Source organism: Bombina bombina, chromosome 2 (genome assembly GCF_027579735.1).
Source record: "Bombina bombina isolate aBomBom1 chromosome 2, aBomBom1.pri, whole genome shotgun sequence".
Lineage (NCBI taxonomy): Eukaryota > Metazoa > Chordata > Amphibia > Anura > Bombinatoridae > Bombina > Bombina bombina.
Genome location: NC_069500.1, coordinates 707,067,795 through 707,211,973, shown reverse-complemented (window position 1 = coordinate 707,211,973; position 144,179 = coordinate 707,067,795). Strand labels below are relative to the sequence as shown.

Here is a 144,179-nt window from a genome sequence, read left to right as displayed (position 1 = left end):
ATGGGTATTAAAGGGATTATCTATCTTTTAAAACAATAAAACTTCTGGTGTAGACTGTCCCTTTAAGTATATAGGAGAGCCACCAACCAAGGCATTGTTTCCATTAAACTGTAATTAGGGTTTGTAACTTGGTTGCTACTCTTTAGAGGTAATCACAGGTGAGGAACGCAGACGTTAAACGTACATTTTATATTGTAAGGTTAGGTTACCATAGCAACTAGTTGAATTTCAAGAAATCCAGAGTCAAATGGCAGCGTTAACACAATGCAGGAATAAAGCAACTGCACGCAATGCACAAAATATTTAAATAAAAACCTGATACTAAAATGGAGCTGTAAACTACCTTTAGATGTCAGCTACTTCGGTAGCTTACGGCTCCATTTTTTATGGCTCAACGGAAACTAGCCCCAAGACGGCAAAGCACATCAAATGTCCCAAACAATATCAGACTTTTAAGAAAATATACATTTTAGTTAGACACCACATGCATCATTCCAAAAATTGGATAATAAAACATCTAAAAAATTAGGTTATATGTTTAAAAAAATGTCATATAATGTTATGAAGCATGACTACTAAAATATCAGCACATTTTTTTAAAGAGAACATATATGTGATTAAGTTAAAGGGACATAAAAACCCAACATTTTTCTCTCAAGATTCAGATAAAGGCATCTATTTATCAAGCCGTCAACTTACTTGCATTCAACGGCACCAATACGCTCACCTATCATCGCCTAACATCGCTACCGCGGACCTGAATACGCTCTCCAAAATTATCAAAAAAGCTGTCAAAAAGCTGCGCACCAAGTACGGTGCGATGAGCAGCGGACTGTTGTTAACTAACAGTCATCGATCTCACTATTCTTTGGCTTTTTCCCAACTTTCTTGGTACCCTGTCACTAAACACCCACACTATACTATACTGTTTACCCCTATACCGCCGCTCCCGGAGCCCACCGCAACTCTAATAAATGTATTAACCCCTAAACCACCACTCACGGACCCCGCCACAACTAAATAAAGTGTTTAACCCCTAAACCGCTGCTCCCGGATCCCACCGCGACCTACATTATACTTATTAACCCCTAATCTGCTGCCCCCTACACCGCCGCCACCTACATTATACTTAGTAACCCCTAATCTGTCCCCCCTACACTGCCACCACCTACATTATATTTATTAACCCCTAATCTGCCCCCCCCTACAGCACCGCCACATACCTACATTTATTAACCCCTAATCTGCCGCCCCCAATGTCACCAACACTATATTAAATTTATTAACCCCTAAACTTAAGTCTAACCCTAACCCTAACACCCCCTAACTTAAATATAATTTCTCCAACATTGGTGTGTCCGGTCCACGGCGTCATCCTTACTTGTGGGAATATCTCTTCCCCAACAGGAAATGGCAAAGAGTCCCAGCAAAGCTGGCCATATAGTCCCTCCTAGGCTCCGCCCACCCCAGTCATTCTCTTTGCCGTTGCACAGGCAACATCTCCACAGAGATGGTTAAGAGTTTTTGGTGTTTAAATGTAGTTTTTTATTCTTCTATCAAGTGTTTGTTATTTTAAAATAGTGCTGGTATGTACTATTTACTCTGAAACAGAAAAGGATGAAGATTTCTGTTTGTGAGAGGAAGATGATTTTAGCAGACAGTTACTAAAATCGATTGCTGTTTCCACATAGGACTGTTGAGATGAAGTAACTTCAGTTGGGGGAAACAGTTAGCAGACTTTTCTGCTTAAGGTATGACTAGCCATATTTCTAACAAGACTGTGTAATGCTGGAAGGCTGTCATTTCCCCTCATGGGGACCGGTAAGCCATTTTCTTAGTCTCAAACAGAATAAAGGGCTTAATATGGGCTATAAAACTGGTAGACACTTTTATGGGCTAAATCGATTGCTTTATTTGGACATTTTATACATGTTTATGCTGATAATTCACATTTATAAACTTGGGGAACGTTTTTTAACGGCAGGCACTATGTTAGACACCTTTTCCAGTCAGGGAGGACCTTCCCAGTTGTAGGCTGAGCCTCATTTTCGCGCCATTACTGCGCAGTTGTTTTTGAGAGCAAGACATGCAGATGCATGTGTGAGGATCTGAAAGTAGCTGGAACAGTTTCTAGAAGGCATAATTTGGTATCGTATTCCCCTCTGGGCTTGGTTGTGTCACAGCAAAGGCTGTAGCTGGGAATGTATAGGGGTTAAATTTGTAAACGGCTCCGGTTCCGTTATTTTAAGGGTTAAAGCTCTGAAAATTGGTGTGCAATACTCTTAATGCTTTAAGACACTGTGGTGAAATTTTGGTAATTTTTGAACAATTCCTTCATACTTTTTCACATATTCAGTAATAAAGTGTTTCTGTTTAAAATTTAAAGAGACAGTAACGGTTTTGTTTTAAAACGGTTTTTGTGCTTTATTGACAAGTTTAAGCCTGTTTAACATGTCTGTGCCTTCGGATAAGCTATGTTCTATATGTATGAAAGCCAATGTGTCTCCCCATTTAAATTTGTGTGATAATTGTGCCATAGCGTCCAAACAAAGTAAGGACAGTACTGCCACAGATAATGAAATTGCCCAAGATGATTCCTCAGATGAGGGGAGTAGACATGATACTACATCATCTCCTACTGTGTCTACACCAGTTTTGCCCATGCAGGAGGCCTCTAGTACATCTAGCGCGCCAATGCTTATTACCATGCAACAATTGACGGCTGTAATGGATAACTCCATAGCAAATATTTTATCCAAAATGCCTGCATATCAGAGAAAGCGTGATTGCTCTGTTTTAAACACTGAAGAGCAGGAGGGCGCTGATGATAATTGTTCTGTCATACCCTCACACCAATCTGAAGTGGCCATGAGGGAGGTTTTGTCAGATGGGGAAATTTCAGATTCAGGAAAATTTTCTCAACAAGCTGAACCTGATGTTGTGACATTTAAATTTAAATTAGAACCTCTCCGCGCACTGCTTAAGGAGGTGTTATCTACTCTGGATGATTGTGACAACTTGGTCATTCCAGAGAAATTATGCAAGATGGACAAGTTTCTAGAGGTTCCGGTGCACCCCGACGCTTTTCCTATACCCAAGCGGGTGGCGGACATAGTGAATAAGGAGTGGGAGAAGCCCGGCATACCTTTTGTTCCCCCCCCTATATTTAAGAAATTATTTCCTATGGTCGACCCCAGAAAGGACTTATGGCAGACAGTCCCTAAGGTTGAGGGGGCAGTTTCTACTCTAATCAAGCGCACTACTATTCCTATCGAGGATAGCTGTGCTTTCAAAGATCCTATGGATAAAAAATTGGAAGGTTTGCTTAAAAAGATTTTTGTACAGCAAGGTTATCTTCTACAACCCATTTCGTGCATTGTTACTGTCACTACAGCAGCGTGGTTCTAGTTCGAGGAACTAGAAAAGTCGCTCAGTAGAGAGACTCCATATGAGGAGGTTATGGACAGAGTTCACGCACTTAAGTTGGCTAACTCTTTTATTTTAGATGCCGCTTTGCAATTAGCTAGATTAGCGGCGAAAAATTCAGTGTTTGCAATTGTGGCACGCAGAGCGCTTTGGCTAAAGTCTTGGTCAGCGGATGTATCATCCAAGACAAAATTGCTTAACATCCCTTTCAAAGGTTAAACTCTATTTGGACCAGAATTGAAAGAGATTATCTCAGACATCACTGGGGGAAAGGGCCACGCCCTTCCACAAGATAGGCCTTTCAAGGCCAAGAATAAGTCTAATTTTCGTTCCTTTCGCAATTTCAGGGACGGACCGGGCTCTAATTCTGCATCCTCTAAGCAAGAGGGTAATGCCTCACAGCCCAAACCAGCCTGGAAACCTATGCAAGGCTGGAACAAGGGTAAGCAGGCCAAGAAGCCTGCTGCTGCTAACAAAACAGCATGAAGTAGTAGCCCCCGATCCGGGACCGGATCTAGTAGGGGGCAGACTCTCTCTCTTTGCTCAGGCTTGGGCAAGAGATGTTCAGGATCCCTGGGCACTAGAAATAGTTTCTCAGGGTTATCTTCTGGAATTCAGGGAACTACCCCCAAGGGGAAGGTTCCACATGTCTCACTTATCCTTAAACCAAATAAAGAGACAGGCGTTCTTACATTGTGTAGAAGACCTGTTAAAGATGGGAGTGATACACCCAGTTCCAATAAAGGAACAAGGAATGGGATTTTATTCAAATCTGTTCGTAGTTCCCAAAAAAGAGGGAACCTTCAGACCAATTTTGGATTTGAAGATCCTAAACAAATTTCTCAGGGTACCATCGTTCAAGATGGAAACCATTCGAACGATTCTACCCACTATCCAGGAAGGTCAATTTATGACTACCGTGGATCTAAAGGATGCGTACCTACATATTGCTATCCACAAAGAACATCATCAGTTCCTAAGGTTCGCCTTTCTGGACAAACATTACCAGTTTGTGGCCCTCCCATTCGGGTTAGCCACTGCTCCAAGGATTTTCACAAAGGTGCTCGGGTCCCTTCTAGCGGTTCTAAGACCGAGGGGCATTGCAGTAGTACCATACTTGGACGACATTCTAATACAAGCATCGTCCCTGTCAAAAGCAAAGGCTCATACAGACATCGTTCTGGCCTTTCTCAGATCACACAGATGGAAGGTGAACATAGAAAAAAGTTATCTGTCTCCGTCAACAAGAGTTCCCTTCTTGGGAACAATAATAGATTCCTTAGAAATGAGGATTTTTCTGACAGAGGTCAGAAAGTCAAAACTTCTAAGCACTTGTCAAGTTCTTCATTCTGTTCCTCGTCTTTCTATAGCGCAGTGCATGGAAGTAGTAGGGTTGATGGTTGCAGCAATGGACATAGTTCCTTTTGCACGAATTCATCTAAGACCATTACAACTGTGCATGCTCAAACAGTGAAATGGAGACTATACAGACTTGTCTCCAATGATTCAAGTAAATCAGAAGACCAGAGATTCACTCCGTTGGTGGCTGACCCTGGACCATCTATCCCGCAGACCAGAGTGGGTCATTGTCACGACCGACGCCAGTCTAGTGGGCTGGGGCGCGGTCTGGGAATCCCTGAAAACTTAGGGACTATGGTCTCGGGAAGAGTCTCTTCTCCCGATAAACATTCTGGAACTAAGAGCAATCTTCAATGCTCTCAGGGCTTGGCCTCAGCTAGCAAAGGCCAGATTCATAAGATTCTAATCAGACAACATGACGACCATTGCGTATATCAATCATCAGGGGGGAACAAGGAGTTCCCTGGCGATGAAAGAAGTGACCAAAATAATACAATGGGCGGAGGATCACTCCTGCCACCTATCTGCGATCCACATCCCAGGTGTGGAAAACTGGGAAGCGGATTATCTGAGTCGTCAGACATTCCATCCGGGGGAGTGGGAACTCCACCCGGAGATTTTTGCCCAACTAACTCAATTATGGGGCATTCCACACATGGATCTGATGGCGTCTCGTCAGAACTTCAAGGTTCCTTGCTACGGGTCCAGATCCAGGGATCCCAAGGCGACTCTAGTAGATGCACTAGTAGCACCTTGGACCTTCAACCTAGCTTATGTATTTCCACCGTTTCCTCTCATTCCCAGGCTGGTAGCCAGGATCAAACAGGAGAGGGCCTCGGTGATCTTGATAGCTCCTACGTGGCCACGCAGAACTTGGTATGCAGACCTGGTGAATATGTCATCGGTTCCACCATGGAAGCTACCTTTGAGACAGGACCTTCTTGTTCAGGGTCCATTCGAACATCCAAATCTGGTCTCCCTCCAGCTGACGGCTTGGAGATTGAACACTTGATTCTATCAAAGCGTGGGTTTTCAGATTCTGTGATAGATACTCTGGTTCAGGCCAGAAAACCGGTAACTAGAAAGATTTACCATAAAATATGGAAAAGATATATCTGTTGGTGTGAATCCAAAGGATTCCCATGGAATAAGATAAAAAATTCCTAAGATTCTCTCCTTTCTACAAGAAGGTTTGGAGAAAGGATTATCTGCAAGTTCTCTAAAGGGACAGATCTCTGCTTTATCTGTCTTACTACGCAAAAGACTGGCAGCTGTGGCAGATGTTCAAGCATTTGTTCAGGCTCTGGTTAGGATCAAGCCTGTTTACAGACCTTTGACTCCTCCCTGGAGTCTAAATCTAGTTCTTTCAGTTCTTCAAGGGGTTCCGTTTGAACCTTTACATTCCATAGATATTAAGTTACTATCTTGGAAAGTTTTGTTTTTGGTTGCTATTTCTTCTGCTAGAAGAGTTTCAGAGTTATCTGCTTTGCAGTGTTCTCCGCCTTATCTGGTGTTCCATGCAGATATGGTGGTTTTGCGTACTAAGCCTGGTTTTCTTCCGTGGGTTGTTTCTAACAAGAATATTAACCAGGAGATAGTTGTACCTTCTTTATGTCCGAATCCAGTTTCAAAGAAAGAACGTTTGTTACACAATTTGGACGTAGTCCGTGCTCTAAAATTCTATTTAGAGGCTACAAAAGATTTCAGACAAACATCTTCTTTGTTTGTTGTTTATTCTGGTAAAAGGAGAGGTCAAAAGCGACTTCTACCTCTCTTTCCTTTTGGCTTAAAAGCATCATCCGATTGGCTTACGAGACTGCCGGACGGCAGCCTCCTGAAAGAATCACAGCTCACTCCACTAGGGCTGTGGCTTCCACTTGGGCCTTCAAGAACGAGGCTTCTGTTTACCAGATATGTAAGGCAGCGACTTGGTCTTCACTGCACACTTTTGCCAAATTTTACAAATTTGATACTTTTGCTTCTTCGGAGGCTATTTTTGGGAGAAAGGTTTTGCAAGCCGTGGTGCCTTCCATTTAGGTAACCTGATTTGCTCCCTCCCTTCATCCGTGTCCTAAAGCTTTGGTATTGGTTCCCACAAGTAAGGATGACGCCGTGGACCGGACACACCAATGTTGGAGAAAACAGAATTTATGCTTACCTGATAAATTACTTTCTCCAACGGTGTGTCCGGTCCACGGCCCGCCCTGGTTTTTTAATCAGGTCTGATGAATTATTTTCTCTAACTACAGTCACCACGGTACCATATGGTTTCTCCTATATTTTTCCTCCTGTCCGTCGGTCGAATGACTGGGGTGGGCGGAGCCTAGGAGGGACTATATGGCCAGCTTTGCTGGGACTCTTTGCCATTTCCTGTTGGGGAAGAGATATTCCCACAAGTAATGATGACGCCGTGGACCGGACACACCGTTGGAGAAAGTAATTTATCAGGTAAGCATAAATTCTGTTTTAAATAAATCTAAATAAATATTCCTATCATTAAATAAATTATTCCTATTTAAAACTAAACACTTACCTATAAAATAAACCCTAAGCTAGCTACAATATAACTAATAGTTACATTGTAGCTATTTTAGGGTTTATTTTTATTTTACAGGCAACTTTGTATTTATTTTAACTAGGTACAATAGTTATTAAATAGTTATTAACTATTTAATAACTTCCTAGTTAAAATAAATACAAATATACCTGTAAAATAAAACCTAACCTAAGTTACAATTACACCTAACACTACACTATAATTAAATAAATTCCCTAAACTAAATACAATTAAATACAATTAAATAAAATTTTCTAAAGTACAAAAAAACCTAACACTAAATAACAGAAAATAATAAACAAATTACAAGATTTTTAAACTAATTACACCTAATCTAATCGCCCTAACAAAATAAAAAAGCACCCCAAAATAAAAAAGCCCTACCTTACACTAAATTACAAATAGCCATTAAAAGGGCCTTTTGCGGGGCATTGCCCCAAAGTAATCAGCTCTTTTACCTGTAAAAAAAAATTACAAACCCCCCAACATTAAAACCCACCACCCACACAACCAACCCTACTCTAAAACCCACCCAATCAATCCCCCCTTAAAAAAAACTAACACTAACCCCTTGAAGATCACCCTACCGTGAGAAGTCTTCACCCAACCAGGCCGAAGTCTTCAACGAAGCCGGCAGAAGTGGTCCTCCAGACAGGCAGAAGTGGTCCTCCAGATGGGCAGAAGTCTTCATCCAGACGGCATCTTCTATCTTCATCCATCCGGCGCGGAGCAGCTCCATCTTCAAGACATCCGACGCAGAGCATCCTCTTCTGACGGCGTCTTCTTCAACAATGATGGTTCCTTTAAGTGACATCATCCAAGATGGCGTCCCTTCAATTCCGATTGGCTGATAGAATCTATCAGCTAATCGGAATTAAGGTAGGAAAAATCCTATTGGCTGATCCAATCAGCCAATAGGATTGAGCTTGCATTCTATTGGCTGTTCCAATCAGCCAATAGAATGCAAGCTCAATCCTATTGGCTGATAGGATCAGCCAATAGGATTGAACTTCAATCCTATTGGCTGATTGCATCAGCCAATAGGATTTTTCCTACCTTAATTCCGATTGGCTGATAGAATTCTATCAGCCAATCGGAATTGAAGGGACGCCATCTTGGATGAAGAAGACATCGTCAGAAGAGGATGCTCCGCGGCGGATGTCTTGAAGATGGAGCCGCTCTGCGCCGGATGGATGAAGATAGAAGATGCCGTCTGGATGAAGACTTCTGCCCGTCTGAAGGACCACTTCTGCCCATCTGGAGGACCACTTCTGCCGGCTTCGTTGAGGAATTCAGCCCGGTTGGATGAAGACTTTTCACAGTAGGGTGATCTTCAAGGGGTTAGTGTTAGGTTTTTTAAGGGGGGATTGGGTGGGTTTTAGAGTAGGGTTGGTTGTGTGGGTGGTGGGTTTTAATGTTGGGGGGTTTGTAATTTTTTTTTACAGGTAAAAGAGCTAATTACTTTGGGGAAAAACCCCCCAAAGGTCCTTTTAAGGGCTATTTGTAATTTAGTGTAGGGTAGGGCTTTTTTATTTTGGGGGGCTTTTTTATTTTGTTAGGGGAATTAGATTAGACTAGATTAGTTTAAAAATCTTGTAATTTGATTATTATTTTCTGTAATTTAGTGTTTGTTTGTTTTTGTACTTTAGATAATTTTATTAATTGTATTTAATTGTATTTAGTTTAGGGAATTTATTTAATTATAGTGTAGTGTTAGGTGTAATTGTAACTTAGGTTAGGTTTTATTTTACAGGTATATTTGTATTTATTTTAACTAGGAAGTTATTAAATAGTTAATAAATATTTAATAACTATTGTAACTAGTTAAAATAAATGCAAAGTTGCCTGTAAAATAAAAATAAACCCTAAGATAGCTACAATGTAACTATTAGTTATATTGTAGCTAGCTTAGGGTTTATTTTATAAGTAAGTATTTAGTTTTAAATAGGAATAATTTATTTGATGATAGGAATATTTATTTAGATTTATTTAAATTATATTTAAGTTAGTGGGTGTTAGGGTTAGACTTAGGTTTAGGGGTTAATAAATTTAATATAGTGGCGGCGGTGTAGGGGCGGCAGATTAGGGGTTAATGAGTATAATGTAGGTGGCGGCGGTGTAGGGGCAGCAGATTAGGGGTTAATAAGTATAATGTAGGTGGCGGTGGGCTCCGGGAGCGGCGGTTTAGGGGTTAATAAGTTTATTTAGTTGCGGTGGGATAGGGGTTAATAAGTTTATTTAGTTGTGGCGGGGTCCAGGATCGGCGGGATAGGGGTTAATAAGTTTATTTAGTTGTGGCGGGGTCCGGAACCGGCGGGATAGGGGTTAATAACTTTTATTTAGGTGGCGGCGGTGTAGGGACGGCAGATTTAGTTTAAGGAATTTATTGGGTTAATAAGTATAATGTAGGTGGCGGCGGTGTAGGGGGGGCAGATTAGGGGTGTTTAGACTCGGGGTACATGTTAGGGTGTTAGGTGTAAACGTTCCCATAGGAATCAATGGGATATCGGGCAGCAGCGAACATGAGCTTTCGCTGCTTTCAGACTCCCATTGATTCCTATGTTATCCGCCGCCTCCAGGGCGGCGGATTGAAAACCAGGTACGCTGGGCCGGAATAGTGGTGAGCGTACCTTGTATAAAATTGATAGCAAAAGTAGTCAGATTGTGCCGAATTTGCATTCGGAACATCTGTAATGACGTAAGCATCGATCTGTGTCGAACTGAGTCCGGCGGATCGTATGTTACGTCACAAAATTCTACTTTTGCCGGTCTGTAGGGTTTGATAACTAAGGGGAATCAGGCTCGCCAGAAATACGCTGCGGGATTCCAGCGTATTTGCGGTTGACGGCTTGATAAATAGATGCCAAAGTATGCAATTCTAAACAACTTTCCAATTTACTTCTACTATCTAATTTGCTTTGTTCTCTTGGTATCCTTTGTTTAAAAGAATACCTAGGTAGGTTAAGTGCCAGCAATGCATTACTGTGTGCTAGGTGCTGATTGGTGTCTGCACATATATGCCTCTTTTCATTGTTTCTGCTAATGTGTTCAGCTAGCTGCAGGAGTGCATTGCTGTTCCTTCAACAGTGGATAAGAGAACAAAGAAAATGTGATAATAGAAGTAAATTGGAAAGTTGCTTAATATTATATGATCTTTATGAATCATGAAAAAAATGGGGTTCATATCCCTTCAATATTTTATAAAAAAAAAAGCTGGAACATTTCCCTTTGAAAATATGCCTGTACAAGTAATGTCTAATGTTTGGCAATATTTCCGGCTCTTCTGCACTCAATTGAAGCTCAGAATTGGAAATAACATGGTCACTCATCACCCTAATGTTGGAATATATTACACAGGCATGTCATATTTAATTCCAGACATAAGGGCTTCGTGATAATACATTTGTTATAACTATAGCACACATTACTTGAACAGCATCAAGGAGCATTTAATTATATTATTCAATACTTAAAGTGATGGTAAACTCCATATGAATCTATTATATTAATAATCCTGTTCGATTACATTAATTACACACACAAAATTTCATCTAATCAAATATATGAAAAAATACTTAGAAAACCTTTATTTCTCGGTCCGTCTTATACGTTCCATCTCCAGCCCCCTGTGACATAATTTTCAATGTTTATTTTTTGGTACCAATCAGCAAGCCTGTCGTCAGACAGGCTTACTCCTATGCAACCCGCTATGCGCATGCGCAATTTCCCATTTTACTTCCAAGACTTTGTTGAAAATCAGGGATGTTTGCATGTATCTGCAGCACTATATGTCATTTTACAAGCATGTTATGCGTATATATGAACCGGAAAGGAAGAAGCAAGCGAGTCCTGATCCCTACTGAGCGAGGTGCAACACTTTACAGCAGAGCACGCCATAAACATCAGAAACAAAAGGAAGATACAGTGGCATTAGTGAGTGAAAAAAATAAAACAGTCTTTTATTGGCACATGTTAAAAAATATGTTTATCCCAATTGACGCATTTCACCCCTACTTCTGGGGCTTTGTCATAGATAAAATTCCATACAGGACAATCCATTTAAAAAGCAAAATGGACCAGTCACAAAGGGAACATCGTTATACTATATCCAATCATGGAGTTTACACTCTCAATCCCCCCCTTTTTTTCCCCTTAACCCGCAAGGTGCTGGATCCATTCCATTGTTAAAAAAGTCAAATGAAAACAAAGTTTTTAATCTTCTTAAAGAAACAGTACATAAAGAAAGGACACAGTTTGAGGTCGGGCATAGGGCTTTAACATACAGATACATACATATACATCTCTAAATATCTATATGTGTATATATATATATATATATATATATATATATATATATATATATATATATATATATACTCTCCAAAAAGCAGGCAGCTCACTGGTCTTTGCAATAAAACTAGAATTTATTATATCAGTTTAAAAAACAAACGTTTCGGCACTGCATTGTGCCTTTGTCAATGTTATACAACTAAAAGTACAAGGACAGAGTGCACCCTAGCACCCCGGATCAGTTAACATACATTTAAAACAAACCCCCTTAAATAGAGAATACAGATTATCCCCACTTAGCCTTTACCGCCATTCCTATTCATGCAATAGGAATGGCGGTAAAGGCTAAGTGGGCTAAGTGGGGATAATCTGTATTCTCTATTTAAGGGGGTTTGTTTTAAATGTATGTTAACTGATCCGGGGTGCTTGGGTGCACTCTGTACTTGTACTTTTTGTTGTATAACATTGACAAAGGCACAATGCAGTGCCGAAACGTTTGTTTTTTAAACTGATATAATAAATTCTAGTTTTATTGCAAAGACCAGTGAGCTGCCTGCTTTTTGGAGAGTATTGTTATGGTATTAGCAGAGCACCGTGGCATTATTTAAGTATGATTGTGCTATCCTATCTATGACTTTATATATATATATATATATATATATATATATATATATATAAATATATGTGTGTACATATGCATTTATATGTATTTACAGACATATACACATACAAATACATAAATACAAATATAGATATAAGAGCACAGGAGCCCTTTGCTGTTAAGTAGCTGAATACATGAAAAATCATATTTATGCAATATTCATATTTAATAAAGTGTTTAACTATGTATTTGCTGTAAATATTTCACATTTCAATGTTCTTCACATAAGGGAATGTGTTCTAAGTATTTTTAAATAGATATTCCTATATATATATATATATGTATTTAAGAATAAATAGAACATATTTTGCTATGTGAAGAACATTGGAATGTGAAATATTAATATGTTATGTGGGGTTAACACACTTGAGAAAACGCGATCGGGTTTGCGAGCGAGTAAGTGTGTTATTATTTCCTCCACACTTTTCGCCCTCTATTGAAGCCTTTGGGGAAACATGTTAATGAGGTTGTGATATTCCAAGTTCGGCTTTTTGCGCGCGTCGGGTTAGTGTTTGTAAGAAACCTTTTTTTTAACTTGTAATACTCACACTACGTGATGTGCGCAATAAGCCTCCATCTAACGAAGTACTGCTCCACTCGTAATCTAGCCCTTAGTGGGAAACTTATTTTAAACATATTTATCATAAAGTTAAAATTAATTTGTTTTTACTTAAAGGGGCCGATTTATCAAGCTTCAAATGGAGCTTGATGCCCCCTGTTTCCACACAAGCCTTCAGGCTCTCCGGAAACAGCAGTTATGAAGCAGAGGTCTAAAGACCGTTGCTCCATAACATATCCACTACCTCTGAGGCTGCGGTCTTCAATCTGCCTGATCCTATACGATAGCGGCCGCAAATCTGCAGGGGGCGGCATTGCACAAGCAGTTCTGGTGAACTGCTTGTGCAATTATAAATGCCGACATATATATATATATATTTTTTAAAAGATCAGTTGGCTTTATATGGGGCCTATTTTTCTGTGCAATGTAAATCTTTCATTGCATGGAGAAGAGTAAATAAATTATTGATGTTACTAATTCACACATATTTTATTTCATTTAGCCTTTTTATTATTTATATAAGTTATTGTAAGAATTAATATTACAAATGTTTATCCTCATTATTTTCTTTGCAATATATTATATACCTCTATAAGTGTATAATAATTTTAAAATATTTCATAATAATTGTTGATTCAAATTAAGAACAAAAGAACAAAGAGACTGTGTCAATTATGAGTACAAAGTTTTTAACATGTAGCATATTTACTTGATACTTAAAGGGACAGTAAACCTTAAAAATAATGTTATATAATTCTGAACATAGTGCAGAATTATATAACATTATATTAGCCAAATATTATTTAAACGTAAAGAGCAGAGAGCGGGTCTGTGAAACAGCGCTTTCTTTTAAAAATTAATAGGGGAAATTACGTTTAAATAATATTTGGCTAATATAATGTTATATAATTCTGCACTATGTGCAGAATTATATAACATTATTTTTAAGGTTTACTGTCCCTTTAAGCTCACTTTCATTATAATTGTTGGAACTTCAACTATGTTGCGCGATTGGATCTTAAAAAATAAAGGAACATAAGTATTTTTAAATAGATATCCCTATATATATATATATATATATATATATATATATATATATATATATATATATATACATACAGTATCTCACAAAAGTGAATACACCCCTCACATTTCGGTAAATATTTTATTATATCTTTTCATGTGACAACACTGAAGAAATGACACTTTGCTACAATGTAAAGTAGTGAGTGTACAGCCTGTATAACAGTGTAAATTTGCTGTCCTCTCAAAATAACTCAACACACAGCCATTCATGTCTAAACTGTTGGCAACAAAAGTGAGTACACCCCTATGTGGAAATGTCTAAATTTGGCCCAATTCGCCATTTTCCCTCCCCGGTGTCATGTGACTTGTGAGTGTTACAAGGTCTTAGGTGTGAATGGGGAGCAGGAGTGTTAAATCTGGTGTTATCGCTCTCACACTCTCTCATACTGGTCACTGGAAGTTCAACATGGCACCTCATGGCAAAGAACACTCTGAGGATCTGAAAAAAAGAAATGTTGCTCTACATAAAGATGGCCTAGGCTATAAGAAGATTGCCAAGACCCTAAAACCGAGCTGCAGCATGGTGGGCAAGACCATACAGCGGTTTCACAGGACAGATTGAGTGCACAGATCGACCAAGGAAGTTGAGTGCACATGCTCAGCGTCATATCCAGAGGTTGTCTTTGGAAAATAGACGTATGAGTGCTGCCAGCATTGCTGCAGAGGTTGAAGGGGTGGGGGGTCAGCCTGTCAGTGCTCAGACCATGCCGTACACTGCATCAAATTGGTCTGCATGGCTATCGTCCCAGAAGGAAGCCTCTTCTAAAGATGATGCACAAGAAAACAAGCAAACAGTTTGCTGAAGACAAGCAGACTAAGGACAAGGATTACTGGAACCATGTCCTGTGGTCTGATGAGACCAAGATAAACTTATTTGGTTCAGATTGTATCAAGCATGTGTGGCAACAACCAGATGAGAAGTACAAAGACAAATGTGACTTGCCTACTGTCAAGCATTGTGGTGGGATTGTCATGGTCTGGGCCTGCATGAGTACTTCCGGCACTGGGGAGCTACAATTCATTAAGGGAACCATGAATGCCAACATGTACTGTGACATACTGAAGCTGAGCATGAGTCCCTCCCTTTGGAGACTGTGCCGCAGGGCAGTACTCCAACATGATAGCGACCCCAAACACACCTCAATGACGACCACTGCCTTGCTAAAGACTCTGAGGGTAAAGGTGATGGACTGGCCAAGCATGTCTCAAGACCTAAACCCTATTGAGCATCTGTGGGGCATCCTCAAACAGAAGGTGGGGGAGCACAAGGTCTCTAACATCCACCAGCTCTGTGATGTTGTAATGGAGGAGTGGAAGAGGACTCCAGTGGCAACCTGTGAAGCTCTGATGAACTCCATGCCTAAGAGGGTTAAGGCAGTGCTGTAAAATAATGGTGGCCACACAAAATATTGACACTTTGGGCCCAATCTGGACATTTCCACTTAGGGGTGTACTCAATTTTGTTGCCAATGATTTAGACATGAATGGCTGTGTGTTGAGTTATTTTGAAGGGACAGCAAATTCACGCTGTTATACAGGCTGTACTACTCACTACTTTACATTGTAACAAAGTGTCACTTCTTCAGTGTTGTCACATAAAAAGATATGATAACATATTTACAAAACTGTGAGGGGTGTACTCACTTTTGTGAGATACTGTATATATATTTATATATATATATATATATATATATATATATATATATATATATATATATATATATATATATATATATATATATGTGTGTGTATAGATATATAAATATATATATATATATATATATACATATATATATATACAGTATATATATATATATATATACTGTGTATATATATATATATAAATAAATGTATTTAAGAAGAAATAGAAAATATTTTGCTATGTTAAGAACATTGGAATGTGAAATATTAATATGTCATGTGGGGTTAGCACATTTGGGAAAACACGATCGGGTTTGCGAGCGAGTAAGTGTGTTCGTTTTCCCCCCCACTTTTTTTCCTCCATTGAAGTCTTTGGGGAAACATGGTAATAAGGTTATGACTTTCCAAGTTCGGCTTTTTGCGCATGTCGAGTTAGCTCTTGTAACACTTGCACTACGTGATGCGCGTAAAAAGCCTCCATCTAGCGAAGTACCGTTCCACTCGTAATCTAGACCTTAGTGGGAAACTTATTTTAAACATATTTATCATAAAGCTAATATTAATTTCTTTTTATTTATTGTTTAGTTTGTTATCTCGGTTTAACATTGGAATAACATGAAGGCTAAGAATATATATTTAAGAAGATCCATTGGCTTTATATGGGGCCTATTTTTCTGTGCAAAGTAAATCTTTCTCTGCATGGAGAAGAGTAAATAAATTATTGATGTTACTAATTCACACATATTTGATTTAATTTAGCCTTTTTATTATTTATATAAGTTATTGTAATAATTAATATTACAAATGTTTATCCTCATTATTTTCTTTGCAATATATTATATACCTCTATAAGTATATAATCATTTTAACATATTTCATAATTATTGTTGATTCAAATTAAGAACAAAAGAACAATGAGACTGTGTCAATTATGAGTGCTATTTGTATACTTACTGTGTACTTATGCTTTGTTTTGTTTTTTTTTGTTTTTTAACATGTGGCACTTTTACTTGATCCTTAATTATGCCTATTTAGCTAAACAAAAAAATATTATACATTGGCTAAGTAAATTATATTGCTTTTTATTTAGCTACACATAGACATTTAAAAATCCTTAAATAAGATAAGTTTTTATGTTCCTTTATTTTTAAGATCCAATCTCACAACATAGATGAAGTGAGCTTAAAATTTGGTCAAAAACATTCTATAATGTCTCATGAATGGATGTATTTTTACAATAGCATACACAATTGTCAATCAACCCCAGAAACAATCTGAAATCGTTGATGCTTGAAACATGCAGAACTATTACATAGCAATGAACAGGCTATTATACAGAGATAGAGCTGATTTAGAATAAAAATTTGACAGTTGCCTAGCACACCAAAAAAATAAACAAAGACTAAAATTCTCTAAAAATAGCATCTTGACTTAATTCTTCTTAACAATCCATTGTCATTATCTTAATATGCATTATTAATTTAGTCAAGATTGTTCTTTCACTCTATATATCTGTATGTGTAAAACTGTAACTACAATCAATAAAAACAAATAAAATAAGTAACATCAAGTTGTTTCAAACCATTATTTAAATTATATATTTACTACCATTTTGAGACTACAGCTGCAGCAAAATGTAATTAAAAGAGTCATTATGTATTTTTTTGGAACATCATGAATTACTCATAATGCTTTGTTCTTTAATAAGTTCTTTTGCAACACCATCTTCCTTAAAGGTAGCATTGTCAAAGATAGCAACTTCTCTGCCTTCTCTTATTTTGATTTGTATCCTTTCAGCCTGATTAAAGGAATAATCGCTAAACTGCACCTTCTCTTGAAGTTGCCTTTTGTAGGTTTCTTGGGGCTTTTAAAACCTTCTGTTGTGTCAAAAGACGGTCTCCTACCCTTGCCCCTCCTTTTCCCTTGAACATCTGTGTACAAATGACTAGGGGACATTAGCCTGGCTTTTGTACGGTAGGATGGAGTGCATTGGCTCTCAAGAAGTGCAGTCAGGTTGAGGAAATCCTGGCGCCAGCTGGAATCCTGGGAGATTTCTGTCTCGACTTTGGTTGTCATATGTGTTTGTGGTTTATCCTGGATGTCTGTTACTGTAGTTTTAGAAAAACTTTGTATCAAAGCATGATGACTTTTGCTAGATACAAAAGAATTTGAGTAGGTTTGTTGTCTTACACCCTTATATAATTTTATTCTTTTTTTCCAAATATCAGCAGGTAATGTTCTATAAGGCAGATGGTAAGGCGTTTTCTTGTTTGTGTCATCATAAGGGTTGTTATTTGCTTTCCACTTTCTTTTATGAGAGATTGTTGTGGGGCCTAATTGGCATTTTATGGTGTCTGTATTAACACCATTTTTTCTAGGCATTTCTGTCAGTAGATTGTACTTATTTAACATCTGGTGTAGCATTCCCAAAATAACAGAATTCCCAGAAGCTGTTGCATACCACAGTGCAGTGTGGTCTTTATTATCAGTGTGTGCCAAATCACAGTCCATTGATTCACAGAAAAGCTTGACAAGTTTTTCTCTTCTATACATGACTGCGTACATCAGAGCATTCCGATCCATTTTGTCACAAGCGCTTACCTTTGCCCCGTAAGTCAGTAGAAGCCTAGCAGCTCCTAAAGCCCAATCTTGACCATCATGAAGACAACAGATTATCAAAGCTGTTCTTTCCTCTTTGTCTTTGAGATTTACATCTTCTCCTGACTCCACAAGATTTCTCAGAAGTTGGAAGTCTCCTTTTATCATTGCTGTGTTTACATTCACTGAGGCTGAAGTCTTTGCCGATGTAGAAGCCATCTCTAATAACTATTGGTTTGTTACAGCTAAGTATTTAAAAAACTTGCAAGTCTTGAATAGTGTGTCCTTATACCCAGCCCTTCTATAATGAGCAGTGGGATTTGTAGCTAAGATCCTCTGAGCCTACTCATGCTCTTCTGAAATAGCACTAATACTCTCATATAATTGTTACTGCTAGGAGCGGTTTTGTTGACAGAAAATCATTTGTAATTAATAGTTAAATTGTATGCTTGTTTAACCTTTGTTAATAGTTTATGCAAAAATCAATGCTGCTTACAGTATTACTTATCAGAATATTTTATTCTGAAAATATAAAACTAAATTAAAATGAATCAATTATTGTATTTTGATCTAGTGGATGTATATTACAATACTTTCATGTGTCAAACACTTTTGAAATAAATCCAGCATCTGATTATTTTATGGTTTGTTCTGCTTTTGTCTATGTCTCCTCATGCTGTCATGACTAATTTTCTCTCTCCATATGCTCACTATAAACTCTACCCCATCACCATTTTTATCAGTCATTGGTCACCAGCCTTTTTCATCCCTCATTTCCACTGCCTTTGGTAAGTTACAATCCTTTCTTTTACCCACCTTCTATCACCTTCTATAGCTATAAATTGCAATCTATTCAAATTTTATATAAATAGCAGTATATTTAAAAAAAACACTTTAAGTACTGTTTGTTTGTTTTTTAATTATGAAATATAACTATATTATAATTTTTTATCCTCAGGATTAAAAATCATTCTTGATGACCTTGTCCTGACTTTATAAATTGTTTAATTAGGTAATGCAAGTTGTATTTAAAAAAAAGTCTTGTTACCAAAGAAATATGTGTGTTATGTGATCTTCTTATCGAATTGTATATATTCCAACACAATTCCCATAAGAAGTATTTTTTAAAATATTTATTTTACCCATCTTTATAATTTTGCAACATCTTTTCAGCATGGTTATTTATATAATAATTATATTTTATATATACACAAATGATAGCTTTTCATAGTATTTTAATTTATAGTTAACACATAGGGCTAGATTACGAGTGGAGCGCTATTTAGCTCTCCTGCTCGAGCATAAACTACTCTTGACTTCGACTTTTTGCGCGCGTCTGGTACCGCGTGTATTATAAGTTGAAAGTAAAAAGTTGTTCTTTGGGCGCTAACCCGACATGCACCAAAGGCTGATGTTAGAATATCTTCGTTACGTTTTATATGCTTATTCCCCCATTGACTTCAATAGAGCACAAAAAGTGGAAACAACCAACAAACACAAACTCGATCACGTTTAACCAAGTGCATTAACCCAACAGGTAATATTAATATTTCACATTCCAATGTTCTTCAGATGGCAATCCTTCAGAATTCCTAGAATTCTTCAATTTTTAAAAGAGGGTTTATCTGCTAGCTTGCTAGCTCTTATTTATTTATTTTTTAACTTTAATGTAACTTTAATAACCTATCTGGGTAAAAAAAAAAATACAATTAAGCTTTGTAGCACTGCACTGTCATAGATTAGTAGAAAATATGTTGAATTGTATTATCCTATAGAGATCTACTCTATTACACCATATGTACAACTGAACGCAGTCTGTTTTTATTTGTACCAAACAAGCGTTTCCTGTAATTCCTCAAAAGTAATGCAATGAAAGCTAAGCTTTTTACTCTTCATTATAGCTGCGGTCGTCTTTAAGGAATAATCACAATATTTAAAGTCTTGGCTGTAATTCAATGCTAATTTCTTGCAATAAACTCCTTTCTATCCACAATTAGGGCCTGAGAAAGGAGTTTGAGAACATCTCTAAAACTTTCCGCTTAATCAAGTATATCTCATTTAATGATTGTCCTTTTTGTATCAAACAAGGAGTACCAATGCTTTTAGCGTGGGGAATGGAAGGAGAGACAAATTGCTTAATCAGACCTACTCTTGCAGGTCTCTGCCAGGGAGATTATTGGATTTTTGGTCTTTGTAGAATTTTTTCTTTTTTAATAATAATTTTTATTAGGGTTCAGTTAAAGACGTACAAACAATAAATGTCAATAAACAATAGACAATTGTCAAAATTATTTAAAAGTATATAGCCAAGAGGTCAGGACAGATGTACTATACAAGTTGATATGGCAAATGAGTTTTGCGTGCAAATTATTTGCCTCTCCAACTAAACACCCGTTTGATGACTCATGAAGCAACTCTTCGACCTCTCAGTAGGATATATAAAACTTTAGCGGGTAATCTGAAACAGGAGTTGACCACTCTTGGGTCCCAAATGGTGAACATATTTTTCTTGATATATGGTAATCCCCTGGTGAATGTTATGATTGAATAATGGGAATTTACACCTCTGATAATGGGATGTGGCCACTTATGGGTCACCTAGCCTAGAGAAATAACTAAATAGGGTAAAATGGAGAAAGTTGGACTGTAGGAGTACTAAGTGTAGGCCTTTCAAACCTCTAGTAAAATTAGATCTTAAATTTTCACCATCCAATTTGATGAAACATGCACCTTATGAAGACAAATAAATTGGGAGACACGCAAGAAGGTCCCCTTGTGGACCCGGAATGAAAATTGGATCTTAGCCCTAATGAAATAGAAAGGTGCACACTATAAGCTGAGAGCTAAATGACTACTAACAGTAACCTAGGAGGGCGTGAAAATATGTTTAAATACAGGGGTACATAGTGTTAATTATATTTCCCTATGGGCTAGTATTGTATAGGTCAACAGGTGTATATAAAGAGAGAAGAGCTGATTTAGTATTCTGGGATTATCTATTATGTGGTGATAGATTAATAAAGAAGATGGCTCAGCTGTCTTGGACTAAAGGCTGGTTGTCACTGTTTCCTACTTTATCCACATTTAGAATTCTGAGTGAAGAAGATGTTGTTATGTAATTTATGTAAAGGACACATACATGTTGCATGATAAGATTTTCCATGCTAATTATGCATAGTTACTGTGGCTTGCTTCCTAGCCAACTAGTCTCACATTTTGTTCCTCAATTAAGACCCGTATCAGAGACAATAAATCTTCCCATTTTAAAAATATAAGTGCTATGCTGTCTCAGCCGCTGACAGCACAGCTAGAAGGGACAAAGAGGCCTATTTATGATGTGTCTGTCGGACCTGATCCGACATTGCGGATCAGGTCCGACAGACATCGCTGAATGTGGAGAGCAATACGCTCTCCGTATTCAGCATTGCACCAGCAGCTCTTGTGAGCTGCTGGTGCAACGCCGCCCCCTGCAGACTTGCGGCCAATCGGCCACCAGCAGGGGGGTGTCAATCAACCCAATCGTACGGCTTATGGAGCCGCGGTCTTTAGACCGCTGCTTCATAACTGGTGTTTCTGGCGAGCCTGCAAGCTCACCAGAAACACGGCCCTCAAGCTCCATTCTGAGCTTGATAAATGAGCCTCAGAGAGGGGAGTCTCAGTAATTTGTCATATATTTTGGGTTTATCTCAGCTCTAATGAGTCAAGTTAATTATGAATGTAGCAAGTCAAGAACTGTCCCCATTTATTTATACCAACTGCAGGGGTAAGTAGGATGCCTCCTCAATATAGAAAGCAGGTAACCGCAACTATAATAAGTGTTGTTTATAAAAGCATGTAGCGCTAAAAGAAAGGAAAAGGGGTCAGTGACAGAGGTATCTATCAGCCCTTCGCTTATAAAAATATACTTTAAAACAGGAGATTATGTTCATATCTTATCTGAGTTTTAAACCATTATAGGAATGAGCTGTAGTAACATAGAGACATGATATGGGGGGCAAATGTAAACAGCATTACGTATAAACAGAGAAATATTTAAAGGGACACTGAACCCAAATTCTTTTCTTTCGTGATTCAGATAGAGCAGGCAAATTTAAGCAACTTTCTCATTTACTCCTATTATCAAATTTTCTTTATTCTCTTGGTTTCTTTATTTGAAAAGCAAGAATGTAAGTTTAGATGCTGGCTTTGTTCTTGCTGATTGGGGGATAAATTCACCCACCAATAAACAAGTGCTATCCAGAGTATGAACCAAAAATTGTCTGGCTCCTTAGCTTAGATGCCTTCTTTTTCAAATAAAGATATCAAGAGAACGAAGAAAATTTGATAATAGGAGTAAATTAGAAAGTTGCTTAAAATGTCATGCTCTATCTGAATTACAAAAGAGAAAATTTGGGTTCAGTGTCCCTTTAACATAACATGTAATAGTAAAGTCCTCCAAACATCAGGCTTAGTTGCCATCATTAGGGCATGTGTTAATCTATAAAGAGGGAAATTAAAAATGGATTGATTGCCCTTGAGGTTCCTTTTAACTTTTAATATGAGAGCAAGAATAAGACTGCTATTGATTTAGCTCTATATTGCTAATATTTTTGTGCTCCACTTGTAATCTACGTCACAGAATATTGCACTCTAAAGAAGAAGATTTGAATTTAAAATTATTGGTATAAGTAGACTTTTAATTTCTGTGCTGGTTACCGCATGTGGCTGGAAGGAACAGCCTTCATATGTGTTTGTCTAAAAGAAGATGGATGGGGAAGATACATTTGCTATTTTACTTATTTAAAGGAACACTAAAGTCAAAATTAAACACAATTTTAAACAACTTTCTAATTCACTTCCATTATCTAAATCTGTGTATTTGTTTTATATGCACACTTTCTGAGGCGCCAGCTCCTACTGAGCATGTGTAGCGGAGATAACATAATGGGCTAGATTACAAGTTGAGCGCAAAATATCACTTCCGTGAAAGCAATATTTTCACTCAACTTAGACAAATGTGCGCTGGTATTACAAGTAAGGTGCAATGTGAACGCGACCTCACGAGAGCGGCATAAGACACGGCATGATAAATAGCAAGCGAAGGGAGTAAGATGCGCAGCGATGGGCAGCAAATATAAATATATATGAATATATACATATATATATATATGTATGTGTATATACACATATTAACACATTAATTAATATATATATATATATATATAAGCACACAGACCCCATAGATCGCAATGTGAAGGCACTTCTCAGTCCCGCCAACTTTAAAAACCCCAAAAACTGCTTAGTGCAGTTATTTTAAAAAAAAAAAAAAAAGATGCTACATTTTTTTCATTTACTAAAGGCACGCTATTCCTAATTTTGGGGGACATTTATAAAATTAACCAGAGATCTGATCTCCGGTTAATTTTATGAGCGCTAATTGCTACCACTTGTAATGGCTGGTTATTTATCATGCTCCCGTTTGTGTATATGCATGCTGTGGTTGGATAATGGCTGTCACATGATGCAGTTGGAATAAAAATATAACATTATAGTTTGTCAGAAAAAAAATCTACTACTCATTTGAAATTTAAACTTAGTGCTTTTCCATTGTATTTTTATTATGCATTTGTCAATTATGCAATTCTACTGTTGTTAATGATCCTATAAGAACTAAAAACACTGCCTATATTTTACTGACCTTTTTCAACCAAATATTTTTAATTTTCCTATGACTAAGCGCCACTAGGGGGCGCAAAACGCATCAGGATTGCTGTCCTTGTCTACCTGCACTAATATGCAGCTTTTACCTACACTCCAATAAAGATTTTTCTGGTTTTAAACTTTGCCCCTGAGTGCTCAGAACTTTGCTTTTTCAAATATTTTGAATGTTCTTGTGTAGACGATAGAGAGATGGATTATGTTATACAGTGTTTTCTACTTTGAAAAATCTCTGTTCAACTTGTGTATAGTTTTGAAAGGGTAACATAATAAATGTAACGTTGGTGTAAATTTATTTATTATACATTTTACATGTCAACAAAGTAATATTTAAAGATTAATATATAAATAAATATTTGAGAAATATCTCTCTTTTCTTTCCACACATGTGATGTAGCATATGTTTGGTTACTCACATAAACTATACTTTGTTTGGCTGAAGATAAGTTATTTAATGATTAACAATATTTTTCTCTTATGAAGAAAATCTATCATTTTCACTCTTTACATGGGGGGGGGGGGGGTTAAGCACAGATTTTTTTTGGTTTACTTTTTCTCTTTTCTATCTTACAAGTAGATAATAGGTGAATTAGGAGACTTAACATTAGGAGACTTAAAGGGACAGTCTAGTATAAATTAAACTTTCATTATTCAGATAGGAGTTTTAATTTTAATCAACTTTCCAATTTACTTTTATCATCAAATTTGCTTTTTTCTCTTGGTATTGTTAGTTTAAACTAAACCTAGGTAGGCTCATGTGCTAATTTCTAAGCCTTTGAGGGCTGCCTCTAATCACATGCTTTTTAAATCTCTTTTCAACACAAAGAGACAGAAAGTACACGTGGGCCATATAGATAACACTGTGTTCAGGCACAGGGGGTTATTTAAGATCTAGCACAATACAATGCTAAATTTAAGACAATAGATAATAAACAGTCACAGTCATGTGATCAGGGGGTGGAAGAAGGTTCCTAGATACAAGGTAATCACAGAGGTTAAAAGTACATTAATTAAACTGTGTTGGTTATGCAAAACTGGAGAATGGGAAATAAAGGGATTATCTATCTTTTAAAACAATAACAATTCTATGGTAGACTGTCCCGAAAGTCCAAATTAAACTTTCCTGATTCAGATAGGGCATGTAATTTTAAACAACTTTCCAATTTACTTTTATCATCAAACTTGCTTTGTTCTCTTGGTAGTCTTAAATGAAAGCTAAACCTATATAGGCTAAATATGCTAATGCCTCTTATCTGAATGCATATGACAGTTTTTCACAGCTAGATGGCGTTAGTTCATGTGTGTGCCATATAAATAACATTGTGCTCATGGATCTAGGAAAAATAAAATAGAGGGCGCCACAAAGTGCAGATCATATAAGGTGAGAACAAAGCAGAAATAGGAACATAGGAATCCTACTCACAAAATGTAGAGCACAAGAGTGCAGTATTTGCAGTCCGGAACCATATGTCGTCCGGTAGACCACAGTAGAAGGATGTCGCCACTTGGGGTCCTCGTCTCGCCAGGGAGAGTCCAGGGATACCCAGAATGATGTTGTGGGAGCTGAGCAGTGTACCAGAGCTCCAACTGCAAGTCCTGAGACACTTTGTAGGGTGTCAAATAAAGTGTTTGACCAAAGCCAAAGATGATGGTCGGCAGCAAATGGAGAGTTTAAAAGTAGTAAAAATGTATTAACATTAAAAACAACAGCAACGCGTTTCTCAGTGTACCACACTGTTTCATCAGGCTATGATGAAAGAGAGTCTGATGAAACAGTGTGGTACACTGAGAAACATGTTGCTGTTGTTTTTAATGTTAATACATTTTTACTACTTTTAAACTCTCCATTTGCTGCCGACCATCATCTTTGGCTTTGGTCAAATACTTTATTTGACACCCTACAAAGTGTCTCAGGACTTGCAGTTGGAGCTCTGGTACACCGCTCAGCTCCCACATCATCATTCTGGGTATCCCTGGACTCTCCCTGGCGAGATGAGGACCCCAAGTGGCGACATCCTTCTACTGTGGTCTAACGGACGACATATGGTTCCGGACTGCGAATACTGCACTCTTGTGCTCTACATTTTGTGAGTAGGATTCCTATGTTCCTATTTCTGCTTTGTTCTCACCTTATATGATATGTGGCGCCCTCTATTTTATTCTTCCTAGATCCATTTTCTGTGTATTTGGCATAACACCCTGGAGGAGCTGCCCACTCATCTGGATACATTGCTCATCACATATATCATCCATCACATATAACCTTTGGGAACTACCAACTGTAATTTGCTGGATTTTGCACAAAACCATCTTATACTGAACCATACAGTCTGTATCTATATATATATTTCCTATTTATTATTTTTAAGTTTACATTTATCTCATAGAGTTTCTTAATATTGTTTTTTAATATTGGTGCTATATTTATTGCTGAATAACACCTTACCTCTATAGTACCCTCTTTTATAAATTGTGTCATATCCACCCTAGGCGCCTCTTAGAAGTACCCTAGTGACGCTGGTGTCACTAGACGTACTAGTTGTTGTTGTTGTAACATTGTGCTCATGCCCATGAAGTTATTTATGAGTCAGCACTAATTGCCTGAAATGCAAGTCTGTCAAAAGAACTGAAATAAGCGGGCAGTCTGCAGAGACTTAGATACAAGGTAATCACAGAGGTAAAAAGTGTATTAATATAACTGTGTTAGTTATGCAAAACTGGGGACTGGTAAATAAAGGGATTATCTATCTTTTTAAACAATAAAATTGTTGGTGTTTACAGTCCCTTTAAAGGAACACTGAACCCAAATTGTTTATTTTGTGATTCAGATAGAGCATGAAATTTTAAGCAACTTTCTAATTTACGCCTATGATCACATTTTCTTCATTCTCTTGGTATCTTTATTTGAAATGCAAGAATGTAAGTTTAGATGCCGGCCCATTTTTGGTGAACAACCTGATTGGTGGATAAATTCATCCACCAATAAAAATGTGCTGTCCAGAGTCCGGAACCAAAAAAATGCTTAGATGCCTTCTTTTTCAAATAAAGATAGCAAGAGAACGAAGAAAAAATGATAATAGGAGTAAATTAGAAAGTTGCTTAAAATTGCATGCTCTATCTGAATCACAAAAGAAAAAATTTGGGTTCAGTGTCCCTTTAAGTGACAGTCTACTTGATTTTTTTTTATTGTTTAAAAAGATAGATAATGCCTTTACTACACATTATCCAGCTCTACACAACCAACATTGTTATATTAATATACTTTATAACCTCTAAATTGTTTCTAAGTCTCTGCAGGCCACCTCTTATCTCAGCGCATGTTTTGAGTTTTTCAACAAGACAGCTCTAGTTCATGTGCCATAAAGATAACATTATGCTACAATCCTGTGGAGTTATTTATGAAGCCACACTAATTGGCTTAAAAGCAAGTTTGTTAATAGCACTGAGATAAAGGGGTAGTCTACAAGGTAATCACAGTGGTAAAAAGTGTATTAATATAACAGTGTTGGTTATGCAAAACTGGCGAATGGTTGATAAAGGGATTATCTATCTTTTTGAACAATACAATTTTTCGGGTAGACTGTCCCTTTACGTTTAGTTAATGAAAAAATATATAGCCAACTTCAAAAATAATCTAATCTGGGATTAAATTAAAGGGACACTGAACCCAATTTTTTTCTTTTGTGATTCAGATAGAGCATGTAATTTTAAGCAACTTTCCAATTTACTCCTATTATCAATTTTTTCTTTCATGTAATTAGCAAGAGTCCATGAGCTAGTGACGTATGGGATATACATTCCTACCAGGAGGGGCAAAGTTTCCCAAACCTCAAAATGCCTATAAATACACCCCTCACCACACCCACAAATCAGTTTTACAAACTTTGCCTCCTATGGAGGTGGTGAAGTAAGTTTGTGCTAGATTCTACGTTGATATGCGCTCCGCAGCAGGTTGGAGCCCGGTTTTCCTCTCAGCGTGCAGTGAATGTCAGAGGGATGTGAGGAGAGTATTGCCTATTTGAATTCAATGATCTCCTTCTACGGGGTCTATTTCATAGGTTCTCTGTTATCGGTCGTAGAGATTCATCTCTTACCTCCCTTTTCAGATCGACGATATACTCTTATATATACCATTACCTCTACTGATTCTCGTTTCAGTACTGGTTTGGCTTTCTACTACATGTAGATGAGTGTCCTGGGGTAAGTAAGTCTTATTTTCTTTGACACTCTAAGCTATGGTTGGGCACTTTTATATAAAGTTCTAAATATATGTATTCAAACATTTATTTGCCTTGACTCAGAATGTTCAACGTTCCTTATTTCAGACAGTCAGTTTCATATTTGGGATAATGCATATGAATCAATCAATTTTTTTCTTACCTTAAAATTTGACTTTTTTCCCTGTGGGCTGTTAGGCTCGCGGGGGCTGAAAATGCTTCATTTTATTGCGTCATTCTTGGCGCGGACTTTTTTGGCGCAAATTTTTTTTTCTGTTTCCGGTGTTACACGTGTCGCCGGAAGTTGCGTAATTTTTGACGTTTTTTGCGCCAAAAGTGTCGGCGTTCCGGATGTGGCGTCATTTTGGCGCCAAAAGCATTTAGGCGCCAAATAATGTGGGCGTCTTTTTTTGGCCCTAAAAAATATGGGCGTCACTATTGTCTCCACATTATTTAAGTCTTATTTTTTATTGCTTCTGGTTCCTAGAAGCTTGTTCACTGGCATTTTTTCCCATTCCTGAAACTGTCATTTAAGGAATTTGATCAATTTTGCTTTATATGTTGTTTTTTCTATTACATATTGCAAGATGTCCCAGATTGACACTGAGTCAGAAGATACTTCTGGAAAAACGCTGCCTGGTGCTGGATCGACCAAAGTTAAGTGTATCTGCTGTAAACTTGTGGTATCTGTTCCTCCAGCTGTTGTTTGTAATGAATGTCATGACAAACTTGTTAATGCAGATAATATTTCCTTTAGTAATGTTACATTACCTGTTGCTGTTCCGTCAACATCTAATTCTCAGAGTGTTCCTGTTAACATAAGAGATTTTGTTTCTAAATCCATTAAGAAGGCCATGTCTGTTATTCCTCCTTCTAGTAAACGTAAAAGGTCTTTTAAAACTTCTCATTTTTCAGATGAATTTTTAAATGAACATCATCATTCTGATTCTGATAATGGTTCCTCTGGTTCAGAGGATTCTGTTTCAGAGGTTGATGCTGATAAATCCTCATATTTATTCAAAATGGAATTTATTCGTTCTTTACTTAAAGAAGTCTTAAATGCATTAGAAATAGAGGATTCTGGTCCTCTTGATACTAAATCTAAACGTTTAAATAAGGTTTTTAAATCTCCTGTAGTTATTCCAGAAGTTTTTCCTGTCCCTGATGCTATTTCTGAAGTAATCTCCAGGGAATGGAATAATTTGGGTAATTCATTTACTCCTTCTAAACGTTTTAAGCAATTATATCCTATGCCAGCTGACAGATTAGAGTTTTGGGACAAAATCCCTAAAGTTGATGGGGCTATCTCTACTCTTGCTAAACGTACTACTATTCCTACGGCAGATAGTACTTCCTTTAAGGATCCTTTAGATAGGAAGATTGAATCCTTTCTAAGAAAAGCTTACTTATGTTCAGGTAATCTTCTTAGACCAGCTATATCTTTAGCGGATGTTGCTGCAGCTTCAACTTTTTGGTTAGAAGCTTTAGCGCAACAAGTAACAGATCATAATTCTCATAGCATTGTTAATCTTCTTCAACATGCTAATAACTTTATTTGTGATGCCATCTTTGATATCATTAGAGTCGATGTCAGGTATATGTCTCTAGCTATTTTAGCTAGAAGAGCTTTATGGCTTAAAACTTGGAATGCTGATATGTCTTCTAAGTCAACTTTGCTTTCCCTTTCTTTCCAGGGTAATAAATTATTTGGTTCTCAGTTGGATTCTATTATCTCAACTGTTACTGGAGGGAAAGGAACTTTTTTACCACAGGATAAAAAATCTAAAGGTAAATTTAGGTCTAATAATCGTTTTCGTTCCTTTCGTCACAATAAGGAACAAAAGCCTGATCCTTCACCCACAGGAGTGGTATCAGTTTGGAAACCATCTCCAGTCTGGAATAAATCCAAGCCTTTTAGAAAACCAAAGCCAGCTCCCAAGTCCACATGAAGGTACGGCCCTCATTCCAGCCCAGCTGGTAGGGGGCAGATTACGTTTTTTCAAAGAAATTTGGATCAATTCAATTCACAATCTTTGGATTCAGAACATTGTTTCAGAAGGGTACAGAATTGGCTTCAAGATAATGCCTCCTGCTAAGAGATTTTTTCTTTCCTGTGTCCCAGTAAATCCAGCGAAAGCTCAAGCATTTCTGAAATGTGTTTCAGATCTAGATTTGGCTGGAGTAATTATGCCAGTTCCAGTTCTGGAACAGGGGCTGGGGCTTTATTCAAATCTCTTCATTGTACCAAAGAAGGAGAATTCCTTCAGACCAGTTCTGGATCTAAAAATATTGAATCGTTATGTAAGGATACCAACATTCAAAATGGTAACTATAAGGACTATCCTGCCTTTTGTTCAGCAAGGGCATTATATGTCCACAATAGATTTACAGGATGCATATATGCATATTCCGATTCATCCAGATCACTATCAGTTTCTGAGAGTCTCTTTCCTAGACAAGCATTACCAGTTTGTGGCTCTGCCGTTTGGCCTAGCAACAGCTCCAAGAATTTTTACAAAGGTTCTCGGTGCCCTTCTGTCTGTAATCAGAGAACAGGGTATTGTGGTATTTCCTTATTTGGACGATATCTTGGTACTTGCTCAGTCTTCACATTTAGCAGAATCTCATACGAATCGACTTATGTTGTTTCTTCAAGATCATGGTTGGAGGATCAATTTACCGAAAAGTAAATTGATTCCTCAGACAAGGGTAACCTTTTTTAGGTTTCCAGATAGATTCAGTGTCCATGACTCTGTCTCTGACAGACAAGAGACGTCTAAAATTGATCTCAGCTTGTCGAAACCTTCAATCACAATCATTCCCTTCGGTAGCCTTATGCATGGAAATTCTAGGTCTTATGACTGCTGCATCGGACGTGATCCCCTTTGCTCGTTTTCACATGCGACCTCTTCAGCTCTGTATGCTGAACCAGTGGTGCAGGGATTACACAAAGATATCTCAATTAATATCTTTAAAACCGATTGTACGACACTCTCTGACATGGTGGACAGATCACCATTGTTTAGTTCAGGGGGCTTCTTTTGTTCTTCCAACCTGGACTGTAATTTCAACAGATGCAAGTCTGACAGGTTGGGGAGCTGTTTGGGGGTCTCTGACAGCACAAGGGGTTTGGGAATCTCAGGAGGTGAGATTACCAATCAATATTTTGGAACTCCGTGCAATTTTCAGAGCTCTTCAGTCATGGCCTCTTCTAAAGAGAGAATCGTTCATTTGTTTTCAGACAGACAATGTCACAACTGTGGCATACATCAATCATCAAGGAGGGACTCACAGTCCTCTGGCTATGAAAGAAGTATCTTGAATACTGGTATGGGCGGAATCCAGCTCTTGTCTAGTTTCTGCGGTTCATAGCCCAGGTATAGACAATTGGGAAGCGGATTATCTCAGTCGCCAAACGTTACATCCGGGCGAATGGTCTCTTCACCCAGAGGTATTTCTTCAGATTGTTCAAATGTGGGGACTTCCAGAAATAGATCTGATGGCTTCTCATCTGAACAAGAAACTTCCCAGGTATCTGTCCAGATCCAGGGATCCTCAGGCGGAAGCAGTGGATGCATTGTCACTTCCTTGGAAGTATCATCCTGCCTATCTCTTTCCGCCTCTAGTTCTTCTTCCAAGAGTAATCTCCAAGATTCTGAAGGAATGCTCGTTTGTTCTGCTGGTGGCTCCAGCATGGCCTCACAGGTTTTGGTATGCGGATCTTGTCCGGATGGCCTCTTGCCAACCGTGGACTCTTCCGTTAAGACCAGACCTTCTGTCACATGGTCCTTTTTTCCATTAGGATCTCAAATCCTTAAATTTAAAGGTATGGAGATTGAACGCTTGATTCTTAGTCAAAGAGGTTTCTCTGACTCTGTGATTAATACTATGTTACAGGCTCGTAAATCTGTATCTAGGAAGATATATTATAGAGTCTGGAAGACTTACATTTCTTGGTGTCTTTCTCATCATTTTTCCTGGCATTCTTTTAGAATTCCGAGAATTTTACAGTTTCTTCAGGATGGTTTGGTTAAAGGTTTGTCTGCAAGTTCCTTGAAAGGACAAATCTCTGCTCTTTCTGTTCTTTTTCACAGAAAGATTGCTAATCATCCTGATATTCATTGTTTTGTACAAGCTTTGGTTCGTATAAAACCTGTCATTAAGTCAATTTCTCCTCCTTGGAGTTTGAATTTGGTTCTGGGGACTCTTCAAGCTCCTCCGTTTGAACCTATGCATTCATTGGACATTAAATTACTTTCTTGGAAAGTTTTGTTTCTTTTGGCCATCTCTTCTGCTAGAAGAGTTTCTGAATTATCTGCTCTTTCTTGTGAGTCTCCTTTTCTGATTTTTCATCAGGATAAGGCGGTGTTGCGAACTTCTTTTAAATTTTTACCTAAGGTTGTGAATTCTAACAACATTAGTAGAGAAATTGTGGTTCCTTCATTATGTCCTAATCCTAAGAATTCTAAGGAGAAATCATTGCATTCTTTGGATGTAGTTAGAGCTTTGAAATATTATATTGAAGCTAATAAGAATTTCCGAAAGACTTCTAGTCTATTTGTTATCTTTTCCGGTTCTAGGAAAGGTCAGAAGGCCTCTGCCATTTCTTTGTCATCTTGGTTAAAATCTTTAATTCATCATGCTTATGTCGAGTCGGGTAAAACTCCGCCTCAGAGGATTACAGCTCATTCTACTAGGTCAGTTTCTACTTCCTGGGCGTTTAGGAATGAAGCTTCGGTTGATCAGATTTGCAAAGCAGCAACTTGGTCTTCTTTGCATACTTTTACTAAATTCTACCATTTTGATGTGTTTTCTTCTTCTGAAGCAGTTTTTGGTAGAAAAGTATTTCAGGCAGCTGTTTCAGTTTGATTCTTCTGCTTATAATTTCAGTTTTTTTCATTATAAGATTTAAACTTTATTTTGGGTGTGCATTATTTTCAGCGGAATTGGCTGTCTTTATTTTATCCCTCCCTCTCTAGTGACTCTTGCGTGGAAGATCCACATCTTGGGTAGTCATTATCCCATACGTCACTAGCTCATGGACTCTTGCTAATTACATGAAAGAAAACATAATTTATGTAAGAACTTACCTGATAAATTAATTTCTTTCATATTAGCAAGAGTCCATGAGGCCCACCCTTTTTGTGGTGGTTATGATTTTTTTGTATAAAGCACAATTATTCCAATTCCTTATTTTTTATGCTTTCGCACTTTTTTCTTATCACCCCACTTCTTGGCTATGCGTTAAACTGATTTGTGGGTGTGGTGAGGGGTGTATTTATAGGCATTTTGAGGTTTGGGAAACTTTGCCCCTCCTGGTAGGAATGTATATCCCATACGTCACTAGCTCATGGACTCTTGCTAATATGAAAGAAATGAATTTATCAGGTAAGTTCTTACATAAATTATGTTTCTTCGTTCTCTTGCTATCTTTATTTGAAAAAGAAGGCATCTAAATTTTTTGGTTCAGAACTCTGGACAGCACTTTCTTATTGGTGAATCAATTTATCCACCAATCAGCAAGAACAACCCAGGTTGTTCACCAAAAATGGGCAGGCATCTAAACTTACATTCTTGCATTTCAAATAGAGATACCAAGAGAATGAAGAAAATTTGATAATAGGAGTAAATTAGGAAGTTTCTTAAAATTGCATGCTCTATCTGAATCACGGAAGAAAAAAATTGGGTTCAGTGTCCCTTTAAATGAAATAAAGGATTAAATTAAACAATTATTGATTGAAATTAGGAGGAATATTGTTCACAAGTGAGCATAGAAACTAATTTAATAGTCAAACACTTAAAGGGACAATGAAGTCCAAAAAAAACCTTTCATGATTCAAATAGGGCATGTAATTTTAACCCCTTAACGACCGAGGACGTGCAGGGTACGTCCTCAAAAAAAAGGCAGTTAACGCCTGAGGACGTACCCTGCATGTCCTTGGTGTGGAAAGCAGCTGGAAGCGATCCTGCTCGCTTCCAGCTGCTTTCCGGTTATTGGAGTGATGCCTCGATATGGAGGCATCCTGCAATAACCTTTTGTAGCCATCCGATGCAGAGACAGCCACTCTGTGGCCCTCTCTGCACCGGAGATCGGTGGCTTTCCTCGTTGGTGGGTGGGAGCCTGTTTGGGAGGCGGGTGGCGGCCATCGATGGCCCTGGTGATGTGGAGGGGGCGGGATTGTGGGCAGGGATGGCCGGGGGTGCTCACGGATGCGCGTACGTGCATGGGGGGGCGGGGGCTGGCGCGTGCACGGGGAGGGAGCGGGTGGGAACCGCTACACTATAGAAAAAATGTGTCCCAAAATTAAATAAAAGTGGGGCAAAAAATGATAAAAAAAAATCAGTTAGGTGGTAGGGGTTGGTCTGTGGGGGGAAGCTACACTACAGAAAAAAAAAAAACAAAACAAAACATTTTTTTTGTGCAAACTAAGTACTGGCAGACAGCTGCCAGTACCCAAGATGGCCCCCAATAAGGCAAAGGAGGAGGGTTAGAGAGCTGTTTTGGGGGGGATCAGGGAGGTTGGGGGTTAAGGGGGGATCCTACACAGCAGCATATGTAAATATGCTTATTTTTTATTTATTTTTTAAAAACTTTTATTTTAGTACTGGCAGACTTTCTGCCAGTACTTAAGATGACGGGGACAATTGTGAGGTGGGGAAGGGAAGGGAGCTGTTTGGGAGGGATCAGGGGGTGGGATGTGTCAGGTGGGAGGCTGATCTCTACACTAAAGCTAAAATTAACCCTGCAAGCTCCCTACAAACTACCTAATTAACCCCTTCACTGCTAGCCATAATACACGTGTGATGTGCAGCAGCATTTAGCGACCTTCTAATTACCAAAAAGCAACGCCAAAGTCATATATGTCTGCTATTTCTGAACAAAGGGGATCCCAGAGAAGCATTTACAACCATTTGTGCCATAACTGCACAAGCTGTTTGTAAATAATTTCAGTGAGAAACCTAAAATTGTGAAAAATTTAGCGTTTTTTTTTAATTTGGCTGTGAAATGGTGGCATGAAATATACCAAAATGGGCCTAGATCAATACTTGGGTTTGTCTACTACACTAAAGCTAAAATTAACCCTATAAGCTCCCTACATGCTCCCTAATTAACCCCTTCACTGCTGGGCATAATACACGTGTGGTGCGCAGTGGATTTTAGCAGCCTTCTAATTACCAAAAAGCAAAGCCAAAGCCATATATGTCTGCTATTTATGAACAAAGGGGATCCCAGAGAAGCATTTACAACCATTTATGCTATAATTGCATACGTTGTTTGTAAATAATTTCAGTGAGAAACCTAAAGTTTGTGAAAATATTTGTGAAAAAGTGAACATTTTTTTTTATTTGATTGCATTTGGCAGTGAAATGGTGGCATGAAATATACCAAAATGGGCCTAGATCAATACTTTGAGATGTCTTCTAAAAATATATATATGTCAATGGATATTCAGGGATTCCTGAAAGATATCAGTGTTCCAATGTAACTAGCGCTAATTTTGAAAAAAAGTGGTTTGGAAATAGCAAAGTGCTACTTCTATTTATGGCCCTATAACTTGCAAAAAAAGCAAATAACATGCAAACATTGGGTATTTCTAAACTCAGGACAAAATTTAGAAACTATTTAGCATGTTTTCTTTTTGGTGGTTGTAGATGTGTAACAGATTTTGGGGGTCAAATTTAAAAAAAAGTGTGTTTTTTTCAATTTTTTCTCATATTTTATCATTTTTTTATAGTAAATTATAAGATATGATGAAAATAATGGTATCTTTTGAAAGTCCATTTAATGGCGAGAAAAACGGTATATAATATGTGTGGGTACAGTAAATGAGTAAGAGAAAAATTACAGCTAAACACAAACACCGCAAAAATGTAAAAATAGCCTTGGTCCCAAACGGACAGAAAATGGAAAAGTGCTGTGGTCATTAAAGGGTTAAACAACTTTCCATTTCACTTTTATCACCAATTTTGTTTTGTTCTCTTTGTATTCTTAGCTGAAAGCTAAACCTAGGAGGTTAATATGCTAATTTCTTAGACCTTGAAGGCCACCTCTGCATTTGACAGTTTTCACCATTAGAGGGTGTTAGTTCACGTGTTTCATATAGATAACATTGAGCTCATGGACGGGAATTTACAGAGGATTGAGCACTGATTGGCTAAAATGTAAGTCTGTCAAAAGAACTGAAATAAGGGGGCAGTCTACAGAGGCTTAGATACAAGATAATCACAGAGGTAAAATGTGTATTATTATAACTGTGTTGGTTATGCAAAACTGGGGAATGGGTTGTTAAGGGATTATCTATCTTTTAAAAAAACAAAAATTCTGGTGTTGACTGTCCCTTTAACCAAAATGTTTTTTCCCCCCAAAATTAGAACAGATAAGTCATGATAATCTAACTATATTTACAGCAGGGGCCAGACTATTTTCAAGCACATTATCTGCAGCAGAATATCAAATCTCAGAGGCAGAGGATAAACAAATAGAACAAGAGAATTCAGAGAAGGAATCAAGGAAACAAATTGAATATATTTTGAATAAAGTTAAGGACCTAGAAATCAATCTTGAGGAATTAATTTAAGGATAATTGGGCTTCCAGGAAATTTAAATTATTCAAATGTAATGATATTTGTGTCTACCACCCTTCCTAAATTATTGGAAATAATAGAGGACAAATTACCAAAACAATATAAAAAGAACACAAAATAGAACCTTAAAGGTGTTATCCAAGTGGTTCAAGGGATATAAAAGTGCATTTTTATTGCACTATTGCGTGTATATAAATGTATATTTAACCCCTGCAAAGGGATTAAACACATAATTAAAGTAAGCTCCAGAGCAGCAATGCGCTACTGGGAGATAACTGGCCACATCTGGTGAGCCAATAACAAGAGATAAATGTGTGTCGCCACCAAGTAGTGACCAGCAACCTTCCAGTATTGTAGGATATCTACATATTCTATTTCAACTAAAGATACCAAGAGAACAGAGTAGCGTTTTCACCCCCCTGAGGAACCATAATGTTGTTTTTTAATTGCTCTCTGTTTTTGTTAAACAAAAAAATGTTTTAACTTATTTACTTGTTGCTACAATTGGTGGGAAGGATGGGAGGGCTCTGGTAACTATTGGCTTATAAAGCTACCCCTATTAAGGGGTGTATATTTATAGAGTACCACATTACTAGCTACCACAATATAGCTACTAGCTCCCAATGTTATAATCCCCTCCTAAACCCTTGCAATTATTTTGCAACATTGCAATCTGTAAAAAGCTGAATACTTAGTTACTTAAACAGACGTGTTTTTAAACTTCTTACGGCAGGCCAGCACAATATTTCTTACTATCCTGCTGATGTCTTTTTACTTATTTGTGAACTTATTAAAATCTAAGTTTTAATGATAATTCTATGTGCTAATAAGGGCATTATTTTTGTGCCCATAAACTATAGTTTTTTTTCTATGTATACTGTATATTAATGCTCAATTGCACACTTCAGACTGCTTACCTCATAATAATTTATACAAGGTCAGCCTGAAGATTATAAACTTTAACTATTTAAGCTTAAAGGGACCTACTCTTTTTCTCTTTCCTTGAATATATATTTATGTGTTAATATGTGTAAATACACATATTAAAACATAAATATATATGTACAGTATATTGACCGCTATGTAAAGGCACTTTTCAGTGCCATTTTTTTTTAACACCCCACAACCGCCAACTTTAAAACCCTAAAAACTTTTATTTTTAAAAAAATAAAGATGCTGCTATCTATCAGCTAGATTACGAGTTTTGTGTTATGAGTGAAAAAGCATCGTTATGCTTTATAAAGATGCTTTTTCCCTAACGCCGCTATTACAAGTTTTGTCAGAATAGGTGTACCGCACACCTTTTTGGTCGTCACGCAACATCAGTACCGCACTTTTAAAAAAGTCCTTTTTCAATGGGACTCCCATAGCGCCGGTATTACGAGTTTTGCTGTGAGGTCAAAAAGTGAGCGGTACAGCCTAAAATGACAAGATCCGTACTGCCATCTAAAGTCAGTAGTTATGAGTTTTATGCTACAAAGCTGTACCATAAAACTCATAACTAAACTGTCACAAAGTAAACTAACACCAATAAACTACCTATTAACCCCTAAACCGAGGCACTCCCGCATCGCAAATACTAAAATAAAAATATTAACCCCTAATCTGCCGTTCCGGTCATCGCCACCACTTAAAAAATGTATTAACCCCTATTCCACCGCTCCCTGACATTGTCGCCACTATAATAAACCTATTAACCCCATAACTGCCGCCGTCCCGCATTGCCAACACTATTTAAATAGCACTAACCCCTAATCTGCCATCCGCCAACACCACCACTATAATAAACCTATTAACCACTAAACCGCAAGCCCCTCACAACGAAATATACTAAAAAAAACTATTAACTCCTAAACCTCTGGCCTCCCAAATCACTACATAAATATATTAACCCCTAAACCTAGCCATAACCCTAATGTAACCATAAGCCTAAATCTAACCCTAACCCTAACACCTAACTTAAATATAATTAAAATAAAGATAAATAAAACTTACAATTATTACCTAAATAATTCCAATTTAAAACTAAATACTTACCTATAAAAAAAACCTAAGCTAGCTACAAAATAACTAATAGTTATATTGTAGATATCCTAGGTTTTATTTTTATTTCACAGGTAAGTTTGTATTTATTTTAACTAGGTAGACTAGTTAGTAAATAGTTTTGAACTATTTACTAACTACCTAGTTAAAATAAATACAAATTTACCTGTAAAATAAAATCGTAAGAATAGGATGCTCCGTGCTGGATGTCTTGAAGATGGACCCACTTTGTGCCAGATGGATGAAGATAGAAGATGCCGTCTGGATGAAGACTTCTGCCCGCTTGGATGAAGACTTCTGCCGCCTGGATGAGGATGGATGTCCGGTCTTCGAAAACTGTAAGTGGATCGTCGGGGGTTAGTGTTAGTTTTTTTTAAGGGTTTGGGCAATGTAAAAGAGCTAAATGCCCTTTTAAGGGCAATGCCCATCCACTACTGTTGGGGGGTGTTTGTATTTTTTTTTTACAGGTAAAATGCCCAGCAAAATACCCTTTTAAGGGCCATTGGCAGTTTAGTGTAGACTAGGTTTTTTTTTTTTTTGGGTGGGCTTTTTTATTTTGATAGGGCTATTAGATTAGAAGTAATGCGTTTTTATTTTTGATAATTTTGTTTTTTATTTTGTGTAATTTAGTGTTTTGTTTTGTTTTGTAATTTAGATAATTGTATTTTATTAATTTAATTTATTTTATTGTAATGTTAGGTTTTAGTGTAAGGCAGGTTAGGTTTTATTTTACATGTAACTATATTTATTTTAACTAGGTAGTTATTAAATAGTCAATAACTATTTACTAACTAGTCTACCTAGTTAAAATAAATACACTTACCTGTTAAATAAAAATAAAACCTAATCTAGCTACAATATAACTATTAGTTATATTGTAGCTAGCTTAGTTTTTTTTTACAGGTATTTAGTTTTAAATAGGAATTATTTAGGTAATAATTGTAAGTTTAATTTAGATTTATTTTAATTATATTTAAGTTATAGGGGGTTAGGGTTAGATTTAGGCTTAGGGTTACGTTAGGGTTATGCTTAGGGTTAGGGTTACATTACGGTTAGGTTTAGTGGTTAATATATTTATTTAGTGTTAGTGATGTGGGAGGCCAGAGGTTTAGGGGTTAATAACTTTAGTATAGTGGCGGCGACATTGGGGGCGACAGATTAGGGCTTAATAACTGTAATGTAGGTGGTGGCGATATCGGGAGCAGTAGATTAGGGGTTAATAGTTTTATTTAGGTGGTGGCGATGTTGGGGTAGCAGATTAGGGGTTTTTAGACGTGGTTTTTATGCTAGGGTGTTAGGTTTAAACATAACTTTTTCTTTCCCCATGGATATCAATAGGGCAGCGTTATGGAACTTTTGTTTCCGCGATCGCAGGTGTTAGGCTTTTTTTTAGCCGACTCTTCCTATTGATGTCTATGGGGACGTCAAAACACTGCTTGTATTTGGGTGAGGTATGGAGCTCAATGCAACCATATTGCCTGTGCAAGCCGGGTTTTACAGCGCTATAGGGAGGTTAAATACGCTTTTGTGGCGGTCGTTAGTTTCCCTATAGCGCTCAAAACTCGTAATCTAGCTTTTTTTTTTAAATAAAATATATGACACTTGATTTTGGGGGCATTTGGTAGACATTTATAAATCTCTGGTTAATTTTATAAGCTCTAATTGCTTCCCTGAGCTTGCAGTAGCAATAACCAGCCACACGTGATAAATTAGCACTCCACTTGTAATCTAGCCCAAAATGTATTTAGAGTTTAATGTCCCTTTAATAATAAGCAAGGTTTCTGGACATGCACATGAATCCTTCATATTAATATGCTTTACATATGGCATTGTATGCTGCTAAATATAGTGTACCTTGGAGCTGAATAGATTTTTAGAAAGGCATCTTATTGCTCAATCTTTTATCTAACCTTAAACTGAATACAGGTGGCCCTCGTTTTACAACGGTTCAATTTACACCGTTTCAGAATAACAACCTTTTTTTTCCAGTCATGTGACTGCTATTAAAAAGCATTGAGAAGCAGTGCATTTATTAAAATTTCCACTAGGTGGAGCTGTCCACTTGTGTTGCAGCAAAGCCAAGCAAGCTGAAATTAATCAGTTTAACCAGACCTGAGCTATTTAGCAGATTTCAAAGGAACAAGATCTTCCTTTCTATAACTCAGTCCAGATTGGAATGCACAGAAAGAACTGTTTGCAGAAAAATGCAAGTGAAGTCTGTGTTGTGTGATTATTTTATTAGGTTTATAATGCTGTTTCGCAAATGTTTTTGTTCATTTAACTTAGTTTAATTATATATTTTGTGTTGTGTGATTATTTTATTAGGTTTATAATGCTGTCTAGCATTTAAAGTCTTCATTTCAAATCTTTAAAAATAATGTATTGGGTGTTTCTTATTACAATTTTGAGAGGGGCCTGGAACCTATCTCCCTTACTTCCCATTGACTTACATTATAAACTGGGTTTCAATTTACAACGGTTTCGATTTACAACCATTCCTTCTGGAACCTAACCCCGGCGTAAACTGAGGGCTACCTGTATATCCATTGTCATATTTATCCATTAAGGTCAATCTACAATAATTTCAGATTTATGTTTTATTAATTACTAAATAATAACACACACATATAATAAAAAGTCATATTTTATTATGTTTTAGAAAGGTGAACATGTTAGACAATATAATCTATAGTAAATATCTAATAAACTGTCTTAGAAAAATTCTGTTAAATGTTTAAACTATGAATAATATATATACTGTATATATCTATATGTTTGTTTATATTCACTTACAGAAGGATAATGAATTACTGCACTCTCTTATGCTAATACCTTTAGTTATTGTACAGTTAAATCTACAGAAACAGATATTTTGCATAGCAAATACAATGTTGAATGTATTTATGTTTTTTATTGTGTGCATATAATTCATCTTAGAGTAGAGGTGTATAATATTGTGGTTCCTCTTCTTCAGCATCAACATGGAAGCTTAGAACCTCGGGGACTTCAGCTACCTGCTCAGGCACAGTTTCTTGGTAAGCTTCTTTTTCTAAAAAAAACAAAAAACAAGTAAAATACTGTTATGGCTGACAATATATATGACTCATTAATTATTGGTGACAAGTGACCTCTATAACAATTTTCAGCTATATTTTTAGTAGCATACAATGGCAAGTGCAAACCAAAATAAACATCTATGGGCTAGATTACAAGTGGAGCGGTATTAAGCGTTTTCGCTATAGCGAAAACTCCTCTAGGAATCTAGGATATTCATTTTTATGCTAGTAGGGTTGCAATGGCATTACAAGTTGAAAGTAAACTGTTTTTTCTCCAGTGGTAACCCAACTTGCACAAAAAAGTCAAAAATCGAAAATCGCGATTATGTTTATGCATTCCCCTATAGAAGTCAATGGAGAAAAAACACCCCACTCTCTTGCGCAAACACCATAACATATTCACAATAGCGCAAGCCCAACATGAAATTATGAATATTTCATTTTCCAATGTTCTTTACATAAAGGAATAGATTCTATTTATTCATAAATAAATATTTCTACATATATCTGATGTTTTTGTTAAACAAATATATATTTATATCTATATACAGTATATAGATGATACTATATAGGTATATATATATATACAGATAGGAATATCTATTTAAAACATATTCTGCTAGGTGCAGAACATTGGAATGTGAAGTATTAACAGTTAAATACATAGTTAAAACTTTTATTAAATATAAATATTGCATAAATATGCTTTTACATGTTTTCATCAATTATATATATGTATGTCTATAAATGTATACATATATTTTAATGTTTTTATATATGTATATATATATATATATATATATATATATATATATATATATATATATGTCTGTAAATACATATATACGCATATAAATACATTAATACATATATAGACATATATATATATACAGTGTGTATGTATCTCTATGTTAAAGCACTTTGCCTGCCTTTTTTTTTCTATCACATGAGACCTCATATCTTTGAGCCCTTATAACTTTTTTATGCAATTTTTTTTTTTAAATCATTTTTATTAGATGGTGTTATTATGAGTGTAAGTGTACTTTGTAATGCATTTTTGATGTGTATAGTGACACTTTTTTGTTTCACAAAACAGTTAATCAGAGCTCTGAGGATGAGGTAATCATTCTACGATATATCATGGATGCATTCAAGCGATCGGGTTTACTTTCAACTTGTAATATGAGCGATAAACCCGATGAGTGCAAAATGGGAATAAAAAGCAGCCCTGGAAAATTTGGAGACCAGCCCTATTTTCCATTGAGTTATGTGCACACCCCATTTTTTTCAAAGAGGATTACTGGGATACTCCTTCCCCAAATATTTTTTTTTCAGAATTATATTATATTAGTTTTTATTAAAAAAAAAAAAAAAGTGCTAGATTGTTGTTATATAGGCACCCTACAACCCAATTGCATCCATTAATCACCCCTTTAAATTATAGCTTTCCAACCCCAGCTGCTGCAGCCCACCAGGAAATCTCCTGGTGTGCTGGTAGGCCAATCCAGCCTTGCTTATCGCTCGCACTTAACTGTTAGGGCTCCACCCAAAATATTTTAATGATTTTTTTAAAAAGTATTTTAATAGTAAAAATAAACTTTTACCCTATTTGTCTTCTATTCATTCTTTAAAGAATCTGAGCACCTACTAGCTACTGATTCCCACCACCAAATGCCTCCAGTGCTGCACTTTTTTTTTAAAGATTGAGAAAACAAGCCCACTGTGCTATGGGTCTTGAGAGGTGCAGCACCAGTGGTAGTGCCTGGTTTAAGTCTGAGAAGCAAGTGGTATAGTTTCTCACTGTCTCTAACACTTCCACCCTTTTTTATATTTAAAAAATAATTGCAGCACTGGGGGCAGCTGTCACCATCTTGTAAACAAGCAGCACAGAGGGTGCTGATTGATTATTTATAGGGGAAAAGTTAATCCTTACTATTAACATACTTTTTTTTGTTTAAGTGTGCCTTTAATCCCCTAGCAACAATTACTACTGCAGGAGAGATCAGATCTGAGGGGAAAAAAGGGACACTTTGTTGACAACACCACGCAACATACTCAAAACAAATTATTAGACTAGGTTTTGGTCATAGCATTTCAAACCATTTATTTTAAATTAAATAATGAATGCAAATAATAACTGCTACTTCAGATGCAACGTTGCAGAAAACATACAGATAACAATATATATACTAGATATAATACGCTGTAATTCCTTCCAGTTGTAACTGGTGATTTTTTAAGTTGCTTAGGCAGAAGACACCATGGGGCCGATTTATCAAGGGCTGAATGGCCCCTGATGCCCCTGTTTCTGTGCAAGCCTTCAGGCTCGCCAGAAACAGCAGTTATGAAGCAGCAGTCTTAAGACCGCTGCTCCTTATTTGGTCCGCTGCCTCTGAGGCTGTGGACATCAATCCGCCCGATTGTATATGATTGGGTTGATTGCAGGGCCGGATTGGGCCGCCGGGATACCGGGAAAAATTCCGGTGGGCCGCCGGCAGAGGCTGCTTAGCTGTAGCGCAGGCGCAGCAAGCAACTTGGCACAGAGTTGTGTGAGATGCGCTACCTGGCAGTAGCTGCAAAAGTTAACCAGTTCTACCTTAGATAGTAAGATAATTTATGTGGCAGCCAGTGGGCGTGCCATGGGGCTTGCACTAAACCTACCTACACCCTGCAGCCAATCTGTTCACTGTGTGAGACGAGTCACTCTGACATCACAGTCTGTCTGAGAGGGAAATCCGGAGGTAGATGGCTGCTGGCGCCGCGTGACTGAGAGTCTCGTCTACAAGTTGAACAGAGTGAGTGATGCCCGTGCCCACTCCCCCAGACCGGTACTGAAAAGAAGAGAAGACCGATGCACGAAGAGGTTTAAGGGCAAGGGTCTGACCGATGCACATCTGAAGAGAGGTAGGAGAGGGCAAGGGTCTGGGGGGAGGCCTTAAGAAGTCCGAGGCCGAGCACATGACAGTGTTGTGAGTGACACAGCAGACAGCACAGCTTTAGGGGAAAACGGCAGCAGTGCGCCTGAGGCACAGTTTGGCTTGGCAGCAGGTGGCAAAAAGACAAGACTGGCACTTACCCCCCACCCCCCAGGCGGCTGAAGTGAGTGTGACTGTTGAATGGTGTTTGAGAGTCAATTCAAGTTCAGCTTGATACAGAGCAGCAGAGAGAGGAGGAGGATGACGAGTGTGCACTGGCTGACAGCTGCATTAAGGAATACTCATTGGTGAAGGAAGGCGCTAAAAGCTGTAAGTTTAAAAACACACTCAAACAATTTGACAACTATTTTAATAAGAATGCACACATAAATAAAAAAGTTAATAACAACACATCTAATATGTTGTTGATACACTGGGACGTCTCCCAGTGTTTCAACATATTAGATGCATATTTTTATTTATGTGTGCATTCTTTTTAAATTAGTTGTCACATTGATTTGTGTGTGTTTTTTAAACTTACAGCTTTTAGCGCTTCCTTCACCAGTGTATTCCTTTTGTCATATATCTACCTTGGAGGAGGTAGTTATTTTGTTAGGAAGGCTTGTAAAGTCACTAGTTTAGTAGTTAAGCCCCATTTATCTGTATTTGACAGCTGCATTAACCCCTTATTAAACAGTCTCTGACAGTCACACTCTCGCACTACACAGACTCAGTCACTGCAGACAGATAGTTATTATTTTTATATATATATATATATATATATATATATATATATATATATATACTTGCCTTTTTTTATTAGAATATACCAAAAAAAGTGTGGTTGTAACTCACAATTTTTTTATTTTCTATATATTATATGTATATAATATATATATATATATATATATATATATATATATATATATATATATATATATATATATATATATATATATATATATATATATATATATATATATATATATATGAGTTTAAGGGAAAAACAAGCAAGAGCATAGTTGGCTGGCGTGGAGGGTGCGTGGCTAGGTAGGAGGGGGCGGGGCTTGGTTGGTCTATACAAATTTCCAGGGCTGGTCTGATTTCCCAGTCCAGCCCTGGTTGATTGACACCCCCTGATAGCGGCCGATTGGCCGCGAATCTGCAGGGGGCGGCATTGCACAAGCAGTTCATAAGAACTGTTTGTGCAATGTTAAATGCCGACAGCGTATGCTGTCGGCATTCAGCGATGTCTGGCAGACATGATACGCTACAGACATTGGTAAATCAACCCCCATCTATGTATGGCCCTTTTTATTTTATATTCTGCCTCTCACACACCACACCACACCTCACCACACACTAACACAATAAGACAAAAATCATGACCTCGACATCTAGAAATTACTTTTTTATTTAATATTCTCATTTTTGTGTTTTGAATAATTGCTATTTACAGTATCTAAAATCTTATGTCACCGTTTTATTAAAGTAATAGATATTCGTAATAGACAAACTTCATACTGTACAACAAGGTTTGGAAGTTTTACCGATATTTTAAACTTCAACACTTAGCGGCTTCACTATTTACAGTTTGAGATAAATAGCGGACACTTTCTTCTTATGGAAATTAATGTTCATCTTGATTTTAGATTAAATCTTTGCCAATGTAGAATATGAGATATTTTTAACCCCTTTGTGACCAGACCAGGGGCGAGATTATATATACGGCGCAGGCTTTAGCGCAAGCGCTGAAACCCACGCCGCCCGTAATTTCAGCTCGCACATCGGGGTATTACATATAGGGTGCCGGAAGATCATAAAGTGCTATAAGTCGGATAAAATAGCAGTGTCCTGAAATGAGCGCAAATACAAATTTCTGGAGTCGCTAGTGACTTACGGCACTTTAGAAATTGCCGGCACCTAAGGAAAATAAAATATATATCAATTCTCCCGTGAGTCTAACACGCCTCCCAAAAATAAACCTGAAATGTAAAACCCAGATATAAGCCATCAAACCCACATCGGAACTAATAAAAGTATTAACCCCGAAACCGACAACCACCCCCACAACGCAATATGCCTAATTAAACTATTAACCTCTATATCCGCGATCAAACCCACATTGCAAGTAGTAATTACATTACTAACCCCTTAATCTGCCAACCCCCAACATCGCAAACTACCTAATGTATTAACCCCTAATCCGCCATTAACCCACATCGCAAAGTCCCTATTAAAACTATTAACCCCTAAACCACTATTAGCCCACATCGCAAACTACCTATTAAAACTATTAACCCCTAAACCGCCACCCCCCACAACGCAAATAAATAATTAAATTACTAAGCCCTAAACTAACACCCCCTAACCTAACACCCCCTAAATTAACCCAAATTACCTACATAAAAAATACTAAAGTTACTAACTATTAAAATAAAAAAAACTAACATTACTTTAAAAATAAAAAAACTAAGTTTAAATTAAGCTAAAATTACAGAAAATAAAAAAAAATCTAATATTACAGAAAATAATAAACAAATTATCAAAAATAAAAAATTAAACCTAATCCCTATGAAAATAAAAAAGCCCTCCCAAAATAAAAACACCCTCTAATCTAATGCTAAACTACCAATAGCCCTTAAAAGGGCTTTTTGCAGGGCATTGCCCTAAGTTAAGCAGCTCTTTAGCAGTTACAAAAAATTCTAAGTCCCCCCTAACAGTAAAACCCACTATCCCCCAAAATAAATAAACCTAACACTAAAAAACCTAAACAACCCATTGCCCTGAAAAGGGCATTCAGCACTTTTGCTGCCCTTAAAAGGGCATTTAGCTCTTTTAAGAAATGCCCATCCCTAATCTAAATAAAACAAACCCCCCCAAATTTTTTAAAAAAAAACTAAGATTAACCCCCAGGTTGGTACTCACGGTTGCTGAAGTCCGGTGGAGAAGATCCTGTTCCAGGCAGTGAAGTCTTCTTCCAAGTGGCGACCTCTTCTTTCTTCTTCCAGGAACAAGCCGGCACGGAGTGAAGGGCAGAGCTGAAGACCGATGACCGTGGAGCTGAAGACCGGCGACCTTGGAACTGAAGACCGGGTGAGCCTGGAACTGAAGACCGGTGACCACAGAGCCATGGAGCATGGAGGATCCTCTTCGTACGATCTCCACCGTACACTGAATAGTGAATTCAAGGTACGTGATTAAAGATGGCGTCCCTTGAATTCCTATTGGCTGATTTGATTCTTCAAATTCAAATCAGCCATTAGGATGAGAGCTACTGAAATCCTATTGGCTGTTTAAATCAGCCAATAGGATTTCAGTAGCTCTCATCCTATTGGCTGATTTGAATTTGAAGAATCAAATTAGCCAATAGGAATTCAAGGGATGCTATTTTTACTCTTCCATTCCCCACAAAGAGCAGTAGCTTTTTTTTCGGAAACAAAAATATATTCTGAGGGTACTCAGGATTCTGCTTACCCATAACTATTTTAATTTTTAGTTGGAATTCTATCTCCAGAGATGTGGGACAGCAATGGGGGCTAAGTTTGCCCCCTCCTATGCCAACCTTTTCATGTGTTGGTGGGAGCTGTCCCAAATCTATGGAGATAGTAACCCCCAAAGGCATATGGTCCAGTATTATGGACGTTATATTGATGACCTTCTTCTTATCTGGTTGGGCGGAGACTCAGAATTCTCAGAATTTACTGATTATTTAAATAATAATGATATTGGTATTAAATTTACCTTTGTGTTACAAAAGAATACCATTGATTTTTTGGATATCTCCTTAGAAGGAACTGAACAAGGAAAGATTATCAGTAAGGTCTATAGAAAACCCACAGCTGGCAATGCATTGCTGCACGCCAACAGTTGCCACCCTCGACACGTTCCATTCGCAGTTGCAAAGGGACAATTTGTCAGGGTCAAACGGAATTGTACTCTTGACCAAACCTGCTGTGAACAATCTCTAGAACTCAGTAACAGATTGAAGAAAAGAGGTTACTCGAGTCAAATTGTTCTAAAAGCAGAGCAACAAGTTCAAAGAATTGACAGAACCACATTCAAAAGTGCGCTCCAACTCTGACACACACTTCCAAGGTGTAACTTTTGTGACTGATTTCAGCTCTCAGTACACCAAAATATGTAAAATTGTTAAAAAACATTTTAATTTTCTCTCTGCTGATGACAAATTAGAAGGATGTGTCAGTGATGGATTGCGCTGCTCATATAGAAGAGCTAAAACCCTTGCAAATGTACTATCACCTTCATTGCTGCCAGAACTAAATAAACCTACTAGCTCCTGGCTGGTTCATAAGGGCTTGTTTAAGTGTAGACAAAAGTGTCGGGTTTGTGAGTATATTATGGTGTCAAATATTTTAAAATCAGAAGTCACTGGAGATACTTTTCCAATAAACAGTTGTTTGAAGTGTACTTCAACCTACGTTGTCTACTTACTAACCTGTACACTTTGTCGCCTACAATATGTAGGTTTAACCACAAATGAAATTAAGGTCTGTATTCAGAATCATTTGTCCACGATTCAAGCAGGAGAAGCAAGTACACCACTGGTCAGACATTTTCTACGCCATCATAATAAGGATATTAGTAGTTTGAGATGGCAAGCTATAGAAAAGGTTAATTGTCCCCCTAGAGGAGGTGATCGTGACCAATTGCTGTGAAAGAGGGAGATGTATTGGATCTTTAAACTTCCGACCTGAGTTCCCTATGGCCTAAACTCTGAATATGATTTAATAAATTTTTGGAAGTAATAGTCCATATGGTCCACTCATCTCCCTCTTTCGCAGCTGGTATGTTTGTTTGGCAATATGTATATCTGTAAATTTGTATACACCCTCTCTACATATATGTCCACTACACCTGTGTCCTCTGCGACTCCTAATCATTTCTTTACATGATCACTCAATTTGATGGCTTTTTTTCCATAATATGGTTCCTACATGGAACTACAGTATGTATATATACACATACATGTTTTCATAGAAAGTGGTCTTTTCATATCTATATATATATATTTTTAACACTTGTGTATTAACATACAGAAGTTATTTATGTATTTATCTATGTATTTATTTGTTTCATCATTTACTATAAGGTATATGTAATATGCAACAAGTGTTCTCCATGCAACTTTAGTGAGAAATTCTCACACATATGTTATATTCTGTATTTCATCATGTCCTATATATGCACATTAGTGCAAATGTACAAAAAAAGCATAAGGCACTTGTTAATATGCATGGACTGTGTCCCATATTATGCATAAATTTGAGGCTCTTTTCTGAAGTGAAATAAAGGGTTAAATATGAATCCCTAGCACTACTTGTTAATTAAGTTTTCCCCAGCTCCCTTAAAGAGCCACTAAACCCATAACATTTCTTTCATGATTCAGATAGAACATACAAATTTAAACAACATTACAATTTGCTTCTATTATTTATTTTGCTTCATTTTTTAGATATCCTTATTTGAAGAAAAAGCAATGCACATGGGTGAGCCAATCACATGAGGCTTCTATGTGCAGCAACCAATCAGCAGCTACTGGGCATATCTAGATATGCTTTCAGCAAAGAATATCAAGAGACTAAAACAAATTAGATAATAGAAGTAAATTAGAAAGATGTTTAAAATTGCATTCTCTTTCTAAATCATGAAAGAAAAAATGTGGGTTTCATGTCCCTTTAAATAGGTTAGCAGGTGTTTTAACTGTAGCTATGATTATGCCTTGACTGGCGAAACATGTCAGCAGCAGTATCTTTCAAGTTTATACTACTATTGTGATTTTCCATGATCGTGTACACATGGATTTTTAACCTGGAATAAAATCAAGTTATGTTTTGGAAAGCTGTCTGCATTCTTTCGTTTTTTGGTTGCTATATATATACAGTATATATATATATATATATATATATATATATATATATATATACACACATACTCAAATACACACACATATATACTGTATATACATATATATATATATATATATATATATATATATATATATATATATATATATATATATATATATACTGTATATATATATATATATATATATATATACAGTATATGTGTGTGTGTGTGCACACATTGGAGCCCTTCCCAGTCAAACACTTTTCCATATACCATTTCCCTTGTAACTGTTTTAAAACCTTTTCATTAACAATAATAATAATGTGTATATATGTGTAATATTTCATTTTAAAATGTTTTGTAAGTGTTTTGTGCAACTTTTTTTTAACACTTATAGTTTTACTTCAAGTCTGAAGTCGCACTAAATATTCTAACGCAGTTTTGATTTTCGATCTTGAGCGCAAACTTTATCTTTTAACTTGTAATATCAGCGCAAGTCAGCACGGTCGCTATATCCATTGAAAGTATAAGCTGCTCTTGAGCGAAGTCGGCCGCGCTAACCCTTCTCTGGTTAACGTGCTTTACCATGGACTTGTAATATCAAAGTTGCATGCTAATGTTATTGCGTTCAATTAATATTGGTTATTGAACGTGTGCTATAGTTAGCGTGCCACTTGTCAACTGGCCCATTATTGGCTGTTAACTGTGCCATTATGGGGAAATTGAGATGTAATATTGTAGGAGGTATTAACCTCTGCTGTGTTAGACTTAGAAAGATTGTGATTATTTTTATTTAAAAAACAATAAAAAAAACAGCCGATACAGTTTTTCCAATATCGATCAAGAATTTCAGAAAGATTGGAACTGAGGACATAGTTATTTGAAAGCAATAATTCAATAATAAAATGCTCTAACACATTAGCACATTTTCTTTTTTTCACTTATGTGTCCCTTTAAAGCAATATATAACTAATATATAAACATTTTAATACACATGGATGCATTGAATTGAGGATTTTTTTTGTAATGCACACATATTCTCGTGAAAGTTGTAACTGTTTCAGTGATAGCTTATTTATGCTCAAAGAACATACGGCTAGATTACGAGTTTGGCGTTAGGCTTAAAAAGCAGCGTTGGCCGGTCCCAACGCTGCTTTTTAACGCCCGCTTGTATTACGAGTCTTGAAGGTACAGGTGTACCGCGCACTTTTTTGGCCAGACTTGGAAATACAGCAAATCCACTTACGTCAATTGCGTATCCTATTTTTTCAATGGGACTTGCATAGCGCCGGTATTACGAGTCTGCCAAAAAGTGAGCGGTAGACCCTCTCCTGTCAAGACTGGTACCGCATTTTAAAGTCAGTAGTTAAGAGTTTTACCCTACAACGCCGTAGCATAAAACTCTTAACTAAAGTGCTAAAAAGTGCACTAACACCCAAACACTACCTATTAACCCCTAAACCGAGGCCCTCCCGCATCGCAAACAATAAAATACATTTTTTAACCCCTAATCTGCCGAACCGGACATCGCCACCACTATAATAAATATATTAACCCCTAAACCGCCGCACTCCCGCCTAGCAAACATTAGTTGAATATTATTAACCCCTAATCTGCCAGCCCTAACATCGACGCCACCTACCTACATTTATTAACCCCTAATCTGCCGCCCCCAACGTCGCCGCCACTATATTAACGTTATTAACCCCTAAACCTAAGTCTAACCCTAAACCTAACACCCCCTAACTTAAATATAATTAAAAGAAATCGAAATAAAATGACTATAAAAATAAATTATTCCTATTTAAAACTAAATACTTACCTGTAAAATAAACCCTAAGCTAGCTGCAATATAACTAATAGTTACATTGTAGCTAGCTTAGGGTTTATTTTGATTTTACAGGCAAGTTTATATTTATTTTAACTAGGTACAATAGTTATTAAATAGTTATTAACTACTTAATAACTACCTAGCTAAAATAAATACAAAGTTACCTGTAAAATAAAGCCTAACCTAAGTTACAATTACACCTAACACTACACTATAATTAAATTAATTCCCTAAATTAAATACAATTAAATACAATTAAATAAAATTTTCTAAAGTACAAAAAAAACAACTAAATTACAGAAAATAATAAACAAATTACAAGATTTTTAAACTAATTACACCTAATCTAACCCCCCTAACAAAATAAAAAAGCCCCCTCAAAATAAAAAAGCCCTACCCTACACTAAATTACAAATAGCCCTTAAAAGGGCCTTTTGCGGGGCATTGCCCCAAAGTAATCAGCTCTTTTACCTGTAAAAAAAAATTACAAATCCCCCCCAACATTAAAACCCACCCATCACCCACACAACCAACCCTACTCTAAAACCCACCCAATACCCCCTTAAAAAACCTAACACTAACCCCTTGAAGATCACCTTACCGGGAGAAGTCTTCACCCAACCGGGCCGAAGTCCTCAACGAAGCCGGGAGAAGTCTTCATCCAAGCCGGGTGAAGTGGTCCTCCAGATGGGCAGAAGTCTTCCTCCAGACGGCATCTTCTATCTTCATCCATCCAGCGCGAAGCGGGTCCATCTTCAAGACATCCAAAGCGGAGCATCCCCTTCAATCGACGGCTAACACAGAATGAAGGTACCTTTAATTGACGTCATCCAAGATGGCGTCCCTTCAATTCTGATTGGCTGATACCAATCGGAATTAAGGTAGAAAAAAATCCTATTGGTTGATGCAATCAGCCAATAGCATTGAAGTTCAATCCTATTGGCTGATCCAATCAGCCAATAGAAATAAGCTCACATTCTATTGGCTGATTGGATCAGCCAATAGGATTGAACTTCAATCCTATTGGCTGATTGCATCAGCCAATAGGATTTTTTCTACCTTATTTCCGATTGGCTGATAGAATTCTATCAGCCAATCGGAATTGAAGGGACACCATCTTGGATGACGTCACTTAAAGGTACCTTCATTCTTCAGTCGTCATGGAAAGAAGAGGATGCTCCACGTCGGATGTCTTGAAGATGGACCCGCTCCGCGCCAGATGGATGAAGATAGAAGATGCCGTCTGGATGAAGACTTCTGCCCGTCTGGAGGACCACTTCTGCCCGTCTGGAGGACCACTTCTGCCGGATTTGTTGAGCACTTCGGCCCGGTTGGGTGAAGACTTCTCCCAGTAAGGTGATCTTCAAGGGGTTAGTGTTAGGTTTTTTAAGGGGGTATTGGGTGGGTTTTAGAGTAGGGTTGGTTGTGTGGGTGGTGGGTTTTAATGTTGGGGGTGATTTGTAATTTTTTTTACAGGTAAAAGAGCTGATTACTTTGGGGCAATGCCCCGCAAACGGCCCTTTTAAGGGCTATTTGTTATTTAGTGTAGGGTAGGGCTTTTTTTTATTTGGGGGGGGGGCTTTTTATTTTTTTAGGAGTATTAGATTAGGTTAATTAGTTTAAAAATCTTGTAATTTGTTTATTGTTTTCTGTAATTTAGTGTTTGTTTTTGTTGTACTTTAGATAATTTTATTTAATTGTATTTAGCTTAGGGAATTAATTTAATTATAGTGTAGTGTTAGGTGTTATTGTAACTTAGGTTAGGTTTTATTTTACAGGTACTTAGCTAGGTAGTTTATTAAATAGTTAATAACTATTTAGTAACTATTCTACCTAGTTAAAATAAATACAAACTTGCTTGTAAAATTAAAATAAACCCTAAACTAGATACAATGTAACTATTAGTTATATTGTAGCTAGCTTAGGGTTTATTTTATAGGTAAGTATTTAGTTTTAAATAGAAATAATTTAGTTAATTATAGTAATTTTATTTCTATTTATTTAAATTATATTTGTTAGGGGGTGTTAGGTTTAGGGTTAGACTTAGGTTTAGGGGTTACTAAATTTAGAATAGTGGCGGCGACGTTGGGGGGCGGCAGATTAGGGGTTAATAAATGTAGGTAGGTGGCGGCGACATAGGGGGCGGCAGATTAGGGGTTAATAAATATAATGTAGGTGTCGGCGATGTTGGGGGAAGCAGATTAGGGGTTCATAAGTATAATGTAGGTGGCGGCGGTGTCCGGAGCGGCAAATTAGGGGTTAATAATTATAATGTAGGTGTCGGCAATGTCGGGGGCGGCAGATTAGGGGTTAATAAGTGTAAGATTAGGGGTGTTTAGACTCAGGGTTCATGTTAGGGTGTTAGGTGTAGACATAAATTTGATTTCCCCATAGGAATCAATGGGGCTGCGTTAAGGAGCTTTACGCAGCTTTTTGGCAGGTGTTAGACTTTTTTTCAGCCGGCTCTCCCTGTTGATTCCTATGGGGAAATCGTGCACGAGCACGTTACACCAGCTCACCGCTAACGTAAGTAGCGCTGGTATTGGAGTGCGGTAAGGAGCAGAATTTTGCTCAACGCTCACTTCTTGTCTGGGTTGTAGAAACCCGTAATACCAGCGCTGTCTGTAAGTGAGCGGTGAGCATAAACTGCTCGTTAGCACCGCACAGCTTAAAATGAAAAACTCATAATCTAGCCGATATATTGCAAAGGCAATGGCTCAAGTTTAATTATTCCCAATGCCACCACCATTTCTCTGAGCGCTGTGTTTGAATAAGAATGTGCTAGTCGAATGTGCTTATGCTACATGCGCAGTAAAACTCTTACTGAACCAAAGCTAATTTTTCCTACAAGCATTTTTTACTTATAGATGTATATTATGTATATTAGAAAAATACTTGTTTTCAAAAATTACATTTGTGTGCATTTCAGTTTTGAGTTGTATGTCCCCTTCATTTAAACAGAAGTAGACAATTATGATAGTTGCTTTTGGAGGAGCAACTTACAAATATACCCTAAGTACTGGTGTGAACTATTAACGGCAAAGAAAGCACTATAAACTGTGGTTTTACCTCAGAAAAAAACACCTGTAACTAAAAAGATAGTTATTAGAACATGGGGATATTTGTATAGTTTGCAGTGCGACTGGAGTAGCTCTGGATCAGATATACTCAGTCTAAATCTTGCCTAGTATTATGATAATTACATGAAACTATGTTAAAAAATGTAAGTTAAAGATGTAAGTTACTAGAAGTGTAATAATTTCATTCAGTGATATAAAAGACAGATATCTGATTTGAGTAAATAATATATAGGATCCTATATATTATTTACTCAAATCAGATATCTGTCTTTTATATCACTGAATGAAATTATTACACTTCTAGTAACTTACATCTTTAACTTACATTTTTTAACATAGTTTCATGTAATTATCATAATACTAGGCAAGATTTAGACTGAGTATATCTGATCCAGAGCTACTCCAGTCGCACTGCAAACTATACAAATATCCCCATTTAAACAGAAGTAGCATGCCAGTGTTGCTGCAACAAAAGGACAGGAATGGAACAGCCAATTATCAGCTGCAGCGACAGAAGCTGTTTTAAAGGGACAGTATACACCAATTTTCATATAACTGTATGTAATAGACACTACTTTAAACAATAATATGCACAGATACTGATGTAAAAATCCAGTATAAAATATTTAAAAACTTACTTAGAAGCTCCCAGCTTAGCACTGTTGATGAGGTTAGGCTGGGACACCCAGTGAAAGGGGCTGGGATACCTGATAGAGCAAACACTCCCCCCCCCCCTGCCTTTCCTGCATATCAAAAGACAAATAACACAAACATTAGCCAATAGGAGTCTGTAGAAATTAGAATACATCTAAAACTTTGGGGCTTGCTTAGGAGTCTGAAAATCAGCATAATGTTACTAAAAAAAAAAAAAAAAAAGCAAACCTATACATTTTTACAAAAACACTCCCAGATGGGCTATATAAATGGATCATCTACAAAACATTTATGCAAAGAAAAATCTAGTGTGTGATGTCCCTTTAAGAAGTTTACCAATCATGCTTCTTCAAAAACTCTATAACTGCATGCAGTGCCTCATAAAATTACCCAAAGGACACCTTGGGGCTCTCTTTACAATTTTTAAACATTGCCTAAAACAACACTTAGTACAGAGGCTTAATTAAGATTGAATATATGATAATAAAATGATTATTGAAGGAAAATACACTTGCACTTCAGGGTCACAATGGGGGTCTAGATTATTTGGGGGCCCATGGAGTCTTGGGGGGCGAAACTTGCACAATGGTGCCACAACTTGGTTGTCAGCTGTGGTGAAAGTTATGGCGATTAAAGGTTTAAAGAGACATTAAACACTAAATACATTTTATATGCATAGTATTGAGGTTATTCCCCGCCTCCTGCTTGTCATGGATGCCGCCATGTTGACATTTACCTGTTATTGCATTCAAGTGCTGATGGGTTTGCACATGTACAGTAATTCTTCTTCAGATACCTACAGAATAACCTAAGTTCCAACACAGCGGCACCCATAATTAAAGGGAGGTGCATAAAACTATTTAGTGTTTAATGTCCCTTTAATGTGGGTAGTGGCTAATGCTCTGATGGGTGTATTGTAATGGTTAATGGAGCTTTGGGTAAGAGGTTATCCAGTTAAGAGGTGAAGTAGATGGGGATAAATGATTATTGAAGTTACAGGAAGGAGTTAATGTGGTGGGAGTTATGGTTACTTGCACTGTGTGGTCATGTGGGGATAAAAAGTTATATCAGTTTGGAGAGAAAGGGTTTGATTGTGCTGGGGGCATCATGATTAGCATTAATGCCATAACATGAGGTCTGGAGGTATCAGAGTACACCACACAATATGCAGGAATGACACTGGTAGCTATTATTATATAGGTAGTAGTGTGCACAGTGTTTTTATTATTATTATTTTAAATCGTTGCTGGGTTCAGAAGGTCCTTTCTAGATAATATTTTTCCTTGCTGTGACACTCAGCATTTAAAAAGGAGCCAATATTTTTCGTTAATACTTAGTATTTTTGTCAAGTTATTTATGATCTAGATGTCAAACGGTTTCTATTCATGTTAGGTTGCATAATAAATGATTGTATATTAAAGGGACATGCCACCCACATTTTTTCTTTTATGATTTAGAAAGATAATGCAATTTTAAACATCTTTCTAATTTACTTATATTATCTAATTTGTTTTATTCTCTTTATATTCTTTGATGAAAAGCATATTTAGATATGCTCACTAGCTGCTGATTGGTTGCTGCACATAGAAGCATCATGTGATTGGCTCACCATGTGCATTGCTTTTTCTTCAAATAAGTATATTTAAAAAAATGAAGCAAAATAAATTATGGTAGTAAACTGTAATGTTGTTTAAATTTCTATTCTCTATCTGAATCATGAAAGAAAGATTTTGGCTTTAGTGGCCCTTTAAGAAAAATAAAACTGACCATATTGTTTATTCAGTAGTGGACCTACCTAACAGAGGGCCCGGTGTAACATTTTTTGTGGGCACTCCCCTCAATGGTAACTCAGTAGTAACCAATAGTAATAATAAACATACTGCTCTGTATAATGACTTTGAGGATAGATAGATAGATAGAAAGATAGATAGATAGATAGATAGATAGATAGAAGGACCTGAATTCTGCACTAATAAAAGCTCTCTTGCAGTAGGATGGCACAGATTCTGTACATGTCTATGTATAGTCTGGTTGCTATGGGCCCCCCAGGACTTGAGCTCTGGGGCCACTGCACCCACAGCACCAATGTTATTTCTGCCCCATGTTTATTATAAACACCCAGAGGCCAATTACATCCCATACGGTTTTATTAGACGTCTTGCACTATTTACTGCAAGCCTTGTTGGAATGGTTGATTTATGTTCTATTTATAAATGGCTTCAGTGACTGCTCCAGGCTTCTACCACAATGAAGTTATAATCAAGCTTATATAAGGCCTAGATTCTCAGCGTGTATTATTTGAATTTCTGTGGGCTCGTTTCCTTAAATAAATGAATGAAGCACAAGTTAATAATTTAAGAAGACACAAATCAAATCATTAAAAGGAAAGAAAAAAACAGAAAAAGAAAAAAAAAGTTTGTGTTTAACCCTTGAGAAGAGGTTAAATACATTGTTAAAGTCAGCTGCAGTGCAGCAATGCACAACTGGAAGCTAGTTAAAATAATCTAGTGAGCCAATGACATGAGAAAAATGTCTGTAGCCACCAATTATCACCTAGCTCCGAGTAGTGCATTGCTGCTGAGGATATGTACATATGCATTTCAACAAAGGACACCTAAAGAACAAAGTCAATTTAATTATAGATGTGAAATTAAAAGTGTATTAAAATGACTTTCCTATTCCTTTCACTGGTAGGGCTATTGTTACTATCTGTCTCAGAATAGACTAATGGCAATGCTAACTAGCATATATATTTACGCACCATAACTGAGAAACTAAAGTTGATAGGACCAATTTTGAAATGATTTATTTTAAATTAAATTCCCATACATACAAAGAGAAAATGTCACCATAACAGGGACTTTATTTCTGTAAATGTTCTTATCTACAATAGCCTGAACCTTAGAAATACCAGTCATGCTTGTAAAATACTGAATGTGCACAAACAATATCAGATCCAAAGCTATCTGTATACAACCTAGTACGTGTATACAACCTAGTACGTGTATACAACCTAGTACGTGTGTGCAACCTAGTATGTATATGCAACCTAGTATGTGTATACAACCTAGTATGTGTATACAACCTAGTAAGTGTATACAACCTAGTACGTGTTATAAACCTAGTAAGTGTATACAACCTAGTACGTGTATGCAACCTAGTACGTGTATACAACCTAGTACGTGTATACAACCTAGTACGTGTATGAAACCTAGTACGTGTATACAACCTAGTACGTGTGTTCAACCTAGTACGCATGTTTATGCAACCTAGTACGTGTATGCAACATAGTACATGTATGCAACCTAGTACTTGTGTGCAACCTAATACGTGTATACAACCTAGTACGTCTATGCAACCTAGTATGTGTATGCAACCTAGTACGTGTATACAACCTAGTACGCACGTTTATGCAACCTAGTGCGTGTATGCAACCTAGTACGTGTGTGCAACCTAGTACGTGTATGCAACCTAGTACGTGTATGCAACCTAGTACGTGTATACAACCTAGTACGTGTATGCAACCTAGTACGTGTATACAACCTAGTACGTGTATACAACCTAGTACGTGTATGCAACCTAGTACATGTATACAACCTAGTACGTGTATGCAACCTAGTATGCACGTTTATGCAACCTAGTACGTGTATGCAACATAGTACGTGTATGCAACCTAGTACTTGTGTGCAACCTAATACATGTATACAACCTAGTACGTCTATGCAACCTAGTACGTGTATGCAACCTAGTACGTGTGTTCAGCCTAGTACGCACGTTTATGCAACCTAGTACGTGTATGCAACATAGTACATGTATGCAACCTAGTACTTGTGTGCAACCTAATACGTGTATACAACCTAGTACGTCTATGCAACCTAGTATGTGTATGCAACCTAGTACGTGTATACAACCTAGTACGCACGTTTATGCAACCTAGTGCGTGTATGCAACCTAGTACGTGTGTGCAACCTAGTACGTGTATGCAACCTAGTACGTGTATACAACCTAGTACGTGTATACAACCTAGTACGTGTATGCAACCTAGTATGTGTATACAACCTAGTATGTGTATACAACCTAGTATGTGTATGCAACCTAGTACGTGTATACAACCTAGTACGTGTATGCAACCTAGTACGTGTATGCAACCTAGTACGCACGTTTATGCAACCTAGTACGTGTATGCAACATAGTACGTGTATGCAACCTAGTACTTGTGTGCAACCTAATACATGTATACAACCTAGTACGTCTATGCAACCTAGTACGTGTATGCAACCTAGTACGTGTGTGCAACCTAGTACGTGTGTGCAACCTAGTACGCACGTTTATGCAACCTAGTACATGTATGCAACATAGTACATCTATGCAACCTAGTACTTGTGTGCAACCTAATACGTGTATACAACCTAGTACGTCTATGCAACCTAGTATGTGTATGCAACCTAGTACATGTATACAACCTAGTATGCACGTTTATGCAACCTAGTGCATGTATGCAACCTAGTACGTGTGTGCAACCTAGTACGTGTATGCAACCTAGTACGTGTATGCAACTTAGTGTATACAACCTAGTACGTGTATGAAACCTAGTACGTGTATACAACCTAGTACGTGTGTTCAACCTAGTACGCATGTTTATGCAACCTAGTACGTGTATGCAACATAGTACATGTATGCAACCTAGTACTTGTGTGCAACCTAATACGTGTATACAACCTAGTACGTCTATGCAACCTAGTATGTGTATGCAACCTAGTACGTGTATACAACCTAGTACGCACGTTTATGCAACCTAGTGCGTGTATGCAACCTAGTACGTGTTTGCAACCTAGTACGTGTATGCAACCTAGTACGTGTATACAACCTAGTACGTGTATACAACCTAGTACGTGTATGCAACCTAGTACGTGTATACAACCTAGTACGTGTATACAACCTAGTACGTGTATGCAACCTAGTACATGTATACAACCTAGTACGTGTATGCAACCTAGTATGCACGTTTATGCAACCTAGTACGTGTATGCAACATAGTACGTGTATGCAACCTAGTACTTGTGTGCAACCTAATACATGTATACAACCTAGTACGTCTATGCAACCTAGTACGTGTATGCAACCTAGTACGTGTGTTCAGCCTAGTACGCACGTTTATGCAACCTAGTACGTGTATGCAACATAGTACATGTATGCAACCTAGTACTTGTGTGCAACCTAATACGTGTATACAACCTAGTACATCTATGCAACCTAGTATGTGTATGCAACCTAGTACGTGTATACAACCTAGTACGCACGTTTATGCAACCTAGTGCGTGTATGCAACCTAGTACGTGTGTGCAACCTAGTACGTGTATGCAACCTAGTACGTGTATACAACCTAGTACGTGTATACAACCTAGTACGTGTATGCAACCTAGTACGTGTATACAACCTAGTATGTGTATACAACCTAGTATGTGTATGCAACCTAGTACGTGTATACAACCTAGTACGTGTATGCAACCTAGTACGTGTATGCAACCTAGTACGCACGTTTATGCAACCTAGTACGTGTATGCAACATAGTACGTGTATGCAACCTAGTACTTGTGTGCAACCTAATACATGTATACAACCTAGTACGTCTATGCAACCTAGTACGTGTATGCAACCTAGTACGTGTGTGCAACCTAGTACGTGTGTGCAACCTAGTACGCACGTTTATGCAACCTAGTACGTGTATGCAACATAGTACATGTATGCAACCTAGTACTTGTGTGCAACCTAATACGTGTATACAACCTAGTACGTCTATGCAACCTAGTATGTGTATGCAACCTAGTACATGTATACAACCTAGTATGCACGTTTATGCAACCTAGTGCATGTATGCAACCTAGTACGTGTGTGCAACCTAGTACGTGTATGCAACCTAGTACGTGTATGCAACTTAGTATGTGTATGCAACTTAGTATGTGTATGCAAACTAGTACATGTGTGCAACCTAGTACGTGTATGCAACCTAGTATGTGTATGCAACCTAGTATGTGTATGCAACCTAGTAAGTGTATACAACCTAGTACGTGTAGTCAACCTAGTACGTGCATGCAACCTAGTACGTGTATGCAACCTAGTACGTGTATACAACCAAGTATGTGTATGCAACCTATTATGTGTATGCAACCTAGTATATCTATGCAACCTAGTATGTGTATGCAACCTAGTACGTGTATACAACCTAGTACGTGTATGCAACCTAGTACGTGTATGCAACCTAGTACGTGTATACAACCAAGTATGTGTATACAACCTATTATGTGTATGCAACCTAGTATATCTATGCAACCTAGTATGTGTATGCAACCTAGTATGTGTATGCAACCTAGTATGTGTATTATTATTATTCTTTATTTATAAAGCGCCAACAGATTCCGCAGCGCTGTCCATGGGTACAAAGATAAAAGTACAGTACAATACAATATAAAAGACACCAAAGTTTAACAAAACAAATACAGGGGGAATTGAGGGCCCTGTTCCCGTGGGAACTTACAATCTAGATGGTAGGAGGGTGAGAAACAGGAGGTGGGGACTGCAAAGGTGAGAATGATGTTAGTGTGGAGTTAGATGGGGCAGCAGTTTGGCAGGTAGAATTCATTTTTTACTGATTTAGAGATAGGCTTCCATGAACAGAAAGGTCTTTAGGGAGCATTTAAAGGAGGAAAGGTTAGGGGAAAGTCTAACAGCTTTGGGAAGTGCATTCCAGATGGTTGGTGCCGCACGAGAGAAGTCCTGTAGCCTGGCATGGGAGGAGGTGATGGTAGAAGATGCAAGGAGCAGGTCATTGTTGGATCTTAGGGGGCGGGCTGGAGTATATTTCTTGATGAGTGAGGATAGGTAGGGGGGGGCTACGTTGGTAAGGGCTTTGTAGGTCAGGATGAGAATTTTGAATTTAATTCTGCTGTGGATGGGTAGCCAGTGAAGGGACTCGCAGAGAGGTGCAGCAGATACAGAGCGTCGGGAGAGGTGGATTAGCCTAGCAGAGGCATTTAGGATGGATTGAAGAGGGGAGAGGCGGGAGAGAGGGAGGCCAGTTAGTAGGTTATTACAGTAGTCAAGTCGGGAGATTACCAGGGAGTGGATTAGCTGTTTAGTAGTTTCAGCACTCAGAAATGGACGGATTTTGGAGATATTGCGTAGATGGTTGCGACAGGAGGAAGAGAGCAATTGGATGTGGGGTATGAAGGACAGATTGGAGTCAACTGAATCTTCTAGGATGCGGACTTGGGGTGATGGGGAGATAGTGGTGTCACCAACAGTGATTGAAAAGTTAGGAACCGGGGTAGAATTAGAGGGGGGGGGGGGTTAGAAGGAGCTCAGTCTTGGACATATTGATTTTTAGGAGGTGAGAGGCCATCCAAGAAGAAATGCCAGATAAGCAGACACTGATGTGAGCAAGGACAGAAGGAGAGAGTGAAGGGGTGGATAGGTAGATCTGGGTATCATCAGCATAGAGGTGGTAGTTGAAGCCATAGCTACTGATAAGTTTACCCAGTGAGGATGTATAAATAGAGAAGAGTAGGGGACCCAGAACAGAGCCTTGAGGTACTCCAACAGACAGAGGCAATGGAGAGGAGTCGCCACCAGCAAAGGAGACAGAAAAGGACCTATTAGAGAGATAAGAGTGGATCCAGGAAAGGGCAGTGTCAGAGAGCTCAAAGGAGCTGAGAGTCCGTAGGAGAAGGGGATGGTCAGCTGTGTCAAAGGCAGCAGACAGATCAAGTAAGATAAGTATTGAGTAGTGGCCATTTTGTTTTAACATAAAGAAGATCATTAGTAACTTTGGTGAGGGCAGTCTCAGTTGAGTGTTGGGAACGGAAGCCAGATTGTAAGGGGTCAAGCAGTGAGTTGGAGGACAAGAAGTGGGTTAAGCGATCGAAGACTAGTTTTTCTAGGACTTTTGAAGCTAGCGGAAGCAGTGATATGGGGCGGTAGTTTGCAGGAGAATTGGGGTCGAGGGAGGGTTTTTTGAGGATGGGGGTGACCTTTGCATGTTTGAAGGAAGATGGGAATGAACCGGTAGTAAGGGATAGGTTAAATATGTGAGTAAGAGCTGGAGTGAGGGTAGAAGACAGGGAAGGTATTAGATGTGAAGGGATAGGGTCAAGTGGGCAGGTAGTGAGGTGTGAGGAAGACAATAGGGAACTCACTTCATTCTCAGAGGTAGGGGGGAAGGTGCTGAGAGTGGTGGAGGGGGTTGCCGGGGGCGGAGATGGAAGGTTGCAGACTTGTGTTGGGATATTACTTCGGATGGTAATTGTTTTGTTGAAAAAGTAGTCTGCCAGGTCTTGAGAACTAAAGGCAGATGAAGGGGGTGGTGAAGGTGGATAAAGGAGAGAGTTGAAAATGGAGAAGAGACGTTTAGGGTTTGAGGAGTGAGTAGATATAAGAGAAGAGAAGTAGGTTTGCTTGGCTAAGTGAAGGGCAGAGGAGTAAGAATAAAGAATGAACTTATAGTGAAGGAAATCTGATTCAGAGCGGGATTTCCTCCAGGCATGTTCAGCAGCACGGGAGCATTTTTGCAGGTAGCGTGTTTGGTTAGAGTGCCAGGGTTGGAGCTGACGACGTGGGGTTTTGCGTATTTGGGGAGGAGCGAAAGTGTCCAGTGCCAAGGAGAGAGTATTGTTATAGTGGGTTGTAGCAAGGTCAGGGCAGGATATTGTGGAAGTGTGAGGGAGGTGTTTTTGAATAAGGTTGGAGAGTTGTAGAGGATCCACAGTGTGCAGACTTCTACAGGTGCGGGGGTGAGGGGGAGAAGTAGGTTTAGCCTGTATATTAAGTTTAAAGGTGAGCAGATGGTGGTCTGAGATGGGAAATGGGAGACAGGTGGCGTCAGAGGGAGAGCAGAGGTAGGAGAATACTAGATCAATAGAGTGTCCGTTGCGGTGAGTAGGGAATATGGTGGATTGTGAGAGACCAAAGGAGTTTGTGAGTGAGAGAAGTTTAGAGGCAGCAGGGGCAGATGGGTTATCAATGGGGATGTTGAAGTCCCCCAGGATTAAAGCAGGTGTATTTGTAGAGAGAGAAAGTGAGAAAGCCAGGCAGCGAAGTTATCAAGGAATTGGGAGGTTGGTCCAGGGGGGCGATAGATAACTGCCACCCTGAGGGAGAGGGGGGAGAATAGTCGGATGCAGTAAACTTCAAAGGAGGAAAAGGAGAGAGATGGATGAGGCTGCAGGTGCTGAAAGGAGCAGGAGGGGGAGAGTAAGATTCCAACACCGCCACCATGTCTATCACCTGGCCTAGGTGTGTGGCTAAAGTGGAGGCCACCGTGCGTGAGAGCAGCAATGGAAGCAGTGTCAGAGGAAGATAGCCAGGTTTCAGTAATTGCTAGAAGATTGAAGGTGTTAGAAACAAACAGGTCATGAACAGTTGTGAGTTTGTTACAGATAGGGCGTGCATTCCAAAGAGCACAAGAAAAGAGAGGGGATAAGCGCTGTGTGTTAATAGAGATGAGATTGTTAGGATTGCGTGACCTAGAGTTTTTGCAGTGGGGGACTGAGTGAGAGTGTAAAAGTGTGGTGATTGCTGCAGGGCCAGGGTTAGGAGAGATGTCACCAGCAGCAAGCAGTAGGAGGAGTGTGAGTGACAGAAGATGAGAGGGGGACTTGTAGGAGCGGGTATGATTAGACACAGGAAAGTTAGATGGGGAAGTATTTCTAAGGAGACAAAGTAGTTCATGAGAGGAGAGCATAGGGGATGAGAGAAGGGAGGGTGAGATATGGATAGTGTGTGGGTTATTGTTGCTACAGGGAAGTGTAGTGATTTTTAGGAAAAGGGCAGACAGAAATAGCAGAAAATACATGGAAAGCATTGTGCAGGTGTATAGTTAGTAAGTTTTACCTGTTAGTGGGACAGCAGTTTCCCCCTCCAGTTTCTAACCTATTATGTGTATGCAACCTAGTATATCTATGCAACCTAGTATGTGTATGCAACCTAGTATCTGTATGCAAACTAGTACATGTGTGCAACCTAGTATGTGTATGCAACCTAGTATGTGTATGCAACCTAGTATGTGTATGCAACCTAGTATGTGTATGCAACCTAGTATGTGTATGCAACCTAGTATGTGTATGCAACCTAGTATGTGTATACAACCTAGTATGTGTATGCAACCTAGTATCTGTATGCAAACTAGCACATGTGTGCAAACTAGTACATGTGTGCAACCTAGTATGTGTATGCAACCTAGTATGTGTATGCAACCTAGTATGTGTATGCAACCTAGTATCTGTATGCAAACTAGTACATGTGTGCAAACTAGTACATGTGTGCAACCTAGTATGTGTATGCAACCTAGTATGTGTATGCAACCTAGTATGTGTATGCAACCTAGTATGTGTATGCAACCTAGTATGTGTATACAACCTAGTACGTGTAGTCAACCTAGTACGTGTATGCAACGTGTATGCAACCTAGTACGTGTATACAACCAAGTATGTGTATACAACCTATTATGTGTATGAAACCTAGTATATCTATGCAACCTAGTATGCAGATGCTTTTTGTACTTTTAACAATGTTATAATGTTATACAAGAGAACTAGATAGCAGTAGTGTTTAATGCCATGTATTGCTCCAGGTATGCACACACTAGCTAGTTGGTATGATCAACAACAAATGATACCATAAAAACAAAGCAAATTTAATAAAAGTACATTGGAAACTTTCTTAAAATTGTTTGCTTTTTATCGTAACAAAAATAAAATTTGTAAATATATATACAGTATATATATATATATATATATATATATATATATATATATATATATATATATACACACACAAAGTTTTTACTGAATCACATTGCACATGCCCTAAAAAAAATCTCAACAACACACACTTTAAAAAACACTTTATCCAGAAACATATATTCCTACACAATAAACTAAACAATCCCTGTATACAAAATAAAAAGCAGAGTCTATTATTAACTATTGCATCTACAGTTCTGTGCATGGTCAGAAAATAAAACAAATGTAAAACAACAATCTTTACTCAATTTTTATATTAACCCCTTAATGACAGAGGACGTACCAGGTACGTCATGGAAAAACATTCCCTTAATGACAATTGACGTACCTGGTACGTCCTCTGTTGTTAGAAGCGCTGGAAGCGATCATGATCGCTTCCAGCTGCTTACAAGGGATTGTAGTGATGCCTCAATATTGAGGCATCACTGCAATCCCTTATTTTACCCACCGATGCAGAAAGGGCCACTCTGTGGCCCTCTCTGCATCGGACTATAGCGATCACACATTCGTTGGTGGGTGGGAGCAGCTTCTGGGAGGACCGTTAAGTATATGCTCCCGATCTGTATTATTCTTGAGTAGTTCCGGCAATTTCGGCGGTTGCGGCGGGGGGGGGGGGAGCGGTGGTGGGTGCGCGCGCGTGTGCGCGCACGCAAAATATGACCGGAAGAAACAGAAAAAAAAAAAATATAACCAATGCAGATGCCTGGGGTCCTGGGGATCTTCTTTGAGTAGTAAGGGATCTGGGAGGGATGTAGATTATTAAGGGGGGCCCAGCTACACTACAGAAAACATATTTGTCATTTAAAAAGTAAAAAAAAAACTATTTTTGGCGGCAAATAGGTAGAGGGGGAGGGTTAGAAAGATGTATGGGGGGATCAGGGAGGTTGTGGGGTAAGGGGGGATGCAGACTGCAGACAGTATGAAAAAAAAAAAAAAAATGATTTTTATTTCAGTACTGGCAGACTTTCTGCCAGTACTTAAGATGGCGGTGACAATTGTGAGGTGGGGGAGGGAAGAGAGCTGTTTGAGGGAGGTCAGGGGGGGGATCAGGGGGTGGGATGTGTCAGGTGGGAGGCTGATCTCTACACTAAAGCTAAAAATTAACCCTACAAGCTACCTAATTAACCCCTTAACTGATGGGCATATTACAAGTGTGGTGCGCAGCAGCATTTAACGGCCTTATTATTACCAAAAAGCAACGCCAAAGCCATATATGTCTGCTATTTCTGAACAAAGGGGATCCCAGAGAAGCATTTACAACCATTTGTGCCATAATTACACAAGCTGTTTGTAAATAATTTCAGTGAGAAACCTAAAATTGTGAAAAATTTAAGTTTTTTTTTTATTTGATTGTATTTGGCGGAGAAATGGTGGCATAAAATATACCAAAATGGGCCTAGATCAATAATTTGGGTTGTCTATTACACTACACTAAAGCTAAAATTAAACCTAAAAGCTCCCTACAAGCTCCCTAGTTAACCCCTTCACTGCTGGGCATAATACACGTGTGGTGTGCAGCGGCATTTAGCGGCCTTCTAATTACCAAAAAGCAGCACCAAAGCCATATATGTCTGCTATTTCTGAACAAAGGGGATCCCAGAGAAGCATTTACAACCATTTATGCCATAATTGCACACGATGTTTGTAAATAAATTCAGCGAGAAACTTAAAGTTTGTGAAAAAATTTGTGAAAAAGTCAACAATTTTTTTTATTTGATCACATTTGGCGGTGAAATAGTGGCATGAAATATACCAAAATGGGCCTAGATCAATACTTTGGGATGTCTTCTAAATAAAAATATATACATGTCAAGGGATATTCAGGGATTCCTGAAAGATATCAGTGTCCCAATGTAACTAGCGCTAATTTAAAAAAAAAAAGTGGTTTGGAAATAGCAAAGTGCTACTTGTATTTATGGCCCTATAACTTGCAAAAAAAAAAAAAAAGAACATGTAAACATTGGGTATTTCTAAACTCAGGACAAAATTTAGAAACTATTTAGCATGGGTGTTTTTTGCTGGTTGTAGATGTGTAACAGATTTTGGGGGTCAAAGTTAGAAAAAGTGTGTTTTTTTTCCATTTTTTCCTCATATTTTGTATTTTTTTTTACAGTAAATTATAAGATATGATGGAAATAATGGTATATTTAGAAAGTCCATTTAATGGCGAGAAAAACAGTATATAATATGTGTGGGTACAGTAAATGAGTAAGAGGAAAATTACAGCTAAACACAAACACTGCAGAAATTTAAAAATAGCCATTGTCATTAAGGGTAAGAAAATTGAAAAATGGTCCGGTCCTTAAGGGGTTAAACTCATATTTTAACTAAAACCAAACTAACACTAAATGCCACAGAGACAGACAATTATAATCACTTTAAACATTACAAATTATGAGTTTTCTATTCTCTTATAATAAAAAAGTGAGCAATGCCCCCCCAAAAAAACATTTTTAGAATTACAGTTTACTCAACACCAATACCTATTTTTAATTCTGACATAAGATATTTGATAAGATATTTAAGCGTCAAGGCCGTATTGGCCTATCAGGATACAAGGAGATTTCCTGGTGGGCTGAAGGAGCCGGGGCTGGAAAGCTACAATTTAAAGGGGTGATTAATGGATGTCGTTGGGTTGTAGGGTGTCTATATAACAACAGTCTGGCACTTTTGTTAATACAAACTACTATAAAAATAATAGGTAAAGGAGTATCCCAGTAATCACCTTTGTGAAAAGTGTGGTGTGTGTCTTATACTGAGTCAACAGAAAATAGGGCTGGTCTCCAAATTTTCAAGGGCTGCTTTTTATTCCCAGTCTGGTCCTGTTAAAGGGACATGAAACCCAAAACATTTCTTTCATGATTCAGATAGAGAAAATAATTTTAAACAACTTTCCAATTTACTTCTATTATTTAATTTGCTTCCTTCACTTGTTATTGTTTGCTGAAAAATGTATCTATAAAAGCTCAGGCGCAGCAAAGAACCTAGGGTCTAGCTGCTGATTGGTGACTGCATAAATATACCGATTGTCATTGGCTCACCCCATGTGTTCAGCTAGAAACCGTTAGTGCATTGCTGCTCCTTCAACAAATGATACCAAGAGAATGAAAGAAATTAGATAATAGAAGTAAATTAGAAAGTTGTTTAAAATTATATTCTCTACCTGAATCATGAAAGAATTTTTTTGGGTTTAGTATCCCTTTAAGCTTATATATTTATTTTTAATAAAAATAACAAAAATAAGTGATAAGAAAGTGTCTGATTCTTTTTTTGAAATAGTAAGACAAATACTTTAAAAAAAAAGTAAACTATTGCAGTTAGCATAGTATAATCGTTTATGAAATCCTTAGTTTTTAATTTTCTTGGAGCAAAGATCAAATACTAAGTCAAGCAGTTATAGCTAAAGGCCTGATGATCAAAAATTCACAAATATGGAGAGAAATCTATCACAATCATCCGATTTATTATTTTGTAAATCATGTGTCTCTCCTTCACAGAAACATGTGTAACTAGATAAAAAGTTCACTGCCGCAAATATGCTGGGGACCAAACCGTGGTGTCCAAATTCCTGACCTGTCTCTCTGGTACTATGCCACCAGAGGGAGCTCTAACTCTTAGAACCTATTTCAGACAAACACACAAAGATGAGTGTTGAATTGAGCATCAGCTAATCACAGAGTCAGACATGATATAATTTGTATATTATTCTACAAACACTTATGATCAGGCTATCACAGTAAGAGGAAGAGAAGCTCTCAAATAACGAAATAAAAATATAACTATTTCACTATTTAAAATATTTGGATTTTATATACCGTTTTAAGCCCTATGGAGGTGAGATAGTACCCTAGGGTGGAATAACTATTGGGGAGTTTTTTTATTATTCAGAGATGAAAATGACAATATGTTTACCTTTCTTTTATAATATTGTTTTTTATATATACCATCATGACATGATTATCTATGTAAACCTCACAATCATACTACAATATATATATATAGTCTAGATAGCTGATCCACCCACCTGCAGACAACCACCTGGGTGCAAGTATGTAATTAATACCTTCAAATGAAATGCACTCACAGGACCTATTGGGTGACGAAATCCAAAATGTATTTTAATGTTTCGGAGACATACAAATCCCCTTCATCAGAACAACCCAAAAGGTCATGTGGGTGCATTTCATTTATTTATTTATAACATATTTTACCAGGAAGGATACATTGAGATTTCTTTCGTTTTCAAGTATGTCCTGGGTCCACAAAACATTGTATTGATACAATAGGGTACAATAAAATACAAAAACAATATTAATACATAATATAGGCAAAATTTTACATAGATCATGTAAGAAATGTATAATCAACCATGACAGGTGCATTCTGTTTTGAGATATGCAGAGAAGGATCTCTTAAAGGATATTAGGCTTGGGGAAGGTTTTAAAGTGTGCGGGAGGTCGTTCCATAATTGTGGTGCTTTGTAGGAAAAGGAGGATCGAGCTGCTTTCTTTTTGTATGGAAGCAAGCTAAATAATGTACTGGATCAGAGGTTATGGGAGGTGGGAACAGCCGGGGAGAGAATTCTGCTCAGGTAGGGTGGGAGCTTCCCAGAAAAGCTCTTAAACACAAAGCTGGAAAGATGGAGGGTGCGTCTGGATTCCAGCGACAACCAGTTTAGTTCTTTTAGCTAGTCACAATGGTGTGTCCTGTAATTACATTGTAGCACAAAGCGGCAGAACGAGTTATACAGTGTATTAAGTTTATTTAGGTGAGTTTGCAGTGCAGGTGCGTATTAGCAATGTCGCGAACATAAAAATTTGGGTTCGCGAACGGCGAACAGGAACTTCCGCAAATGTTTGCGAACGGGCGAACCGGGCGAATCGCCATAGACTTCAATAGGCAGGCAAATTTTAAAACCCACAGGGACTCTTTCTGGCCACAATAGTGATGGAAAAGTTGTTTCAAGGGGACTAACACCTGGACTGTGGCATGCCGGAGGGGGATCCATGGCAAAACTCCCATGGAAAATTACATAGTTGATGCAGAGTCTGGTTTTAAGCCATAAAGGGCATAAATCACCTAACATTATAAAATATGAGAAAAAAATGGAAAAAAACAAACAACCATGCTAAATAGTTTCTAAATTTTGTCCTGAGTTTAGAAATACCCAATGTTTACATGTTCTTTGCTTTTTTTGCAAGTTATAGGGCAATAAATACAAGTAGCACTTTGCTATTTCAAAACCACTTTTTTTCAAAATGAGCGCTAGTTACATTGGAACCCTGATATCTGTCAGGAATACCTGAATATCCCTTCACATGTATATATTTTGTTTTAGAAGACATCCCAAAGTATTGATCTAGGCCCATTTTGGTATATTTCATGCCACCATTTCACCGCCAAATGCGATCAAATAAAAAAAAAATTGTTCACTTTTTCACAAACTTTAGGTTTCTCACAGAAATTATTTACAAACAACTTATGCAATTATGGCATAAATTAGACATGTGCAGCCGCGAAAAATTCGGTTCGGTTCGGATCGATTCGAATTCGGAAGAAATCGAATGAATTCGTTTCGGATTCATTCGGATTCTTTCAGATTCGAAAAAATTTGGTTCGCATTCGTTTCGGTTCGGTTCAATTCGGTTCGAATCGATTCGGATTTTCGGAAATTCGGTCACTGTAAAGTGGGATGTGCTGTGTATTACACTAGTATACTAGTGTAATACACAGCCATCCGAATCCATCCGAATCTACCGAATAAATTCGAATCGATTCGGATTTATTCGGTAGATTCGGAACTACCGCAATTCGGAAATTCAAATTGATCCGAATCTTCGAATTCGAACAAATTCATCCGAATTTCGATTTGGGCCGAACCGAATCGCACATGTCTAGCATAAATGGTTGTAAATGCTTCTCTGGGATCCCCTTTGTTCAGAAATAGCAGACTTATATGGCTTTGGCGTTGCTTTTTGGTAATTAGAAGGCTGCTAAATTCCACTGCGCACCACACGTGTTTTATGCCCAGCAGTGAAGGCGTTAATTAGGGAGAATGTAGGGAGCTTGTAGAGTTAATTTTAGCTTAAGTGTAGTGTAGTAGACAACCCAAAGTATTGATCTAGGCCCATTTTGGTATATTTAATGCCACCATTTCACCGCCAAATGCTATCAAATTTAAAAAAAAATTAATTTTTTTCGCAATTTTAGGTTTTTCACTGAAATTATTTACAAACAGCTTGTGCAATTATGGCACAAATGGTTGTAAATGCTTCTCTGGGATCCCCTTTGTTCAGAAATAGCAGACATATATGACTTTGGCGTTGCTTTCTGGTAATTAGAAGGCCGCTAAATGCTGCTGCGCATCACACGTGTATTATGGCTAGCAGTGAAGGGGTTAATTAGGTAGTTTGTAGGGAGCTTGCAGGGTTAATTTTAGCTTTAGTGTAGAAATCAGCCTCCCACCTGACACATCAGACCCCCTGATCCCTCCCAAACAGCTCCCTTCCCTCCCCCACCCCACAATTGTCCCCGCCATCTTAAGTACTGGCAGAAAGTCTGCCAGTACTAAAATACAAGGTTTTTAAATTTTTTAGGATATTTACATATGCTGTGGTGTAGCATCCCTCCTTAGCCCCCAACCTCCCTGATCCCCCCCAAAACAGCTCTCTAACCCTCCCCATCTGCCTTATTGGCGGCCATCTTAGGTACTGACAGCTATTATTTCACAGTCAAAAAAGTGTTTTGTTTTTTTAAATGTACACTACTGTTACACCAGATATGAGTGGTGGCACTGGGCAAGTGGGCACAGTATACGCTGTAAGCCTGGCACACACGCTGGCAGGCAGGCAACTGCAATTAGATTACACAGGAAAAAAAAAAAAAAAGCAGACTGATGTTCTAGCCTTAAAAAGGGCTTTTTGGGGTGCTGTCCTTACAGCAGAGATCAGATGAGTCCTTCAGGACTGTAGTGGACACTGAATACACTAGCCTAGCTATCGATTTCCCTATTAAATTAGCAGCAGCTACACTGTCCCTCTTCTCACTAAGAATGCAGCTTCCGAATGAATCTAAAATGGATGCTGTCCAGGAGGTGGGAGGGTCTGGGAGGGAGGGTCTGCTGCTGATTGGCTGGAATGTGCCTGCTGACTGTGAGGTACAGGGTCAAAGTTTACTCAATGATGACAAATAGGGGGCGGATCGAACATCGCATATGTTCGAGTTTAGATGCAAGTTTATCTATGTGGAGGCCAAAAGATAGATTGGGGTCTAACAACATACCCAAGTATTTGAAAGAGTTGACTGCGGTCAGTGTGCCATTTGATTTTGTTTTGATGCGTAGATGGGAATTTTGTAGTTTGTGTAATTTAGGTACCGTTCCAAAGATCATTGTGACAGTTTTGTCAGTGTTTAGGAAGAGTTTGTTTTTTGAAATCCACTTTTCTACCTCTGAGAACTGGTCTTGGAGCACTGCCTCAAGCTGTGGCAGATCGGATTTGTTTGCATAGATTACCGTGTCGTCTGAGTACATATGTACAGTTGAGGATTTGTAGACATTTGGCAGATCATTTATAAATAATGTGAATAGTAGGGGGGCGAGAATGGAACCTTGGGGAACACCACACATGACTGGGAGCGGGAGGGAGTCGCTGTCAGAAATGGAGACATACTGTGATCGATCTGATACATATGATCGAAACCAGGCTAGCAGACGATCACCAATATCTGAATTTTTTTAATTTGAGCAGTAGTATGTTGTGGTCTACTGTGTCAAAGGCCTTTGCAAAATCAAGGAAAATAGCTCCAGTTAGGTCTCCTTTTTGACAATACTGGGAGCAATGGTATTGGGCCTTTGCAGATTTAGTGGGGCCTGATCTACATTTGTAGTTTCAGGATGCGTGTCATTTATTAGTTTGTCAATCAGGGTGGTGGAGCATCTGACAAAATAATTGTTAAAGGCATTTGCTACTTCTAAGGGAAGTTGCATGGTTTGGTTGTCCACTTTGACAGTGGAGGGTTGGGAGTGGATTGGGGGAGTGTGTAAGTTATTTATGACTTTCCAAAACTTTCTAGGGTTTGATATGTTATTGTTCAGATTTTCACAGAAATATTGGGCTTTGGCCAATTTTGTTTGTTTAGTGCATATATTTCGCCATTTTCTATATACACAGTGATCGTTCATAGAGCCAATATGCTTGTACTTTGACCACAAAGAATCTCAAAACTGGTGCATTTGAATGAGGTCAGCTGTGATCCAATTCATATGCGCTCCTTTTACTCTCACCTTATACAGCAGAGCATGCAAATTCCAAACTTGTAGGAGTTCGGACTGAAACAATTCAACTGCAGAGTCTAAATCTAGAATTAGGTTTAATCTGTGCTAGGGGAGGTTCTTGATGTCATTTAGAAATTATTGAAGATTACATTTTTTAAAGGACCTGGTGATTTTAACCTTGGGAGAGGATTTAGTAGCCTTTATTTTGCGCACGCAGTACACTAAGCAGTGGTCACTGAAACTGTTAGGGAGAACACCTGCCTCCTGGATTCGGTCAGGAGAAGTGGAGAGAATCCAATCGAGCAGGGTGTGGTTATGGCTTTTAATGTTTATGCGAGTTGGGGAGGAGATTAATTGCGTTAGTTGCAAATTCTTAAATGGTGAGCAAGAACTATTGTTTTTGGGTTTTGAGATATGGTTTCACTAAGGAGATGGGCTATGTCAGAAAGGGAATGCACAGGGGAGCTAGGTGGGCGGTAGATTCCTGCAACAATTATTGATTTACTGCACGAGATCTCAATTGTGCCAGAAAGGAAACCAAAGGTGGCAGGAGAGCTAAATTTTTGTAAGGGGGTGTACTTTATGGAATTTTCAACATAAATTACAATGCCGCCTCCTCTTTTTGCTCTGTCATTTCTATGGCATGAATACCCATGTATTGCAATGGCAGAGTCAGGTATTTTTGCAGTTAGACACGATTCAGAGATCACAATGATTTTGGGCTTGTAATGTGAACACCATACTTGCAGTGCATCAATTTTTGGTAGTAAGCTGCAGATATTACAGTGCACAAGGCGAGGCCTTTTTTAGCTGGAAGGCTAGGAATGGAATTTGTTGAGGCACCAGGGTTAGACTCTACATCATTTGCAAGAGCAAGTAACATAAGGAATAGGAATTTGGACATAATTTTTGTTTGGCCATAAAGTGAATGAGATACTTTATTATTTTGTGAGGTGGGGGTAGGAGGACTATTTTTTATAACTCTCCACCAGCACTCAGCAGATAAGTTATGGCAATTTGGAGATATATATGTTATTCTGTTAGAAAGCTTACCTGTTAATAAAGAGGTTTTATCTTGCAGGCCATGTACATCAGCTTCTTCATGTACTAAAGGTGCCACATGTTCAGTCACCGTAACTGGATCATCATAATACTGCGAATGTTCCTGGGCATTTTCTGCTTGTTCCTGTGGCACATTGACCTCAGGTTCAGGCTCAGGAACAGATGCAGATTCAGGCTCAGTTTCTGGCTGAAGCTCACGTTCAGGCTCAACCGCTTGCTTGGGTTCAGGTTCCAATTCCTTTGCTTCAATCTTTTTTCTGCCACGCCCAGTTGCTTTGCCTCTTTGCTGCCTTTTACTCCGGGTCTGTTCACTACAGATTTAAAGACATCTTTACTTCAAGAAATTAGACATTGGCTTCAGTGATCATATATCACAAACAAAACAAAAGTAGACTACATTAGGTGTAGGAAAACTTTGCAATATACATGTATTACAACTTATGCAGTTAAAGGGTGAGCAAAACCTCTAAACAAGCAGTTGCCCCCTCTCACAAGAGAAATATTTTAGAGTTTTTATGTCCTTATAGCTCCCAAGTCATAATCATAGTAATAGCATTCACCTGGCAATAACCTACAGCCTCAGTTAGTTGTTTTGTTGATGTCAGGGATCCTAAATATTCTTTTCTTTTTGTTTTTGTTTGTTTTTAGCTAATAGACATTGCAGGTATCCATGTTAAAGGGACACTGAACCCAATTTTTTTTCTTTCATGATTCAGATAGAGCATGCAATTTTAAGAAACTTTCTAATTTACTCCTATTATCAATTTTTCTTCATTCTCTTGCTATCTTTATTTGAAAAAGAAGGCATCTAAGCTAAGGAGCCAGCAATTTTTTGATTCAGAACCATGGACAGCACTTGTTTATTGCTGCTGTCCAATCAGCAAGGACAACCCAGGTTGTTCACCAAAAATGGGCCGGCATCTAAACTTAGATTTTTGCTTTTCAAATAAACATACCAAGAGAAGAAAATTTGATAATAGGAGTACATTAGAAAGTTGCTTAAAATTGCATGCTCTATCTGAATCACAAAAGAAAACATTTGGGTTCAGTGTCCCTTAATGGGAGAACGGTGTGAGTATAAAAATAGGTGACATTTTATGGAGTTCTATATAGGGAGATTTGTGGTGCAAGTGTTTTATGTTTGTATTTTTATTGTATAACATAGGGGGTACAGTCATATCTCTCTAGTCATTTGTCCTTAAAGGGACAGTAACGTCATAATTAGACATTAGCCAGACAGAGCATACAATTTTAAACAACATTCCAATTTACTTATATTATTTAATTTGCTTTGTTCTCTTGGTATTCTTTGTTGAAAGTTTATCTAGGTAAGATCAGGAGTAGCAAAGAACCTAGGTTCCTGGTGGCTGCATATATAACCGACTGTCATTGGCTCACCCATGTGTTCAGTTAGAAACCAGAAGTGCATTGCTGCTCCTTCAACAAATGATACCAAGAGAATGAAACAAATCTGATAATAGAAGTAAACTGGAAAGTTGTTTAAAATTGTATGTTCTACCTAAATCATGAAAGAAAAAAATTAGGTTTACTATCCCTTTAAAGTGGTTTATAAGTGGTATAAGATTTGCATTAACAGTCATAATAAAAAAAGGCTGTTTTGCAATAGCAGCGCGCATACATTGTACAAATTAGTAAAACATTTTGCAGGGATTGAACTGTATGCTCTATTAACAATATCCATCTTCTTGTCTAACTTCAGTAATTATTTACCCTCACAGCTAACCCAAAACCTCACTAGATTGTGTCTTTATCTTGTGCTTCTTCTTTTTTTCTCTTGAGTAGTGCTCGGTCTCTCAAGCGCCGGGTTATATTGACTAAAAAAAAGAGAGTATATACAAACATATGATCAAAACAGGAAGAAATGAAGAAAGAGAAAATAAAATGTTTTCTTATTCACAGTGTTTATAATTAGTACAGTATTCAGTTCTTTCATAAGTGCTTATAAAAAGGACTTGGTGAGCCAATAAGTGTTCAGATCAGTCCCACTAATTTATGTTCATAGTCAGTTTACTTCTTCCTTGGACTTCCTAACAGGGTAAGGATTTTCTAACTGACTATAGGTGGCTTAGTCCAAATATATGAGAGCCTAATATGATACTTAAGCTCAATCCTAGATATCCTCCCATCTTGGCCTGTTAAATGAGCATTATTGTGCAACAATTGCATGTTCTAAGTAGGGATGGGCGAATGTTTCTATAAATTCGAAATTTAAAACGAATTTTGATACATTCGTTCGTTCAAATTGAATTTTGAATGTTTATATAACATTCTAACATTCTATTTTTTTTTCAATAAAATTCGAAAATATTTGTTCGAATAATAGAATGTTTAGCTATGTATTCATTCAATTTCAAAATGTAATATTCGAATTTGAAGGTGACATTCAAATTCAAATGTGACATTCAAATTTGAAATAGTATTTCTAGTCTACAACTGTGTTTAATAAATGTCATATTCGAATTTAAAATAGTATTTCTAGTCTAATACAGGTAGCCCTCAGTTTACGCCGGGGTTAGGTTCCAGAAGGAATGGTTGTAAATCGAAACCGTTGTAAATTGAAACCCAGTTTATAATGTAAATCAATGGGAAGGGAGGGAGTTAGGTTCCAGGCCCCTCTCAAAATTGTCATAAGTAACACCTAATACATTATTTTTAAAGCTTTGAAATGAAGACTTTAAATGCTAAACAGCATTATAAACCTAATAAAATAATCACACAACACAGAATATATAATTAAACTAAGTTAAAAGAACAAAAACATTGGCTAAACAGCATTATAAACCTAATAAAATAATCACACAACACAGACTTCACTTGCATTTTTCTGCAAACAGTTCTTTCTATGCAATCCAATCTGGACTGATTTATAGACAGGAAGTTCTTGTTCCTTTGAAATCCGTTCGATAGCTCAGGACTGGTTAAACTCAGCTTGCTTGGCTTTGCTGCAACACAAGCAGACAGCTCCACTTACTCGCTATTTTAATCAATGTACTGCTTCTCAATGCTTTTCAATAGCAGTCACATGACTGGAAAAAAGGTTGTTATTCTGAAACGGTGTAAATTGAACCGTTGTAAACTGCGGGCCACCTGTACTGTGTTTTAAATGTGACATTCGAATTCGAAATAGTGTTTCTAAACTACAATTGTGTTTTATAAATGTAATATTCAAATTTGAATGTGATATTCGAATGTAACATTCGAATTCGAATGTAACAATCGAATTCGAATGTGAAATTCAAATTCAAATGTGACATTCGAAAACTTTAAATAACATTCGAAAATCAAATTTTTAAGAATATTCGTTCTTATCAACATTCTATTATGTAAATCGAATTTCTACAATAACATTCGTTCTAACATTCAAATTCGGATATAAACACATTCGCCCATTCCTATTTCTAAGTTATTAGGGCCTGTCATTTTAGCACAAGTAAAGCTGCTATTCAATGTTTTAAAACCCCCCGCAAATTGGGTTACATGACAGCCATCAACAAATAACAAAAAGCATAAATGCAGTGTCGGGATTCAGCCTCATCTCACCAGTTCTCTTAAGAACCTGTTGTTAAGATTTAGAAACTGTGTAGGTTCTGTATTATAGAGAAGTTAGATAACCTATTGCTAAAATGTCAGAATCCCACCACTGCATATATGTAAATACTGTGCACTTTTGCACATGCTCAGTAGGAGCTGGAGACTCAGAAATTGTTGGTAAGTTTTTTTAATTTCATGCTTTATCTTTAAAGTGAATGTAAATTTTGATGAACCAGTACCCGGTTTTTAATAATCCTATTAAAAACAGGAGCACTTTCATTCATCAAACTTTACATTTCCCTGGTTTTGTTAAAATACTTACCCTTTCTTCGTGAAAGCCGCACCGGCGCTTCCCCCGCCCGTCGCAAGCCTCTTCTTACGTCAGAAACGAAAATCCCTGTCTTCCTCCAATCACGCCGTTGCTTTAGGCAGTGATTCCCCCAGGGGGGAAGCCGTGATTGGAGGATGCCAGAATCGTCATTGCTGACGTATGAAGAGGCTTGCGACGGGCTGGAGAAGCGCTGGAGTGGCTTTCAAGAAGAAAAGGTATGTTTTTTTTTTAACAAAACCAGTGAAATGTAAAGTTTGATGAATGAAAGTGCCCCTGTTTGTAATAGGATTTTTAAAAACCGCGCACTCATTCGGCAAACTTTACATTCTTCACTTTAAGTTGTTTTTAAGATGACTAAGATTATTTATATTAGAAGGCTGTTCATTTAGAATGATAATAACAAAGCATAATAGTGATAATAATGGCATTTAACATCTTTTGCATTTACATATTGGGGGTCTTCAAGTATTGAAGCTTATATAATTAAGCATCTCATTCAGTAGATCCTATAAATTATATATACTGTATATAAACTCTTTTTAAAATCAAAATGACCTGTTTTTAAATTGATGTGCCAAAACCATATTTATTCCATTATTCCAGTTTAAAGAGTTTGAAGTTATGCTACAAATAAACCCTTCACTGTGTTATATAGAAAGGTTATTTAATCTCTTAGCAACACAGCCTGCTTAGCACAGAAATACTCTTTATAAACATGTGCATGAATACACAATCTTATCTGCATGATTAGTTCACACAGCTAACCAAGCAGTAACCAGTATTCATCTGCTTTATCTTCTTGGCTGCTGCTGCACACAATTGACCAGGCTCCAGGCAAGGTGTAACTAGAAAAAGTGTCAGAGCAACACTTGCAACCCAGTGTCCCTCTCTGACTTATGTCTATTTGAATAAATAAGGAATTCATATAATTTTATAGTTTCACTAGGTACCTAGACCGCTTCTCCATAACTTGTCCGCCTGCTCTGAGGCCGCGGACAGCAATCAAGCCGATCGAAAACGATCAGGCTGATTGACACCCCTGCTAGCTGACGATTGCAGGGGGTGGCATTGCACCAGCAATTCACAAGAACTGCTGGTGCAATGATAAATATCGACAGCGTATGCTGTCGGCATTTATCGATGTGCAGCGGACTGATATGCTACTTCGTATCATGTCCGCTCGCACATTGATAAAAATGCCTCTTAGAGTGAAAACACTTGGCGAGGTTACAGACTTGAAGCACATGGAAGTCCAATTAAAATTTCCTTGATTCAAAACTTTCCATGAGCATGAAAGCTAGGTTTGTATCTGACCTATAAAAGTGTCAAAACAATTAAATTTGTGCAATGTTGATAGGGGGAATAAAAATTATATTACACATATATATATATACATATAATATATATATATATATACTGTATATATAATGACATCTTTAAAGATACATGGAAGAGAAAATGAAACTTCATGATTCAGACATGTGATTACGATTGGAGCGGTAGTTCTCAACGTCATGGTAACAAATAGACTTTCAGAAGTCGCAAATGCAAAATCGCATTCCCCCATAGACTTCAATGGAGCCAAAAAAGTTGAAAAAAAAACCTAACACCCACAAGTCACGCAAACACGATTGCATTTACTTAAAAGCACAACATACGAAGATAATATTGCATATTTCATAATCTAATATTCTGCACATAGCAGAATATGTTCTATTTATTCTTAAAGAGATATTTAAAGTAATGGTAAATCCTAGCATTTTTTGAAACTCTCGGATTTACCAGTGCTACAGTCATGAAGTATAAAAAACTTTGTGCTGAAAGTTCCTTTATTTGCAACTAGTTTTTGCTGAGCTGAGCACCCCCACCTGCCCATTGCAAAACGTATTTTTGTCAATAGCGTCCTTTTTGCCAATAGCTAGTCATACAGCATAATGCAGATTTGCCCGCATGGCTTTTGGCTAAGAGGTGAAAAGGTCACCTCACTGAAAAAAAAACCCTTTCCTGTGGACAGCCGGAGGCGCTTAACTTAGCATAAACTCGCTGCAAATAAAGGTACTTTCAGCACGAAGTTTTTTATACTTCATGACTGAAAGTCCCCTTTATTTGTAGCACTGGTAAATCCTAGTGTTTCATGACTTTAAATATACTTTTAAGAGTATATTTACTGGAATCACATAACTTAAGGTAAGAGCTAATTAAAGAGACAGTAAACATCTTGTAATTAAGAATAACATATCAGCAAAGTCCCTAAAAAAAAAAAGTCTGCAATTGTTTTTCAATAGCCAAACTCCACTCATTATTTGCCTTATTTGTAAAAGTCAATCTGGGATTTAGTCGACAGTCAACAAGCTAGTCACAGTCATAAAGTTATGAAAGTATCTTGCAAAGTTGTCTCATTATGCATAACTAAATATTTGAAAGATAAAATCACAAGGTGTTTACTATCCCTTTAAGTAATGGCAACAGGGAAACAGGGTTTATGGGGCTTTTTTAGGTATGGCTTCTGGGGATAGGGCAAATGTATAAACTTTAATACAATGGATATATAAGTAGAAGCCAGAATACTGATAGAAACCTAATTAAACTTTTAAGATATATACAAAAGTTCATGTTTTTACTTTAACAAGTGATTAATCATATATTATTCCAATTGGAAAATATACTTTCAATGTTGCTTCTGTATTGCAAATGTATTTGGAAATGTATTTAACCCACCATATAGACAAAACACATAGGGCCAGATCATGTCATGCCACGCCGCACCGCTGCTCGCTATGGCTGTTGCCATAGATGCAGCGGTGGTTCAGAGCATGCAGCAATGACATCATCGCCACACGCTGTCTCTCTCTCCTGGATGCCGCTCCTGATTGCACCTGTGTGTCCTCCTTGGCGCCAATCTGCGCCTATGTAAGTACTCTATTTCCCTTACTACACTGCCCAAGTATAGGGGCTACTGTGTGTGCTCCTGGGTGCTGTATTTCTTATATTGCTGGATTGCCATATTGTTACTGAACTTACCTGCTGTATTTCTTATATTGCTGGATTGCCATATTGTTACTGAAATTGTTACTGTCTGACCACCCTGCTTGCTTAACTGTTTTACTGCTGGATTTCCTTTGTTGCTGACACTTGCCTGTTCCTGACCATTCTATTGGTTTACCCCTGAACTGTTTTACTGCTGGATTTCCTTTGTTACTTACGCTGCATCCAGGTGGATTCTTTCACCACCCTGCCATTTTTGGAATCCATCTGTATGCAGATTCCAAAAAAGGCAGGGCGGTGAAAGAATCCATCCAGGTGGATTATTTCACCACCACTTTTGCTCTTTCTCCCCCCTTTCTTTTGCTTTTTCTCCCCTCCTCTATTTTCCTCTCTCTCTCCCCCCTCTCTTTTGCTCCCTCTCCCCCCTCTCTTGCTCTCTCTCCCCCTCTCTTGCTCTCTCCCCCCTCTCTTTTGCTCCCTCTCCCCCCTCTTTTGCCCTCTCTCTCCCCTCTATTTTGCTCTCTCTCCCCCTCTCTTTTGCTCTCTCTCCCCCTCTCTTTTGCTCTCTCTCTCCCCTCTCTTTTGCTCGCTCTCTCTCTCTCCCCTCTCTTTTGCTCTCTATCTCCCCCTCTCTTTTGCACTCTCTCACTCTCTCTTTTGCACTCTCTCCCCTCTCTTTTGTGCTCTCTCTCTCCCCCTCTCTTTTGCTCTCTCTCTCCACCCTCTCTTTTGCTCTCTCTCTCCCCCCTCTCTTTTGCTCTCTCCCCCCTCTCTTTTGCGCTCTCTCTCTCCCTTCTCTTTTGTGCTCTCTCTCTCCACCCTCTCTTTTGATCTCTCTCCCCCCCTCTCTTTTGCTCTCCCCCCGCTCTTTTGCACTCTCTCTCTCCCTTCTCTTTTGTGCTCTCTCTACCCCCTCTCTTTTGCACCTCCCCCTCTCTTTTGCGCTCTCTTTTGCTCTCTCTCTGTCCTTTCTTTTGCGCTCTCTCCCCCTCTCTTTTACGCTCTCTCTCTCCCCCTCTCTTTTGTGCTCTCTCTCCCCCCTCTCTTTTGCTCTCTCTCTCTCCCCCTCTTTTGCTCTCTCTCCCCCTCTATTTTGCTCTCTTTCTCCCCCCTCTCTTTTTCTTTCTCTCTCTCTCTCTACCCCCTCTCTTTTGCTCTCTCTCTCCTCCCTCTCTTTTGCTATCTCCCCCCTCTATTTTGCTCTCTCTCTCACCCCTCTCTTTTGCACTCTCTCCTCCCCTCTATTTTGTGCTCTCTCCCCCCCCTCTCTTTTGCTTTCTCTCTCTCCCACCTCTCTTTTTGCTCTCTCTCTCTCTCTTCCTCCTCTCTTTTTCTCTCTCTCCCCCCTCTCTTTCGCTCTTTCGTTCCCCCCTCTCTCTCTCCCCCTCTGTTTTGTGCTCTCCCCCTCTCTTTTGCTCTCTCTCCCCTTCTCTTTTGCTCTCTCTCCCCTTCTCTTTTGCTCTCTCTCCCCCTCTCTTTCTCTCTCTCTTCCCCTCTCTTTTGCGCTCTCTCCCCCTCTCTTTTGCGCTCTCTCCCCTCTCTATTGCTCTCTCTCTCCCCCCTCTTTTGCTCTCTCCCCCCTCTTTTGCTTTCTCCCCCCTCTTTTGCTTTCTTTCTCTCCCCCTCTCTTTTGCGCTCTCCCCCTCTGTTTTGTGCTTTCCCCCTCTCTTTTGCTCTCTCTCCCCTCTCTTTTGCTCTCTCACCCCTTCTCTTTTGCTCTCTCTCCCCCCTCTCTTTTACTCTCTCCCCCCCCCTCTCTTTTGCTCTGTCCTCCCTCTCTTTTGCTCTCTCTCTCCCTCTCTTTTGCTCTCTCTCCCCTCTCTTTTGCACTCTCTCCCCCCCTCTCTTTTGCTCTCCCCCCTCTCTTTTGCTCTCTCCCCCTCTCTTTTGCTCTGTCTCTCTCATCCTCTCTTTTGCGCTCTCTCCCCTCTCTATTGCTCTCTCTCCCCCTCTCTTTTGCGCTCTCTCACCCTCTCTTTTGCTTGCTCTCTCTCTCCCCCTCTCTTTTGCTCTCCCTCCCCCTTCTCTTTTGCTCTCTCTCCACCCTCTCTTTTGCTCTCTCTCCCCCTCTATTTTGTACTCTCTCCCCTCTCTTTTGCTCTCTCTCTCCTCCCTCTCTTTTGCTCTCTCTCTCTCTCTCTCACCCTCTCTTTTGCTCTCTCTCCCCCTCTCTTTTGCTCTCTCTCTCTCCCCCTCTCTTTTTCTCTCTCTCCCCTTCTCTTTTGCTCTCTCTCCCCCTCTCTATTGCTCTCTCTCTCCCCTCTCTATTGCTCTATCTCCCCCTTCTCTTTTGCTCTCTCTCCACCCTCTCTTTTGCTGTCTCTCCCCCTCTCTTTTGCGCTCTCTCCCCTCTCTATTGCTCTCTCTCTCCCCTCTCTATTGCTCTATCTCCCCCTTCTCTTTTGCTCTCTCTCCACCCTCTCTTTTGCTCTCTCTCCCCCTCTATTTTGTACTCTCTCCCCTCTCTTTTGCTCTCTCTCCTCCCTCTCTTTTGCGCTCTCTCTCTCACCCTCTCTTTTGCTTGCTCTCTCTCTCCCCCCTCTCTTTTGCTCTCTCTCCCCCTTCTCTTTTGCTCTCTCTCCACCCTCTCTTTTGCTCTCTCTCCCCCTCTATTTTGTACTCTCTCCCCTCTCTTTTGCTCTCTCTCCTCCCTCTCTTTTGCGCTCTCTCTCTCACCCTCTCTTTTGCTCTCTCTCTCCCCCTCTCTTTTGCTCTATCTCTCTCTCCCCCTCTCTTCTGCTCTCTCTCCCCTCTCTCTTTTGCTCTCTCTCTCCTCCCTCTCTTTTGCTCTCTCTCTCCCCCTCTCTTTTGCTCTCTCTCCCCCCTCTCTTTTGCATGCTCTCTCTCTCACCCTCTCTTTTGCTTGCTCTCTCTCTCCCCCTCTCTTTTGCTCTCCCTCCCCCTTCTCTTTTGCTCTCTCTCCACCCTCTCTTTTGCTCTCTCTCCCTCTCTATTTTGTACGCTCTCCCCTCTCTTTTGCTCTCTCTCTCCTCCCTCTCTTTTGCTCTCTCTCTCTCTCTCTCTCTCACCCTCTCTTTTGCTCTCTCTCCGCCTCTCTTTTGCTCTCTCTCTCTCCCCCTCTCTTTTGCTCTCTTTCCCCTCTCTTTTGCTCTCTCTCCCACCTATCTTTTTGCTCTCTCTCTTCCCCCTCTCTTTTGCTCTCTCTCCCCCACCTCTCTTTTGCTCTTCCTCTCCCCCTCTCTCTCTCCCCCTCTGTTTTGTGCTCTCCCCCTCTCTTTTGCTCTCTCTCCCCTTCTCTTTTGCTCTCTCTCCCCCTCTCTTTCTCTCTCTCTCTTCCCCTCTCTTTTGCTGTCTCTCCCCCTCTCTTTTGCGCTCTCTCCCCTCTCTATTGCTCTCTCTCTCCCCTCTCTATTGCTCTATCTCCCCCTTCTCTTTTGCTCTCTCTCCACCCTCTCTTTTGCTCTCTCTCCCCCTCTATTTTGTACTCTCTCCCCTCTCTTTTGCTCTCTCTCCTCCCTCTCTTTTGCACTCTCTCTCTCACCCTCTCTTTTGCTCTCTCTCTCCCCCTCTCTTTTGCTCTATCTCTCTCTCCCCCTCTCTTCTGCTCTCTCTCCCCTCTCTCTTTTGCTCTCTCTCTCCCCTCTCTCTTTTGCTCTCTCTCTCCCCCTCTCTTTTGCTCTCTCTCCCCCCTCCCTTTTGAATGCTCTCTCTCTCTCACCCTCTCTTTTGCGCTCTCTCTCTCCCCTCTCTTTTGTGCTCTCTCTCTACCCCCTCTCTTTTGCGTCCTCTCCCCCTCTTTTTTGTGCTCTCTCTCTCCCCCCTCTCTTTTGCACTCTCTTTTGCGCTCTCTCCGCCCTCTCTTTTGCTCTCTCTCCGCCCTCTCCTTTGCGATTTCTATCTCTCCCCCTCTCCTTTGCGCTCTCTCTCCCCCTCTCTTTTGCGCTCTCTCCCCTTTTCTTTTGCACTCTCTCTCTCCTCTTTTGCGCTCTCTCTCTCCCCCCTCTCTTTTGCTCTCTCTCTCGCCCCCTCTCTTTTGCTCTCTCTCCCCATTTCTTTTGCTCTCTCCCCCCTCTCTTTTACTTTCTCTTTCCCCTCCCTCTCTTTTGCTCGCTCTCTCTCTCTCCTCCCTCTCTTTTTCTCTCGCCCCTCTTTTTTGCTCTCTCTCTCACCCCCTCTCTTTTGCTCTCTCTCCCCTCTCTTTTGCTCTCTTTCTCCCCCCTCTCTTTTGCTCTCTCTGTCTCCCCCTCTCTTTTGTGCTCTCTCTGTCTCCCCCTCTCTTTTGCACTCTCTTTTGCGCTCTCTCCGCCCTCTCTTTTGCGCTCTCTCTCTCCCCCTTTCTTTTGTGCTCTCTCTTGTGCTTTCTCTCTATCCTCCTCTTTTGCGCTCTCTCTCCCCCTCTCTTTTGCCCCTCTCCCCCTTTCTTTTGCGCTCTCTTTTGAGCTCTCTCTGCCTTCTCTTTTGCGCTCTCTCCCCTCTCTTTTGTGCTTTCTCTCCTCCTCTTTTGTGCTCTCTCTCTCCCCCTCTCTTTTGCACCCTCTCTCTCCCCCTCTCTTTTGCACCCTCTCTCTCCCCCTCTCTTTTGCTCCCTCTCTCTCCCCCTCTCTTTTGCTCTCTCTCTCTCTCTCTCTCTCGTCCCCTCTCTTTTGCTCTCTCTCCCCCCTCTCTTTTGATCTCTCTCTCCCTCCTCTCTTTTACTTTCTCTCTCTCTCCCCTCTCTTTTGCTCTCTCTCTCCTCCCTCTATTTTTTTCTCCCCCTCTTTTGCTCTCTCTCTCACCCCCTTTCTTTTGCTCTCTCTCCCCTCTCTTTTGCTCTCTTTCTCCCCCCTTTCTTTTGCTCTCTCTGTCTCCCCCTCTCTTTTGCTCTCTCTCTCCACCCTCTATTGCTCTCTCTCTCCCCCTCTCTTTTGCACTCTCTTTTGCGCTCTCTCCGCCCTCTCTTTTGCGCTCTCTCTCTCTCTCTCCCCCTTTCTTTTGTGCTCTCTCTTGTGCTTTCTCTCTATCCTCCTCTTTTGCGCTCTCTCCCCCTCTCTTTTGCCCCTCTCCCCCTTTCTTTTGCGCTCTCTTTTGAGCTCTCTCTGCCTTCTATTTTGCGCTCTCTCCCCTCTCTTTTGTGCTTTCTCTCCTCCTCTTTTGTGCTCTCTCTCTCCCCCTCTCTTTTGCACCCTCTCTCTCCCCCTCTCTTTTGCGCTCTCTCTCTCCCCCTCTCTTTTGCTCTCTCTCTCTCGTCCCCTCTCTTTTGCTCTCTCTCCCCCTTCTCTTTTGATCTCTCTCTCCCTCCTCTCTTTTACTTTCTCTCTCTCTCCCCTCTCTTTTGCTCTCTCTCTCTCCCCCTTTCTTTTGCTCTCTCTCCCCTCTCTTTTGCTCTCTTTCTCCCCCCTTTCTTTTGCTCTCTCTGTCTCCCCCTCTCTTTTGCTCTCTCTCCACCCTCTATTGCTCTCTCTCTCTCCCTCTTTTGCTCTCTCTCCCCCCTCTCTCTCACGCAGACAGCCACGGCCGCTCCCGCCCGGCCCCGCCACGCCCCGGCCCCAGTCACGCCCAGCTTTGCCTCCGTCACGCCCTGGCTCTGCCCCGTCATGCCCAGGCCCTGCCCCCTTCAATCTGATCGTCCACGCCCCCTTCATGCCCGGTTGTCCACGCCCCCTTAACGGATCAGGTGCCAGGTCAGTTTGCCCACACACCTCCACCAGCAGAAGATCGTTACAGACGGTGACACACACAGTGTCAACATTTGTAATGATCAGGCATCTGGCCTCATATGAAGGCGGAGCACCGATCGTGCTCCAGCTCCATATGCAGCAGAGGCTGTTATGTTACAGCTCAGAGTTGGAGCTCCTAAAGCTGTCTCTCACTGAGGTGGCTGCGCGCGCAGCCAATATTCCTTTGAGGATGCGTGCACAACTGCCGACGGCGATGAACATTACAAACACAATTATAGTATAGATATTTTACATGTTTCCAGCTAAACACTTTATCAAATATGTTTCACATGTTTTCAGCTACTTAAAGGGACGATCTAGTCAAAAATAAACTTTTATTATTCAGATAGGGGATGTCATTTTAAATAACTTTCCAATTGACTTTTATCATCAATTTTGCTTTGTTCTCTTGGTATTCTTAGTTGAAAGCTAAACCTAGGTAGGCTCATATGCTAATTTCTTAGCCCTTAAAGGCCTCCTCTTATCTGAATGCATTTTGACAGTTTTTCACAGCTAGAGGGCATTAGTTCATGTGTGCCATATAGATAACAATGTGCTAATGCCGGTGGGATTACCCAGGAGTCAGCACTGATTGGCTAAAATGCAAGTCTGTCAAAAGAACTGAAATAAGAGGGCAGTCTGCAGAGGCTTAGATACAAGATAATCACAGAGGTAAAAAGTGTATTAATATAACGGTTGGTTGGTTATGCAAAACTGGGGAATGGTAAATAAAGGGATTATCTATCTTTATAAACAATAACAATTCTGGTGTCCCTTTAACTGCAAAGGTCTCTAAAACACATACATGTCTATATGTCTGTACATAAGTATTTATGTGTTTATAAGTATAAATAAATATACATATAAATACATAAATACAAATGTAAACACATATAAATAAATATACATATAAATACATAAATACAAATGTAAACACATATATATATATATATATATATATATATATATATATATATATATATATACATATATACATATTTAGACTTGTATATGTTACAGGTAAAGTAAGAAATCCGGTAAAACGAACATTACCCAGGCGGCTGTGGGTAAAGCCTGATGTACTGTAATTCCCCCATCTACACTATTTATTTTGCCTCCGACTGGGAGGTTCAAGGAATGTGCCCCGCTGATCCTTTGGCATTCACCCCAAGTGAACCTTGGGGAATGAGGTTTACAAGGGGGGAATTACAGGGCATGCTAAATATCTTTGATGTGGTGACTCCACACTCTGAGGGGATTTATGATCAAACATTGGGCTTTACCCACAGCCGCTTGGGTAATGCCAGTTTTACCCTAGGATTGTCCAATAGCTGACATTACCCGTAACATACAGTATACTGTATATGTATGTATCTCTATGTTAAAGCCCTTTGCCTGACTTTTTTTTTCTAACACCCGAGTGCAATATTTTTTTAAATCATTTTTATTAGTGTTATTATGAGTGTAACTGTAGTTTTCAGTGTATTTTTTATGTGTTTTGTGACACTTTTTTTGTTTTGCTTAACAGTTAACCAGAGCTCTGAGGTCACGGTAATCATTCTAGCGTAAAACGTTATTTGCGCTCACGCATTGGCATTTACTTTCATCTTGTAATACGAGCACTCCTTCCGACGCGTGCAAACAGCCGCAATAAACCCAATATCGCTCACACATAACTGTTAGCCAACTACTCGGAATCTGGCTCATACATTCTTATAATGTATAATATTGCTGCTGTATAACAGCTGTACGTTGGAAGGTGTCACATCGTCACATGGTTGAACCTATGTGGTAATAGACAATGTAACATTTGAATCATTTTTAATTATTGTTCTCTCTAATCACATGAAGCCTGCGCAAGGGCAGGGGATTTTTGTGTCAGCTAATTTTGAGTCCCCAGGTTGCCCACAGCAAGACGCCTGTGTTCCTTGGCGTAAATAACCCCCTGGCTTCTACGAGAGGTGAAGGATCACTTTCTGTGCCATCTGAAAAGCTGCTGCAACACTTCTCTCATCCAGCAAATGAATATCTTGTGGGTAGAGGTAAATAAGGTCACTTTGGGTGTTACCTTTATTACATCCATTTGACAAGTGAAAGGAAGCAGTACCAGTCAGAAAGTGCACAAAGGAATCCTACTCTTTCCCAGACACCATGCTGTAGGCCTTACTGCAGATGGGGTGATACCTTGGTAGGGTCCCCAGCATTTCCTGGAGGGCTTCTGGGACTGGAATTTCTACATTATGTGAGGAAAGATTGTGGTATGGGTGTAAATTAAATGTAAATTATAACAGACAAGGGCGAGTCGTAGGCATTCCATGGGTGGGATTGGAAGTTAGGTGGACAGGTGGTTGATAGGTGGGCTGGGGCATTTCATGATCAGGGTTATGTGATCCCTAGTTTCACAAGAGAAACTGGGACATTTAAAGAGACAGAATAACCAAAATTTGTTTTTCGCGATTCAGACAGATAATGCATTTTTAAACAACTTTCTAACTTACTTCTATTAATACATTTTCTTTGTTCTCTTGGTATCTTTTGTTGAAAAGCAGGGGTGTAAGCTCAGGAGAGTGCACATGTCTGGAGCAACATATGACAGCAGTTTTGCAAGAATGTTGTCTATTTGCAAGAACACTAGATGGCAGCACTATTTCCTGCCATGTAGTGCTTCAGACACTTACCTAGGTATCTCTTCAACAAAGAATATTATAACAAATGAATTACAAATGTCATAATAGAAATGGTATGCTCTGTCTTAATCACAAAAGAAAGTTAATGATAGATAGGAGCTCTGGATTAAACCTTTGCACCATGTTTTGGGTAATATGGGGATTAGCTCCCTGCATTGTGTGGGTTACTGGCAATATGGTGTTAACTATCTGCATTATTGGTGTTGTTGGCATTGAAGGGCTCCACTGTGTGTTACTTACAGTAATATTATTACATCTGTGATCTGTTTGTGTTTTTGGTTAAAACAAAAAGAGTTAAAGGGACAGTCTACTCCAGAATTTTTATTTTTAAAAAGATAGATAATCCCTTTATTACCCATTCCCCAGTTCTGCATAGCCAAGATGGTTATATTAATACACTTTTTGCCTCTGTGATAACCTTGTATCTAAGCCTCTGCACACTGCCCCTTTATTTCAGTTCTTTTGATAGACTTGCATTTTAGCCAATCAGTGCTGACTATCGCTAGATTACGAGTTTTGCGTTATGAGGGGTGTGGTACTAACTTGCAAGTTATTGTCACCACTCACTTCCCTACAGCACTGGTATTACAGGTTTATAAAAACCCGGCGTTAAAGGCAAGAAGTGAGCGTAGAGCAAAATTGAGCTCCATACCGCACTCCAATACCAGCACTACTGAAAGCCGCGGTGAGCTGGTTTTACGTGCTCGTGCATGATTTCCCCATAGACATCAATGGGGAGAGCCGGCTGAAAAAAGTCTAACACCTGCAATAAAGCAGCGTAAAGCTCCATAACGCAGCCCCATTGATTCCTATGGGGAAACAAAATTTATGTTTACACCTAACACCCTAACATAAACCCAGAGTCTAAACACCCCTAATCTTACACTTATTAACCCCTAATCTGCTGCCCCCAACATCGTCGACACCTACATTATACTTATTAACCCCTAATCTGCCACCCCCAACATCGCCGCCACTATAATAAACATATTTTCCCCTAAACCGCCGTACTCCCGCATCACAAACACTAGTTAAATATTATTAACCCCTAATCTGCTGTCCCTAACATCGCCACCACCTACCTACATTTATTAACCCCTAATCTGCCGCCCCCAACATCGTCGCCACTATACTAAATTTATTAACCCCTAAACCTAACCCTAAATCTAACCCTAACACCCACTAACTTTAATGTAATTAAAATAAATATAAATAAAACCTACTATTATTAACTAAATATTCCTATTTAAAACTAAATACTTACCTATAAAATAAAACCTAAGATAGCTACAATATAACTAATAGTTACATTGTATCTAGCTTAGGTTTTATTTTTATTTCACAGGCAAGTTTGTATTTATTTTAACTAGGTAGAATTGTTAGTAAATAGTTATTAACTATTTACTAGCTACCTAACTAAAATAAATACAAATTTACCTGTAAAATAAAACCTAACCTGAGTTACACTAACACCTAACCTTGCACTACAATTAAATAAATTACCTAAATTAAATACAATTACCCATATTACAAAAAAACAAACACTAAATTACACAAAATAAAAAACAAATTATCAGATATTTAAACTAATTACACCTAATCTAATAGCCCTATCAAAATAAAAAAAGCCCCCCAAAATAAAAAAAAACCTAGCCTAAACTAAACTACCAATAGCCCTTAAAAGGGCCTTTTGCGGGGCATTGCCCCAAAGAAATCAGCTCTTTTACCTGTAAAAAAAAAATACAAACAACCCCCCAACAGTAAAACCCAACACCCACACAACCAACCCCCCAAATAAAACCCTAACTAAAAAAACCTAAGCTCCCCATTGCCCTGAAAAGGGCATTTGGATGGGCATTGCCGTTAAAAGGGCATTTAGCTCTTTTTCAAAGGCCCAAACCCTAACCTAAAAATAAAACCCACCCAATAAACCCTTAAAAAACCTAACACTAACCCCCGAAGATCCACTTACAGTTTTGAAGACCGGACATCCATTGTCAACGAAGCCGGGAGAAGTCTTCATCCAAGCGGCAAGAAGTCCACGAAGCTTGGAGAAGTCTTCATCCAAGCCGGCAGAAGTGTTCCTCCAGACGGGCAGAAGTCTTCATCCAGAGGGCATCTTCTATCTTCATCCATCCGGCGCGGAGGGGGGCCATCTTCAAGACATCCGACGCAGAGCATCCTCTTCATACGACGGCTCTTCTGGAATGAAGGTTCCTTTAAATGACGTCATCCAAGATGGCGTCCCTTCAATTCCGATTGGCTGATAGAATTCTATCAGCCAATCGGAATTGAAGGGACGCCATCTTGGATGAAGTCATTTAAAGGAACCTTCATTCCAGAAGAGCCGTCGTAAGAAGAGGATGCTCCGTGTTGGATGTCTTGAAGATGGACCAGCTCCGTGACCGATGGATGAAGATAGAAGATGTCCTCTGGATGAAGACTTCTGCCCGTCTGGAGGACCACTTCTGCCGGCTTGGATGAAGACTTCTCCTGGCTTTGTTGAGGACTTCTTGCCGCTTGGATGAAGACTTCTCCCGGCTTCATTGACGATGGATGTCCGGTCTTCAAAACTGTAAGTGGATCTTCGGGGGTTAGTGTTAGGTTTTTTTAAGGGTTTATTGGGTGGGTTTTATTTTTAGGTCAGGGTTTGGGCACTTGAAAAAGAGCTAAATGCCCTTTTAAGGGCAATGCCCATCCAAATGCCCAAATGCCATTTTCAGGGCAATGGGAAGCTTAGTTTTTTTAGTTAGGGTTTTATTTGGGGGGTTGTTTGTATTTTTTTTTTTTACAGGTGAAAGAGCTGATTTCTTTGGGGCAATGCCCCGCAAAAGGCCCTTTTAAGGGCTATTGGTAGTTTAGTTTAGGCTAGGGTTTTTTTTTATTTTGGGAGAGCTTTTTTATTTTGATAGGGATATTAGATTAGGTGTAATTAATTTAAATATCTAAAAAATTGTTTTTTATTTTTTGTAATTTAGTGTTTGTTTGTTTTCGTAATTTAGGTAATTGTATTTAATTTAGGTAATTTATTTAATTGTAGTGTAAGGTTAGGTGTTAGTGTAAGACAGGTTAGGTTTTATTTTACAAGTAAATTTGTATTTATTTTAGCTAGGTAGTTAGTAAATAGTTAATAATTATTTACTAACTATTCTACCTAGTTAAAATAAATACAAACTTGCCTGTAAAATAAAAATAAACCCTAAGCTAGCTACAATGTAACTATTAGTTATTTTGTAGCTAGCTTAGGGTTTATTTTATAGGTAAGTATTTAGTTTTAAATAGGAATTATTTAGGTAATGATAGTAGGTTTTATTTAGATTTTATTTTAATTATATTTAAGTTAGGGGGTGTTAGGGTTAGGGTTAGACTTAAGTTTAGGGGTTAATAACTTTAGTATAGTGGCGGCGACGTTGGGGGCGGCAAATTAGGAGTTAATAACTGTAATGTAGGTTGTGGAGATGTTAGGGACAGCAGATTAGAGGTTAATAATATTTAACTAATGTTTTCGAGGCGGGAGTGCGGAGGTTTAGGGGTTAATAGGTAGTTTATGGGTGTTAGTGTAATTTTAGCACTTTAGTTATGAGTTTTATGCTACGGCGTTGTAGCGTAAAACTCATAACTACTGACTTTCAGTTTACGGTATTGATCTTGAAGTTTTAGGGTGTACTGCTCACTTTTTGGCCTCCCAGGCAGACTCGTAATACCGGCGCTGTGGAAGTCCCATTGAAAAAAGACTTTACGCAAATTGCGTAAATTAATTTGCATTAAGGCCAAAAAAGTGTGCGGTGCCCATAAACCTGCAAGACTCGTAATACTAGCGGTAGTGAAAAAGCAGCGTTATGAGCCTTAACGCTGCTTTTTCACTCATACCGCAAAACTCGTAATCTAGCCGTATGTTATCTATATGGCACTCATGAACTAGCGCTGTCTAGATGTGAAAACTGTCAAAATGCACTGAGCTAAGAGGCGGCCTTCAAGGTCATAGAAATTAGCATATGAGCCTACCAAGGTTTAGCTTTCAACAAAGAATACCAAGTGAGCAAAGCAAATTTGATGATAAAAGTAAATTGGAAAGCTGTTTAAAATTGCATGCCCTATCTGAATCATGAAAGTTAAATTTTGACTAGACTATCCCTTTAAATTTGTGCTCTGTGTGCCATTCGCAAAAAGGAAGTTAAAAGCAGTTCTGTATGTAATACAGTAACCAAAAGTTAATATCTAACTGCGAAGTAGAGAGAAATATAACTTATGTAAATATAATACAAAATTGTAGTGGTGGACAACAGGGGGTATGGAAATTAAAGCTATGATTTCCTCTTTAAATAAATCATGATTTGCACAGTTAACAATTTCATTTTACATAATTGTATCCTTAAAGGGACAGTCAAGTCCAAAATAAACTGTCATGATTTAAATATGGCATGTAATTTTAAACAGCTTTCCAATGTACTTTTATCACCAATTTTGCTTGTTCTCTTGGTATTCTTAGCTGAAAACTAAACCTAGGAGGCTCATATGCTAATTTCTTATACCTTGAAGGCCGCCTCTAATCTGAATGCATTTTGACAGTTTTACACCACTAGAAGGCAATAGTTCATGTGTGTCATATAGATAACATTGAGCTCACGCATCTGAAGTAACCTAGGAGTCAGCACTGATTGGCTAAAATGCAAGTCTGTCAAAATAACTGAAATAAGGGGGGAGTTTGCAGAAGCTTAGATACAAGGTAATCACAGAGGTAAAAAGTGTATTATTATAACTTTGTTGGTTATGCAAAACTGGGGAATAGGTAATAAAGGGATCATCTATCTTTTTACACAACACAAATTCTGGTGTTGACTGTCCCTTTAATACTTTAACAAAACCGAAATGTAAATCATAGTCACGATTATTTGGTTGCCATATTTTAGTTGTGCACAAGTTTCATAAAAATGAAATCTAAGTTGTATTTTTAACTTTTTATTAAAGGGACACTAAGGTCAAAATTAAACTTTCATAATCTAGATAGAGCATGCAGCTTTAAGAGACTTTCCAATATATTTCCTTTATCAAATTGTGCAGCCGTTTTATTTGCAAACTTGTAAGGCACCAGCTACTACTGAGCATTGCAGTGTATACGTGTATGAGTCTGTGATTGGCTGGGTTGTCACATGATAGATTGGACGCGAATCTGCAGGGGGCGGTATTGCACCAGCAGTTCACAAGAACTGCTGGTGCAATGATAAATGCTGACAGCATATGGTGTCTGCATTTATTGATGTGTGGCGGACATGATACGCTTATTTTTTGGGATTTTTTTTAAAGTTTTTTTTTTCATTTTATGCCTAAGAAATTATAGTGCTGTTCAAATAAAGGGCATTTTAGATACTATCTAGTGTCTCAAGTAATTATTAAATTATTTTTGATTCATTATTAAACATCGAGAAGGGACCAATTTTGCTGTCAAGAGTGACTTTTTTAACAATATTTTTCATACTTTCTTGTAAGTTTATACAGAAACAAAATAGAAAATATATAGCTATGAAGGGTGCCTACAGCATACTGTTCCAAAAGCTGTAATGTTTCTCGCTCACACATATACTTACATAAATGTTTTTTTGTGTGTGCGTTTTTACATAAATGTGTGTTTGTTTTTTGTGTGCGTTTTTACATAAATGTGTGTGTGTTTTTTGTGTGCGTTTTTACATAAATGTGTATTTTGTGTGCGTTTTTACATAAATGTGTGTTTTTTGTGTGCGTTTTTACATAAATGTGTGTGTGTTTTTTGTGTGCGTTTTTACATAAATGTGGGTGTGTTTTTTGTGTGCGTTTTTACATAAATGTGTATTTTGTGTGCGTTTTTACATAAATGTGTGTTTTTTGTGTGCGTTTTTACATAAATGTGTGTGTGTTTTTTGTGTGCGTTTTTACATAAATGTGTATGTGTTTTTTGTGTGCATTTTTACATAAATGTGTATTTTGTGTGCGTTTTTACATAAATGTGTATTTTTTGTGTGCATTTTTACATAAATGTGTTTTTTGTGTGCGTTTTTACATAAATGTGTGTTTTTTGTGTGCGTTTTTACATAAATGTGTGTTGTTTTTTAATAATATTTTTCATTAATTAAACACCAGTAACTAGTACAACACTTTCCTACAGGAACAGTCTAATATTTGCTCATTGATAAGGCGTTGTGACCAGTATGAACACAATCTATTCTGCTAAAATGTTCTGTACATTTTTTCCCTATCTGCAGTACATACAGTGACATAACCGGGCAGTCAGTAAGGGGTCAGCTAATCAGTAAAAATACTCACTTAAAACTAAAGTACCTTCATTTTTTTATTGTAAAGCTATAATGATCAGCTAGATCTGCTAATCTGTCATATTAAAAGCCTAAGTATATCCCTTCAGCTCATATGACTATATGAATTTACATTTTAATTCCTGTTTGCTTTTGTACTGAAATGCAAAGAAATCTTTATTCTTCTACAAAAGCTATGTACATAAAACTGCAATTAGTAAGATCAGCACTGCTATGGTAAAACAACATCGGCTAGTAGGAACAGTTGTGCATATTTCTTAGCAATTTTAGGATTACCTGGGCTTTCCTGTTTCTCTTCCATAGGTGGATTTGCTGGAGCAGTGTGTGCAGCCACTTGTTCAAAATAGTCATGAAGTTTTTCAAAATCATCCATTCTTATGGAAGTTAAAAATTGCCCTCTTATCCCAAATGTTAACGACTCTAACTATTCTCTTTAGTCATATCAAAATAGTTTTGAATTCTGAAAAAGGCGTGTTGCAGAAAACTTGACTTCCCGCCCATATTGTCTTATCTCATGTGAGCATAACAGAATGTTAATAAAGATTTTCTTATCTCATTGTGAATAGGTGTGTTTTTCATGTGGCCTGGGTAAGTTATTGGCAGCTAATTAGGTATGCAGTTTAATGATACAAATACTTATTTAAAGTATTTTCTATGACAGCGCCACCCTCAAATTGTGCAAAGGTATAAACCTATTTTTCTAGCTTTTTGGATCAAATATTTGAAGTGGTTTCAATAAAACAGAACAGGATTTTATTTTTAAAGTGGAATCCATTTGCTATATATACAGTATATGGTAAAAAAAATTGTTCTAGAATGTATTTTTCTCTAAGAGTTTCTAAGCTTTTATCTATGTTTTGTTTGATGCTATTACTGGGGTTTCTTGAGGGGTTAATCCAGGTAATATCTATCTATCTATTTATCTATCTATTTATCTATCTATCTATCTATCTATCTATCTATCTATCTGATTATTACAAAAATACAGAAATGTTTTATTAAAAGGACATTAGAAACAATGTAAATGTAGAAGAATTTTTAAAATTTATATTAGCTGTTTAGTATTGAAAAAACAAGTTTAATGTTATTGAGGCCTATTTATCAAGCCGTCAACTCTGCTGCATTTGCTGGCACCAATACGCTCTCCTAACATCGCCTTACATCGCGGCCGCGGACCTGAATACACTCTCCATGTTTATCAAAAGAGCTGTCAAAAAGCCGCGCACCAAGTACGGGGTGATGAGCAGCGGACTGTTGTTAACTAACAGTCATCGATCTCGCTGCTATTCGGCTTTTTACCAACTTTATTTATACCCTGTCACTAAACACTGCCACTATACTTAGGTTTACCATAATTTTTAAAGGTGAAACTGGGACCACCTGGTGCGGTGCCAGTGGGGGTGTAGTCAGGGATGTGGTCAAGGGGAGTGGCGATTACCGGTCCATTTAAAAGTAGTAGCTTTTATGTGCGTAATGTTTTGTGGATACTCTACCCTTCCTCAGTCAAACAACAAGTGAATCACACAGTTTAAATAGACCATAACACCACCCCTAGTGAAAAAGGCACCATTACATGTCATGGCAACCCATACACAACAAATAAATCATTCATCTAAATCTCAGATTCTAAATAATGCCAAATATCAAGCATAATTATCAATTTTCATAAAATAGTGACAAGCATATACATCCCACAATTTAATATCTGCAGGGTAATATGTGTTTTATGTGTCTAATTAAAGTGAAGGTTAATTTAACAGTTATTGCATCCGCTACTTCCTTGTAATCCTGAGTGTGACGTCTTTGGTCCCTCCAAAGCGCGTTCACGAAATTGACTCCAACTGCGCATGCGCCAATTGCCGATGACAGACAGTAGTCAATGAATTACTATATTCATTGCCTACTATACTGTCAGATAAAATATTTTTACAGAGTGTTGGGGGCTGTACTGCCTACAAGGAGGGGGTGCAATGCTGGAGTAATGTGTGCAGGACAGAGGTGCAGTGATGTGTAATGGAAGGTCAAGCAGCTGGGGTACAGGCTGATAGCATCGGGTGCAGTGGGAGCTCAGCTTTCCTCTAGTGTTGCACGCTCCTGGCTCAGCTGTGTTCATCCGGTCTCCTTAGTTCCCCGCACATGTTGCGCCCGGGATAGCTCCGGCTGTCAGTCTGTTTGTTTCTCCGGGTCACTCCAGCTGCAGTGTAGACGGAGCAAACAGGAACGCCCCTCATTTCCTAAATGATCCAAGTACGCATGCACGAAACGGGAGCGCTCATGGAACCAGATAAGAAATAAATTGTAGAGCATGCGCATAACATCAAGTAGGCGGGTGACGTGGTGTGACAGCCGCCTAACGGCCAGATTTTCAATTGGCATCAAGAACGAAAAAAAAAAATAAATAACGGGTTGAATTTGTGGACATTAAAAAAGTGAGTTAAAACAGCGATAACTTGATTTACATTACAATTTAAGAAAATTGATGAATTAAAGTGCTATTGATTTTAAACAAAGAATTATATTAGAGATAGACATGAAGATAAGTTTACCTTCACTTTAAGGAACAGAACCAAATACTGATAAGGCATAAATACAACATTGAATGTAATAAGTCAAAAAGAAACACATACCTGCTAAAGCTGTTTAAGAGGCTACGCTATACCATAACGCAGGAAGTTTACAGCCAAAATGCTATCCTGACTGAAGTAAAGCAAGATCCACGCCAAAAATCCTACCTGTCTGTACTTCCTAGTCATACCCATATGATTCCCCTGAACGTGTATCACCGGTGATGTCACCAGGGGTCGGGGGGGGTGTTAACTTCTTAGAAAAATAAACCAAGTAGTACTACAAAATTAAAAAAAAACCTATGCTGCTCACTCAGTCTGTATTATTAATTGTAATTTTTGAAGGACACGAACGTTAAGCTAAGAAGGGCTGTATGTAACAAAGTACCAGCATCCAACTATGCTGGAGAGTCACAGTGCAGTCATTTTGAATAATGTGTCCGGGTTTCAGGTGGTCTGAAACCCAGACACATGATTTGAAACCCGGAGGTGGCAACCCTACTGGGACAGAATGAACAACCGGGTGGGACACTGGGACAGCACCTCCAAACAGGGACAATCCCAGTAAAAGTGGGACTTCTGGTAAGCCTAACTATACTAAAATGTTTAACCCCTACCCCGCCGCTCCCGGAGCCCACCGCAATTTTAATAAAGTTATTAACCCCTAACCCGCTGCTCCCGGAGCCCACCGCAACTTAAATAAAGGTATTAACCCCTATCCTGCTGCTCCTGGAGACCTACGCAACTAAAAAAAATGTATTAACCCCCAAACCCCTGGCCTCCCACATCACTACCGCTTACTAAACCTATTAACCCCTAAACCGCCAGCCCCCCACATCGCCATAAACTAAATTAAACTATTAACCCCTAAACCTAACAACCCGCTAACTTTACATTAAATATTAATTTATCCCTATCTTATAATAAATTTAAACTTACCTTTTGAATTAAAATAAACTATATTAAACTATTAATTAACCTACCCTAACTATTATACTAAAATTACATTAAACTATATTAAACAATTAATTAACCTACCCTAACTATTATACTAAAATTACATTAAACTATATTAAACTAATCATTAACCTACCCTAACTATTATAATAAAATTACATTAAACTAACAATTAAATTAACTATATTATATATTTAATAACTTAACCCTACTCAAGTTATTTAAATCTCCTATAAAAAATTACTAAGTTACAAAGAAATAACAACTAAGTTACAAAAATAGCCCTATCAAAATAAAAAAGCCCCCCCAAAATAAAAAAAACCCCTAGCCTACAATAAACTACCAATGGCCCTTAAAAGGGCCTTTTGCGGGGCATTGCCCCAAAGAAATAAGATCTTTTACCTGTAAATAAAAATACAACCCCCAACAGTAAAACCCACCACCCACACAACCAACCCCCCAAATAAAAACCTACCTAAAAAACCTAAGCTCCCCATTGCCCTGTAAAGGGCATTTGTATGGGCATTGCCCTTAAAAGGGCATTTAGCTCTTTTTCAGCCCAAAGTCCCTAACCTAAAAATAAAACTCACCCAATAAACCCTTAAAAAAAAAACTAAAACTAACCCCTGAAGATCCTCTTACAGTTTTTGAAGACTGGACATTCATCCTCAACGAAGTGGCAGAAGTCTTCATCCAAGCCGGCAGAAGTCTTCATCCAGATGGCATCTTCTATCTTCATCCATCCGGTGCGGAGCGGCTCCATCTTCAAGACATCCGGTGCGGAACATCCTCTTCTTACGACATCTTCTGAAGAATGAAGTTTCCCTTTAAATGATGTCATCCAAGATGGTGTCCCTTACATTCTGATTGGCTGATAGAATTCTATCAGCCAATCGGAATTAAGGTGGAAAAAATCCTATTGGCTGTTGCAATCAGCCAATAGGATTGAGCGTTCATCCTATTGGCTGATCCAATCAGGTTTGAATTTAAGGATTATGGACTTGCTCCCTTATAAAGTTTTATCAATGTGCTTAACTAGTATATAATTATAAATAATATGTTTGGTGTTAGACCAGCCCCTAGGTGGCTCTTATACACCAATTACTAATTACACATTATTTATTTATTTAATGTTATTATTATTTACTTATATGAAATGTATAGATATGTTTAGGCATCCTAAGTAACTATCATTATTATTATTATTACTCTTTAAACTATTATATGATATTTTATGATTGAGGATTACATTGTACATTCTAAATATCAGTAACTCATTAGATCTTACTGTGATTTCTCTTAGAATGTCATCTAATTAGAATGCAGTTTAGACTTATCATTAGCACACATGTGCTCTACATTGCTGTATCATATTGTTCAGCACCGCCTTTTGTTTTTAGACAAATCACAGCACGATAATCCTATATTAATACACAGCTATGAGTGCATTTTAACAAGCTAGGAGTAAGGCTATGGCCGAAACGCGTAAGCTTGCTTTGAGGCATTCACACTTTTTTTTCCATGTTGTTGTTCTACTGCTTTTAATTTATGGATAATAAAGCATTGGATTTTATTTAGTATTTTCGGCTCCAGATTCTTGAACTTTTTCTATACCTTTAAGTATGGAACATAAAGTAATTTCTAATTTGATTATTTACTTTGTGTAAAGTGGTTGAACGCTAAAAATGTATATAGTTATTGTCTATCTTTTAATTATAATCACAGTTCATTCATCAAGGCTGATTTATCATAGGTCTGTCCGACATGATACGCTCAGAGGATCATGTCCGATAGACATTGTTGAATGCCGACGGCATACGCTGTTGGCATTTATCATTGCATAAGCAGTTCTTGTGAACTGCTTGTGCAATGCCGCCCGTGCAGACTCGCGGCCAATCGTCCGCTAGCAGGGGGTTTCAATCAACCAGATCGTATTCGATCGGGTTGATTGCTGTCCGCCGCTCAGAGCAGGCAGATCAGTTAAGGAGCAGCAGTCTTAAGACCGCTCCTTCTTAACTGCTGTTTCCAGCGAGCCTCAAGGCTCCCGCGGAAACAGGGGCATCAGGGGCCGTTCAGCCCTTGATAATTTGGCCCCATCTTCTGGATGTGCCAACCTAATTTTTTTCACAATTCCCTTTTATGCATGTTTACCTTATTTAAAAATGGCTATTAATTTCCGGGTGCTTACTGATTAGTGTTCAAAAATATTTTTTTCACAAGCATACAATAAACAACTTCATATACTAGTATAAGATGTGTGACTTTAAAATAGTAATAAACACATTTATAAAGATATATGTCCAGTTTACACTTTACATTATTCAAAAAGTATAACCCACACACATCTGCATATGGCTTTTGTTAAATTAAATGTTCATGATTCAGATACAGCATGTAATTTTAAACAACTTTCCAATTTACTTCCATTAAAAAAAAATGTTCACAGTCTTTTATATTTACAATTTTTGAGTCACCAGATCCTACTGAGCATGTGCAAGAATTCACAGACTATACGTATATGCATTTGTGATTGGCTGATTGCTACCACATGGTACAGGGGGAGTGGAAATATACATAACTTTGAAATTTGTTATAAAAAAATCTACTACTCATTTGAAGCTCAGACTAAGTGCTATTGCATTGTCTTGTTATCTTGCATTTGTTGATTATGCAAATCTAATGTGTTGACTGGTCTATAGTATAGTCATGCACAATTCTTTTCTGTACAGCTATTGCTTATCAGCACAAGGGACTTCACTGATCCATTGCAAATGAGGATGCCTCCTCTAGGAGGGCTTTATCTGTTTGGCCAGTAAATAAAGAAACCAGTCACTGGCAATACACTGCACTCCGTTTTTTATTTGTACAGCTTTGCAATAACACATATAAGAGGAGGTGTTATAAACTCTGTTACATGCTTATCAAATTAATATATATTGTAGTCTGGGTGAGTGATTTAATAAAGGACTGACCAAAAATTATTTATTTATATAACTTTATAACTTTAATTTGCCTGCTATTCCACTGCATGTAGCTCTGCATTCTCATATTATTTAACACAAATGTTTGAATATACAAATGTTTAGATGCTTTTGAAATTCATGCAAACTATCTTAAATCACATTTTAATTCAGTTATGTCATGACTTGATAATTATTATTGTCGCTTATATGTTAAGCATCACCAAATTCTATAGCACTGATACAAAAGACAGGTTTGAAAATGTGCTGCAATGCACCAAAAACTTTTATAAGTGTCTGTTTCTGCTGGGCTGTATTCAAATAATTTAGATCTGGGTCATTAAACCTTCGGTATGTAGCCCACATACGGCCTTACAAGGCTACCATTTAGCAGAAAAAATGCACACACACACACATAAATCAATATCTGTCTGTCGCAGTGGAGCGCACTCACACTCCCGGGCAAATTTAAAGCCTGGCCAATAATCATACCTCAATCCAAGCCCCATTAGCAATCCACACACACTATTCTACTTCATCCCCAATAGCCGCCCCCTCAATGCAAATTTACCCCACACTAGGATTTCTGCTAACATCTAAGAGGCACGTGGGACGCAATCCAGACACCTAAGAGAGACTCCTACATGGATCCCCAACACACAGCACCTAAGGACCCCTTTAGGAGCCCACTGTTAGGGCTCCTAAAGTAATTCCACTACCTTAATCCACAAGCATACATGGTCAGTCTTCAGTCATTCCTGGCTTCAGCACTTCATTCCTGTGATCTGAAACCTCCTATCTACTGACTTAATTTTTAATGAGGTGAATAACCAATCGGAAGAGGACAAGCAACTAATTTGGATATGTTGTAAATGGTTCCTTTTTGATGTATGAATGTATATTTAAATGGATTTTTTACTTTGTTTTACAGTAGAGTAAATATCATATAAGTAAGATTCTTAGGATATTTTACAGAGGGATTATGATTTCCTTAGAATATTAAAACAAATATGTATTTTAACTGACTTAGATTACATTACATCATAGAGCAGCCACTTATTACTTGCTGTATGTATAAGTCTCCTTGCGCGGTCATAAAAGATAACAATCCCATTGTTTTAATAGCAAAATGATAGACAAAGTGTGGTAATTATAGGGTTTTCCTAGTCCTGTTATTTAGTTCTTGTTAGGTGATATTGTAGTCTCTTAATTTTCAAAGGTACTCAAAAATCCTCAGAGTAACAAACCCATTGCACCTGGCTTGCTTGACTTGATTAGTATAATTTGTCTGATTTGTTTAATCAGGAGTCAGCTAATCTCATTGTTAAATTAGATCATTTATAAAATTTAAAGGGACATTAAACTGCTGAGTACAACTACAATAGAACTGCTGGTTCAGTAGGAAATACAATAGTTTGGTGAGTAGTAACCATAATACTGTAGTTGTACCCAGTAGTATAATGTCCATTTAATGATAGCTACATTTAAAGATAGATAGATAGACAGACAGATAGGCAGACAGATACATTATAGATAGATAGATAGATAGATAGATAAATAGATATATACAGCTTGGTTGCAGTTACTGTATGATTTTATGTATTTCCCACAGAAGGTACTTTAAATATGGCCTCATGTTGAAAGAAATATGTCAATGTGTCTTAAAGGGACATAATACTCATATGCTAAATCACTTGAAACTGATGCAGTATAACTGTAAAAAACTGCTGGGAAAATATCACCTGAGCATCTCTATGTAAAAAAGGAAGATATTTTACCTCACAATTTCCTCAGCTCAGTAGAGTAAGTTCTGTGTAAAAAGTTATACTCAGCTGCATGTAAAAAAAATGAAGAAATAAACAGCAGCAGCATCAACAGTGCTGAGGCCAGGAATTATTTTACTGTGATCTCATGAGATTTCACTTAACTCTCATGAGATTTCATTGTAAACTTCCTTAAGCTGAATAGGGAAATAAGATGAGCGTGCACATAAGCTCGCTCCTTCCACTGTCCCGGGACAGACATACTAATTTGCTGCTTAGAAGTCCTTTACAATGAAATGTGGCTACTGAGGAACTTTTGAGGTAAAATATCTTTCTTTTTTACATAGAGATGTTCAGGTGATATTTTCTAGTCAGCTTTTTACAGCTTTAGTGCATCCCTTTCAAGTGTTTAAACATTTGGGTATTATGGACCTTTAAACAAAATACATTCTGTACTACAAAAGTTGAACTTTGGATGAATTAGTTGTCCTTAGATGTAGATTACTTGGAGACTCTTCACAATAAAGTGGATTTTTACTGTTTACTAAAAATGATGCTGCCGTTATATGGGATTACGGTGTACATAATTCATGCTTATTCTATTAGTTGCACGTCTTCTCTAGATAGGTGAGATAAGTAACATTCCCTGGATTTCTATTGTTTCTTAGAATGGAGGAACAGAGAGGCATACGGGGAAATGTATAGGTACTGTGTAAAAACAAACATTACTGTTTTTGGATCCTGCAGGTCTTTTTAAAGCTAAGAATTTAAGATAACTGGTGGTGCAGCACAGACCTATAAGAAGTAACATATTTATCTGGAAACCTATGAACTGCACGTTTTTAGCCAAACACACATATATATATATATAAATGTTTGCTTGTTTGTGGATAGCCAGGCTATGCTACAAGTACTAAACATTTGCTTGAAGACTCTCCAATTGTTATGTTACTTTAAGAAGCCCATTTATTAAATCATAAGCTATTTTTCCTTATTTTAGTAAACTGACTACACATCATAAAATAGAAATTCAAGCTTTTTTGCTTACTAAAGAGGCCCTATACTTCATGTTTTTCATTTTTATTTATTTCATGGAGTTTAGTCTCCGTTTCTACATTTAGCAAGTCTGTAGTAACACTGAGGCCCTGATATTCAAAGGTTCTCCAGCTTGGAGAAAATTTACTGTGTGCGTGATATGAGAGTTTTGTTACACTTCTGTGTTACTTTAACAAATTAGGATCATATTGTATATTTCTGTTAATATATACAAATTACATTGCACCTTGAATTTTCTGCATTGTAAACTAATACTGACACTTTCAGAAAGTGGGAGGGGCAAGGCAGCCCTGGGCTAAACAGTAAAGTTCCCAGGGTATGTCTGAAGCTCTCTCACTAGTCTTGTGAAATTTTCTAAGCATTTTAAACAAGCTGGACTCACTTATTTATCTTGCCAGCTGTATGCAGGTGAAGTTTGCTCAAAATTTACAATAGACTTATTTTAACTAACAGAAAAGTAATATATATTAAAATATAGACACAAGCAAGTTAAATTGTAGTGAAAACATTTTAGTTTAATTTGGAATTGATGCAAACTGAGCCTTTATATTAGCCCCAGGGGTTCTACAGTTACCTTCTCTCTTCCATGTGAAATTTTGTTTCCCAGAGAGCTTCATTACTTTCAATGGAAGGCATCTCTCAACTCTCTGGGATTTCAAGGTTCCTCCCTTTTGCTTAGAAAATTCAGTGAGTTCTGCCTCTGTGAATTCTTCTCTATAATCAGAATGTGTAAAATGACAATCCTAAATACACTGCTGTAAACAAAATAAAATGGAAAATGCAAAGTTTAAAAGTAATAAAATTTAATTTGAAGCGAAAAGTGATATAAAATAGAAAGCACAAAGTGTAAATGCAGCAGAACTCTCATGTCATGCAATTGCACTGGGCTTGTCTCTCCTTCACATACAGAAATGCAGGGAATGCCCCTTGGAGAAGTAAAGCAAAGTCTGCCTTTTGAAAATGTCACTAGAGACCTGCAGTGCTGGAGGAACAGTTTAGATTATCTCACCTGAGCAGAGAGGTTTTAAATATCTGGGCCTAAGTGCTTTAAATATACAGGCTTCTTTCATAAGTTAGCGAGAGTCCATGAGCCATCACATGTGGGATTAAAGTCCAGTCCTACAGGAGGAGGCAAAAAACCCACACACCAGAGCTTTAATACCTTCCACTTTCCCATGATTCCTTATTCAATTTTTTGCCTCCTGCAAGAAGTGATGGTGAAACTTGAAGTGCTGAGCTACACGTTGATTGAAAGGGGTTCTCAGACCGATGTCAGACCTATTATTCCCCCCTCAGAGTGTGGGAAATAGGGCAAACGGATGTAGAGGGGTACATTGGCAGTGAGAGAAATTCTCTTTGTCACTTGCATGCCACAGGTGCTGCTTCTCTAACTTAGTGGCAGACTCACCAATTAGTGATCCAGGGTGCCTCATTTCTCCGTCCAAACTGGGTAGTAATTTCCACAAACCCCAACCTTTTGGGGCACAGTCTAGGGTTGCCGGAAAGCGAAGGGAGTTTGGTTTCATGGGAGGCGAGGTTACCAATTAATATCTTGTAACAGGAGTCTTTTTTATAAATAGGTAAAAAAATTTCAATATATATAAATTTAAAACTTCTCATGAATTAAACCTTTCTTAATTTTTAAATGTCTATGCAATGCCGTGGGGCAATATTAGTAAATTGACCTTCACTTTAAGGAAGGCCAGATATAGACACCATGGCTTCTCACTTGAATTACAATCTACCCCAGTATTGTGTGAGATCTTGAGATCCATATGGGACTCTAATAGATGCACTAGTGGTTCCCTGGTCATTCAATCTGATTTACATTTTCCTCCTTTGTTTTACTATCCAGGATAATAGACATCAGAATATGTAGGTCTGCTCTTATTTTGACTCTCATACATGCTTTGTAAATGCGTGCCCCCGCGTGGAAAAAAAAGCCCCTCCATTTCATTCATTGAAGAGCCTGCAAAATATTCAAACCCAAGTTCAAAGCCAAGTTAAGACTCCAAGGAGGAGATACTGGTTTAACTATAGGCTTAATTCTAGCTAGACATGTGCAACGCTAAAAATTTAGTTTAGTTTGGTTTCGTTTAACTTAACATAACTAATATGCTGGCGATTGCCGAAACAAAATTATCTAAAACCGCCGCCACGACCCCCATCGCCAACACTAAATAAACCTATTAACCCCTAAACCGCCATCCCCCCACATCGCCAACACTACCTAAACCTATTAACCCCTAAACTGTAGTTCCCTGACATCGCCGACACTAACTAAACCTTTTAACCCCTAAACAGCCGTTCCCAAACATTGCCAACACTAATTAAACCTATTAACCCTTAAACTGCCGTTCACAAACATCGCCAACACTAACTAAACCTATTAACCCCTAAACCGCCGTACACCCACATCGCCAACACTAACTAAAACACTAAATAAACCTATTAACCCCTAAACCGCCATACACCCACATCGCCAACACTAACTAAACCTTATAACCTCTAAACCGCCGCCCCCCACATAGCAACAACCTAAATTAAACTATATTAACCCCTAAACCTAACACCCCCTAACTATAACATAATTTAAAGGTTAGTTAGTGTCGGGGATGTCGGGGATGTCGGGGAACTGTGGTTTATGGTTTAATAGGTTTAGTTAGTGTCGGCGATGTCAGGGAATGGCGGTTTACTGGTTAATAGCTTTATTTCTTGATTTAGTTAGTGTCGGCGATGTCGGGGAAATGCGGTTTAGATTAGAATAATGAAAAATTCCAAACATGAATAAAGAATAGATCCGAAAATTCGGAAACTGATTTATTCATTTTCGTAATTTTTCGGGATTTTAGTTATGGTGCCAATTCGGAAATTCGGATTCATTCGAATCTCCGAATCGGCCAAAATTTAACCGAAAACAAAATTCAGCTGAAACGAAATGCACATGTCTAATTCTAGCCAAAGCTTCAACAAAACCATGAATGTCTGGAGGATTAGCAATCTTCTTGTGGAATAAGACTGAATGAGCTGACCTTTATCCAAACCATCTTGCAAAACTGCAAAATCCTATGAATTCTAAAAGAATGGCCAGAAAAAACGTGATCCGAACACCAAGAAATAAAGGTCCTCCAAACTTTATAATACTTTTTCCTGGTCACAGGCTTACAAGCCCTCTTTCTGTGAAAAGAAAGAGATACAAGTCTGGATTTAGAAACCATATCAGAAGACCAAGACGTTAACCATAAAGCCCTTCTAGAAAGTACTGCCAAAGACATACTTTTAGCATTAATTTTAATGATATTATAAACAGTATCCCAAATGAAAACATTAGCACATTTGAGCAGCTCCACAAGGTTTAAAAAAATATTCACAACACACCAAACTGCTCCAGGTCCTGTTGTAAGCTGCAGACGCCACCAGAAGTGAGGGGAATCTCATGGCATACTACACAGCCAAGTGGGTGCAAGCCATAAACGGACAAGTCCGCTGCATCAGATGAACAGAAAAAAGAAATACAGCTGCACAAACAACAGGCGCTAGAGATGACGTTATAATATAACTTTTAATAAATTCTAATAAAAAACACATAGATGCAAGGTACCAGGAATTCCCTATGCGTTTTGATCTGCCCTTGGTACAACCCCCCAGCCCAATCATAGCATCATCCAATAAAAACAATAAAAAACATTAAAAAAGCCCTGAAACATTCAATGTCATATATGTACACAATCAAAATGAAGACAGAAAATATAAGTACAGCAGTATTAATCCAATAGTAACATATTACATGCTTAAAAAATATGCAATACATGTGGCTAGTTAAGTGGTTGCAACAATGTCCCTTAACACATAATTGCTAGTGGTAGTAATAGATCTAAATTGATAAACCTTGATATAAAAAAATGGAACAACTCTTGAATCACACCCCACAGAAATTAAGCAAATAAGTATATAGTATAATAAATGGTACATATTTTAATCTACAAAAAGACTCATGTCCTATTCACAATCCAGTCCAGAAGGAATTCACAATCCAGTCCAGAAGGAGCAATTGTTCTGAGTCTGTAGATCCAATAAAGTTCCAGTTTTTGTAATAATTAAAATCTATACCACCCCTAGATGAACAATAGCTCTATCAATTACACTAGCCATCATTCAAAATTTGTTAGTCATATGTGTAAGATTAAAGGGACATCGTACACTAGATTTTTCTTTGCATAAATATTTTGTAGATGATCCATTTATATAGCCCATCTGGTAGTGTTTTTATAAAAATGTATAGTTTTGCTTATTTTATAAAAACATTGTGCTGATTTTCAGACTCCTAACCAAGCCCCACAGTGTCAGATGTATACATGTGTTTACAGAATCCTGCAGACTCCTGTTTATGTTATCTGTCTTTTCATATGCAGGTAGGAGGAGTGTCTGCTCTTTTTGTGTACACAGCCCATTTCAGTGGGTGCGCCCCAGACTACCTCATCAACAATGCTAAACTGGGAGCTTCTAAGTAAGTTTTATACTGGATTTTAAGATCAGTATCAGTGCATAGTCTTTGTTGCAGTAGTGTCTATTACATGCAGTTATATGAAAATTGGTTTATACTGTCCCTTTAAGATGTCTAGCTATGGCTGAATCCTTGTTGAGTCCCTAATGTGTTCCCTCACTCTAGATCTAAGCTCCCTAGAGGTCTGATCCACGTATTGTTGGTAAGATAGGGTACTCTACAATAAAAACTTCACTGTTAAAATCATCAGAAATTGCTCAAAAAGACTATTTAACCAAAAAGAAGAAGCAGCAGCCACATCAGCAATATTAACGGCTGCTCTAAAGAGATAACCTGCTTGCTAAAAAGCCCTTCTATAGAAGGATTCTAACTTTCTATCTAAAGGGTCTTTAAATGTAGAACTATCTTTCAATAGTTTCCCAAAGCTCAATATTAGAAGCCAGTAAAGGATACATTTTCTTAAACATTGCAGAAGGATTAAAAGGAATACCTGTTTTAGCCCAATCTCTGCAAATAATCTCAGAGATTGCATCAAGGATAGGAAATACATCTAGAGATTTAATCATAGACTTAAAAATAGCATTTCAATGATTAACAGGTTTATGCCCATCAACTTTAGGATCTTTAACCTCTAAACTAAGCAACAATTTCTTTTAAAAGTGAACGAATATCCTCAATTTTAAATAAATAAGAGGATATTTCAGATTTGTGATGAGGAAGCCGGCTGATTATCTGAAAAAAACCTCCCCCTCTGAGGATACAGCATCTTCTTGACTAGACACATTAACCTCAGTAGGCTGAGAGTTAGTAGAAGGTAAATTCTGAACTGTCCTTTTCCTCTTACTTGAAGGAGGCATGACTGCCAACATTGCATACACATTAGATCAAATAAAATCCTTGATCCCAGTGCCGAAAGCAATAGTATTAATAATGATATCTCTGGGAGGTGCAGAATCAGGAGGTTTAGCTCTAAACGCTCTGTGAGCTCTGTCCCAGGGTATATCATCTTTTGAATTATTACCTTAGAGGTGTAGAAACAGGGCCGGTAGGTATGTGGGTAGATCCTTAGGAAAAACCGATTCAGAAACCCCCTTAAATTAAGGTTTTTCCTCCTGCTTCTGTTCTCTAAATCTTTTATTTTATTATGTAGGGAATCCATGGTTGAGTTATATGATTCCACTTGGGATTGTAGTTTGTCAAATTCCTCTTGCATATTGTCATTTCCATCCTCCAAAGCTTCAACTCGAAAGCCCAGCTTGTTAATATCTTGTTTTAGGTCTCACCAATTCTTTACTGATACATGCTCTAACTATATCTGTGATATCCTGTTTAGAAGGCAGAGTAGATAATAATGTAGATGGGATTTGTACCATCTCCTATGATGGCGTGTCCGTCTGAGTATTATGAATTGGGGATGACATTTTTAAGGGAGACGAGTTTTGAGATGTAGATAAAAAAGGTCCTTCTGTGAAAGAAAGATGCCACGGATTGACCTTTTACTGGTGTTGCTTTAGGTAATTTATCTTGTTTACCTGCCCTTTTTGAGACCATGATGTACACTTAAACAAAATAATCTTGGATGTCTTGCAGAATATACCAGTATGGTTGTTCTGTGAAAGCTGGGTCCCTTTTTGCTCTCTTTAATATACTGTCAGCCTAGGGTTATGATATCATAGCAGATTATAAGATTGTCCTCCAATCCTAGTAGTTTTATAGGGTGTGAGAGTCCTGCATATAGAGAGGTCTAATCAGTGATAAATTTCCTCTGCGTGGATTGTGGCCTGTTCCCTGTATCTGAAATTTCAGGCTCCTTCACTGCTGTTTTTGGACACTGGATATTATGATTTATATAAACTCAGGTAAATGTTTGCTAAGCAGTTTTTATCTCTGTCCGTGTTGGAGGGAACAGGTTTATAAGGAGTCCGTGTGTAATATATCCCTATCCCTCTGTGCTTGGAGTAACAAGTATATAGTATGTGCGTGGCGGCTGCAATGTGCGGAACACAGCCGGAAGATTTACATGCTCTGTGCTCGTCGTACAGAAGATGTAACCTGTTCTTTTTACTTGCACATCAGAGTTATGGCAAATTATTCTCTGCTTAAGCATCTGGAGAAAATCAGGCTGCACTGTTGCACAGTTGCGCTCTTTCCTGTAGTCCGGGTAGGCCCAAATCCCTCTGCCTGGGAGTTCCGTGGCGTCTGAAACTTTCCCGATCTTGAGCTGCACTTTAGCGAAAATTATTGATACCGTTACATGCAGCTCACATTCCAGTAAAGGGTGGTATACTGTGTATCGGCTCCGCCCCCCCCACATAATAGAGTTTTTAATGGGGAGTTACCTAAATAAAATATATAACTGTCCCAAGGTCATATACATATATAATAAATATATTATATATATATATATATATATATATATATATATATATATATATATATATATATATATATATATTACTTTCATGTAATTAGCAAGAGTCCATGAGCTAGTGACGTATGGGATATACATTCCTACCAGGAGGGGCAAAGTTTCCCAAACCTCAAAATGCCTATAAATACACCCCTCACCACACCCACAAATCAGTTTTACAAACTTTGCCTCCTATGGAGGTGGTGAAGTAAGTTTGTGCTAGATTCTACGTTGATATGCGCTCCGCAGCAGGTTGGAGCCCGGTTTTCCTCTCAGCGTGCAGTGAATGTCAGAGGGATATGAGGAGAGTATTGCCTATTTGAATTCAATGATCTCCTTCTACGGGGTCTATTTCATAGGTTCTCTGTTATCGGTCGTAGAGATTCATCTCTTACCTCCCTTTTCAGATCGACGATATACTCTTATTTATACCATTACCTCTGCTGATTTTCGTTTCAGTACTGGTTTGGCTTTCTACAACATGTAGATGAGTGTCCTGGGGTAAGTAAATCTTATTTTCTGTGACACTCTAAGCTATGGTTGGGCACTTTTTTATAAAGTTCTAAATATATTTATTCAAACATTTATTTGCCTTGACTCAGGATGTTCCACATTCCTTATTTCAGACAGTCAGTTTCATATTTGGGATAATGCATATGAATAAATCAATTTTTTTCTTACCTTAAAAATTTGACTTTTTCCCTGTGGGCTGTTAGGCTCGCGGGGGCTGAAAATGCTTCATTTTATTGTGTCATTCTTGGCGCGGACTTTTTTGGCGCAAAATTTTTTTTTCTGTTTCCGGCGTCATACGTGTCACCGGAAGTTGCGTCATTTTTTACATTCTTTTGCGCCAAAAGTGTCGGCGTTCCGGATGTGGCGTCATTTTTGGCGCCAAAAGCATTTAGGCACCAAATAATGTGGGCGTCATTTTTGGCGCTTAAAAAAAAAAATATGGGCGTCACTATTGTCTCATTTTTTATTGCTTCTGGTTGCTAGAAGCTTGTTCACTGGCATTTTTTTCCCATTCCTGAAACTGTCATTTAAGGAATTTGATCAATTTTGCTTTATATGTTGTTTTTTCTATTACATATTGCAAGATGTCCCACGTTGAAACTGAGTCAGAAGATACTTCTGGAAAATCGCTGCCTGGGGCTGGAGCTACCAAAGCTAAGTGTATCTGCTGTAAACTTATGGTATCTGTTCCTCCAGCTGTTGTTTGTACTGTTTTGTCATGACAAACTTGTTAATGCAGATAATATTTCCTTTAGTACTGTTACATTACCTGTTGCTGTTCTGTCAACATCTAATACTCAGAGTGTTCCTGATAACATAAGAGATTTTGTTTCTAAATCCATTAAGAAGGCTATGTCTGTTATTCCTCCTTCTAGTAAACGTAAAAAGTCTTTTAAAACTTCTCATTTTTCAGATGAATTTTTAAATGAACATCATCATTCTGATTCTGATAATGGTTCTTCTGGTTCAGAGGATTCTGTTTCAGAGGTTGATGCTGATAAATCTTCATATTTATTTAAAATGGAATTTATTCGTTCTTTACTTAAAGAAGTCCTAATTGCATTAGAAATTGAGGATTCTGGTCCTCTTGATACTAAATCTAAACATTTAGATAAGGTTTTTAAATCTCCTGTAGTTATTCCAGAAGTTTTTTCCTGTCCCTAGTGCTATTTCTGAAGTAATTTCCAGGGAATGGAATAATTTGGGTAATTCATTTACTCCTTCTAAACGTTTTAAGCAATTATATCCTGTGCCATCTGACAGATTAGAGTTTTGGGACAAAATCCCTAAAGTTGATGGGGCTGTCTCTACTCTTGTTAAGCGTACTACTATTCCTACGGCAGATGGTACTTCCTTTAAGGATCCTTTAGATAGGAAAATTGAATCCTTTCTAAGAAAAGCTTACTTGTGTTCAGGTAATCTTCTCAGACCTGCTATATCTTTAGCGGATATTGCTGCAGCTTCATCTTTTGGTTAGAAGCTTTAGCGCAACAAGTAACAGATCATAATTCTCATAGCATTTTTATTCTTCTTCAACATGCTAATAATTTTATTTGTGATCCCATCTTTGATATCATTAGAGTTGATGTCAGGTATATGTCTCTAGCTATTTTAGCTAGAAGAGCTTTAAGGCTTAAAACTTGGAATGCTGATATGTCTTCTAAGTCTACTCTGCTTTCCTTTCTTTCCAGGGTAATAATCGTTTTTGTTCCTTTCGTCACAACAAGGAACAAAAACCTGATCCTTCATCCTCAGGAGTGGTATCAGTTTGGAAACCATCTCCAGTCTGGAATAAATCCAAGCCTTTTAGAAAATCAAAGCCAGCTCCTAAGTCCACATGAAGGTGCGGCCCTCATTCCAGCTCAGCTGGTAGGGGGCAGATTACGTTTTTTCAAAGAAATTTGGATCAATTCCGTTCACAATCTTTGGATTCAGAACATTGTTTCAGAAGGGTACATAATTGGCTTCAAGATAAGGCCTCCTGCAAAGAGATTTTTTCTTTCCCGTGTCCCAGTAAACCCAGCGAAGGCTCAGCATTTCTGAAATGTGTTTCAGATCTAGAGTTGACTGGAGTAATTATGCCAGTTCCAGTTCTGGAACAGGGACTGGGGTTTTATTCAAATCTCTTCATTGTACCAAAGAAGGAAAATTCCTTCAGACCAGTTCTGGATCTAAAAATATTGAATCGTTATGTAAGGATACCAACATTCAAAATGGTAACTGTAAGGACTATCCTGCCTTTTGTTCAGCAAGGGCATTATATGTCTACAATAGATTTACAGGATGCATATCTGCATATTCTGATTCATCCAGATCACTATCAGTTTCTGAGATTCTCTTTCCTAGACAAGCATTACCAGTTTGTGGCTCTGCCGTTTGGTCTAGCTACAGCTCCAAGAATTTTTACGAAGGTTCTCGGTGCCCTTCTGTCTGTAATCAGAGAACAGGGTATTGTGGTATTCCTTATTACTTGCTACTTGCACATTTAGCAGAATCTCATACGAATCGACTTGTGTTGTTTCTTCAACATCATGGTTGGAGGATCAATTTACCAAAAAGTTCATTGATTCCTCAGACTCAGGTAACCTTTTTAGGTTTTCAGATAGATTCAGTGTCCATGACTCTATCTTTGACAGACAAGAGACGTCTAAAATTGATATCAGCTTGTCGAAACCTTCAGTCACAATCTTTCCCTTCGGTAGCCTTATGCATGGAAATTCTAGGTCTTATGACTGCGGCATCGGACGCGATCCCCTTTGCTCTTTTTCACATGCGGCCTCTTCAGCTCTGTATGCTGAACCAGTGGTGCAGGGATTACACAAAGATATCTCAATTAATATCTTTAAAACCGATTGTACGACACTCTCTGACGTGGTGGACAGATCACCATCGTTTAGTTCAGGGGGCTTCTTTTGTTCTTTCGACCTGGTCTGTAATTTCAACAGATGCAAGCCTTACAGGTTGGGGAGCTGTTTGGGGGTCTCTGACAGCACAAGGGGTTTGGGAATCTCAGGAGGTGAGATTACCGATCAATATTTTGGAACTCCGTGCAATTTTTCAGAGCTCTTCAGTCTTGGCCTCTTCTAAAGAGAGAATAGTTCATTTGTTTTCAGACAGACAATGTCACAACTGTGGCATACATCAATCATCAAGGAGGGACTCACAGTCCTCTGGCTATGAAAGAAGTATCTCGAATTCTGGTATGGGCGGAATCCAGCTCCTGTCTAGTTTCTGCGGTTCTTATCCCAGGTATAGACAATTGGGAAGCGGATTATCTCAGTCGCCAAACGTTACATCCGGGCGAATGGTCTCTTCACCCAGAGGTATTTCTTCAGATTGTTCAAATGTGGGGACTTCCAGAAATAGATTTGATGGCCTCTCATCTAAACAAGAAACTTCCCAGGTATCTGTCCAGATCCAGGGATCCTCAAGCGGTAGCAGTGGATGCATTGTCACTTCCTTGGAAGTATCATCCTGTCTATATCTTTCCGCCTCTAGTTCTTCTTCCAAGAGTAATCTCCAAAATTCTGAAGGAATGCTCGTTTGTTCTGCTGGTAGCTCCAGCATGGCCTCACAGTTTTTGGTATGCGGATCTTGTCTGGATGGCCTCTTGCCAACCGTGGACTCTTCCGTTAAGGCCAGACCTTCTGTCGCAAGGTCCTTTTTTCCATCAGGATCTCAAATCCTTAAATTTAAAGGTATGGAGATTGAACGCTTGATTCTTAGTCAAAGAGGTTTCTCTGACCCTGTGATTAATACTATGTTACAGGCTCGTAAATCTGTATCTAGGGAGATATATTATAGAGTCTGGAAGACTTATATTTCTTGGTGTCTTTCTCATCATTTTTCCTGGCATTCTTTTAGAATTCCGAGAATTTTACAGTTTCTTCAGGATGGTTTGGATAAAGGTTTGTCTGCAAGTTCTTTGAAAGGACAAATCTCTGCTCTTTCTGTTCTTTTTCACAGAAAGATTGCTAATCTTCCTGATATTCATTGTTTTGTACAAGCTTTGGTTCGTATAAAACCTGTCATTAAGTCAATTTCTCCTCCTTGGAGTTTGAATTTGGTTCTGAGGGCTCTTCAAGCTCCTCCGTTTGAACCTATGCATTATTTGGTCATTAAATAACTTTCTTGGAAAGTTTTGTTCCTTTTTGCCATCTCTTCTGCCAGAAGAGTTTCTGAATTATCTGCTCTTTCTTGTGAATCTCCTTTTCTGATTTTTCACCAGGATAAGGCGGTGTTGCGAACTTCTTTTAAATTTTTTACCTAATGTTGTGAATTCCAACAACATTAGAGAAATTGTGGTTCCTTCATTATGTCCTAATCCTAAGAATTCTAAGGAGAAATCATTGCATTCTTTGGATGTAGTTAGAGCTTTGAAATATTATGTTGAAGCTACTAAGAATTTCCGAAAGACTTCTAGTCTATTTGTTATCTTTTCCGGTTCTAGGAAAGGTCAGAAGGCCTCTGCCATTTCTTTGGCATCTTGGTTGAAATCTTTAATTCATCATGCTTATGTTGAGTCGGGTAAAACTCCGCCTCAAAGGATTACAGCTCATTCTACTAGGTCAGTTTCTACTTCCTGGGCGTTTAGGAATGAAGCTTCGGTTGATCAGATTTGCAAAGCAGCAACTTGGTCTTCTTTGCATACTTTTACTAAATTCTACCATTTTGATGTGTTTTCTTCTTCTGAAGCTGTCTTTGGTAGAAAAGTACTTCAGGCAGCTGTTTTAGTTTGATTCTTCTGCCTATATTTTCAGTTTTTTTCTTTATAAGATTTAAACTTTATTTTTGGGTGTGGATTTTTTTCAGCGGAATTGGCTGTCTTTATTTTATCCCTCCCTCTCTAGTGACTCTTGCGTGGAAGATCCACATCTTGGGTAGTCATTATCCCATACGTCACTAGCTCATGGACTCTTGCTAATTACATGAAAGAAAACATAATTTATGTAAGAACTTACCTGATAAATTCATTTCTTTCATATTAGCAAGAGTCCATGAGGCCCACCCTTTTTTTGTGGTTATGATTTTTTTATATAAAGCACAATTATTCCAATTCCTTATATTTATGCTTCGCACTTTTTTCTTATCACCCCACTTCTTGGCTATTCGTTAAACTGATTTGTGGGTGTGGTGAGGGGTGTATTTATAGGCATTTTGAGGTTTGGGAAACTTTGCCCCTCCTGGTAGGAATGTATATCCCATACGTCACTAGCTCATGGACTCTTGCTAATATGAAAGAAATGAATTTATCAGGTAAGTTCTTACATAAATTATGTTATATATATATATATATATATATATATATATATATATATATATATATATATATATATATATATATATATATATATATATATATATATACATATATATAAAACAATAACTCAAAAGGCTTATAGGGGCCAAATAATAAAAAATATAGTATTTACCAATAGGCACCCCGCTTGGAGAAAACCAGTGCTGAAACATAATAGCAGAGGATCTGGAATATGAGTATATTAATGAACCAAAAGGAGGAGGCAAAGGACAAGTCCCTGCGACACCTGTGGAAAGGCTTGTGACTAAATCCCAATATGTGAAAAATATGCCACTACCCATACTCCAAATACACCCCTCCAACAATCACTGTACACTTAGGGGAAATGGGCCTCAACTTAGTCTAATAACCCCTCTCACTGAAGAATCAAATGCGCATCTTCATTCTTCAACCTCCTCAACTGAGGCAAAGACAAGACTGAGGTGCCTGTGAGTTGGGAGGGATTTTATAGAGCTCTTGGGGGGTGGGAATCTTTGCCTCCTCCCACTGGCATGGAAGAGTAATTCCCAAGAGAAATGGATTGTGGACTCTCACCACCTGTATGAAAGCCAAATTTCAGCCCTTTCAGTCTTGTATCATAAGAAGATTTCTAGACTTCCTGACATTCAAGTCTTTGTTAAAGCTTTGGTCAATGTAAGACTGGTTATCAGGCCTCCTTCCCATCCATGGACCCTTAACTTGGTTTTGAAGGTCTTCAGGCTCAGTTGTTTAAACCCATGCATGTACTGGACATTCAACTGTTTCTTTTAAAGCTTCCCTTTCTCTCGCCTATTATCTCAGCCTGAAAAGTATCTGAGCTTTCTGCTCTATCTTGTTATTCTCCTAACTTATTTTTTTTTTTATCAAGTTAAAGTGGTTTTAAGAACAAACTACTCCTTCCTTCCTAAGGTTGTTTCTTCTGAAAACATCAACTCTCCTTTCTTGTTTATCCATTTCTCAAGTTCCTACAAGGGACAGAAATCACCTTGGCAGCTTAGCTTAAGGAGTTGATTCATGTAGCATACCTAGTAGCGGTGAAGTTTCCCCCTGAACAAATTACTGCTTATTCTACCAGTGCTATCTCCACCTCTTGGGCTTTTAGAAATGAAACTTTCATTGAACTAATTTGCAAGGCAGCTCCTTGGTCATCTTTACATACATTTCCCAAATTCTACCATTTGGACGTTTGATTCTTCTAAGTCTGTTTTTGGTAGCAATGTTTTGCAGGCTTCAGTGATTGTTTAGTACCCCTACCTGCCTTAACTGTTATACCCACCCTATTTCATGGTGGTCTCTCATGGACTCTTACCTTATCAAAGAAAACTAAATTTATGCTTACCTGATAAATAAATTTCTTTCATAATGGTATGGCCCCACGATAGCCGTCCTTGTTTTTTAATAACAGTTGGTGGCAGTACCAGTTTGTACTTCTTGTACTCTGCTTTTCCTTTCCTACTTTTCAGATGTTCTCCTTTCTCTTGGCCAAATGTATGACTAAGGAATTATGGGAAAATGGGAGGGATTAAAGCTCTGTTTGGGGTGTTTTGCCTCCTCCTGTAGGAATAACCTTTAATTTAACACGTGATTGCTCGTGGACTCTCAACATTATGAAATAAATCAATTTATTAGATAAGCATACATTTCTTTTGCAATTATGTACCCAGCACCATTTTTACTCTGAATCTCCTTATATGTTTCTATAGGGTTTTTAAATATTATTAACCTTTGTCTAACTCTTTGTGATCATTATACGAGAGCTGTATATTAATAATCATTGATGTAAATAATTTAAAGGGACAGTCTAGACAAAATTAAACTTTCATGATTCAGATAAGGCATGCAATTTTAAACAACTTTCCTATCTACTTTTATCATCAAATTTGCTTTGTTCCCTTGGTGGTATTTTTGAAAAGCTAAACCTAGGTAGGCTCAAACTGATTTCTAAACCTTTGAAAACCGCCTCTTAGCACAGAGCATTTTGAAAGTTTTTCACAGTTAGACAGTACTAGTTATTTAGGAGTCTGCACTGATTGGCTAAACTGCATGTCTGTCAAAAGTGCTGAGATAAGGGGACAGTCTGCAGAGGCCTAGAAACAAGGTAATCGCAGAGGTAAACCATTTATTTATATAACTGTGTTGGTTATGCAAAACTGGGGAATGGGTAATAAAGGGTTATCTATCTTTTTAAACAGTAACAATTCTGGTGTAGACTGTTCCTCTAAAAGTAGTGATAGAAAACGTAAAACTTGTTCTCATTAGTACATTGAAATACCTTCTTAGTCATTAGTTTCAATTTTACAATCCTTATGGTCGCTAGCGGTTTAAGATTAAACTATATCATTTCTTGAGATAAGGTGCTTTAATCCCAGTCACTGAGCCACTGATAAATTGACATATGCTCAAGCAGAGATATTGAGAAAATATAAACTTAATAAACCCTAAAAATAAAGCTGCGCAGGACTGTTGTAAATAACGTGTAGTATAAGTATAAAATGTCTCAAAAAAAGTTGTATATTTTACACATTTTTATTTGAAAATATACAAGTATAATTTACATCATTCTTGGTGAATAATTTTGACAGTCTATGGGCACGAAGGACCTGTTTTCCTCCCTTCCTCTATAGTAATATTACACCCCTTAACAATACCTCTTCATTTCACTATTCACAAGCACAACTAGAAACATGACTGCACCCAAATTCTCATCAATTCTTTAATTATTAAAATCTTAAAAGTTTGTACTGAAAACAGTAATTTACCTGTTTCATGTTTTCACAAAAGAGGGGACATATAACTATTTTTTATATATACATAGTATATTACATCACTGGATTGCAAAAGGTCTGTATTCAACATTTTTATTAGAGCAGAGTGCTTATTGGCTATAGTGTTAGTTGTATGCTAGCTACACAAAAAGCTAGTTTCAACGTATACATCACATGTTCTAAGACTTACAGTCTGCAGGAAGATGAGAATCTGCATTAGTTACTTCAGATACTCAGCGATCAACTGTAAAGGAAGAACCCTGAAAAGTGTTTCTTACAGGGTTGTCAACCTCTTTTAAATCAGGGTGCACAATGGAATTTATTTTACTTGCAAGACTACAAAAATTATACCACACAGGTGCTTGCTTTGGCAGCACATATACTAAAAAGTATACCACACAGGTGCTTGCTTGAGCAGCATATATACTAAAAAGTATACCACACAGGTGCTTGCTTGAGCAGCATATATACTAAAAAGTATACCACACAGGTGCTTGCTTGAGCAGCATATATACTAAAAAGTATACCACACAGGTGCTTGCTTGGGCAGCATATATACTAAAAAGTATACCACACAGGTGCTTGCTTGGGCAGCATATATACTAAAAAGTATACCACACAGGTGCTTGCTTGGGCAGCATATATATTAAAAAGTATACCACACAGGTGCTTGCTTGGGCAGCATATATACTAAAAAGTATACCACACAGGTGCTTGCTTTGACAGCACACATACTAAAAAGTATACCACACAGGTGCTTGCTTGAGCAGCATATATACTAAAAAGTATACCACACAGGTGCTTGCTTGGGCAGCATATATACTAAAAAGTATACCACATAGGTGCTTGCTTTGGCAGCACATATACTAAAAAGTATACCACACAGGTGCTTGCTTTGGCAGCACATATACTAAAAAGTATACCACACAGGTGCTTGCTTGGGCAGCATATATACTAAAAAGTATACCACACAGGTGCTTGCTTGGCCAGCACATATACTAAAAAGTATAGCACACAGGTGCTTGCGTGGGCAGCATATATACTAAAAAGTATACCACACAGGTTCTTGCTTTGGCAGCACATATACTAAAAAGTATACCACACAGGTGCTTGCGTGGGCAGCATATATACTAAAAAGTATACCACACAGGTGCTTGCTTTGGCAGCACATATACTAAAAAGTATACCACACAGGTGCTTGCGTGGGCAGCATATATACTAAAAAGTATACCACACAGGTGCTTGCTTTGGCAGCACATATAATAAAAAGTATACCACACAGGTGCTTGCGTGGGCAGCATATATACTAAAAAGTATACCACACAGGTGCTTGCTTGGGCAGCATATATACTAAAAAGTATACCACACAGATGCTTGCTTGGGCAGCATATATACTAAAAAGTATACCACACAGGTGCTTGCTTGGGCAGCATATATACTAAAAGGTATACCACACAGGTGCTTGCTTGGGCAGCATATATACTAAAAAGTATACCACACAGGTGCTTGCTTGGGCAGCATATATACTAAAAAGTATACCACACAGGTGCTTGCTTGGGCAGCATATATACTAAAAAGTATACCACACAGGTGCTTGCTTGGGAAGCATATATACTAAAAAGTATACCACACAGGTGCTTGCTTGGGCAGCATATATACTAAAAAGTATACCACACAGGTGTTTGCTTGGGCAGCATATATACTAAAAAGTATACCACACAGGTGCTTGCTTGGGCAGCATATATACTAAAAAGTATACCACACAGGTGCTTGCTTGGGCAGCATATATACTAAAAATTATACCACACAGGTGCTTGCTTTGGCAGCACATATACTAAAAAGTATAGCACACAGGTGCTTGCTTGGGCAGCATATATACTAAAAAGTATACCACACAGGTGCTTGCTTGGGCAGCATATATACTAAAAATTATACCACACAGGTGCTTGCTTGGGCAGCATATATACTAATAATAATAAGGAGGACAAAGGTTAGATTCACGGGGGACAGGATTTAGTATCTCAATGTAGGTACCAAAAAACCCCTAATGATAATAGCAAATAGATGCTTTGCAGCACTAGCTTACATTTAAAGGGTTAACCTATTCTTATCCCTAACCCTACACCTGACCAGTGCTTATCTGTATCCCTATCCCTTAGGTCCAAGTTGATGCAATACAAGCTTGTAAGTTTTCTTACTTTTGAATACTCGAATACAAAAATGATTGTGCACCTGTTTTTGTTAACATTTTGGCACGAAGTCATTAAACCTTCATTGATCTAGAAGCTTACTGAATTTATGAACATTCATATGCTTGTTATTTAAGGGGCATTACACATATACTAGATGCTGCAATAAAGAGAGATCAGATCTCTGGTTCATTTTATAAATGTGCCCCAAATGTACCCAAAATACAGTGGTGTGTATTTTATTAAAAAATAAAAATTGTAGCATTTTCATTTGTTAATAAAATAACTGCACCAGGCAGTTTTTGGGGGCTAAAGTTGGCGGATGTGGGGTGTTAGAAAAAAAACGGCACTAAAAAACAGAATTTATGTTTACCTGATAAATTACTTTCTCCAACGGTGTGTCCGGTCCACGGCGTCATCCTTACTTGTGGGATATTCTCCTCCCCAACAGGAAATGGCAAAGAGCCCAGCAAAGCTGGTCACATGATCCCTCCTAGGCTCCGCCTACCCCAGTCATTCGACCGACGTTAAGGAGGAATATTTGCATAGGAGAAACCATATGATACCGTGGTGACTGTAGTTAAAGAAAATAAATTATCAGACCTGATTAAAAAAACCAGGGCGGGCCGTGGACCGGACACACCGTTGGAGAAAGTAATTTATCAGGTAAACATAAATTCTGTTTTCTCCAACATAGGTGTGTCCGGTCCACGGCGTCATCCTTACTTGTGGGAACCAATACCAAAGCTTTAGGACACGGATGAAGGGAGGGAGCAAATCAGGTCACCTAAATGGAAGGCACCACGGCTTGCAAAACCTTTCTCCCAAAAATAGCCTCAGAAGAAGCAAAAGTATCAAACTTGTAAAATTTGGTAAAAGTGTGCAGTGAAGACCAAGTCGCTGCCCTACATATCTGATCAACAGAAGCCTCGTTCTTGAAGGCCCATGTGGAAGCCACAGCCCTAGTGGAATGAGCTGTGATTCTTTCGGGAGGCTGCCGTCCGGCAGTCTCGTAAGCCAATCTGATGATGCTTTTAATCCAAAAAGAGAGAGAGGTAGAAGTTGCTTTTTGACCTCTCCTTTTACCAGAATAAACAACAAACAAGGAAGATGTTTGTCTAAAATCCTTTGTAGCATCTAAATAGAATTTTAGAGCGCGAACAACATCCAAATTGTGCAACAAACGTTCCTTCTTTGAAACTGGTTTCGGACACAGAGAAGGTACGATAATCTCCTGGTTAATGTTTTTGTTAGAAACAACTTTTGGAAGAAAACCAGGTTTAGTACGTAAAACCACCTTATCTGCATGGAACACCAGATAAGGAGGAGAACACTGCAGAGCAGATAATTCTGAAACTCTTCTAGCAGAAGAGATTGCAACTAAAAACAAAACTTTCCAAGATAATAACTTAATATCAACGGAATGTAAGGGTTCAAACGGAACCCCCTGAAGAACTGAAAGAACTAAATTGAGACTCCAAGGAGGAGTCAAAGGTTTGTAAACAGGCTTAATTCTAACCAGAGCCTGAACAAAGGCTTGAACATCTGGCACAGCTGCCAGCTTTTTGTGAAGTAACACAGACAAGGCAGAAATCTGTCCCTTCAGGGAACTTGCAGATAATCCTTTTTCCAATCCTTCTTGAAGGAAGGATAGAATCTTAGGAATCTTAACCTTGTCCCAAGGGAATCCTTTAGATTCACACCAACAGATATATTTTTTCCAAATTTTGTGGTAAATTTTTCTAGTTACAGGCTTTCTGGCCTGAACAAGAGTATCGATAACAGAATCTGAGAACCCTCGCTTCGATAAGATCAAGCGTTCAATCTCCAAGCAGTCAGCTGGAGTGAAACCAGGTTCGGATGTTCGAACGGACCCTGAACAAGAAGGTCTCGTCTCAAAGGTAGCTTCCAAGGTGGAGCCGATGACATATTCACCAGATCTGCATACCAAGTCCTGCGTGGCCACGCAGGAGCTATCAAGATCACCGACGCCCTCTCCTGATTGATCCTGGCTACCAGCCTGGGGATGAGAGGAAACGGCGGGAACACATAAGCTAGTTTGAAGGTCCAAGGTGCTACTAGTGCATCCACTAGAGCCGCCTTGGGATCCCTGGATCTGGACCCGTAGCAAGGAACTTTGAAGTTCTGACGAGAGGCCATCAGATCCATGTCTGGAATGCCCCACAGCTGAGTGACTTGGGCAAAGATTTCCGGATGGAGTTCCCACTCCCCCGGATGCAATGTCTGACGACTCAGAAAATCCGCTTCCCAATTTTCCACTCCTGGGATGTGGATAGCGGACAGGTGGCAGGAGTGAGACTCCGCCCATAGAATGATTTTGGTCACTTCTTCCATCGCTAGAGAACTCCTTGTTCCCCCCTGATGGTTGATGTACGCAACAGTTGTCATGTTGTCTGATTGAAACCGTATGAACTTGGCCCTCGCTAGCTGAGGCCAAGCCTTGAGAGTATTGAATATCGCTCTCAGTTCCAGAATATTTATCGGTAGAAGAGATTCTTCCCGAGACCAAAGACCCTGAGCTTTCAGGGCTCCCCAGACCGCGCCCCAGCCCATCAGACTGGCGTCGGTCGTGACAATGACCCACTCTGGTCTGCGGAATGTCATCCCTTGTGACAGGTTGTCCAGGGACAGCCACCAACGGAGTGAGTCTCTGGTCCTCTGATTTACTTGTATCTTCGGAGACAAGTCTGTATAATCCCCATTCCACTGACTGAGCATGCACAGTTGTAATGGTCTTAGATGAATGCGCGCAAAAGGAACTATGTCCATTGCCGCTACCATCAACCCGATCACTTCCATGCACTGAGCTATGGAAGGAAGAGGAACGGAATGAAGTATCCGACAAGAGTCTAGAAGCTTTGTTTTTCTGGCCTCTGTCAGAAATATCCTCATTTCTAAGGAGTCTATTATTGTTCCCAAGAAGGGAACCCTTGTTGACGGAGATAGAGAACTCTTTTCCACGTTCACTTTCCATCCGTGAGATCTGAGAAAGGCCAGGACGATGTCCGTGTGAGCCTTTGCTTGAGGAAGGGACGACGCTTGAATCAGAATGTCGTCCAAGTAAGGTACTACAGCAATGCCCCTTGGTCTTAGCACAGCTAGAAGGGACCCTAGTACCTTTGTGAAAATCCTTGGAGCAGTGGCTAATCCGAAAGGAAGCGCCACGAACTGGTAATGCTTGTCCAGGAATGCGAACCTTAGGAACCGATGATGTTCCTTGTGGATAGGAATATGTAGATACGCATCCTTTAAATCCACCGTGGTCATGAATTGACCTTCCTGGATGGAAGGAAGAATAGTTCGAATGGTTTCCATCTTGAACGATGGAACCTTGAGAAACTTGTTTAAGATCTTGAGATCTAAGATTGGTCTGAACGTTCCCTCTTTTTTGGGAACTATGAACAGATTGGAGTAGAACCCCATCCCTTGTTCTCTTAATGGAACAGGATGAATCACTCCCATTTTTAACAGGTCTTCTACACAATGTAAGAATGCCTGTCTTTTTATGTGGTCTAAAGACAACTGGGACCTGTGGAACCTCCCCCTTGGGGGAAGTCCCTTGAATTCCAGAAGATAACCTTGGGAGACTATTTCTAGCGCCCAAGGATCCAGAACATCTCTTGCCCAAGCCTGAGCGAAGAGAGAGAGTCTGCCCCCCACCAGATCCGGTCCCGGATCGGGGGCCAACATTTCATGCAGTCTTGGTAGCAGTGGCAGGTTTCTTGGCCTGCTTTCCCTTGTTCCAGCCTTGCATTGGTCTCCAAGCTGGCTTGGCTTGAGAAGTATTACCCTCTTGCTTAGAGGACGTAGCACCTCGGGCTGGTCCGTTTCTACGAAAGGGACGAAAATTAGGTTTATTTTTTGCCTTGAAAGGCCGATCCTGAGGAAGGGCGTGGCCCTTACCCCCAGTGATATCAGAGATAATCTCTTTCAAGTCAGGGCCAAACAGCGTTTTCCCCTTGAAAGGAATGTTAAGTAGCTTGTTCTTGGAAGACGCATCAGCCGACCAAGATTTCAACCAAAGCGCTCTGCGCGCCACAATAGCAAACCCAGAATTCTTAGCCGCTAACCTAGCCAATTGCAAAGTGGCGTCTAGGGTGAAAGAATTAGCCAATTTGAGAGCATTGATTCTGTCCATAATCTCCTCATAAGGAGGAGAATCACTATCGACCGCCTTTATCAGCTCATCGAACCAGAAACATGCGGCTGTAGCGACAGGGACAATGCATGCAATTGGTTGTAGAAGGTAACCCTGCTGAACAAACATCTTTTTAAGCAAACCTTCTAATTTTTTATCCATAGGATCTTTGAAAGCACAACTATCCTCTATGGGTATAGTGGTGCGTTTGTTTAAAGTGGAAACCGCCCCCTCGACCTTGGGGACTGTCTGCCATAAGTCCTTTCTAGGGTCGACCAAAGGAAACAATTTTTTAAATATGGGGGGAGGGACGAAAGGAATACCGGGCCTTTCCCATTCTTTATTAACAATGTCCGCCACCCGCTTGGGTATAGGAAAAGCTTCTGGGAGCCCCGGCACCTCTAGGAACTTGTCCATTTTACATAGTTTCTCTGGGATGACCAACTTGTCACAATCATCCAGAGTGGATAATACCTCCTTAAGCAGAATGCGGAGATGTTCCAACTTAAATTTAAATGCAATCACATCAGGTTCAGCCTGTTGAGAAATGTTCCCTGAATCAGTAATTTCTCCCTCAGACAAAACTTCCCTGGCCCCATCAGACTGGGTTAGGGGCCCTTCAGAGATATTAGTATCAGCGTTGCCATGCTCTTCAGTATCTAAAACAGAGCAGCCGCGCTTACGCTGACAAGTGTTCATTTGGGCTAAAATGTTTTTGACAGAATTATCCATTACAGCCGTTAATTGTTGCATAGTAAGGAGTATTGGCGCGCTAGATGTACTAGGGGCCTCCTGAGTGGGCAAGACTCGTGTAGACGAAGGAGGGAATGATGCAGTACCATGCTTACTCCCCTCACTTGAGGAATCATCTTGGGCATCATTGTCATTATCACATAAATCACATTTATTTAAATGAATAGGAATTCTGGCTTCCCCACATTCAGAACACAGTCTATCTGGTAGTTCAGACATGTTAAACAGGCATAAACTTGATAACAAAGTACAAAAAACGTTTTAAAATAAAACCGTTACTGTCACTTTAAATTTTAAACTGAACACACTTTATTACTGCAATTGCGAAAAAACATGAAGGAATTGTGCAAAATTCACCAAATTTTCACCACAGTGTCTTAAAGCCTTAAAAGTATTGCACACCAAATTTGGAAGCTTTAACCCTTAAAATAACGGAACCGGAGCCGTTTTAAACTTTAACCCCTTTACAGTCCCTGGTATCTGCTTTGCTGAGACCCAACCAAGCCCAAAGGGGAATACGATACCAAATGACGCCTTCAGAAAGTCTTTTCTAAGTGTCAGAGCTCCTCTCACATGCGACTGCATGCCATGCCTCTCAAAAACAAGTGCGCCACACCGGCGCGAAAATGAGGCTCTGCTTATGCTTTGGGAAAGCCCCTAAGGTATAAGGCGTCTAATACAGTGCCTGCCGATATTATTATATCAAAATACCCAGATAAAATGATTCCTCAAGGCTAAATATGTGTTAATAATGAATCGATTTAGCCCAAAAAAAGTCTACAGTCTTAATAAGCCCTTGTGAAGCCCTTATTTACGATCGTAATAAACATGGCTTACCGGATCCCATAGGGAAAATGACAGCTTCCAGCATTACATCGTCTTGTTAGAATGTGTCATACCTCAAGCAGCAAGAGACTGCATACTGTTCCCCCAACTGAAGTTAATTGCTCTCAACAGTCCTGTGTGGAACAGCCATGGATTTTAGTTACGGTTGCTAAAATCATTTTCCTCATACAAACAGAAATCTTCATCTCTTTTCTGTTTCTGAGTAAATAGTACATACCAGCACTATTTCAAAATAACAAACTCTTGATTGAATAATAAAAACTACAGTTAAACACTAAAAAACTCTAAGCCATCTCCGTGGAGATGTTGCCTGTACAACGGCAAAGAGAATGACTGGGGTAGGCGGAGCCTAGGAGGGATCATGTGACCAGCTTTGCTGGGCTCTTTGCCATTTCCTGTTGGGGAGGAGAATATCCCACAAGTAAGGATGACGCCGTGGACCGGACACACCTATGTTGGAGAAAGGTCCTTTACATTGTGGTCTATAGGAACTGTGAGTCCCCAGTAAATATATATGTATGTATTAATATGTGTATATACACATATTAACACATAAATATATACGTATATAATCAATCATATACATATATATTTACAATTTGCTGCCATCGCTGCACTTCTTACCCCCTTCACTGAGCAAAGTTCTCCTGCCGTATCTCACGGCATGAGAGCAAGGCACCCATAGGAGCCTATGGAAGCACGCTACCATAAGCAAAATGCTTCCCAGCAATGCGAACGCGAGGTTGCATTCACATTGCTGTCAACTTGTATACCAGTGCACATTGCATTGCTATATTGCACTGGGCTTGTCTCTCCTTCACATACAGAAATGCAGGGAACAACCCTTGGAGAAGCAAAGCAACATCTGCCTTTTGAATATTTCACTAGGGATCTCACAGTGGAGGTTAATTTTAGAATATCTCACCTGAGCGGCAGAGAGGTTTTGAATATCAGGGCACCTGACACTGCAAGACACATTTTACATAGTATATAATATTAAATAAAGCTGTATACTTTTTAATTGATAATCATATTAGCAATAGTGAGCACAGCATATGAAATATGAAGGTTTATATTACATAAAGCATATATTTGTTCTAACGTAACGTAAAGTCCTCACCCTTTTGTAGATACTGTGCTCTCATAGGAATATTTACCATTATAGTGATCATAAAGTCTCCCCTTTATAAAAATAGATCTGGAATGTTTGATATTTTAGACTGAGTTTAAGTCATCACTTTATATCACTAATATATATATGAAATTCAAATACTGCACGCTCCACCGCCTGTCAGGCCGCTCCTCCGTGATCATAGCCGTTGCTATGATCACGGCATGACTCACAGCTCCGTGAGCATGGCCATTGCCATGGTCACGGTGGTTGTTGTGGGTGCACGGCGATGACGTCTAGATTCACCTGGGAGGTCTCCCTGGCGTGAACAGGCGCCTATGTAAGTACCTCCTTCACTTCTCTTCACTGCCCAAGTAGATGTATTCACTTTGAGGCCTATTTATCATATGTCTGTCGGACCTGATCCGACAGTGCGGATCAGGTCCGACAGACATCGCTGAATGCGGAGAGCAATACGCTCTCCGTATTCAGCATTGCACCAGCAGCTCTTGCTGGATTGCCTTACCATTGCTGAACTCTGCTTGTCTGACCACTACCTGTTTAACCCCTGAATTGCTGGATTGCCTTACCATTGCTAAACTTTGCCTGTCTGACCAATCTACTGCTTTACCCCTGAACTGTTAAACTGCTGGATTACCTTTGTTGCTGACCTCTGCCTGTTCCTGACCATCCTCCTGGTTTACCCCTGAACTGCTAAACTACTGGATTACCTTTGTTGCTGACCTCTGCCTGTTCCTGACTATTCTGCTGGTTACCCCTGTACTGCTAATCTGCTGGATTGCCTTCTCTTGTTTCCGTGAAGGACTGCCCTGTCTACCGTGAGTACTGCTTACCTCATTTCTTGAACTCACTTTGTTCTGGGATATTTATTTATCCTTCCACTTTACACCGGGATAAGAAAACTACTGGCCAAGTTTGGTCTGATAGGGAAATATCCCACGAGCATTATACCGCCCACTTCTAAAGTCAATGTTTCTGTGAGCATTTAGAGGGCTCCCCATGTGGCACTTTTGTTGTAGCTATAGCGCTTACTGTAGAACAATTCAAACCTTTAGCTCACAGATAAATTGACTTTTGAAGTGGGCGGCGGAATGAGGGGTATTTGAATTTTATATCTACATAAAAAAAAAGTTATAGCACAACTTCATTACAACTGATGAATTAAAGTCTATCTAAAATATTACTAACATTCTAGTTCTGTTTATAAAAAGGGGAGAGTTTACTTTCAATTTAATGAATAATGTAAGAACCTTAAAGACATTATCAAACTAATAACTGCAGTTCACAATTACAGTAGGCTTAAATGAATATAGGCCATTGATATTAGAAGCTCTCTTGATTTAAAGGGGCACTGAACCCAAACATTTTCTTTCATGATTCAGATAGAGCATAACATTTTAATCAACTTTCTGCTTTACTCCTATTATCATTTTTTTTGTTCTCTTGCTATCTTTATTTAAAAAAACAGGAATGTGATGCATAGGAGCCGGCCCATTTTTGGTTGAGAACCTGGGTTATGCTTGCTTATTGGTGGGTAAATGTAAGCCTCCAATAAGCAAGTGCTATCCATAGTGCTGAACCTAAAATGGTCTGGCTGCTAAGATTTACAATCCTGCTTTTAAAATAAAGATAGCAAGAGAACGAAGAAAAATTGATAATAAGAGTAAATTAAAAAGTTGCTTAAAATTTCATGCTCTATCTGAATCATGAAATAAAAAATGTGGGTTCAGTGTCACTTTAACTTCACCTTTCAAATTAAAATGTAATGTATTATAAATATAAATTTATGTTGAAGGATATAATATATAAGTTGGCTTTGTGCATTTCCGAGATGCCTACAGAAAGTGTTTGTTTTTATTCACAAATTGGTTGCTATAAGGCCAATAGCTTTTTGATAGATGACATTTTATGCTCCTGTTAATTAAAGGGACAGAACAGTGTTTTTTTATTGCATATATTTTTTTTTCATTCATGTGAGACGTCTCACTGTCAGTCCATGATGTAGCATAAGTTCTACTTAATAGCCAATGATAACACCCAGTTGTACCCATATTAGCTTTAAAAGCAAAATGAACAGCTTTAACCCTTTTTTGATGCAGATATTTTAACATATTTAAATTGTTCTCTGTCATATGCATTAATTACATTTTGAGAGTTTTCTGCACCTTTAAGGATTTGATTATATGCACACAAAATAATCACAAAACTTATTTAGCCAATGTATGCCAAGAAAACAAAAACAAGGATGTTTCCCATTTATTTATTGTACCTCAATATATTTAAAAGGAATGTTATTCAAGATATTTACATTACGTATTTTTTTAGTTTTGCATAGAAGCATTAGTGCAATACACATGTATGAGCAAAAATGCTTTTATTAAAAGAGATCATTTTCAGGGGTTGATTTTACTGTGCATAGACAAACATATTCATACATATGCTGCTTGTGCACTATAGTTGGTACAGAAACTCTCACAGAAAAATGATCACATGTACTAGAATGCATTTTTACTAATACATGTGTATCACCAAATGCTTCTATTCAAAACTAAAGTGAATTAATATATAATAAAACTAAGCAAAAAGACAGGGTAATCAAACTAGAAATGTATATTGTTTTTTCCATCTTATTCATTTTATTAGTTTTTTTACACTGTAAGGCTTTTGCTTTGCAAATATCTTATTTCACTTTCAGCATTACCTCAGTTACTGCTTGGCAAGCTGCAGTTTAAAACAGGAGGTTTTGCTGTGCAAACTTAATGACATTTTTTTGTTGCAGATGAAAGCTTGGTATAAGTGCCTGGCTACAAATGATAAATGAACAATGACTGAGCTAAAACTGCAACAGATGACTTTTAAATCCAACAGATAACACTTACATGATATTTTGTTTGCTACAGTGACCGTTAGTGCAAATTAATTATGTCTCTGACAGGCCATTACCACAAAAGGGCTAGATTATAAGTGGAGCACTATTTATTGCTCCCGCCCGCGCACTAACTCCGCTAGAAGCAAGTTTTTTGCATGCATCAGGTACAGCGCGTATTACAAGTTGAAAGTAAAAAGGTTTTGCTCGCACACTAACCCAAAGTGCTCAAAAAGCCGAAAGTAGAATAACGTGACTGCGATAACATATTCCCCATAGAAGTCAAAGGAGTGCAAAAAGTGGAGAAAAAAAACCCTTACTCGCACTCAAACCCGATCGCAACTGAGATAACCTGACATTACAGATGAATATTTCACATTCCAATGTTCTTCACATAGAAGAGTATGTTCTGTTTATTCATAAATATTATGAACATTTTTTTTCAAAATATATATATATATATATATATATATATATATATATATATATATATAATGTTTTTGGTAATATATATATGAGAGATGAGACATAGCCCACCACTTGTGCACCTAACAGCCCTCATCTATCTGGCCATGTTACTATCTATGCCTGCAAGCCAATATTCCACAAGTTAATACTTTACAAGGTATTTGCAGAGCTGCTGTACGTGTGCTTTTATACGCTATTTTTTCAATAAATGAACCTGTTTTGAGCATCCTGTCCGGACACTCGTTTGTTTTTTATATATATATATATATATATATATATACATAGATTGTTATATATAGGTATAGATATATATTGGAATATCTATTTATAAATAATTAGAACATATTCCCCTATGTGAAAAACATTGGAGTGTGAAATATTTACAGTACAAATACAGTTAAACAATTTATTCAATAAATAAATATTGCATAAATATGATTTTACATGTTTTCAGATACTTGACAGGAAATGGCACCTATATATAATGTATACATACTGTATGTATTTATGTGTTTATATGTGTATATATGTCTGTAAATACATATATACACATATAAATACACAAATACATAAGTACACACACACACACATATATATATATGTACAATGTATATACATATTTAGACATGTATTTGTATGTATCTCTATGTTAAAGCCCTTTGCCATTCTTTTTTCTAACACCCGAGACCTCATATCTTTAAGCCCTTATAACTATTTAGTGCAATTTAGTTTTTTAATAATTTGTATTAGATGGTGTTTTTATGAGTGTAACTGTACTTTTAAATGTATTTTTTACAGTATTTTGTGCAACTTTTTATTCAAGCGTAACAGTTAACCAAAGCCATAGTGTAAATTTGAGCAAAGTTTATGTTTAAATTTCAATTTTTAAAGTTGCAGATGGAACCAAAATTTTGTGTTGAAATTTGGAAACTTAGTAGCTATTACTAGTACACATTTCAGTTAAATTGATCAAAACTTTTGTTTTAATGTAAAAAAAAAGTGCTATTTTTCAGAAAAAATCCATTGACTTATAATTGGGATTTGTAGAAAGTTTATTATTTTTAAGTTATTTAACCCTTTAAGGACACAGCTTTCAGTTTGCTCAATTGTTTTATGACGGAAAAATTCCGTCATATGTCCTTAAGAGGTTAATTCAATTTAGCTTTTGTTTGTACAGCACTTCTTCTCAAGCACATTATCAATCTAGTTGCAGTGCATGTGTCTATCAGCAGGGGAAGCCTATGCCTGTGTCTGCTTTTCCATACTACTAAGGGACCGATTCTCAAATCAGTATATATATATATATATATATATATATATATATATATATATACACACACCTATAGCTATATACAATATTGATATATTCAGTATATAGAGATATTTAAGATTAAAATAACATTTTCTTCTGAGTGAAGAACAATGCTATTTTAACAATTTCTTAACACACCTTCGGGTTGGCACATGAGCGAAAGCCAGAACAGGATTTTGTAGCACGCCCCTAGAAGTCTATGGGGAAAGAGATTTAATGCGTCCGTGCTATCCGATCTCCAGATGTTACTGCGCCTGAGGCTTTCACATGAGCTAAAACTATTTACTTTCAACTTGTAATATAAGCACAAGAATAGGATCAATATTGATTTACCTTGAGCAGTGTTAACTCTCAATAGCAGTAATATTTTTGTTCTCCACTTGTAATCTAGGCCTATATGTTTATGATTTTAGCAAAGGCATATATCTAGGGAAAGTCATTTACACGTAAATGTTATCCATTTGCAACAACACTAGATGGCAGCACTAGAAGTAAATTGGAAACTTTTTTTAAATTACATGCTCTGTCTGAATCACACTTTTTTTTTTTGGGGGGGGGTTTATATCCCTTTAATGCAATTACCATTTCCTGAAATTACCAGTAAATGGAACACAGCCATATATAGCTGAACTTTACATCTTGTGTTCCAGATACTCACCTAGATAACGAGTTTTGCGTTAGTGTTTTAACACTGAAAAAATTGCCATTTCAGCGTTAAAACAGTAATGCAGCCATTACGAGTCTTGTCGGTATAGCTATACCGCAAGCATTTTAGCCTGTAACGCAACGTCAATTCCGCACTCAAAAAAATTACGTTTTTGCATGGGATTTCCATAGCACTGCCATTACAAGTTTTGCGGTAAGGCTAAAAAAGCTTGGATTGCATCCTATACCGACACGATCCGTTCCGCAATCTAAGACCAGTAGTTATGAGTTTTGTGCAACAAAACTGTTACACAAAAGTCATAACTGAAGTGTTACAAAGTACACTAACACCCATAAACTACCTATTAACCCCTAAACCGAGGCCCTCCCGCATCGCAAACACTATATTAAAGTTATTAACCCCTAATCTGCCGCTCCCAACATCGCCGCCACTAATACAATTTATGAACCCCTATTCCGTCGCTCCCCGACATCGTCACCACTATAATAAAGTTATTAACCCCTATTCTCCCGCACCTCAACATCGCACCCACTATAATAAAGATATTAACCCCTATTCCGCTGCTCCCCGACATCGCCGCCACAAAATAAAGTTATTATCCCCTAAACCTCTGGCCACCCACATCACTGCGACTAAATAATCCTATTAATCCCTAAACCGCCAGCCCCCCACATCGCAAAAAACTAAATTAAACTGTTAACCCCTAAATCTAACAACCCCCTAACTTTAAATTAAAATTACAAGATCCCTATCTTAAAATAAATAAAAACTTACCTGGGAAATTAAAAAAAACCTAAGTTTAAACTATAAATTAAACTAACATAACTATTATACTAAAATTAAAATAACTATTAAAATAGCCAATAGAATTTCAGTAGCTCTCATCCTATTGGCTGATTTGAACAGCCAATAGGATTTCAGTAGCTCTCATCCTATTGGCTGATTTGAATTTTAAAAATCAAATCAGCCAATAGGAATGCAAGGGACTCCATTTTGAAAAGGCTCCCTTGCATTGAAGATTCAGTATACAGCAGCGACCGTATGAAGAGGATGCTCCTCGCCAGATGTCTTCAGGATGGACCCACTCCGTGCCGCTAGGATGAAGATAGAAGACGCCGCCAGGATGAAAATAGAAGATGCCGTCTGGATGAAGATAGAAGATGCCGCCTGGATGGATGAAGACCTCGCCGCCTGGATGAAGATTTTGCCTCCTGGTTGTCCGGACTTCAAAAACTGTAAGTGGATCTTCGGGGGTTAGTGTTAGGTTTTTTTAAACTTTTTTTGGGTGTTTGGTTTTTTTAGATTAGGGTTTAGGCTTTTCAGGGCAAGAAAAAGAGCTGAATGCCATTTTAAGGGCAATGCCCATACAAATGCCCTTTTTAGGGCAATGGGTAGCTTAGGTTTTTGTTAGAGTTAGGTTTTTTATTTTGGGGGGTTGGTTGGGTGGTGGTTTTACTGTTGGGGGGGTCAATGTATTTTTTACAGGTTAAAGAGCTGATTTTTTTAGGGCAATACCTTACAAAAGGCCCTTTTAATGGCTATTGGTAGTTTATTGTAGACTAGGGTTTATTTTTATTTGAGAGGGGGGGCTTTTTTTATTTTTATAGGGCTATTAGATTAGGTGTAATTGTTTTTATTTTGGATAATTTGGTTTTTTTTTCATAATTTAGTATTTGTTACTTTTTGTAATTTAGTATTTTTTATTTTTTGTAATTTAGTATTTTTTATTTAGTTTTTTTTAATGTTTAATTTAATTAATTGATAGTTATTTTAATTTTAGTATAATAGTAATGTTAGTTTAATTTATAACTTAAACTTAGTTTTTTTTAATTTCCCAGGTAAGTTTTTATTTATTTTAAGATAGGGATCTTGTAATTTTAATTTAAAGTTAGGGGGTTGTTAGGTTTAGGGGTTAATAGTTTAATTTAGTGTTTTTGAGATGTGGGGGGCTGGTGGTTTAGGGGTTAATAGGTTTATTTAGTGGCAGTGATGTGGGAGGCCAGAGGTTTAGGGGTTAATAACTTTATTTAGTGGCAGTGATGTCGGCGAGTGGCGGAATAGGGGTTAATATCTTTATTATAGTGTGGGCGATGTTGGGCTGTGGGGGAATAGGGGTTAATATCTTTATTATAGTGGTGGTGATATCGGGAGCGGCAGATTAGGGGTTAATAAATTTATTTTGGTAACTTTTTTCCCCATAGAAATAATGTGGTTGTGTTACGGAGCTTTTCATTCCGTGATCGCAGGTGCTAGGTTTTTTTCTAACACTCTTTATGACTATGGGGAAAGCGTGCACGAGCAGGTTAAAGCAGCGCTTGGATTTTGTGCGGAATGGAGCTCATCGCCTTTTCAAAAACTTGTAATGGCAGCGCTATGGAGGGTGAAATTACGCAACTTTTGTTGCGTTCGTTTCACACCCTCTATAGTGCAAAACTTGTTATCTAGGTGACTGGGAATAACTACCTTTACATAAACAATATAGGGGTAAATTACGAGTGGAGCGCTATTTAGTACTTTCGCTTCAGCGTAAAAACTTAGCTAGATGGAAGCTTTTTGCACGCATCTGGTAGCGCACATATTAAGTTGAAAGTAAAAAGTTTGCATAGAAGTCAATAGAGTGCTCAGAAGAAAATAACTTACACCTATTGCGAACCTGACAGGAGTTAATATAAAATATTTTTTTAAAATGTTAAAATGTATTATATAATTGCAACAATTTTCTGTTTTCTTTTTATAAGATAGTGTTTATATGAGTGTAAAAAAGAGCGTTGTTTCTTTATTGTAATTTTCAGTTTTTAATTTTAATTTTGTATTTTTCACAATTATCGATGTTATAATAATTGTATTGTATATAAATGATTGCACATAACTGCACATTTTCCCAATATTATTTTTTTTTATTCACACATAGAAATACCCAAATTATTTAAAGGAGAACACACAAATTTCATACACATTCATTTAATTTTCAGCACCTTTTTTTATAACACAACCATTTATATTTGCGCCCTCTGCAAACCTCCTTCTATAGGAATTTGCATTAAATTCTTTATATGAGTGTACCTGTACTTCTGTTGTGTTTAATGCAACTTTTTGTTTCCCCTACCCTTTACGCGAGCTCTCAAGTCGCTAACCCGACTAGCATAAATCGCAATTACGCTCAAGTCAACAGTTGAAAAAAGCCAATATCGCTTGCGCACAAACATCGCTCCAGTCGTAATCTAGCCTATAGTAAGTGTTTAATAATAGTCATGCTTTGAAAAGTGTAATACTTTTCATTTACATAATTGAAATATGTTATTTAATGATATTAAATTAAATGATATGATACATATTTCTCAAACGATCTTAGACCGTGTTTTATAGTTCTATAAATTACTCATTAAAGTGAATGTAAACGATAGTACATCCGTTAACGCCATATTACTGTTCGATCCAAATCAGGTAGACTTTAATTTATGAGTTTTTATTGAAATAAAAAATTGGCCCCAAAATACCTTTTAATGCTCTCGCTCGTTTCGCCTTTCCTTCACCCACCATAATGCCTACTTGAATGACAGATCTTGTACATGCCATAGACCTAGACCTATCATCCCCCCCCCCCCCCCGGGGGTTCAGTCCCTTTCCTTCCACGTCTCTCGTTTATTATGGGCATGCGCTAACTTACGAATTCGGAGTGATTACTGATGCGCGTTCATGAGATGTGCATGCTCTAGGATCCTATAGTATTCAATGAATGCATTTATTCATTGAATACTATGTTTCTATCGGCAGAGAGCGGATATTAGCACATACACAGGTCCACATTTGATCGGGAGCGCGCTTGAGAGATACATATAGAGTGGGTGGGACTGCTCTATACGTATAAAATGGGCTCTATACATCAAAATGTGTTGAACAAGGAAGTAGAGTCTGGGAGGAGTCGGGACACAAACGATAGGAATTTATAATTATATATATTGCAGAAATCTTAGTTGATATATTTAAAATGACACAGCGATTACATTAAGACACACTTGATATATGTTTATTAGGTTTCTATTCCATACATCGGAAGTTTACATTCACTTTAAGGAATAGTTAGTTTATTATACAACTAAATGCATAATTTTATTCTGATTTACTATACATTTTATTTTTTATATTAAATAACTATCACCTAGATTACGAGTTTTGCGTTAGAGGGTATGCGGTGCTAACGAGCAGTTTTGTCTCACCGCTCACTTACCTGCAGCGCTGGTATTACGAGTTTTTACAAACCTATCATTAAAAGACAAGAAGTGAGCGTAGAGCAAAATTTTGCTCATTACCGCACTCCAATACCAGCGCTGCTTAAGTCAGTGGTGAGCTGATCGTACGTGCTCGTGCACGATTTCCCCATAGGAATCAACAGGAGAGCCGGCTGAGAAAAAGTCTAACACCTGCAAAAAAGCAGAGTAAAGCTCCTTAATGCAGCCCCATTGATTCCTATGGGGAAATAAAAGTTATGTCTACACCTAACACCCTAACATGAACCCCGAGTCTTAACACCCCTAATCTTACACTTATTAATCCCTAATATGCTGCCCCAGACATCGCCGACACCTACATTATATTATTAACCCCTAATCTGCCGCTCCGGACACCGCCACCACCTACATTATAGTTATGAACCCCTAATCTGCTGCCGCCACCTACATTATATTTATTAACCTCTAATCTGTCGCCCCCAACGTCGTCGCCACTATAATAAACATATTAACCCCTAAACCGCTGCACTTCCGCCTCACAAACATTAGTTAAATATTATTAACCCCTAATCTGCCGGCCCTAACATTGCCGCCACCTACCTACATTTATTAACCCCTAATCTGCCGCCCCCGTCGCCGCCACTATATTAAAGTTATTAACCCCTAAACCTAAGTCTAACCCTAAACCTAACACCCACTAACGTAAATATAATTTAAATAAATCTAAATAAATATTCCTATCATTAACTAAATTATTCCTATTTATAACTAAATACTTACCTATAAAATAAACCCTAAGCTAGCTACAATATAATTAATAGTTACATTGTAGCTATCTTAGGGTTTATTTTTATTTCACAGGCAAGTTTGTATTTATTTTAACTAGGTAGAATAGTTATTTAATAGTTATTAACTATTTAATAACTGCCTATTTAAAATAAAGACAAATTTACCTGTAAAATAAAACCTAACCTAAGTTACACTAACACCTAACACTACAATATAATTAAATAAATTAACTAAATTAAATACAATTACCTAAATTAAATTAGCTAAAGTACAAAAACAAACAAACACTAAATTACAGAAAATAATAAACAAATTACAGATATTTAAACTAATTACACCTAATCTAATAGCCCTATCAAAATAAAAAAGCCCCCCAAATAAAAAAAAACCTAGAACTACTAAGTTTAGAAACTAAACTACCAATAGCCCTTAAAAGGGCCTTTTGCGGTGCATTGCCCCAAAGTAATCAGCTCTTTTACCTTTAAAAAAAATACAAACTACCCCCCAACAGTAAAACCCACCACCCACACAACCAACCCCCCAAATAAAATACTATCTAAAAAAAACCTAACCTCCCCATTGCCCTGCAAAGGGCATTTGGATGGGCATTGCCCTTAAAAGGGGCAGTTAGCTCTTTTGCCACCAAAAGTCCACCAAAAGACATCCGACGCGGAGCATCCTCTTCATCCGGAGTCTTCTTACTGAATGAAGGTACCTTTAAGTGACATCATCCAAGATGGCGTCCCTTAGATTCCGATTGGCTGATAGAATTCTATCAGCCAATCGGAATTAAGGTAGAAAAAATCCTATTGGCTAATGCAATCAGTCAATAGGATTGAAGTTCAATCCTATTGGCTGATCCAATCAGTGAATAGGATTGAGCTTGCATTCTATTGGCTGATTGGAACAGCCAATAGAATGCAAGCTCAATCCTATTGGCTGATTGCATCAGCCAATAGGATTTTTTCTACCTTAATTCCGATTGGCTGATAGAATTCTATCAGCCAATCGGAATCTAAGGGACGCCATCTTGGATGACGTCACTTAAAGGTACCTACATTCAGTAAGAAGACTCCGGTAGTTAGCGCCGGTATTACGAGTCTGTCCTGGGAGGCCAAAAAGTGAGCGGTACACTCACTACCTCCAAGATCCCTAACACATTTAAAAGTCAGTAGTTATGAGTTTTATGGTACCACGGCGTAACATAAAACTCATCACTTAAGTGCTAAAAGTACACTAACACCCCTAAACTACCTATTAACCCCTAAACCGAGGCCCTCCCGCATCGCAAACACTAAAATAAAACACAGCCGCCACATACATTATAGTTATGAACCTTTAATCTGCTGCCCCAAATGTCGCCGCCACCTACCTACACTTTTTAACCCCTAATCTGCCGCCACTATAATAAACATAGTAACCCCTAAAATGCTGCACTCCCGCCTCGCAAACATTAATCAGCCAATAGGATTGAAGTTCAATCCTATTGGCTCATCCAATCAGCGAATTGGATTGAGCTTGCATTCTATTGGCTGATTGGAACAGCCAATAGAATGCAAGCTCAATCCTATTGGTTGATTGCATCAGCCAATAGGATTTTTTCTACCTTAATTCCGATTGGCTGATTTTCTATCAGCCAATTGGAATCTAAGGGACGCCATCTTGGATGACGACACTTAAAGGTACCTTCATTCAGTAAGAAGACTCCGGATGAAGAGGATGCTCCGCGTCGGATGCCTTGAAGATGAACCCGCTCCGCGCCGGATGGATGAAGATAGAAGATGCCGTCTGGATGAAGACTTCTGCCCGTCTGGAGGACCACTTTGCCCGGCTTTAATGAAGACTTCTCCCGGCTTCATTAAGGACTTCGGCCCGGCTTGGATGAAGACGTCTCCTGGTAAGTCGATCTTCAGGGGGTTAGTGTTGGGTTTTTTTAAGGGTGTATTGGGTGGGTTTTATTTTTAGGTTAGGGACTTTGGGCGGCAAAAGAGCTAACTGCCCCTTTTAAGGGCAATGCCCATCCAAATGCCCTTTTCAGGGCAATGGGGAGCTTAGGTTTTTTTTAGATAGTATTTTATTTGTGTGGTTGGTTGTGTGGGTGGTGGGTTTTACTGTTGGGGGGGATGTTTGTATTTTTTTTTACAGGTAAAAGAGCTGATTACTTTGGGGCAATGCCCCGCAAAAGGCCCTTTTAAGGGCTA

At 38.3% G+C, this 144,179-nt stretch overlaps 1 protein-coding gene across 1 annotated transcript; it reads right to left on the bottom strand.

The window, feature by feature from the left end:
• Positions 1-41,348: 41,348 nt before the first annotated feature.
• Positions 41,349-98,229, bottom strand: HEMGN (hemogen). The gene is made up of 4 exons (XM_053702699.1): positions 98,054-98,229; positions 78,017-78,095; positions 76,252-76,571; positions 41,349-41,769 (listed from the first exon to the last, which is right to left on the bottom strand). The coding sequence occupies exons 1-4, from the start codon at positions 98,148-98,150 to the stop codon at positions 41,654-41,656; spliced, it is 612 nt and encodes a 203-aa protein (XP_053558674.1). The 5' UTR covers positions 98,151-98,229; the 3' UTR covers positions 41,349-41,653.
• Positions 98,230-144,179: the final 45,950 nt, after the last annotated feature.

What these genes read in the sequence shown, in the direction of transcription:
- HEMGN (XM_053702699.1), bottom strand. Translation starts at nt 98,150, where the DNA reads ATGGATGATTTTGAAAAACTTCATGACTATTTTGAACAAGTGGCTGCA. An exon ending in AGAGAAACAGGAAAGCCCAG is followed by an intron (nt 78,096 to 98,053) that starts GTAATCCTAAAA and finishes TCTTTTTTTTAG; the next exon opens with TCAATATAACCCGGCGCTTG. An exon ending in CAAGATAAAGACACAATCTA is followed by an intron (nt 76,572 to 78,016) that starts GTGAGGTTTTGG and finishes TTAAATCTGTAG; the next exon opens with TGAACAGACCCGGAGTAAAA.